Source organism: Poeciliopsis prolifica, unplaced genomic scaffold (genome assembly GCF_027474105.1).
Source record: "Poeciliopsis prolifica strain line A6 unplaced genomic scaffold, Auburn_PproV2 SCAFFOLD034, whole genome shotgun sequence".
In the NCBI taxonomy this organism is placed as follows: domain Eukaryota; kingdom Metazoa; phylum Chordata; class Actinopteri; order Cyprinodontiformes; family Poeciliidae; genus Poeciliopsis; species Poeciliopsis prolifica.
In genome coordinates this window covers 5523469-5666149 of record NW_026562409.1, presented here as the reverse complement: position 1 = coordinate 5666149, position 142681 = coordinate 5523469, and the positions used below count along the sequence as shown (strand labels likewise).

The 142681-nt window shown below is 37.9% G+C and overlaps 9 protein-coding genes across 13 annotated transcripts in view; 8 read left to right on the top strand and 1 right to left on the bottom strand.

Annotated features, from left to right (window-relative positions):
- Positions 1-15260, top strand: part of ppp1r1b (protein phosphatase 1, regulatory (inhibitor) subunit 1B) — a 23039-nt gene extending 7779 nt beyond the window's left edge. Inside the window, exons 2-5 of one of the 2 annotated variants that reach the window (XM_055051948.1) lie at positions 7700-7780; positions 8621-8696; positions 9779-9913; positions 13419-15260. In XM_055051948.1, the coding sequence (XP_054907923.1) occupies positions 7700-7780; positions 8621-8696; positions 9779-9913; positions 13419-13561 (435 nt within the window). In that variant the 3' untranslated portion in view covers positions 13562-15260. Of the gene's footprint in view, positions 1-7699; positions 7787-8620; positions 8697-9778; positions 9914-13418 lie in introns of both variants that reach the window. The other variant, XM_055051947.1, reaches the window with a different exon arrangement.
- A 1408-nt stretch (positions 15261-16668) lies between these two features.
- Positions 16669-26121, top strand: stard3 (StAR-related lipid transfer (START) domain containing 3). Of its 2 annotated transcripts, none has more exons than XM_055051938.1 (15): positions 16669-16838; positions 19634-19855; positions 19954-20031; positions 20189-20266; positions 20371-20424; positions 20719-20836; positions 20917-21012; positions 21113-21168; positions 21255-21347; positions 22225-22287; positions 23218-23313; positions 23385-23464; positions 23621-23725; positions 23939-24032; positions 24562-26121. In XM_055051938.1, exons 1-15 carry the CDS (start codon positions 16779-16781, stop codon positions 24742-24744), a joined length of 1476 nt encoding a protein of 491 aa, XP_054907913.1. In that variant the 5' UTR covers positions 16669-16778; the 3' UTR covers positions 24745-26121. The 2 variants fall into 2 exon arrangements, with proteins under 2 accessions (XP_054907913.1, XP_054907914.1); XM_055051939.1 differs by lacking the exon at positions 16669-16838 and adding an exon at positions 17309-17374.
- A 1742-nt stretch (positions 26122-27863) lies between these two features.
- Positions 27864-32196, top strand: mreg (melanoregulin). 2 transcript variants are annotated; one of them, XM_055051946.1, is made up of 7 exons: positions 27864-27978; positions 28201-28259; positions 28354-28448; positions 28585-28747; positions 30211-30301; positions 30386-30549; positions 31303-32196. In XM_055051946.1, exons 3-7 carry the CDS (start codon positions 28354-28356, stop codon positions 31495-31497), a joined length of 708 nt encoding a protein of 235 aa, XP_054907921.1. In that variant the 5' UTR covers positions 27864-27978; positions 28201-28259; the 3' UTR covers positions 31498-32196. The 2 variants fall into 2 exon arrangements, with proteins under 2 accessions (XP_054907921.1, XP_054907920.1); XM_055051945.1 differs by having other exon boundaries at positions 28201-28280.
- A 5938-nt stretch (positions 32197-38134) lies between these two features.
- Positions 38135-39775, top strand: tcap (titin-cap (telethonin)). Its single transcript, XM_055051949.1, has 2 exons — positions 38135-38398; positions 38480-39775. The coding sequence occupies exons 1-2, from the start codon at positions 38250-38252 to the stop codon at positions 38868-38870; spliced, it is 540 nt and encodes a 179-aa protein (XP_054907924.1). The 5' UTR covers positions 38135-38249; the 3' UTR covers positions 38871-39775.
- Positions 39776-58581: 18806 nt separating this feature from the next.
- On the bottom strand, positions 58582-60004 carry rprml (reprimo-like). The gene has a single exon (XM_055051950.1). The coding sequence runs from the start codon at positions 59615-59617 to the stop codon at positions 59282-59284; it is 336 nt and encodes a 111-aa protein (XP_054907925.1). The 5' UTR covers positions 59618-60004; the 3' UTR covers positions 58582-59281.
- Positions 60005-68763: 8759 nt separating this feature from the next.
- On the top strand, positions 68764-82240 carry itgb3a (integrin beta 3a). Its single transcript, XM_055051935.1, has 15 exons — positions 68764-68895; positions 70970-71055; positions 71963-72164; positions 72256-72508; positions 73385-73547; positions 73626-73787; positions 73870-73965; positions 74045-74134; positions 74555-74689; positions 74785-75214; positions 79144-79366; positions 79703-79827; positions 80035-80154; positions 80871-81037; positions 81199-82240. The coding sequence occupies exons 1-15, from the start codon at positions 68838-68840 to the stop codon at positions 81262-81264; spliced, it is 2376 nt and encodes a 791-aa protein (XP_054907910.1). The 5' UTR covers positions 68764-68837; the 3' UTR covers positions 81265-82240.
- A 1302-nt stretch (positions 82241-83542) lies between these two features.
- On the top strand, positions 83543-87817 carry mettl2a (methyltransferase 2A, methylcytidine). The gene is made up of 9 exons (XM_055051942.1): positions 83543-83695; positions 84483-84571; positions 84742-85010; positions 85930-85979; positions 86071-86131; positions 86210-86349; positions 86444-86550; positions 87316-87381; positions 87499-87817. Exons 1-9 carry the CDS (start codon positions 83544-83546, stop codon positions 87636-87638), a joined length of 1074 nt encoding a protein of 357 aa, XP_054907917.1. The 5' UTR covers position 83543; the 3' UTR covers positions 87639-87817.
- Positions 87818-88032: 215 nt separating this feature from the next.
- On the top strand, positions 88033-103427 carry tlk2 (tousled-like kinase 2). Of its 2 annotated transcripts, XM_055051936.1 has the most exons (21): positions 88033-88688; positions 89668-89750; positions 91098-91175; positions 91273-91339; positions 91416-91459; positions 91573-91671; positions 92031-92132; positions 94327-94419; positions 94573-94683; positions 94784-94920; positions 95055-95207; positions 95309-95375; positions 95952-96049; positions 96751-96832; positions 97256-97347; positions 99448-99537; positions 99626-99795; positions 100265-100403; positions 100838-100949; positions 101059-101166; positions 102217-103427. In XM_055051936.1, exons 2-21 carry the CDS (start codon positions 89670-89672, stop codon positions 102388-102390), a joined length of 2097 nt encoding a protein of 698 aa, XP_054907911.1. In that variant the 5' UTR covers positions 88033-88688; positions 89668-89669; the 3' UTR covers positions 102391-103427. The 2 variants fall into 2 exon arrangements, with proteins under 2 accessions (XP_054907911.1, XP_054907912.1); XM_055051937.1 differs by lacking the exon at positions 91573-91671.
- A 2301-nt stretch (positions 103428-105728) lies between these two features.
- On the top strand, positions 105729-131107 carry mrc2 (mannose receptor, C type 2). Its single transcript, XM_055051932.1, has 29 exons — positions 105729-106013; positions 110844-111242; positions 114202-114375; positions 114475-114639; positions 116005-116118; positions 116311-116454; positions 116542-116733; positions 117329-117483; positions 117563-117667; positions 119413-119528; positions 119611-119759; positions 121772-121989; positions 122103-122245; positions 122641-122737; positions 122833-122962; positions 123827-123859; positions 123959-124125; positions 125018-125180; positions 125273-125415; positions 125508-125613; positions 125699-125865; positions 125946-126063; positions 126147-126385; positions 126481-126643; positions 127154-127303; positions 127502-127615; positions 127972-128151; positions 128894-128917; positions 129003-131107. Exons 1-29 carry the CDS (start codon positions 105887-105889, stop codon positions 129221-129223), a joined length of 4416 nt encoding a protein of 1471 aa, XP_054907907.1. The 5' UTR covers positions 105729-105886; the 3' UTR covers positions 129224-131107.
- Positions 131108-142681: the final 11574 nt, after the last annotated feature.

Here is a 142681-nt window from a genome sequence, read left to right as displayed (position 1 = left end):
TAAATGCTCGAGGGGAATCTGGGGACAGGAAAGAGATTTTGAGTATGATTTCATTCTGCCCACGGTTGCAGCATAATTATGATACCTATTTGAGAGTCGTTGAAGAGCCCCTCTGGATACTATCTGCAGCCCATCTGGTTTTTTTCAGTTGGCCAGAAGTGGGGGCAAAAGGTCGCTGCAAGTGCTCAGTAAATGCTAGGAAGCGACATGCAGCAGCCTCTCTGACTTGGGGGAATTCAATAAAACATAGTGCCTGAATAGGAATGAGTATCTATTGTTTTGGCTGCAACTAGTGGAGAAATGTCCTTGAACTTTGTAAAAAGCAGCTGTAAACTCAATGAGCGCTTGTTACTCAGTGCAACCTTGTTAAAACCGCAGTCAGACACCGCATGATGTGTCTGATCGCTGCTCTTTGGGTGTCTACTTAATGGAAATGTTCAATGCCTGCTTCGTGTGGAGGGTGGCAGAAATTCAGTTTAGAGAGAAGCTCAAAGTCTTCCCAATAATCCAGACCACTCATATCTTCTGGTTCTGGTCTTTTCTGCATTCCCAGAACCAGAACCAAACATGGTGAAGCAGCATTCAGCTTTTATGCACCTCAAAACTGGATCAAACTTCCAGAAAACTGCAAAACAGCCAAAACACTGAGTTCCTTTAAATCTAGACTAAAAACCCACCTGTTTAAAGTTGCTTTTGAAACAATTTGATGTGTAACAATGGCACTTGACAGAATCTAGTGCTTCAATTGTTGACTGTGCCCTCTGACTTTTTAATTTTGTGTTTTAATGACATAAAGCACTTTGAACTGCTTTGTTGCTGAAAACATGTGAAAAACACAGAGTAAGCACCCTGTCTAAATATGATAAAAAATGTTTTTCTGATTTTTTAACCTCACAAGCAAAAAAAAAACACATTACATTTAAACATTTTAAATATAATTTTAAGCATTTCTAAACTAGTGTATAAACTAAGGCATGTGATATTATATCCACTGCAGATCCATGACTACAAAATACTTTCCCACTGTAGTGTTTTATTGAATTTGCCAGGCTTTACAGAGGGGATCACATGAGGCCTGTCCATTTCATTTTAAAAAGCTTGCTGGGGGCAGGGTGTGATTCAGAGAAAAAAGGTTGACTTGATGACCTTTTTTTTAATTGAGTTGCTCTTCAGAGTTCAGCCCAGCTAAAGATCACAGCAGTGGAAATGAAATAACACTGCAGGAGAGCACATTTAGCCGAGAAACCCAAAGAGCTGAAATGGATGACGAACTCAATACTCATTATCTGATTTCATAAAGTGGAAACATCCAAAGGCTTGATTGTTATATTGATGCAAAAATGTGGAGGAAGCATCAGCTTTTAGCATGGAGTGTAATTATAGCTCAGATCAGAAGTTTGCATACAGTCATCAGACTTCAAGTGTTACATTTGAAGCAATTTTCTTTCCATTTTAAGAAAACAAGCAACACTAATGACCGACAAAATAAATTATATTAGGTGTGCAAGTTATTTTGGACTTTTTCCTGTATCACATTAGATCAAAATTTTACATGCACATCTACATACATTTCTTCTGACTTTTGGTTAAATTTCCCTTAGAAAGTTGCACATGACTTGATTACTTTTTATTCTGCAGTAATCAAAAACCTTTTGGTATCACTTAGGCTGGATATTTGATAATTGTTTCCAGCAGAATCTCATAAATTGCCTGGTTTTTCAGCAGAGTCCACATGTTTTTCCACAGAATTGAGGTCAGAGTGTTGGTGTTGGCCTCTGTTTCTATTCCAAATCCAGCTTTGATGTGTTTTGTATCATCATACTATTGAAATTGAAATATCCAGTTGTTACTAAGTTTTTAATGTTGTACCAAAGCGGTCCAATTCTGAGAAAAATGGAAATTAGATACAGAGTTGAGGATCAACCTCATACCAGTATCACATTCCCATGGACTGTGAAAAAACAACACCCCTGCTCCAAAGCCAACACCTGTAAGCTTAAGTAAAATTCTCTTTTTCTCTTTGGCATGTAAACTAGCCAAAGAGAAATATTGTTATCAGATGGGCTAAAAGATTTAGTTTCATGAGAGAGCATTAGTCATTGATACTGTCTTAAATCTTTGGAGGCTACCTCCATGCTGGATCACAGTGAGCTTTCTAATGAATTTATTTAAAATATTTCAGACTGAACTAGAGATATTGAGGCTGGAATTCCTCACCCAGAGTTTGTAGTAAATAAATTACAGCAACTATAACGACACAAAATAACATGTGCTAAGGTAGCTGGTTGTTTCAGACTCATTATTCTGTAGTATGATTTCAAAACAACCATGAGACTTCAAGAGTGAATGATTATTAGAGCAAAGATGACTTTGCCTTTTTCTGTGGAGACAACATGATGCGTGTTAGGCTGAAGAAAAGAGAAAAGGACACACCCTATATGAAAACGTCAACATCATTCACCTGGTGGTGCAATTGTTTCATAATGCTTTCCTGTACAACTTTTTATTAAAACTGCGTCTGAAATTTGCTGATCCCAAGAGAGGACAGATATTAGACAGTGGAGTAACAGTTGACATAACCACTTTGGGAGATTATCAAATTTCAACAGATTCTGAATTGTTTGTATCTCATCTGCTGGTTTTGTGCTGTAAGCAACACAACTCGATGGTCATCTTGTTATAGCCCAAGCTTGAATCAAAGGATTGATGGTGGTACATAGAGAAGCTGAAGAAAACAATAACAAAGTCAAAGGTCGTCTTCCGATTTTTATTTAGATTGGCTTTGAACTTGTCAATTTGATTGGTGTTTAAGATTGTTATCTGCTCATAAAAGTTGCTTATGTCATCTTATCAACACATGCAACATCCCAACACAATACCAAGACAAACAGATTTAGGATAAAGATGAAAGCAAAGTAGTACAGGAAATTAAAAAAGAAACTCAAATGACTCATTTTTTTGTTTCCTTGAACCTGCAGTGATTATATTTTGGCGAAAGTAAAGACTGTCATGCCACAGCAGGCAAGGTGAGGATAACTAAAGATGTTCTAAATTTGTCTGGCTGGCAAGCACAATGTTGCTGCTGCAGGATATATTCAGACAGCATTTAAAATGACCTGGGTGAAAGTGACCATTATAATCTTCAAAACTTTAATTTCATCCTTCCATATTTTTGTCAGCCTATTGTGAAATCCAAAAATGGGGCAGTATTCCCATTTAAACCACACGTTTTGTTGCATCAAGAAAACAAGTATAACATGTAATAAATGATTACAAGCACTTAATTGAAAAGGAAAAAACAGCAAAACATGCAAATGGATCAACTTAGTCGGACAATCGTCATCCAACACATGTGCTGCCTGCTGACTGAATTGATGCTTCTCTGTTTAATTTCTGCAATTATTTTTACTTAATGGTGGAATTCACTGGGTTTTGTCCCAATTAAAAAAAAAACATTAACATTGTTGCTCTGAGTAAAAAAACAAGAAAAAAATAATCTGCTCCCATTGAGACACTTTACATATCTTGATTTTATTTAACAGTGTTTAACACACACCACAAGCCCAAATCAATATTTCACAGATCTATATCTATCCATCAGAACTGATATGGATTCATTGCAGGAGAATGTTGCAAGTTCATACATCATCATATATACTTGACTGATGCCCTGAATGTATCACAGATTGCTTGATGAGATGACCTGATATCATTTAGTGTGATTGGACACAAGGGAGGGAAGCAAAGAGGGAACAGAAATCCGAGTTGTGTTTCCCTCCACACTCCCTCCGTCGAGGTCACTCTTCCCAGGAGACACTGGCTGTCGAGCGCCACTGCAGAGTTTTACAGGCTTTCTGTCTCATCCTGCCGAACCCCCAGAGGCACCTCTGATCTAGTTTATGTCGTCCTACTGCAGCGTGCTTTTTTTAGGACTGGCTTGAACGTACCAGCTTAGAGAGCCTGGCCTCTAGGGAGTAGACCCAAATCAGCCAATCTGCACCTAGCCTGTTAACCAAGACGATCCTCTGCCAACACACACAGAGTACTCAGAAACATGCACAGTCAACAGTGACTCATGACCCCAAAACAGCACTGTCACAGAGCCCTGGCTGCTCAACCTTTTCCCCAATATTAAACTTGACATGTATTTAAATAATAAAATAATTTTATGAGTTTCTCATTTGAAGTGCTTTTTAAAGGTTGCACAATCCTTGTAAAAAGACTGGTTTTATGTTTTGAACATTACTGTATTTCTATAAATCCTTTAAAAGTTTGTTCCACATTTTAGTGAGACTATGTCCCAGACAGTTCAACTGAAAAATGCAAGCAAATCTGTTAAGGGGTTAATTAAACATTGAAAAAAGTGCAGTAACCTAGTTGCATAGATGTGGAGCCTTTTAAATTAATACTTTGTTGCAGAACATTTTAGCTAAAATACATCCCTTTTAGCTAAAATGTTCTGCCACAACATTTTAATGTTAACTCCTGGCATCAACTGCTGTGAATCTGTTTTACCTAAAATAAAGTTCAGATGCATCCTGCAGCTAAAACAACAGACTGCAGACAGGTTACACAGGACCAAAATGTTCTTATTGTACAAAGCTATAAGTCGTCAAAAGGGTGCAAAGCCTCCACAGTACAACTGATAGACGACGGTGCAGTCAAGATTCATTACTACTAAAATAAAAATATGGGACAGCTCAAAAGCTTGGCATTTCTCCAATACTGATAAAAATAAAACACTTGTGTCTTAAAGAGCTGCATTCATTTCCAACAAGTGCCACATGAAATCCTCATTAGCTTTAAGTAAACCAAAGCAAGCCATTTGGACGATATCATCCCCGTGCCAACGCTTTTATGCAGACCAAAGCTCCTCAGGAATCCCAGCGAGATGCTGCTGCCTGGAGGCTTTCACCTGCTGCGCTGCTAAAAGGCCACAGCTGCAGCTCGCTTTGTGAGAGTCTGCTGTAACTGGTACGGAGTCAAAAACATTTCTGCCGGTGGTGCCGGGAAGGGTCGAGAGATTGGGAACAAGGGATTAAGAGATGCAGTGGAGGGAGGGTACAGAGGGATAAAGCATAGCTGGAGTAATCCCACACGCTGTGTCCCAGTGTTGCCGTAGCTGAGGAAGTCACATATGTTACATAACTCAGGCAGAGTGGGGTGGTTTTAAGGCTGGAAAATTACTAGAGTCACTGAATGTTTATGTCAGCCGGCATTGGAGACGTCATCACCAGCACGCACTGGTGTGTGTGCGTGTGTGTATGCTTGGTGTAAAACACAAGTGCATCTGTCAATTTTATTATTTCACGTAAATGTGCATGAATGGCTGCTCTCATTTTGCATCATTTACGTCTGTTTTCTCCTTAACTCAAGCTCATAAATCATATGAGGGGAAAACAACCGTGAATGGTGTCAACTGCAATTAAATCAGGTTTTATCATCAGTCCTACTGTGTGACATTTCATAAGAAAGACTGCATTGACATTCAGGTTAAAAACATAATAATTACAGACATAGGCTTAAAAAATACTATCTCTTATTTTTTCCCTGTTGTTCAACTCTATCTGCTTTATGGCTGCCAGTCTTTCAACTGTTACTACTCCTGGATTATTCCGAGGTAAATAGCTCTAATTCTAATTCTTGGTTGTGTCAACACTTGGTGTCTACGATCACTTCTTGGGCACCACAGGGGCAGGAAGCAGGTGCTATGCAAGTGTTTTAGCTCCAAGATGCCCCAGGCCTGGACAGCTCTCCAGGACAGAGGCGGAAGTGTTGGATAAGACCTTGTACGGATCTGCACTGACACTGGAGAGGGAAAATGAAGAAAGATAAGAACAAATGTGTCAGGGTGTAGGGGAAAATAACATGATTGCAGTTACAGTGTGACACAAAGAAGATGAGGGTAATGTCACTGTCAAGGAATGTAGGATGGAAGTGGATGTAAACAGGATAGAGGAAGCAGAGGATCAAGTGTGATGGAAATGAGGAGAATACGAGGGAGACGGATAGTGTGTGACGACCAGGGGAGACGGGAAAGCTGGAGGTTGCATGATGAGATTAAAGCGCATGTCTGGTGTCACAAACGCAGCTGAAATCCATTGCTGATTACTTTGTTTGGCTGAGTGGACCAGGGGCGAGTGTCCAGCGCGCTGCTCAAAAAGCCGCTGCTTTGGCAACACACCGCCGAACTGTGATGACGCACCGAATGGGACAGAAGAAAACAAACACAAGTCTCCGTGTGGAGCCATTTTACACAAAATAGAGCCAGGATAACTCCCTTCCTACAATGCAGTGTGGTGCCATAAACAGCAGAGCATGTCAGTAGCTCATGTCATTGCCAAGGTTGACTTCTTCCACAGAGGACACTTCCAATAACGTTCTTGTTTCACTTGCCAGCTCCACTCACTTAACTGCTTTACTTTCTGAAGTTAGACACTATTAATTCACGTCAAGTAATTCCCGCTGTAAACAGCCTTTCTTCTATAGCACAAAACATATATCTAATGTTAAAACACCACTCTTCTGGGAAAGACTGTAATTTGTAACGCTGAAATTCTAGCAAAAATATGTAGTAATTTCTGCTTTCCATCTTTTACACTGATTGCACATGTGATAGCATTGCTAGTCCACCAAACATATCTTATCAACCTGTGTTTTAGTCTTGAGCGTAAAAACTGCAGGACAGTAAAACTATTCTGACATAGTTAATCAAAAAAAAGTGTCTATCTGCAGTTAGTTTCTTGAGAAAAAAACGTCAGCAGTCTCATACTACACATGTGGTCACTGAAAATCAAAATAAAATACTGCTATTCAATCAGTTTGCAATTACTGTCAAATATTTGCCTTCATTTAGCTCAGGCATAGACAAAGAACAGCTCATCTCGCTCGTTCACTATTACTTATGTTTGAAACTGTAGTTATTTTTGTACTTTTTCAGTATATTTGCATATTTCATACCAAATTATTTTATAACTACATTGGCAACATTTTGGAGCCATTTAACTCATCTCAATAATTAAACAGATTTACTGAACTAACAATGGAAACATTTATGAAATAGGGATGCTTATTTATAAAAAGGTAAATTGACTTAGAGCCATGAAAAATATTGGTATAAGTCAAAGTCAAAAAAGAGCAACAGATGCAGCTGCAGTTCAAAAGCTGTAGTTTAAGTTAGCTTGTCCCAGTGATATAAGGAAAACCTCTAGTTCCTCATGCTTTCAAATTGCTCTTTAGTTAATAATATAGTTGACTTTAGCTTCCTAGAAGAACCGTAAGTCTTCTGGAAGATTATAACGATCACTCTGGCTTTAAGCTTGAGAGCCACATGCAAAAATGTTTAATATAAACACTAAATAAAGAGCAGCAGTGCTATTAACGTGAATCATGAGTTTAATTCTCATCACCAAGTGTATTTGTTGGACCAGAAAAATTTAAATGACTGTTCTGCTCTGCTGACTGCGGTGTGTTATCGGGTGGTAAAAGTTGCCGGTTCATCATTCATCAGTGAACTCTGCTAATGAAGTCACAGAGGGCCCAGTGTGTCCTCAGCCGGCATGACGTGTCAACGCAGTCAATGTATTTTTCCTCATTAGATTAATATGCAGGTGTGCTGAATGTTATTAATAATACAGCATCAGCCACTTTGACTATTCATTTATTCATGGCTGCCCTTTTTGTTTCTGTTTGTTTACAGATCAGACGCAGGAGGCCCACACCTGCCACACTCTTCAGAGTAGCCGACCAATCTCCTGAGGACGACCAGTCCACTCATCAGGTAAAGGTGAAGTCTCAACCTCTTTTTACTCTTTAAGTGTTTGTGCATTATCCTCTATCCTCCACGTTTTTTCCCCTCTGTGTCAGTGAGGTGATGTAAGCCTTTTGTAATCTAACCCTACTTAATTATAATGTTTGTTCATCATCAAAACCCCAAGTTCAGTTGTTATTATCTGTTCAAGGAGGTGATGAACGTGGTTAAATATTATTTACAAACAATTTATTTTATAAAAAAGAGAAACAAACTGAATCATACTTTTGGAGAAGCATTTAGAATAGGACTGAAAAACGGTGAATTTGAAAAACTCTGTAGTAAATTTTGAATTATGCAGCATGGCAGTCACAAGCCTGCATCAGATGTAGTGATGATGTTTGATTTGTGTACAGCCGTGCAATTTAAATGCATAACAAAGACTGAGAAATAATTTCCAATAAAAATAGTAAGAAGGTAAAATATTTACTTGGCCAAGAACAGGATCAATGAACTAAGTTTGTCTTCCATTAAAAAGCATGATATAGGAATTGTAACAGATATTTTGCGTTGACAATACAGTGATCAGTAGTATAGCTACAGTGATGTGATGTGTTTATTTACAGAAAAATTTTTCCTTATTGGTGTAGATTTTAGTCCCTCCCCAGGTAAAAAAAAAAAAGGCATTTGATTATTGCAGTTGAACAACCAAATTTAAGCTGGTTTCACAAATTAAGCATATTATGTCAACAAAAATAACTTCTTTTTAGCTATGCATAAAGTTAGTACACCCTCTGTTGGCTAAAAGGATCTTTCAGGAGAAAGTGAAAGAGAAAATCTGTGTTAATCTTCTTATCCTTTTCTTTACAGTGGGTCGTGGGGGAAAACGGCGTGCTTAAACCAAAACGTGTGAATCAAAATGTGTATCAGCCTCCGACGCTCAAAGGTTTGTACAAAACAGCACTAATTCTGCAGGTGGTGTTTGAGTGAACCGTGATTTATCCTTATGTTTATATCCTGTTCTGTCTTACCTTGCTTCGCTGCAGGTTTTGTCCTCCTTGCATTTATGTTACCTTCTATAAAAATAATATTATGCATGAGCAGATGTTGGGAATGCACTGAAATAATGCCTTCCTGGTTTATTTCTATACACACACCTTTGTGATTTGCATGATTCTGAAAGACTATGTGTTAGAAATACACTGGAAGACAGAGTTTGGGTGTTTATGAGAGACAGAGAGATACTAGAGAAACAGATTAGTGTGCGACAGCTGCGATACACTGAGTGTAAGTCTAGGAAAGTCAGGATCATCCAGGATTATAGCCAGTTTTTTATACAGCTGTGGCACAAACACACTAGCACTAAATTGTGCATGATTTCATTTGACATGAAGGAAAATAAGCATTTATTTTCCTTAAAGAAAAATAAGCATTTTATCGTGTTGTTTTCTCCACATGAGACTTTAGTACATGTGTTTCAGTGTGTGCCAAGTGGTGATATAGAGTCAGGAAGCCTCAATTCTGCACCAGATACCTGCCCTTTGTCAGCACAGTGAGGGACACACAGAGCAAACTCAGGAAGATTTTTTGTTGCGTAACCTTTCTTAGTAAAAAGTTAAAAAAAAAAAGCGACCTTCCTCAATGCTGTGCTCTGCATTTGAGGGTGTGAAAGAATGGTAGGAAGAGAAACTAAGGTGACCTAAAGGAAGAGTGAGAAGTAGGTGAGATAATATCATAGGAAATAAGAGACCACAAAAATGGAGAGCATTCTGCCAGAGCAAGGGAAGATTTGCAAAAGAGCTAAAAGAAGTGGCAGAAAACAGGGGAAAAAAAATCAGTGTGGAGTCTTGTTTCTTGGCTATTTGTCTGCCTCTCTGTGCATGTGCTTCCCGCCTGCCTGGCCTGTACTCAGAATCCACTGTGAGGCTGAAAACTGTTGAAGCGTGGTAAACCCAAAACAACATATCCCTTTGTCCCCTTGTCCGTGTCCATGTGTCCGTCTCCCTGTGTGTCTGTGTCTGTGTGTAGCTGTGCAGAAGATGGCTGAAGCCCAAATGCAGAAACTAGGTGTCTATCCTTTGGAAGACCCTTGTGAAGGGGACGAGGATGAGGACCACTGGGAGGGAGAGGAGGGAGACGAGGCATCTCCCGCCAAAGCTGCTGGTGAGAGGGAGGTTATTTGTCAACCGCCTGCAGAACACAACCACACTGTGGCAATGTCAAGTCCTGAAGAAGAAACTATACCTTGAGATACTTTATGCTGCTGGCATTGGAATATATATCATTTTGTGAAAGATTAAACAGATTTTCTGTTATGTTTTGAGAAGTGTGAACTAAATAAATATTAGAATGGAATCAAAAGACACTTAATGTGATCCTTTTAAGGCTGTGTCCACTTCTACAGCCAAGCTTTTGCAGTTTTTTATTTATTTGTTTTACATTTGTCCTCCACCAAAGTAAAATGGTTTGTGCAGACCGTTTTATCTCTAATGCTTCTATATAAATCAGTTTATCAGGTTTGAAGTTATATTTTAACTCCTTTAGAACTAGACCACATTAAAACCCTTGAATCTATTTGTGTTGTAAAATTTAAAATGACATAGATAGCTACTGGAAAATTCCCTTTTGCCATTTTCAGTAATAGTTTATCAAACACTGACTCACTTTATGTCTTTATTTTTTGTTAGGTAGCTTCTAGAATTTTTATTTATTTTTTGCTACTTAACAATCCTGCAGCTCTATTCTTTCAACACAAATACCAACATATTTTGATAAGGTTGTCATAGCACTGAATGTGACTCATATTGTAAATTGCAGGAGATGGAAAACAAATGACAAATATTTATTTAGAGCTAATAATAAGATATTATCTAGCAATGAACAAAATTAACATGGTTTCATACCAACTATTGTAGGACTTAACCTCAAATTATAAGCTCATGCAGTTATGGCCAAATGAAAGTATGAACCGGTTTGTGGAACCAGAAATAATTCATCTTCAGAAGAAGTTATGATCAGTCATTATATTCAAAAATAAAATTTCTAAACTGACACTGTAATAAGCACTTGATCTCCAAGTACAGAAACCATGAGTTGACTCAGGCCTTTTGAGTTTATTTGTAGCTTTTTATAGATTTGGTTTGTTTTAAAATGTAATATTCTATCTTTGTAATCTCTATTACGTCACAGGAGAACAGTGGCATTTTGTTCTGAATTATTGCTCTGACCAGATGACAGTCTGTCTCTGTAAATCCCTTTGTGTTGTAAAAGCCTGTTCAGATAAAAAAAAAATAAATAAATAAATAGAACATTTACTGATTGGGTTCTTTTTAACACTACATATCACTTTAGATTTTCCTAAAGAAATAAAAAAAATTATCTTAGTTAATTTTAAAACTAAGACATCACCTTTAAACACAGATTCAAGGAACAGTTTCGGTTGATATCTTAAGAGTAAATTTATCCTGGAAAGTTAGAAAGGGTATTATTTTGAAGTTTAAAAATCCCAGGATTCACAATGTTTGATTGTGAGTTTATCACAAATCTCTCAATAAGGTTAACTTTTCTCTCTTGCTATAAAGTAAACCTTACTGTTAACTGTGTTTCCAAGGTTATCCTTCCTTGAATGTTAACCAGTTGTACTGAGTATGTATAAGAAACAGATCTTTACCCTGACACACACAAACAAGTCCTATCCTTTTTCAAGGAAACATTCCCATATCACCTTGTTCCAAAACACTTTGTGAGTACAGAGCATTTAAGCTTGAGTACACAAAGAAACCAAAACATGCAGATTAATCTCAAAATCTGCACAGCTGGCACAAGCAGAGAGGCAGAAAGTTTGTTAAGGTTGGGAATAGGAACTTCTAAGGGTCACAGGACATAAGGTGTTCCATGAAATATACAGAGAAGTTTCCAGGAAGGAGATTTTCTGGTCATGAAAGAGTGACATTAGTCCAGTGACCAGTGGGAGTCACTCAGATACTGTGCTGCATTAGATCAACCTAAAACAGCTGAGATGGCTGGCCTGTATTGAGGGTTTAATGGTATGCTGAGTCAGATGCGGCCTGATATGTTTTATACTCCAAAGTATAAAGAGCAGCAACCAAGAGGCAGCTTTAAATGGGGTCAGACGACAGTTTGTCATAAATCAGGACATTCAGGCTTCTTGCTAACTCCAGAGATTTAGAAGCCATCTTTTATGTTGGGTATTGATTGGTATCTAGACTCAATGCCAATTTTATTAGCTACACATTTCTAGTACTGAATATAATGGATGTTAGCTCCTGGTGGCATAGATTCAACAAGATGTCCATATTGACATGACTGCATCATGCAGTCACTGCTTTTGATCCACTACTTTCCAAAGGTTCTCTACTGGATTGAGATCTGGTGGCTGCAGAGGCCACAGGAGTACAGTAAACTAATTCTCTATTGTCTAGAAACCCATTTGTGCTGCTTTGAGTTTTGTACTTTGGTGCAATGGCCTGCTAGAAGTGCCCATATGTCACCAACAATACATAGAAAGTTTCAGGGGCCAAAGTGTGCCAAGAAAATATCCCCCATATCATTACAAAGCAGCAGCCTGAACCCTTCATACAAGGGATGATGCATCAGTGCTTCAATGTTCTTTTTATGTCAGATTCTGACACAACCCTCTAAAAGCCACGTCTGAACTCAAAATCCATTGGAACAGGCAAAATATTTCCAATCGGTTAATAGCCAGTTTTTGTTGAACTTTTTTCCATAGTAGCCTCTGTTCTTATCAGAAGCGGCACTGTCTACTTCGAAGTTTGACATGTTGCGCATTCATCAATAATTTTCCACAGTGAGTCAGTACTTGAGCTACTTGTGCCTGTCTATTATCTTGAATCAGTCTACCAACTCTCCTCTAACCTCCCCCATCAATGAGGCATTTTCATCTGAGAACTGCTGCTCACTGGATATGTTCTCTTTTTGGGCTGAAGTGTAACCAAGAAAAAGGATGGTGCCTGAATATCCCTGTAAATCAACAGTTTCTTAAATACCCACACTAGTCCATCTGGTAGCAAGAACTATTTGCAGTCATTTAAATCCCTTTCCTTCATCATTCTGATTCAGAGTTTGAAGTTATCTTCACTATGTTGCCATGATTATCTAATGAAGGTGCTAGTGACTGTGTCAGTGACACAATCTGAGATTTGTGAGGGAAGTCAGTTAGTTATGTGGGTAATCTGTAGGGACTAGCTATGGATATAAATTTCTTCAGTTGCTATGTACTGTTGATATAGGTCATATAGGTTGTTAGGCAGAGCACAACATGAAACAGAGGTAGAGGAGAGAGTAAAGGAGCATTCATGTGCAAGGACTTGCCCATAGAGCCATTTCTGTATGAACCACAGTTGGTTACCTTGAAACTGGGTCAAAACAAGATGTGGAAAATTGGACTGTTTATTAAACCTTTACAGATATTGTGTGCAGTAAAGAAACAAAACTTACAAAACAGCTGATTACAAGCAGTTCTGCCAAGTCACAGACATAAAACACCAACAAACACTTGATAGTTTGTAATTAATTGCCTTACCTGAAATAACCCCTGATACACATAGCTGCTGGTGCACAATGGATACAAATAAAAGGAAAACAAAAGGTTTTATTGCTCTTTTTGATTTTTGTTTTGTTTCTTCAGATCATCAAGACACAGCAACTACTGAACGGTTTTCCAGTGTGAAAGAGATGACCAAGGAGAAAGAAACACCACAGGAGGAAGATGAAGTGGAGGAGGATGTAGAAAAGGATGACAAGATTGAGAACAGTCGGGGGTGTAACTGAGGGGAGAGTGGAGGACATATTTTAGAGAGACGATTTGGGGAAAGAATTGGTGTTGTCAAATGGTTTATAATCTGATGAACTTGTAGAAATGAAGAAGTGGTTAAATTTGTGGAGGCTCACTTGTTGGTGAGATGTGAGAATGATAGAAAATTCCATGTGCGTGTGAGTAAGTAAAGTTTTTATACTATTCACCCTCTATAGGGTCTGCTGGATTCAAAGTGAAAAATCTTATGAGGAGGTGAGGAATGATCTACTGAGAGAGCATTGCGCTGGCGCCACTTTGGCCCTACTGATCCGTTTTTATAGTGAGCGTGAATGGGCCAAGGTCAGTGTGACCAAAAGCTCTGCAAGTGGAAGTCCTCCCTTCACTGTCAATGCTTCAGCTCAGAGCTAAACATTATTTTAAAGAGGCTAAAAGGTTGAAAAGATAATACAACATCTTGGGTATAATTTAAGACTCAAAACAGCTCTTTTATGACCATCTGTGAAAGCACTTGGAGGTCTTTAAACATGACGTGTTCTGCTTCATTTTGAAATCAAGGCTTGCATTATTTGAATCAGCCCTCAACGTGTGCTGCCATCTTGTGGTGAACAAAAGCTTGACAGGGTTATGAAGTCCAACCTGCAGCTCGCTTTTTTCTAATTTACTTATAATCAATGATGTAATAATCAATTATGTATTGATTTTGTCTCTTACATTTAACTTTAGACCTTTCATTGCTTTGCCTATAATAATATCTATATGAAATATTTCAAGATAATACCAAGTCCTCATGAAGGGAAAGCAGATTACTTTTATTATTTCTGAGATAAATTCTTTATTTTTAATTCAACCAAATCATTCTCAAAAATCTAAAGCATGCTTTTCTCTTAAAGGTATCCATTCAGTGAGTGTATGTGTTTTGTTTTCTTCATTTCTTTCACTTTGTAGTATTTGGCATTTAAACTTAAAGGGCAATTCTACCTCTAATTTTAAAAAAAATGAAAAAAAGAAACATTTACTGTCTCCCTATTTTAGTTCAAGTAAAATTTCTTATTGTTTATTGAAATAAAATTAAGATCTCATACAGGTTTTTGTATATTAACTCTTTTATAATGTTATATTTTGAACTGCTCCCACATAATTTTATGCTGTAAGAGCTATTTTTCTAGTCTGAAGTGGAGTTTATGAGCTCAGCTGCCTGTTTTTAAGCATGTGACATGCAGCACTTTTTTGTAAATCCGTCAAATGTGCTCTGTAGACAAATGTTACGTTAGTATTTTACAGTAGATAAAACCATATTTTTATTGAACTAAATGTGAAATAAATAAAGTCACATTCAGTCTAATTCAAATTCTTTTTAACCGGTGGTAGTAATGCATGGGAAGGTTTCCAAATGTACCATGGAATGATTGCATTGTGCTGTTTGTTCCCTCTGGGCTGCTGTTTGTACAAAAAACTGAATCGTTTTTTTAACCTTTAACCAAACTGACTGGATGACCAGTAGGTTGTGTGTGCAGTCATCTCTTCGCTTTCTGTGACCCCCCTACTTTTCTTGGCCCACTTTAAAGAAAAGACAGATATTGTATGAATATGTTTTTACTTATTTTCTCCTCATTTCTCTTTTGTTTTCCACTCTTGTTTCATAATGTGATGTGGTTGTCTTAAAGTGAGCAACTCTATGGTATCAAAAATAAAGACGTTTTTTCTCATACTTCAGTCTGTGTTTGGTGTGAGTTTGTGTGTTTCTTTTGTATCACTCATCTATCCCCTTCTTATCTAAGAATGAGAACAAATATTGTATTTTTTTTATTCCAAGAGATATAACATTTCAAATTTGAAAGACGTCTAAGTGTAATACAGTATTAAGAGGAACGATCGCATGAAGTTAAGTTATTTTCACTACCTCTTGGAAAATAAGTGAAAGTTTTATTTTTCTCTTGCAAAATCTTGGACAAATAATGTTTTCTACTGGAACCACAAGTAACTGTTGAATTTCAAGTCCAAACATTAGAGGGATTGAAAAAATAAATTCAATTAAAATCTGTAAACAGTCTGGACACCCATGATTATATTACGAGAAAATACAGAAATATCTATACTGGATCTTTCACAGCACTTACAAGAACCCACTTGCATGTCCCAAGAGAACTTTAAGAATATTTAGCTTCATATTAGTATGAGTAAGATTAATTTATTTGTTATTGGTAAAACATTCAACAAATTAGTGATTCTTGAGAAGTGGGACAAAATGGATGTAAATTTTCCTGAAAAATGTTTTAAATTATTCCTCAAACTTATATAAATATGACAAATAATGTTTTGGAAATGTGAAGATGTGATGGTGCAGGCTCCCATTTGCATCACTTTTTTTGAAAATTAAATTTTTTATGAACCTGATCTAGAAATTTGTCATCATCATCTGACAAAAATAAATCTAAAATTGTTTTTCAATGACCCTATTAGTGATATTTTTTACTTAGTTTTACAGACAAATGCATCTCAAGAAACAAAAGAAATATTATATAAAACAAAAAACAACATAAAGTCCATCTGACGATGTTGACAATGCATGACGGAGTTGACGCAGAACTGAAGGTGATGACAAATCGGTGAGTAAAAAGAAAAACTTGATACGTGTGAAGTAATGTAATTTACGTAAAATACACTTGCGTGAGATTTGTCAACATTATCACTGAAAGAGTCACTTTCACTTAAAAACTGACGGAGTAGATTGTTGTGTTCACATGACACATATTTGAAAAAAATTATATGTTGTGTAGGCCTATATTTTATTCCGATTTTGTGATTTATCCATAGGACCCGTTTTGTCCTTCTTCTCAAACATCACTAATCAGGGGTGAAATAAGCTGGTAAATGTCGGTACCATCAAAAGATTCTGCGCTGTAAAGGCGTCATTCAGAACCAGTCATGGCTGCACTATGGGTCAGAATCTCCTAGCAATATGCACGTCAACTTCCAAAACACGATGGTTACTAAGGGGATTTGTGCATTTGATTTAATGAACTGGGACGTTTTACACGAGTGGTGTGCAGACATTAAAATGCGCCGCTCGCCTTAAGATAAGAAGAACGATAAATCTATGATCATCTACAGAGTTTTATATAAAAACCGTGAAAACACAATGGAACAGTTTTTAATTCAAATGAAATCAAAAGTTGACAATGCAGAGGGAAATTGATTTCTTGTTCAAAAGAAAAGTACTGGAAAACGAAGATGAGAAGTTCAAAATCAGACAACAACCTGCAGAGGATTTTGAGCAAGCTGAGGCTGAGGGTGAGTAGGGCGACCAGTCAGGACACCGCGTCCTAACTACCACATAAACTACCACATAATGTGCATTCATATGTGGTAGGCTGACTAGAAAAACCCATAGTGACTTTGAGAGTTTGAGTGAACTGCAGCAAGCTAATATCAATGATTCATACAGTCTGCCTTACCAATTAAAATACAGATGTTTTTCATATTGTCAAGTGCTTCTAATTTCTACCTTATCCCTACAGGTGGCCACAGTACAGTCAAAATAAGTTTTATTTGCTTGGGTTGAATTTGTACTTCTTTGTAATTGCATGAAGCGAGAGATAATGAGTCATTGTCGCTTTTCGTCATAATGCCGGTAAAAAATTCACAACTTCTTTACACTTCTTGTCAAAACAACTAAAACCGCCAGTGCAGTCAGCTTGTTGAAATGAGTCTTTGATATTTGTCACGTGACTCACCATTTGGCGGAGAGGTGTAGTGATACATCTTGGTGCAACAGTTCATCTTTGGCAACTCCGGAAGCCTCGCTATCCGATGATGTGCTAAATCAAGTGAGTTTACTGCTTTAAATATCCCATATGAGTCTTTTCTAACAGACCCTCTTATATTTGTGATAGTATTTGCTATAGTTGTCTCGTGGAAATATAATATGATTATTTTACATTTGAAGTTGTTACTTGTTCGGAAGAAGGTTTGTGAAGCTAACAGGGGAAAAGCTAGCCGCAGAATTAGTTTGATAAATTATAACTTGATTTGTGCACGTTTAATTAATTCACTCTGGGTTTAGCTAGATAACCTGGCATTTTTTCTTATTTGTTTCCCACTAGTAGCCAGTTTGCTAACACACAGAGTTGGATATTTGTTTTTAGCTTCGAGTAACGACTCGTCAGTCATGGGATTTCACACCAAATATAACCCGAACTTCTTGTGTTGTAAACAGTTTTCGCTGCAGTTGGAGAGTCCTGCACTTATTTATCAATCCTAGGGCAAAGGGTCTTTAGACTGGGCTGCAGAGATAATTAGAAAGCACTCGGGTCTGGATGTTTGTCGGTTCATTGGCCTAACAAACAAGCTGTTATAGTGCTACACCTCTGCTGAAACCTGATGTCATAGAGCTACCATTCTTATTTAAAAAATGATTCAGCACAATAACATCCTTCCCGTGAGTGATTTTAAATCACAAGCTGACTGTCATGAATATGGGAGCGCATAAATAAATTGGTTTAAAAGCAATGCAAGTTCAGCTAAAACAATTTATGAGGCCAGTTGGAGACCAAAGCAATGTTTAATGGTTCAGTGAATATTTTATGTTAAGTAGATCATATTTAACTCAACCAAAAAAAATTTATCAAAAGGAGACTATTTCCTTGCAAATTAAATAATGGTGCAGATGTTTTTAATAGCAGTTGTGTGTATGTTTCAGGTTAAATTTACCATAAGCAACAGGTAAGCCAAAGAAGAAGAAGTGTGGTAATGTGTAAACAGAGGACGCATTTTGGGGAAGCATGGTCAGGTGGATGGCAAAAGAACAATGAAGGCAATTGTTAACTTCATAAGCCAAAGAAATTGGTCCCATCTTTTAATATCAGGTCTGGTTCTCTGAAAAAAGCATAATATCTCAAAGGCTTCTTCACTTGGTAACTTATTTACCACTTATACTTAGAAGTCGTCAATTAGGCTCAAAATGATTGAACATTTTGAAGTCTTGTCAGATTAAGATTAAAAATTATCTTTCAGTTTTACCAAACACTTGCAGAGACTCATGCAGTGTAAATCTAGGGTGATTGAGAGTCGGCTGCATTCATTGAAACAATTTGTTTCATTTATATTCACCTTCTTTACAACAACCAGGGCGTGGACACATGTATAACTACATTGTTTTCAAGCCTCACAACATGTTTCTTAAAGCATCCAGCTGTGGACTTGTTCCTCCAGCTCTGGATACCTTCTTTTCTGCCTTTGTTTAGCTTCCCTTGCGGCTACAGACAGTAATGTTTAATCCCTCGCTCATATTTGCCAGTATGAATCACATTTAATACATCAGTAAAAAAAAACAAAGCATTAGGAAGGGAAAAAAAAACATATACAAGTTGCTCTGTACTTTTATACCACACAAGCCTTTTTTTGTCTGTTTTAATGGAATTCTAGTTTGTTTGAGAAAGATAATTTGTTTGGGGAGGTGTGAATCCACAATCAAACTCTGATACGTATAAAAAGGTGAGCTCTGGTCCGACTAAAAAACTAGATCTTTGATTGAAATTAACTCCGATGCCATTCGAATACATATGAAAATGCCAGAGACAGTTCCAAAAGCAGGAAGTGGACTATAGCGCAGGGCCTTCTGGGTAAATGCAACCAAAATGAATGCGTGGATCTAGCGCTGGTGGAGGAAATATCTCATGGTCTTTACCTAAAGGCACAAACAAAATCCTACAACATCTAAAGTCAGACGACGTTCCATTTGTTTACATTTTGTGAATAATGAAATTGTGCTCAGTGTCTTCTTCAGAGGTTTTTGTGTCATTTCCTTCAGTGATTCGTGGTGCAGCACTACCACAGCCAAGCGAGTGAACAGTTTGCTCAAAGGGTTCGGTTCGTTTCATATTGTGAAAGCAAACCGCAGCAGATAAAAATGTAACAATTGTACTTTTGGTTCCCAAATCGAGTCTACCGGACTATCAGTTGTGGAAACACCTGAAGTCACAGGACGACCCAAACTGAGAAAAATCTTTGACTTGTAGTCTAGAAAATACAGCTCTTTGATGTGAGATTGAATAAACCCTATTTTTATTTTTTCATTATATTTGCAGAGGAGATCTACCTCTGCATCAAAAGTGATGCAGGCCGAGGGCAGCCTCCCTGCCATTGCCTCCCTGAACGCCTCCTACTCCACGTCGCTGACCCTTCCTTCCTCATACCTCCTGCTTCCACCTGCGTCACGCAAAGCTGTCTCTGATGTCCGGCGCACCTTCTGTCTCTTTGTGACCTTTGACCTCCTCTTCATCACACTTCTGTGGATTATAGAGCTAAATGTAAATGCGTGTTTATTCATAGACATGTTTAAGATACAAAAACTCTCTTAATTCAATTGTTCAGTAACCGTTTGGACTCCTCCCTTGCTGTCCATCAGGTGACCGGTCCAATTTTGGATAATCTAGCAGATCAGGTCATTCGATATAACTTCAAGTCTTCCTTCTTTGACATAGTCGTAAGTGCCCTATCCTTATTGCTTTGGTGTGAATCTAAATTTTATGATCTTGACTATTTTTGGGGAGCTTGGATGTACATTTCCTTCCGTCGACAGCATTTGCAAAGTTTAGCATTTGGTGACATCATTTGCTTCCCCTTCTCTTCTTCTTCTTCAGCTCCTTGCCTTGTTTCGTTTCCTCTGTCTACAAATTGGCTACGCAGCATTTCTGTTGAAACACTGGTGGGTTGTCGCGGTAAGTCAGCTCAGACACAGCAAAACACTAAGTTATTCAAATTCAAGTGAAAATCTTCTAACTTTTCTGCTGGACATGAATAAGAGCTCAGTTATTTCCTGCAGATTTCCACTCTGGTGACCAGCGTCTTCCTCGTGGTGAAGGTCATTGTATCTGAAGTGAGTGCCTTCCTGTTGCTGCACATTCACAGTTCGGTTTGAGCAGAACAAGCTCATCAGCTGAAACCTCTTCAGCTGAAACCTATTCAGCTTTTACACTTCTGCTTTTTAAGATTCCCAGCTTATGTTTGCATAGGCTTTGTCAAGTAAACATTCTTATCTACTCCATCTATCTAAAGCACGTAGACATTTTCCCAGACCTCTTATCTTGAGCTGTAAGGACTTGCCTACATATGCGAAATAAAAGTGAAAGTATCCCCTTCTTTCTTTCTTCTTTCTCATTTTGCTCAACAGCTCTTGTCCAAAAACGCCTTTGGTTATGTTTTACCCATCACCTCATTTGTGGTGGCGTGGCTGGAAACCTGGTTCCTTGACTTCAAGGTTCTTACTCAGGAAGCCGAAAATGATCGAGGTGAGAGAAAAGTGACGAGTGCAAACACACTTCAACAGAAATTTACATCGTCTTTAACTTATTTCCTCCTCTGACCTTAGCTTACCTAGCAGCAGCCAACTCTGACAGAGCTCCTCTGCTCTACCCCCGCGCTATTTCTGACGGACAGTTCTACTCTCCACCTGAATCCGTTGCAGGTGATGGTCTTATAATATTTGCCATTCATCTTCTGTGTATTCTTGTTTATTTCCTGATTTCTGCAAGCAGTAATTTTTTCACTAATATTTTTGTCTGAAGACTCAGACGAGTATTTGGATGAGGAGGCTCTCAAGGCCAAAGCTGCCGCCTTGCAGGTACCTGGATCAGCGCCTGCTGACTGTTTTTAATTTAATGATCCTCCTCCTCTCGTTAATTTCTCCATGTGTGGATCTCACTGCAGGAGGAGGAGTACATCAAGCAGGGTCAAGAGGCCATGTCTGTGTTGGAAGAGTTCCTCAACCAGGAGGAGAACTGGAAGCTAGAGAAAATCAGCGTAAGGAAATCTTTCCGGTTCTTCCCAAGTTGTTATGTCTGGGAATAAATTCAACCTTTTATGAACCTATTGGTCAATTAATTCACATAAAACATAGCTTTTAAAAAAATGATTTTCAATTTATGATTAAAAAAAAAAGTCAATATCAAAATCATTTATGAGCAATTTTCCTTCACCTCATTGTTAATGGTTTCGGGTAAAGTAGTAAAACTTGATGGAACCAGTTCAGTTGCTTTTCAACCCGAAAGAGAAACCCGCTTGACATTCTTTAAAGCTCAGATTTATTTTCCCAATTCTGAATTTCAATTGTTCTTCACTAACTCTTAAATATGGAAAAGGTGTAAATTTTCACTTCACGTTCATGTATTGAAAAGGGACTTTTTTTAACAAATGCTTTTTTAACTATAATTTTTAGCTCGATTACTTTCCTTTACTTTGTCACAACAAAACTTCACTTCATGTTAATTGTTTCACACATTTCTTAAACTTTTTGTCTGTTTTCCATTTTCTCATTTAGCAAAGAAGCTAAATGAGAAATTATATTTGTTATATTTTGACTTGAATCTTAAAAGTTTTTATTTAAAATCTATATATTAATGTATATTTGTCTCATAGGTTTTGAAGTAGAACTAGTCTAACTTTTTCCAGATACTCCAAAAGTAGTGAAATGACTTTTTGCCACACTGCCGAATCATAAACCAATCTATTTTCAAATTTGCGTAAAAAAAAAAAAAAACGATTGAGCTAAGTTGATGTTTTTGTACTTGGATGAGAAGAATGTCACCAAAAAAAAAAAAAAGAAAAAAATGCTAAAATATGGAATTGTTTGGATTCAAGTAAAACCTTCTGATGCTGACAGGATTGTGTGTTTTGACAGGACACGGGAGATAGCGTCTACACTATGGAGACTCCCAACTACGGAAAGATTTTTATTTTGAAGGTACTGCAAACGTGAAACTTTGTGCTTCATTGTTATACAAAAAACAAAACACCAATCAGATCTAACCTTGTTTTGTGTTTTTCTGTTTCAAAAAGCTAATTTCAGATTAAAGGAACGACTGTTCATCTTACTAATACTGTCTTTTGTGAATCAACCAAATATTGTGAATCCAATTTTGTGAATTCACCAAAAAAATCAGATAATATGGAATTAAAGAAATTTCTCATAGTATAATTGGAAGGGATTCCTTAGTTAATGCATCTACATCAGATATGACATGAAATAAAATGGCTATACATTTGCAGTAGTAGTTGGAATTAATTTTGAAGCTGATGTATATTTAGTATCACAAGCTGTTTTACTTCTGCTTCTACATCAAAATATAAACAATTGATTGTCTTTGTTTCTCATGTTTTAAAATATTTCTTTCTAATTTACACATCCTTCATAAATGGAACAGACCAGTTTTGATTTTGTCTTTTATTTCATATTGGAAAAGTTGTTGGGATCTAAAATATAGTAATATCTTAAATTCAAAGATGAGAGTCGGTGGAGATTCCCCTCGGTTATTGGGAAGATTATAAATAGGGCTGTAACAGTTAATCGAATTATTGGAGTTTCTTGATTACTAAAATTCCTCGACACTTTGTTAAACTATATTTTAATACTTAATCTACTGTTTTCCAACCGGATAAGCACTCTCACTTCCCTCAATGAGCTGCTGGTGAATGCTAAGTGCTATTAGCATGACATTAGTTTACCAAATGTTCCCCTTAGTTTTTTTTTTTTTATGACCCAGCATAAAGTCCGCTTTGACCATAAAATTATCTCCTGAAGCATGATGTAGTTTGGTCTTCTTTTTGTTTTTTCTCTGCATTTTTTCATTTTTACTTTTTTCCTCAGATTTTGTGCTTTATTTCATTTGCTCAGGCCTTGATGCAGTGTCCCGCGGAGTTCATCTATCAGGAGGCGATACTGCAACCAGAGAAAGTATCTGAGTGGACCAAAACAGTTGTTTCCTGCCAGGTGATGAACCTCTTTGTTAGATCAAACGTTTTCCATTGAGACGTTTTGCAGAACTGTACTTTTGGCCTCAGGTCCTCCAGAGAATTGACGACAACACTCTGGTGACACATGACATCGCCGCTAGCGTAGGAGGAGGCATCGTGTCTTCCAGGTACATCAGCACAGCAAAGATTGGGATTCCTTAGGTCTCTTACTTTTTTCCTACTGAAAGGATATATTTGTTACTTTGTTTCATATTTCTTGTCTGAAGTAAAGTAAGGTGATTTTATTTATGCGCTTTCTGTTATTTTTTTCTCATCCCATTAAGGGACTATGTTAATGTTAGACGAATCGAACGCAGAGAAGACCGTTATATTAGTGTTGGCGTATCAACCACCCATGATGCCAAGCCGCCGACTGATCGCTGTGTCAGGTCAGTTTATGCCTTCACCTGGTTTTCTGTCATCACTTAAGTAAAGCAGGAGTAGTTTTCAACAGAAAGGCAGTGGTAAACAAATAATCTTGTTCTTGGTTATGTATGGACATGTTTTCTCTGTCCTACTAATAAAAACTTGTTTGAAATAAATGAATTAAAATCAATTGACATTTTTTTTACTTCCTGGTTGCTTTTTACTGGTTGTTCTAGGGGAGAAAACTACCCAGGAGGATTTGTGGTTCTGAAATCCAGCAGTGACCCGTCTGTCTCCACATTCATCTGGGTCCTCAACACAAACTTTAAGGTGGGGAATATGAACACAGAAATCTTTGTCTTTTTGTTGTTTTTTTTTTTTGCATGTATAAAATAGGGTTGGGGTCCTTCTCTCTTCTTCACTTGATCTTGCTTCTTCCTCCAAAACTGCAGACATATCACTCAAGTCTTTGCTGAAACTGCTCACAACTTCCATCGTTTTATACTTAATTGTATACGCTTTGAATTATCCTCATTACTACCAGTTACTACAAATGAAAAATGCGACACTAACAATGCCAGGGAATTTATAGTAATCTTTGGAAAATACTGTTAAAGTCTTTTGTGTACACAGAATGAAAGCGCAGCTGTTTTTTTTTTTTTTTTTTTTTTTTAAATCAGTTGGTTGTAAGTGGTTTTATTACGTCAGTGACACCTTTAGGACTTCCTCATGAAGCCTGAAGGATTATTGCTCATTTTAAGGTTGGTAATGTAGGTAAATTTCAAAGCAGATTCAAATCTCTTTAACAGAACAGTCTATGTAAATATGTTCAGTCAACCTTCAGTTGTTCCTTTTTTAGGGCCATCTGCCTCGCTATCTCATCCATCAGGCCCTACCTGCCGGCATGTTTGAGTTTGTGGGCCAGTTACGGCAACGCATCGCTGACGTTTATCCCCCCCCTGTCCAATCGTCCTCATCAACCACAAAGCCTAAAGAAAAGGAGCCTAGGAGGCAGAGCTCTGGACCCCCGTCATCAACCTAAGGAGTGGAGGCGTCATCCTGTGGAGCTCCTGAGCTGAAGGGATGCGCGGCCAGCTGCCATAACTGACCTGACTTTACCTCTAAGCATAGGAGGCCATATTTCAGATCAAGCAGAGTGATTTGGACAGAACAAATGACTCTCCTCAAACATTTTTTTTTTACATTTGACTGTTACTCTGACTCCCACTAGGACATGGGATCTGTTCTGAGTTGAGGTGCAGCGCACTCTCGCTTTCATGAAGAGAGGATCTATGAGAACTGTTGTCACAGAACAGAAGCAGCTCAAAACCTATTGTTGTTTATTAATTTGCTGCTTTTATTTTTTTTCTTTACATCTTCCTGCCTATATATAACAGCCATATTCTTATTATTTTAAAAAAATTCTGTGATGAAGAGGATGCGCTATTGCTCACCACTAGAGGGCGACATGACCAATGTAGATTGTGAAAAGGCTCTGTTTTTTTTTCTGCAGTACAACAGTAAAATTTGTTGTTCCAGGGTTTTTAACCAGTTTTTTGTGATTTTCACAGTGATATCTTAAAGCTAATTTCAGATCAAAGGGACGATTGTTCAGGCGAGCTAAAAGTAGATTAGACATCTTACTACTGCTGTCTTTTGTGCCAATCACCTCTTGTGGCCTTGTTGGGGGCAGAATAATGAGCTGGAGTAATTGCATGGTTTACAAATAAATTGAAGTTACAATTTATTTTGTCGTGTGTGAGATATGAAGTTTTGCTTCATTACATAATGAAGCAAAACTCAGCTTGCAATGATGAAAAAAACTTCCCCTTCAGCTTAGTGTTATTAGTCTGCATACTAATGGTACCACGCTCCTCAAAAATCATCATGGTTCAAAGGTAATTGTCCTGAAATGTGGGTAAAAAGCTGTTTTTTTTTTCTTTCTTCCTTTTTTTACAGAAACTTCTTTTATTTTTCCTAAAAGAACAAATTTGTGGATTTGACTTTGAGGAATTCTGTTTTTGAAAGCTGCCATTAATATAGGTGGAAAAAGAGCTGTGCAAGACGTCTGAAATATTTGGGTAATGAATTTACTCAGATGTATTTGTTCTGACATTTTAAGGTTCCCACAAAAGGAATTTCAAGTGAAGAAAATGTAAACAATTGTGCCTTCATTGCAGTAATTTAATATACTGGGCTTATTGCTTTTTGTTCATTCAAATCTGTATATTTTCTGCCCCAATGATGGTCTATTGTTGCACGAGAAGCCTGCTTGGAGCGCTTATGTTTACTTATTTCAATATTAGTTGTAATTCATTTTAACATCAAACATGTTAATTCAAAGCCATCACTACTGACCAACTGTTTTTACTTGATCTTAAGTCTCTTATGTGTAATAAAACATCAACACCTATCTTGAGATTTCTTTTTTTTTTCACAAATATAGGTATAATTCAATTTGAGACCAATGTTTTGTTTTTGTTTCTTTTTTTCTACTTTTAGTAACAAAACAGCGCAAATGTTTGACAAATTTGAGGTCATAAACAACTTTCATAAAACTTATTTTTCCAGTTAAGGATGATTTTTCATACATTTTTTCACCAACAAAGATCTTAGTTGTGAGATTTTCCACACTTAACTATTACTTTGCAGAGGTTTGATGGTGACATAAAATGTAATGACAGAAAACATTTAAAGGGCTTCGAGTTTTTCCACTTCTGGTTTCACCGCAACATTTTTTTTTATTGTTATTCCACCACTTTTCTTTTCTCTTGGTGTCTTTCAGAATATTTTTTTTCAGTGTTTAGTTTGAATCATTAGCATGTGGGAAATACCAGTGATTCAATTTTCTAGTAATGTCCAGTTCTATCAAACATATCCCTCCACTCACAATATAGGGGCATTTGGAAGAGAAACTTGCCTGCAGCACCACATATTAGGTTCAGAGTGCGAATCGTGCTCTTCCAGTTTGTTTCACATCAGGCGTACCATGTTACCAAAATATGTTAGCATTATCTGAGCTTCCTGATAACTTTCTGCTTTGCTCTCACAAATCCCTGCTTATTTCCACAAAGCTCCTCCTTAAAGCTCCTTCAGAATAGCGGGAGCAGCAATTAGCAAACAGCTGGTGGAACCACACATCTGCAGAGCTTATCATGCGAAATACATCTCTTTCTCTCACATAAAAGAACCATTTTGTGATGACGTGCTGAAGGTGAAGTGTTGGAAAGAATAGGAGTTTCTTAACCTTCCCACGGTCTTAGTGCGATGCTCAGGAAGAGAACAGCAGATGTCACGGTCGGACATCATAGAAGTGATGATATGTCCATTAGCCTGTCAGTTTCCAAAACCACAAAACAATAAAAAGAGTTGTAAAAAATCATGCAAGGTTCACTGGGTGTCATTGTAAGGCTGCAGGAGGATAAAATTGACGACAACCCAATTTCAAAGTGTCAAATTGAGAAGTGTTTATTAGGTTGTGTTTAATATGTACAGCACTTTTAAACAATTGAAGATAATATATCTGCTTGATTGTCATAAATGACGCTATGTGCCTGGAAAAGAACTAATAAGTAAAATATCTCAAGCTCGGAGATAATACTGGCTCTTTAGTTGTAAAATGAATTTGTGATCTGATTGACCAACTTAAAATTTATTCTCATACAAGTGGTGATTTTGTTTTTATTTCCATTTTATTGCTCTATTATTGGTCTTTGAAATATAGAATTTGATCTAAATATATAATCACTTCATATCAATAAAGTCGGTTTTTTGGGTTAGGTATGATTAAAAGTTGGATCTTAATATTCACGGTGCCTTTGTAGAAATTGGATTACTTTGTTTTGTTTTTTTGAAATAAAAGAAGAAATGAAAAAAGTTATCAAGTTTCGCTGCCCTTCTGAACTAATTATTTACATCCTATGGAACTGCAAGTAATAAGATTAAACCTTGATGTATAGCACTGGTAGATTTTAGACTGTATGTACAATTAGTCTTACAGATGTAGAAAAGAGATGTGTTGTTCTCAGGGGCAAAAGCAGAATTCATAGGACAGGACATGAAGCAGCTCACATGATAGTGCTGTGACTGTCTTCTGAGGTTATGGGTGTGTGAATGTTTTTTGTTTTTTCTTTATCGAAAAAACCCCTTTGGTGCTCTTATTCTCCTCTATGTGAGTCTGATAAGAAACACCAGTTGTCGGGATGCCATCTCCCTGAGCATCTGAGTCACTGTGGAGTCGAGGCGAGATCGTGGAAAATGGGAGGCTGAAAATCAGGTAGAGATAGAATTTAAGTTATTATTTTCAATGTCTTTGAATTTACTATCTGTTTTACATCTGAAAAATCAGTCAGATTTGCAAGATTCACTAAGATGGAGAATATAAATGTTGTTGCAGCTGCCTGTTTTTCTGTTACCCAATGTTTTTGTTTTGTTTTCTGAAATATTACCCATTGACTGAGTCATTTTTGAAAAAATAAAAACAAAAACATTTCTTCAGAGCATCGACCGGGGATTCGGAGCTGCAGAAGTGCCACTTGTTTTGAAGGAGCGAAGAAGGTTCAACATCTTTTAACCAAGGTCAAACAAAACCTCCATCTGGACTTTGTGGCATTGTGCAACCCTGAAACCGGCTCATCTTTGTTCCTTTTAGATGGGTTCGGCTTTCAAGAGGTTCTTCATGAAGTTTTGCTGCTGCTGCTGTGCTGAAGACGAGGACGAAGAGGAGGAAAAGCAACCTCTTGTAACGTAAGACCGCAATTTAAAAAAAGAGAAATCATTTTCCGCTCCTGCAGATCCTAAAACCATTTGATTGATGCTGAAAGAAACTATGGAAGCTTTTTTAATGCCAGTGAATGAGTTTTGCTGTGTCTCAACAACACAGGCCAGATCCACTGGATTATTTTACTCGTGAAGTCCAGAAGAGACGAGACGAGGAGACCAACCTGTGGAGTGAACCCGGAGACCCCAGCCACTCGGAGAGAGACGATGACCGAACGCTTTACACCCTGCTTCAGGCCAGGAATAAAACCCGCATTGGATCCACGGTATGTAGAGGAATAGAAAAAGGAACAAAAAAACACTAACAAATAAAAACTACTGATGCTTTTTTGCGTTTTAACACATGTTTTTATATGTTTCATAAATGCAATGCCATAAAAGCTTTTGGCAGCTTACAGGTATCTTCTGTTTCTGTCACACTTAAATGCTTCAAACACATTTTAATCTTTGAGAAAGCCTGATTAAATAAAAATAGTTTTCAAATTATGTATTTTTTTTTAGTTAAGGCTGGGAAACAATTAATACAAACTACCTAAGTCTATTTGAAAAGATTACTTACCATTTTTAAACCATAGTAAGTCACCATCCACACCCAGAATTAAGAAATTTCTTAAACAGAACCTGTCAAACAACATGAAGTAGGCTTAATTAGATAGCTTTCATAAAAAAATACATACATTTTTTAACATATTAAAACAATCAGTATGTCCTGACAATTTAATATCAGAAAAATAAGCAGTGAAAAAAATTAAACTCCGCAGACTCTTCCCAGTGGTCCTACTGCCATCTGCAGAAATATACCACTCCTATTCAGGAACAACCAATAAGAGGTAGGAGGAGAGCTTAACAGTGTCAATCAGGCTTGTGTTGTTCAAGCTCAAGATTTAATGCACTAATGATGGAGAAACAACCTACTGTCACAAGAAAACTGCCAATTGTGTTGTGTTCAGGACTGGGAGGGCCGCAACACATCAGCACGAGAGCAAAGGGGAGACATCTGTAAAGTGTGATTGTTCACATTTTGAGGCCACGTCTCAGAACTCCATGCAATAGCTTTAAAGATCTCAAAGAGCAAAACTTTATGCCCTCATCTGCCATGAGGAAATTCAAAAACATGTCACAAACAAAATCACTGACATCTATCCCGGAATACCTATCTATCAACATAAAATTCTTTAAAATTCCTTTTAAAAAAAAACGTACACAGAGCTGAACAAAACAATATCTAATGCCCTAAAGACCTCACCTGGCCTTCAGAACATCACCCTTACAGACAAGCATGGTGGTGGTAGTGTGATGCCCTGGAGCTGGACGAAAACATGGATTCTGCTTTGTAGTAGAACCTTCTGAAGATGAAAGTCTGGCTCATCTCTGTTTGTGCAACAGGACAAAGAATCAAAATAGACCAACAAATTCAGGGCTAACCAAAGGAAAGTGAAAGTTACAGGGCAGCCTAGTTCCTTAACCAAGGGTAGAACTCATCACTAGTTATTGCAAATGTTTTATGTCACAAATTGAAAATTGCTATTTGTAACTATTCGGGTTGTCTTTGATATTAAAATTTGTTGAGAAACTTAAATGTGTAAGTGTGACAGGAGAGCAAAAAGAACACATCTTTAAAGAGGTAGAAACATTTTTATAGCCCTTTCTACATTTTATTGGTCTATACTGATCAAAGCAAACCTAAACAGGACAGGAAAAAAAAGTCCTTTTTCACCCTATCTCGCAGGGCTATCGTCGCCTGAGTGTGGATATCGAAGCCATGAGAGATACACGCAGAGAAGTCAGAGACAAATGGAAAACTATCCTGGAGAACCTGGGTAAAACTAATTGATACACAAATGAGGAACACCAGTAGCAGAACACAGCTGCCTTTGTTGAGGCTGTTTATCTTTTTGTTCCAGGTTTTATGGCTGAGGCAGACTCACTGCTGACAGTATCTGCTGGTGCCTCAGCTGACCGCATGCGTAATGCCCCAGCAGCACGTGCCATGCTGCACACATTGCACACCGAGACCTCCATCTTCAGCTCCAAGGAGGCCCCACCAGAAAGATATCTGTTCATCATTGTGAGAAAATGCCCAAAAATAACTTTGCACTTCTGTATCAAAACAGGGCGTCTATAGCATCTCATTTTAGTTGGTTAGCTTAAGCATCTCAAAGTATTGTTCTACCTTCGTAATAGAGCTTGAATCTGAAAATCACCTTATTATTTTATGTGGGCACTACTTTATACATTTCAACATTTTGGCACTTTTAACTTATTAAACAGAAGCTGATAATATACATCTTTTCAAGCAGGTAATGGATATAGGATATGATGCACCACTAGTGATTTTCCTGTGTGAAATGGATTCTGAGAATGGAAAATATAAAGCATCTCTGGTCGTCGTAACTATGTAAAATGCAAAAAAAAAAAAAAAAAAAAAACATTGAAGTGGTTGGCGTGAATGTTATTTTATTAATTTCTACATTTTTCTATTGGGAGTTGGAATTATAAGATACTTTCTCACTTTGTTTCAATCAGGAAGATCGTTGGTGTCAATAATCAACAGCTTCTTTTTGCAAACAAAGGCTCATAAAATCCTTTTGCATAAACTGCTACAAAGTTTTTAAGACTGAAAATATTTTAAGATGGTAGTGGTTCACTTTGGTCTTCCTGTCAGATGTTACCTTCTTTTAAAGATTTAACAGAAATTTTCTTCCGGATTTTTGAGCTATTCCGTTAAAATTAAAAACATAATATATTACATTATCTACTTGTTCTAAGTGTTAGCTTATAGCAGTAAATAGTTCACCTATCTCTGGCTTCACCTCTGCAGGATCGCCTCCTTTACCTCGACATCGGTGAAGATTTCTTGGCCAAGGCGAAGCGGTTTTATCCTCCAAAGGACGACTCTGACGAGGAGATGCCGGGCCTGGCCATAAACCTGCCGCTGCTGCTGGCCAGGGTCGAGGCCATGAACGGACGAGGCAATGACGACGATGAAGAGGACGACAGTGAAAAAGATGATTAAAAAATGATCCAATGAGGTCTGATGGCTTGCAGTGATGACAGACAACAGCCAGGGGGCAGTAGCCATCAATCTTGATTACCTTCAGGTGGCAGAAGCTGCTGCAGGCTGAATATCTTCTTCTTCTGCCCTAACTTCAAGGGTTAAATCATTTCTGTTTTCTTTCTTCCAAATGAAGCGGGGACTATTACAGAATTCCAGAAACGTTAATTTGCTGTGAGAGTGTTTTTCTCCCTTCCACAGAGTTTAAAGCGTGTTCATTGTTCACTTGCTGAGAACCTTCAGGGTAGCAATGATTTTTTTCAGCAGAGCCCCTTTATCTTTTGTCCTGTGATTATCAGCACTTCCAGTCAATCACATGATTTGTGCGAAACACCATAAACAGTCTAGCTATCTAATGTCACAATTAGTTTTTTAAAGAATAATTAACATTGATTATTTCTGTTTATTTAATCTGCACTTGTTTGAAGTCTGCATTTGGTTTCAGATTAAATTGGAAAAGAAAATGAAAATTGCAAAATCATTAGTGTATGTTGAACAGTATGGAGTGATTATGTATGCGACTGAGACGGCCTTCAGGTGATGTGTGTGGGAGGGTTTGTTTCCTTCCAACAAGCTATGGAAAATGTGAAAAACATCTAAGTGGATGTGTAAGTCTTTGTGTTTGTTCATGATTGAATAAAAGTTTCTGCCTAAAGCCTATTGTTTGTGCAGAATCACATGTTAGTGTGTTGGCCTAACTTTAGACTTCAGTCTAAAATGATGAACATTTTTGCCTTGAGCGGTATTACAATACCACCATTCACACGCCTTGAACATTTTCACATTTTATCACTTTAGAACCACAAGCATCACCATGTTTTATTAAGATTTTACACAAAATAGTACAGGCTCTAAAACCCTTCTTCCATCCACTTTAATCAGATACCTTTAAATAAAATCAGTCTTTCTGTGTTTAATCTGAGCCTCAGAGATTTTGAGAGACAATTTGCAAAACTCACTAAAACTCCCAATAATGTGGGAAATTGTCAAAAGGTGCAAGAGGTATGAACACTTTTGAAAGGCTCTTCTTTGAACTTGAAACTTTGGGTTTTTTGCAGCCGCACGTGGCCCTTGCTGTTGTCTTCTCCTGGCCGGTTCTGTTCTGCCCTGATTCGATGTTGTCTGTCTGACGTGTGACCATCCCTCTGGGGTCCGGTTGAGTTGCAATCTGCATGGCGACGATAGTGTTTTTGTTAATCAGCTGCTTGATGTTATGTAAGAGGGACACTCCAGAGGAGGCACCTGTTTGATCACAGCAGCAGCCTGATGGCCACTGATAGAAAGCTGGAGCGATTGGGTGGAGGAATCAGTGTGAAGTTAACTTTCCACAGAGTTATCTCTCCATTAAACCAGCGCTTTGCGTCAGCGTATGGAGGCTGGTGGCTGTCCTCCCAAACTCATTCCTCGGTCACAACAACATCTAACGTGCTCTCACAATATTTTGCCCGGGCCTGAGCTTGTTCCTCACTCCCACTCTCTGTCTCCGTCGGTGACGGCTCATTTGAATGTCACTTCGCAGAAGCGGTGGCAGCGATGTTACACAACACAAAGTTCTCCCTCGCTGAGCCCAGACTTGCAGGGGCGAGGATCTTTGGGACAGGGAGGGCCGGAGGGGGGTTGACGGCTCTGACGGGTTTTACTTTGTTTTCGCTCACCTTTACAGAGACTCCACACCACTTGTTTCATTAGCGTAGGATGACTCATACAAGAGAGACAAAGGCCATCCGATGTCCTGCAGATTTAGCCTGAGGCCATTCACCAAAAATAAGAACCACAAATTAGCAGACTGTCTTTGCTGGCATGCTTGAATATGTCTGCTCTTAGATGACTTACATTATCAGTCTCAAAAGTTTGTAGGTAATCTACTTAAATAAATAGTTGGCTAGTTTTGTCAAATTTTAAATGAAGGTGCACTTAGCTGAGTTTTTAAAGCTTAACATTTGCATTTAAATCTACTGTGGACTTCAGATTTGACAAATATTTGCAAATTACAAGGAAAGAAAACTAAAGTATTTTATGACAAAAGTAAAGTACAGCCAGAGGAACCTCAGATAAAATATTGTTTATGCGCATTTGGATTTCTAAATATTAACTGTAACTTCTGGTTGTGTGCAGATTTATATCTTGGATGCTACTTATCTATGACAAGAGTAATCTGCAATCAGTAGTTTAGAAAAAAACCCTATAGGTTTATAAGAACTAACATAGTAGATTTTCCTAAATCTGCAATGAAATCTTTTCACTTAAATCTCATTGTTTGTACTAACATGTTTTTAAAACCAGACTGAACTGTAGATACAGTTAGGGCCAGAAATATTTGGACAGTAACACAATATTTGTGAGTTGGGCTCTGCATGCCACCGCATTGGATTTGAAATGAAACCTCTACAACAGAATTCAAGTGCAGATTGTAACGTTTAATTTAAAGGGTTGAACAAAAATATGTGATAGAAAATGTAGGAATTGTACACATTTGTTTACAAACACTCCACATTTTAGGAGCTCAAAAGTAATTGGACATATAAACATAACCCAAACAAAAAAGTTTTTTCTCAATATTTTGTTGCGAATCCTTTGGAGGCAATCACTGCCTTAAGTCTGGAACCCATGGACATCACCAAACGCTGGGTTTCCTCCTTCTTAATGCTTTGCCAGGTCTTTACAGCCGCAGCCTTCAGGTCTTGCTTGTTAGTGGGTCTTTCCGTCTGAAGTCTGGATTTGAGCAAGTGAAATGCATGCTCAATTGGGTTAAGATCTGGTGATTGACTTGGCCATTGCAGAATATTCCACCTTTTTGCTCTCATGAACTCCTGGGTAGCTTTGGCTGTATGCTTGGGGTCATTATCCATTTGTACTGTGAAGCGCCGTCTGATCAACTTTGCAGCATTTGGCTGAATCTGGGCTGACAGTATATCCCGGTACACTTCAGAATTCATCCGGCTACTCTTGTCTGCTGTTATGTCATCAATAAACACAAGTGACCTAGTGCCATTGAAAGCCATGCATGCCCATGCCATCACGTTGCCTCCACCATGTTTTACAGAGGATGTGGTGTGCCTTGGATCATGTGCCGTTCCCTTTCTTCTCCAAACTTTTTTCTTCCCATCATTCTGGTACAGGTTGATCTTTGTCTCATCTGTCCATAGAATACTTTTCCAGAACTGGGCTGGCTTCTTGAGGTGTTTTTGGGCAAATTTAACTCTGGCCTGTCTATTTTTGGAATTGATGAATGGTTTGCATCTACATGTGAACCCTTTGTATTTGCTTTCATGGAGTCTTCTCTTTACTGTTGACTTAGAGACAGATACACCTACTTCCCTGAGAGTGTTCTGGACCTCAGTTGATGTTGTGAACTGGTTCTTCTTCACCAAAGAAAGTATGCGGCGATCATCCACCACAGTTGTCTTCCGTGGACGCCCAGGTCTTTTTGAGTTCCCAAGCTCACCAGTCAATTCCTTTTTCCTCAGAATGTACCCGACTGTTGATTTTGCTACTCCAAGCATGTCTGCTATCTCTCTGATGGATTTTTTCCTTTTTTTCAGCCTCAGGATGTTCTGCTTCACGTCAATTGATAGTTCCTTTGACCGCATGTTGTCTGGTCACAGCAACAGCTTCCAAATGCAAAACCACACCTGGAAACAACCCCAGACCTTTTAACTACTTACTTGATTACAGGTTAACGAGGGAAAGGCCTTTTGAGTTACTTGCAGCCTTTGGAGTCCATTGTCCAATTACTTTTGGTCCCTTGAAAAAGAGGAGGCTCTGCATTACAGAGCTATGATTCCTAAACCCTTTCTCCGATTTGGATGTGGAAACTCTCATATTGCAGCTGGGAGTGTGCACTTTCAGCCCATATTATATATAAATTGTATTTCTGAACATATTTTTATCAACAGCTAAAACAACAAAACCTGTGTCACTGTCCAAATATTTCTGGCCCTAACTGTATTTGTCCAAACAAATTTGCAGGTGGAACAAAAATGTTTTCTACCAAACCTTAGGGGAAAAAGTTCAGTTTGAAAATCAGCGTGAATCTTGGACAATTGCATCTGATTATTTCGGATGATTTCGGAAACCTTTGTTACACATCCCGCAGTGAAGAGACAAGCAAGGACTTGCAGGAATTATCATAGTTTTCTTCTGGTGTGAGTCTCATTCAGTTATATCAGTCACCAGAAGAGTCTTGCAGATGAGAAGGGCTGTGGGATTTTCCCTCCTGGTTCTGTTACCTCCATGACCCGACCTCAGATAAGTGGATGAAAATAAATCTACACATGAGAAGATGAATCAATTGAACTACACCAACAAATTTTGAACTGAATTCTAACAAAACATTTTGAGACAGCTAAACTAAACACAGAACGACTTAGTCTATGGAAGATGAAAAAAAAATTGTAATTGTGTTTCTTTTCAGAACTTTTTATTCTCATACTTTTTTTTTTTTTTTTACAAAAGAGCAGAAGACAGAAAGAAAGACAGGTTAGTAAAATTTGTTTAAGCCACTGTCATTTCATCTGATTTTCTAAGAATCATCAGATGAGCGTTTAGCATGTTCTCACTTTCTCACATTACAGAATTTCATGCTAAAATGCTGTTTTACATGCTGAATAAAGTCAACAGTAGAGCTAACGTTGTTTATCTGTATTAGTCACTTGTTGTTGCCCTTTACTCTGGATATTTTTAAACGGTGGTGACAAAGGGTCACGAGGGTTTGGGGCAATAGATCAGGGCTTGTAGTTGAAGCAGCAGAGGAGAAGGGTAGGCCAAAGGGGCTTAGGGGGTCAGAGGTCATGAGGGATTGGGTAACAGTTGTCGTCTCTAAATCTTTAAAATTCATATGGGACCTATAGATGAACTATAGATGAATGCAGTCCTGGTAGCTTTCCACTCCTCTTTGCTGTGCAAGCATGAGTTGCATTTAGGTACAAACATACCGTTGGAAATCTCAGATTGTTGTGACATGACTGTGTCACAAAAACAGTATTAATACACTTCCAAGGGCAATTGTATTTGTATACATGAAAGTTTTCAATTACCAATTCATTCACAAATCAGTTAATTTTCACAAACCTATTGATCACTGCAAATTGATCACTGATCACTATGATCATAAACTAGGCACATTGACTGTTCCCTTTTTGAGAATGTAGAAACTGCATTGTGCAGACTTTAGTAAAAGAGAGACTAAGCATACCAACCTTTTTACACTACCACTGTGTTTTGTTTTATTTTTTAAACAAATAAGTCATTGTTAAATTTTTATAGTCAAATACCTATTTGAGGAAACCCACCAACATCCAGGAGTTCGTTATATTTCCTGTGAGTTAAAGTACAACACACACAAATAACCAGTTACTGGAAATAGTTTGCCACAAATATTGCTTGATGATTAATAAGATTAGACACCTGGTTTGAGTCCTGTTCATGCTTAGATATTTTAATGCTAATTCACTATCTGCACATAAGTAGTAGAGGTTCATTTTTGGTTATAAGGTTTACACCAAAGCAACCAAAGATTTCTGTCACTGCAGTAAAATATATGATGTCCACATGGAATAACCTTGTTTGGCGGCTTACCAGGTTTCCAAAATGTCAAGCATGTTGGAGTGCTATTACGACTGCAGCTGTGACCCCAGGGGGATTCCCCAGTGTTCTGCACACATGGTGTCAATTCACGAAGAAGTTGCAAAGAGACAGGTGAAATATTAAAAACTAAAAAGGAGCTTGGCTTCAACTGCAACACTAATTCTTCAAAGTACTGAAAACAAATAAGATGAATTTACACAAACTACAACAAAACGTTTGCTATTTTAAGGTCCTAAAAGTCTGAAACTTGAAAAAATAATCCATATTAAATCTATTGCTAATTGACTGACAACAACATGTATTATTATGATGGGCATGCTTGATGCTGTGTGTGTAATAAGTGATATCTGCAGTGGGATGAGCTCAGAGCCACATGTGAGTGAATGAGTCAGAGTCTGGTAGTAACCTCACACCGGCAAATGACTGTCAGAGGTGAGTCGCGGTAGATATGTGTGTATATTTCACAGCCTGTAACCTGAGTTCATTACAGCTTATGTGGTTCTCTGTCACTATGGTAATGAATCACAGGCGGGGGAGCTTTCGCTGACATCTAACGAGATGGCGAGGGGGTTCTGTTGATATGAAGCCCAGTTGTTGCATAAGATCATTATGAACTCTATTATGATGAGGATAGACCAGAAGAATATAAACCTGAAACCTTTCTTTTCTAAATCAACCAATTTTCAACTCACACAACCAAAATATGCTTCAAAAGCATTACACCAAGGACAGAAATTTGTTTAACCTCTGTCTATATTTTCCTTTCTACGATCACAGCTGATGTGCAAAGAGTTGGGCCAAGAGATTAAACAAGTGATTGAAAGTACAATCTGAAAATCAGGGGGATTTTCAATACAATGACTGTAAACACTGTTTCGGCTTGGCCTCTGGGTCTCCGGGAATGAGCCACGGAAGACTGGTGTCAGGTCTCAGTACGCGCTGCAAAGCAGACTGACAACATGGATCAGAAATAGCAACAGAGTGGGTATAAAAGCAGCGGCCAGACCTGAGCCCAGACAGACACATTCGAAAGGGCGAATAAGCTTGGAGAGACATCCAGCTGAAGCATCCAAGATTCAATCCTCAACCCAGTGGAGGCAATAAATCATCTAAAATCTCCAGAGAAGATGCCTTTTTGTAGCGTGCTGGAAAAAAGAAACGGAATGGTGGTGGGAGGTGAGCTGGTCTGCAGCGTTCGGGAGGAGAACAAGGCAAGAAGGGAGAGCTACAGCGCCGATTGGCACAGTGTCCATCTCAAGACTCAACCTGAGGAAAGGTAAAACATACCAAGCAGCCCAATGACACATTTATCTTAAGAGTGCTTCTGTAGTTCCTAACCCAAACTTTTGTCCTACAGTCAGACCATGAACATGATCGATGACTCCCGCAGAGAGACCATGTCCCGGCAGTGGCAGAGTCGCTCTCTGATTCAGACCTGCCCGTCTGGAGTTTTCAGGGTGGGCACCGTGGAAGGAGGGGTGAGGGAGCACCAGCTGCTGCCCAAGAGAAACACCCTCCCCTTGCCCATCTTTATCCCCGCAGATCTGGGCATCAGGCTGGGGCGTGGGGCCCCACACACAGAGCAGGACCTGCTGCCCTTCCCAACACCAGATGGAGTCTGTCCCAGCAAGAGGAGCGTGGACGAGATCACCAGAGACCTCCCACCCGTCAAGCCGACTCTCATGGAGTTTGCCAAAGCACCCAAAGCGCTCGGTCGCTCCATGTCCCAGGAAGCCCAAAGAGGCTGAAACAAAACAGACAAAACAAGAAGATGGGATGTGTGACAGAGACAGATGGGTTAACCAGTGGGTTAGAGATTTCACACAGCAAAACATGTTAGAAAGGATTAGACCAAGATGTACATAGATAGACCCAAGGCTAGTGACATCAAGAAAGTAACCCTAAACCTTTAGTACTACTAATGTCACATTTGATCAAAGCTGGAGTCAGTTGTTCTCTGGAGTTGCATGTTTATGTGAAGGTATTTGCATTGTGATGAAGAAGGAGGTGTTATCAGCTGCACCATGAGTTTATCATTACCTCTACTGGCCAGCTGCGTACACCCACAACACTGATATTCAGTGTGATGTTTGCACTATGCACTTTTGTTTTGAAAAGTGCAAATTTAATAGAAAAAGAATAATTTGGATTAGTTGTTTCATCTGATAAAAAAGACAAACTCATGTGTGGAAAACATATTTATGTGAGAAGGAGGAAGTGTGATGGAAAGAGAAAGGGTAAGAGGTGTGAGGAGGGAGAAAACATGTCATCAAGAGTTGGTTGCCCTCCAGGAATCCAGAAGCTTCTGCCAACCTTTGATCCAAGCGGGGAGAAGAGAATGTACTGGCATGGTCACACACTTTTGGTGTACAAATGTTTATGTTCGCGTGTGTGTGTGTGGATACACTCAATCAAAATAAGCTAGAAAAATCATAATCCTTTTATTGTCTGAGACGCATTCTTTGTTGACTTACAGCTCATTCTAATTTTTAATGTATGATCAGCCGCAGTTTGCCGTGAGCATATTTGGACATGGGAATGATATTGAATTTGTGTAATGTGTTTTTTCCTTAGAGATGTATTATTTTTAATATAAAAAAATGAAGTTTATTATTGTTCTATATGCACAGAAACAAATAAAACTTTAAAATACTTTGCTACCTCATGTAGTTTTTTTCCTCTAACAATTTCAAACAGGACCTACACCTGTGATATAATAATAAAGGAGGGAAAAAAAAGAAAAACATTGACCTTAGTTCCCTTTACATATAAAATAAACAATAATACAACTTCTTCACCTTTAAGAAACACAAATGTGGATGTTTCAGGAAAAATATGGCTGTTAAACATATGGACAGTCAGGAAAACTGACTATTGTTGTTATTTAGGTAAAGCTGTCTAAAACTGCAGGTGGCGTGTGTCCACAGCTGTTGGCTCTTGCAACCACAGACTCTGCAAGAGCCAACAGCAAACAGCCAACTGAGCTGCCAATTTGAACTTGTTAGAGTTGTGTTTCTCTTTAAGAGGCAGAATGGGGAAAACAAATAATATTTTCCACAGTGAGCACTTAATAACTACTTATGAGTATAAAGTATTATTATTTCAAATGTACATTTACTGTTTTAAATCATTGTGTCAAAAGCATGATACCATGAAACAGTGGTATTTTTGCTAAAGGTTGTATCTCAGCCTGTCTTATAAACCACAGTAAACAAAGGTATGTTTTAAATAAATAAGTGACAAATAAGTAGAATCTTGATGTGAAATATGAGAATCAAACAAACATCAATCAATATGAACTTGATACTTTTCTCTGCCTGATTATATCAGCACTTTTATCATCGGCTGCACCTTTTGGCTGACATAAAGTCCCTCCTCTGAACATACTTATTTGTCTATTCTATCTATTTTCACTCAAGGGCCTCATCACTCCTTTGTCACTCAGTTGTTTCTCTGCAAGGAACAATGTGTGGTGTTTCGATTTGATATTAATAGCTGCCCTGGAGACAGCCATGTTGACTGTCTCCACCCACTAGAGCTCTTAATCCTAGTGTTTTATCAGAGAATCAGACACGCTGCCTTCACTCCCTATCTTTAAAATTTACCTTCCCACTCCACTGCCTGCTAAAATACTGCTCTTCCCACTCTGCATTGTCACTGTACCATCCAGTCTTCAAACTGCAAATGAACCCTGAAACTATTTCCAGTGTATGCTTGGGAATGCTGGAATTGAGATCAGCTGTTCTGACACAGACAAGTTGACATGCTGCTGCTATGCCTTTAGCACGGCGCTCTTTGCGCCGGCAAGCTCATCATGTCTGTCGCTACAAGTCAATTGAGACCCAACAGACATAGATCATCTTTAATAGTGCTGATGTGGAATGTTATATGAGCTTACTTTGGCATTATTTGAAGACATATTTGCAGTTTACACCCGTCATTTTGATGCATATTTATTCCCGGGTTTGGTTAATGTGTCAACTAGGTACATGACTGTGGCTCTAAAAGTTGTTTTTGGGAACATGTCCCTGTTGGAATCCATCTTGTGTCAGATCAGTTTTTAAAATATGTTGCTGCCCCCTACTGGATAGTTTGGGTATTAGATATGGGTGTATAAAATTAAATATGGAAATAATTGGTTATTTGCCTGTTTTATCCATTTAAAAAGATCAACATTAAGGAGTAAACTGAACCAGCTTACAATGTTAATGCAAAGATTTTAATAAAACATTTTATGGTGGTGATACTTGGCTGAAGGTTGATGTATGGTGAGAGTCACTGCAGCCATAGAGTAGAAACAACGTTAGACTCACAAAGAATAAAAGATGCCTTCCTCAAAATACATTAATTTGGATGAGTACCATATTTTGTATTTTATCTCTGTTTATGTAAGACAAAACTTCATGCTACAATGTTTGTTACATTGATTAGCCTATTAATAGCTGCCTGGATGCATTTCCCATTAATGCTCAATTACCTTTTCTACTGAAAAACATTTGAAGAGAAAATCTGAAGCAAAAATAATAAGGCACATCTTTTATGTTTAGACAAATACAATATATTCAGGAAACATTGTTTCAATGTAATATTTTTCTCATCTGATAGCATAAGATGCCACCAGATGTAGCAAATATTACTTCAACAAAAGTTAAAAGCCCCAAGAAAACCCAGGCTTAGATTATTGTGCAAGTAAATATGTTAGATTTGAGTCAGCATTACTAAAATCTTACTTACTTAAAAACTAAAATATTTTAATTTTACAATTTATGCAAAAAAAAAAACATGCTTACAAAAAAGATCTTTTGAAAGCTTTTTTCCATTTAGCAGATGTCACCTCTGATAAAATATGATGCTTCAAGAATGTTCACTTCAATAACATCCTGTTGAAACTCCAGCAATTATTGGTAAATGATAATTGGCCTGCATTGGTAAAGCACTTCCTCAGCACAAAGCACTGATTCATGCATTCATCAATACACACTTTAACACACAGAAACGTACATAAAAAAATAACAACAAAAATATCAATTGTTGCAAACATTTTCCACCAATATTTTAAAGTAGCTTTTAATTTCCTGTTTTTAAATTAAATCTTACATATACTTTTTTAAAATCTTCCACAAAATAAATGCACCCCCCTGTTTCCATTTCAGAACAACAGATTTGACCTTTTACTCATTTGACAGCCAATACACTGTATCAACCATACAAAAGCTCAAGATCAGATTATTTGTGTCTTCATTGCAGCAAAGTTACCGTTACCATTGTTACTGTTTTAATGATGGATGTGGCTTAATGCAGGAAATCTGGTGAAGTAGACACATACAGGACAGGCTTCAAATATCGATGTACTAGTGGGTCACCATCATTGTTTTCAATGACATGTGGGTCTGTGAGGTCTTGACTTAATGAAGAAAAATCCTATAAAATTTCCTGTTTCTTGGGTAGCTCAATTTTTAGAGCGTACACACCATGTGCAGAGGCTGCTGTCCTTGATGCAGCTGTCCTGGTTTCGATTCTTAGTCTTTCCAGATTCTACTCAATAAAGGCAACTAGAGCCTAAAAATAAAATAAAAAATCTAAAATTTTACATGTTTTCTTTTTTTCTCTTTAGGTCTTAAAATTGAATTTTAGAGTCAGCCTACCTTACCTTATCCCAAATGTGTACAACTAAATGTAGTCACACTCTAAACTGACTAAATTAATATATTAATCAGGGAGACTTTGAACATTAATCTTTTGCGTAGAATATAAAAATCAAAACAAAAAGCATTGCAAAAACCTGAGCTAACACAGTGATGTAGGAACAACTTCAACAATTTGTTTTCTGTTTGACATTGTTCATCTCATGTTGTTGAGTTCATTGAAGTTTGCAGACATTTTGCTTCTGTGAGTCTCTTCTAAGGCCCCCAAAAAGCAGCGCAGTCAGGTTGGGGTCTTTGATTGGATGAGTGCAATTTCCTTGATTTATTTTCTCTCCCCCGACAGCAAATCTGTTGTATATTTGCTGCTGTGTTTTGTTATGATCTGTGTTTCAGCATTGATCATTCTTTGTTGTTTATTTACTTTGATCTTCCTGTTTTAATTTATTCCCCCGTGTTAGTTTATTTGTTCATTTGTTTTGCCTCTTGTGCCTTGGATTGAGTTCTCTGAGATTGGTGTTATTATTAAAAAAAGAAAAACACTTCATACCATTCAAAAATCTCTTTTCGGTAATTTTTCTCAATTTGTTTTGCAGATAAATATTTGAGTATTTGCAGTTCAAAGTATGCAATCAACTTTAAATGAAAAATGTATCTGATACTGGGTGAGATCAGTTGCAGGGCACGAGCAAGATTCCCATCAAAAGAGATCAAATGAATACCTGTTAAACAGTAGAATGAAGTCATAATTACACAAATAAAAATGTTTCAAATTGTGCAGCTGGTCTGATTATCTTATCCATGTCATCAGCTTGCTATTTTGACCTCGTCCCTTAGGGCAGCTCCAGGTGATTAACACACATTGTGTCTGTTGGAGGTAGACATTGTGAGGTGACAAGATCGATTTTCTCACTGCCCTGTCACTCAATGTTTGTTCGGCAGTGACTCACATCGCTAAATAATTTAACTCCTTCCCAGCAATATAAATAGGCTTTTGTGCCTCAGATATAGGTCGGTCTGATCCGCTCCCTGCATACCTAGTGACATTTAAAAATTCATTTTAAACATGTAGCTAACCATTGTTTTTTAATTCCATCTGTCTTTGTTTATTTTATGCTTGTTTGGGAAAAGCTAAGTACATTTCAACTTCTTTTTTCTTCTTTCATACATAAAATAAAACTGTCCTTGACATTAAGCTTATATCAGAGCTGAATTTAGAACTGCTAATTTTGTACATGAGGGGGAAAAAAAACTGAATTGTTGCAGGAGTTGCCATGGTAGCTAGTGTGGTGATAATACTGATGTTAAAAGTAGACAAAAAAAAATATATGAAAAAGAAGAATCTTTTCATTTCGATAATAACAATGCTTTACTTTTGCCTTAATAAATCTGTCCAGATGAAATGGGAAGAATGGAAAAAAATTTTCCATATCCATCCAATTTCACATCTCAGGGATGAGAGGTGGTGTGATGTGTATGTGGCATGCTGACAAATTCTACAGGATACAGAAATCCTTTGCTGCGACATCCTTAAAACTTTTAAAAGATTCTGCGCCCATTAGTAGTCGGTGAATCTCCCTTCCCCTCCCAAAATGTGCAGATTTTCCAAGACATTTTGTTGAACACTGCCTTTAAAATATGAAGACACAACTTAAACAAGAATTTATTAAACACTCACCCCAACAAAACTCATGCACATATGTTTTATATAGTTCTCCGTGCTCCTAAGTTTACCATTAATAAAATATCTGAGCCTTTGCAAACATGCTGGCAGTGTGACAGGCAGGCAGGAAATGCTGTTAGTGTGAAATCCTGAGGTTTAGTTTGTGTGCGGTGACAGTTTGCCATTCTCCTCTTGACGGGACCACTGGGCCCTAATTGAAGTAGCAGAGTTGGGAATCATGACGGTCGCTGGGAGATGTTTCAGGACAGTGATGGGCTACCCAGAAAGGAGCCATCGGACGGTAATGAGGCTCTTTGCCTGCAGGCGCACAGAGAGTAAAGGTAAAATGTAAAAATCATTTCATATAAGAAGTAAATTTTCACTCCAGGAAAGAAGGAATGAATGAAGAATCATCTACCTAAAGATACAAAGTATTAAAAACATAACTCATCTTAATGGGAAGCCGGATTTACAGCTATTACAAGGATTGAGAGTTTTAATTCTGTTCCAGACAAGTCTAAATTTGAATAAAGCACCTAAGGATTTTTACAGCCTGAAATGTGGATAAATATCTGCCATGCTCACCATATGTGCCAGCTTTAGCTAAAATTATTTACGAGACACTCAGGGTGTGATTCTAACCTGTTTTCTGAAGTACTGAAACACGCACAGTTGCTGCTAATCGAGGTGCCAAAAAATAAGAAACAGTCTGCAGGCACATACGAGCAAGCATTCACCCACACAACAATAAACACACTCTACCTCCATCTGTGATCACTACGCTGACCCTGTGTACCGATTGTTTGTTAATTAAACTCAATTTGGGAGCCAAAAAATGGATAAGATGCTTAAGGGAAATAAAAATGCAGTAACAACTATAAAAAACATCAACCCACTACAACGTTCTCTAATGCTTTGTGAATTGCAGTGGGTATAATTTGCTTTTCAAGATACAGAAAATGATGAAAATTGCATGAATGTCAAGAGGGATGCATTAAAGTTAAAAAAGGAATGCATTAAACTTTAAAACATGTGATCTGGTGTTTTCAAGTTCAAATTAGCTGCCACATGAGTTTAGAAATTAAATTAAAAGAGATTATTCTTCCGTGATGTTATTGCTTTGTCATTGCTGTGGAGACATGTAGGGAAACAGAGCGATGTGTGGAATTGTCTGCAGGTGTTTTAATGATGCTTTCAGATTTGTTTTCACCTCCTTTAGGGTGGCTTGTTGCGCTCTTGATGTGATCTCTGCAGGATGCCAACTCCTGCTGAGTGAAACTAGAGGAAATTTCCTTGGCCGGTTGAAAGTTTGTCTTGCAGCCGTTTAATGGGTTTGCTTCCAAAAACAGCCTGTGATAGTTGCCTCAAGTCATAATGTGCCACTAACAACCTGGTTGGGATGAGCAAACAGTTCTAGTTGCCAAATTTTATAGACTCAGAGGCAGTCTCAAACCAAAACTTTTAATAATATTTTAGTAGCTTCTTTGTAGGCAAGTTAATGGAATCAATACTTTTTATTGTGCTAAACGGAAATGAAGTGTGCTTGATTACAGTGAGTTACTCAAAAGATTTGGTGTAAGTTATGGCGGAAGACATAAGGGTCCACTGTGAATAAAATTCAGTAACAACATTTTTGCATGTCTTCACCTTTCACAGGCATCAGCACCGTGCAACAGCAGCAGCTCCAATGGAGGTTTGTTGAGTTGTTTTAGTTTGATTTGCTCCAAGTTTCATTATTGTTTTTGTTCTTACTTTGGTTCTTACTTTGGTCAAACCTGTCTTGTTCCTGTTCTCTTTTAGGGCAGTTCTTCTAAGTGTTCTAGATAAGTTTATTTCTTGTTTACAGTCAGTCTTTGTTTCTCTGGTTTCATTATGCTTTTTTAGTCCAGTTGTTCTTTAGAGTGAGATTTATTTCCTGTTTCCCTATATGTACTCTCTCTCTCTCTTTCTCTCTTCAGTCTGCCATCTGCTTTCCTCACACCTGTAATCATTTAACTAATCAGCCCAGATCTTTTGTTCAACGTTTCACCCTCCCCAGTATTTAAGCTGCCTCAAACGTCCCTGCATTTTATTTTTACAGATTTGGTAGAAATCTTAAATTATGAATGTAATTTTACTGATGTTTCTGAGTAATGTGCAACATTGTTCATTCTGAGTTTGAGAACAAACAGAAACCATCAGGCAAAAGTGAACATGATTCATTTATTTTGGTTTAAAGTGATTTTTCTTAAATGGCTAATTGACCATGTTTGCTTCTGCTGACCTCACGTGTTCCTGGTGATCTTTAAAAATAACTCCAGTGTACCCAAGATGTGTATTTCCACTGCAAAGCACACCAAACGCCACATGTCTAATCAACGTTTACAGCCTGAAAACCTCACTATGTAAAACAGCACTAATTAGCACACAGTTTAAATTCACTATACCTCTGTGCCTGAGCTTTCCTCACCCATCTCAGTTCTCCCAACACCCTGTCAGTGGAAGAGGCCTGAGACACCCCCATCGCATCTCCAGCTCTGTAATTAAAACTCTGTAATCTGGGTGGATCATCTCTATTTTTAAAAGCCCCCCTGTCAACGTGTGGGCAAAGTGACACAAAAGCAGGCATCGAGTAGTGAAGAGGAGGAAAGGGAGGAAGATAGTAGCATCACAGCGGCAGGTGATCACCGGCTCGGTGAGATGAGAAAACTGATAAACTGCGGTAATTGGCAGATTGTCCTAAAAATAATTTTTCTCCTATTATATATTGCTGTCCTTACAGCTCATGAAGATTTCAGATAATTATATAATTTCAGTCAGAGGATTTTTAGGCTGGCAAGGAAGCCATCTTGTAATCCTGTACCTAAACCTTTGTCTGTGAGTTTATTTCTCTTTGGTCTACTTGTTTTAATATAACTTATAAAATGTCAGAAAATTTCTTAAATGAAGGATATTGAAGAAGAATATTGTCTGTCTTTTGCTTCATAGATTAAAAAAGTTCAGAGAAGCAATCAAATCAAACTCAAAATCTCCTTCACACCCCAGACATCTGCACTTCATTATGATGTAATGGCACCATTGCCCTTTAAACTGTTGTGTGACTATGTGGCTTTGTGATATACATGCCAGGTATGTGCTAAGAGTTACTTTATTATAACATTTTCTGAACACTTTCTGTTCCTTGCTTCTACTTGTTGTCATTTTGATCCCAATATGGGCCATTTAATTCTTATGACATATGATTAGGATCCACAATCAAACCAAAATGACTCCAAGTGCCACCCTGCTGGTTTACTGGAGTCACACAACACACCTCCGGGGAAAATGTAAATTGGAAAATCACTGGTTGTCAAAGTGGGTATGAAATGTCCCCAAGTTGGGAAGGAAATGATGCTGCAGACAGAGCGTTTGTGGATAATATCTTAACAGCACACATAAGTGAGCTTGGATTTTTATCTGTGGGTTCAAATGTTGTCTTGCAGCTACATTCTTCTGAGGGCAAAAGCATACTGTAATTCAATTTGAATATAATGATGCTCTCTAGCAGTATTGTATTAATTATGTCAGTAAGCTGATAATGGGATCAAAGAAAGCAGAAATCTGGGTGAGATTCAACCTATTTCAAAGTGATACAACTATTATTTCTAAAACTTAAAATAATGCCTGATCTGTTCTTACAACAGATTATTTTCTGGTGGCCATCATAACAGAGTCATAATATGAGATATAAATTCTCCTTTGTGGTTTTGGTTTTCAATTCAAGCAACATTAATGTTGATTTCTCATCTGTTGCTAACCAATTAAATCACAGCCACCAATCTGAGAAACAAACCAATTTCCCTTTGGGTGTGTGTTCAAGACGCACTCGCTCATGTCACAAGTTAAGCTTCTTCTGATTATGGGTATAGCTGCAAATAATGCAAAAAGAACCAAAGTGTCCTCAGAGTTACTGGGGAAACTCTTTATGCATGAACAAAAAATAAGGAATTTAAAAACTGAAAACCATCTACTTTAAGAATACAGCTTGCTCTATATACTGCAATAAGGCATCAAAACAAACTTCTTTAGTGAAACTTTGGATGTCTTACAGGAAGCATGTGCAGTCAGTTCTGCAGCATCTTTGAAAACTTTGCATATCCCAAAAGATATCTCCAGCAGATCCTTTTCCTTTGTTCTCAAGACAAGACTTTCAGATACCGGTCATTTGTTCAGAAAGAGTTTTTTTTTTTTTTTTTTTTTTTTTTACATGCAACTTTGTTTTTCTTCCTTTTCTTCCTGTTTAGGTTGGATAAAAACTTAATGTTAAAGACATTTAGAACAATGGGTCAATGCCATTTCTTTAAGCTTTCTTTCTAGAAAGAAAGCTTAAAGAAATTGGCTTTCTAGTAGTTTCAAGGAGGAAACAAAACAATTCTTTTCTCTTTAAATCTAAACAGAGGAGATCTGTCATAGATTCTTCTATTTTACTAAATCAAATTTGAACCCTGGGACCTAAACTGTCTACCATCAGGCTGATGATGTTGTTGTTTTGCTTTTCTCAGCAGTGTGTTGAGAAGTCGCACCAACAGGCACAAAGTGTTGGTCACAGGATGAATTTGTTCCACATAGGTTAATTTATTCACTCACACCAGGGGTGGTGAAATTAAATCTGCACTCTGCAGCTCATTCTCTTTCTAACCGCACTTGTTATACCTTTTTTTCCAGAAAACCAAGCAGCCTGACATCACTGTTTTTCTCAACTTCTTGCACTTCTTTTGTTTTTCCCTTGTCACCGGATTTGTTTTTGTCAGACAGTTGACAGAAGGACAGCAAATTATAAGTTAAATCCCTTCACATTTGTATGTAACTCTGAGTCAGTTCTAGCCCTCCCCACAGCCCCTGCCTTTGCCCCTCACCCCCTGCGGCATCCGCTCAAGAACATGGCCATTACCTTTTCTCGTTCCTATGGCAACACAGCCCCGTAGCCCTTATATGGGGTACCAGTGTGTGTATGTGTGTGTTCTGGATCACATGCGTGTGCATGTGCATGCAGAGTTAGGGTTTGTTTAGATAATGTCACCGAAGAGTAGCACCGTTTTTTTATTTCTTTTTTTAAGGTTTACTGTCCTCACCTTCCATTCGCCACCTGTCACTGATGAATGTCTGCAGGCTAATGAGCTAATGAGACACATGGTTACACACAGGATGTTTGAAGTTTTTGGTGAGGATCACACACATGTTGCAGTCCGATTTCTGATTGATCTCTGCAGCAAACACTCTGATCAGGACGAGCAGACAGTTGGAAAGTCTTTGTGCTTTCTCACCGGGAGCCATCTAATGTCACTGCAACCCCCCTTCGGGAGGCAGAAGGCTGAAGCCCGCTCCCAAGCAACGTTCTGCGATGCTGAATGTTAAAAAGATAAAAAGAGATGAGCTGACAAGAGTGACACTACAAAAGCAAAATGGACTGAAGGACGGGGCAGAGAGGGTGAATGTTACTCTGTCTTCAGTGGTCCACTGTCTGCCATGTAAAAAGGGAGTCAGAGAGGTGATAAGAGTTTAAGAATGTCTCCTCTGACTCCTTTTTTTTTTCTCCCTCATCTCCAGCAGGAGCAGCACAGACTGACAGACACCCTCCACCACTTCCTTCCATCGCTGTGGGCTAACTTCCTTCTGTCTATTGCCTACCACCAAGTCAACTAATTAACACATCTCTGTGCACAACCAGAATTTATTCGTTTGCAATAAACTTGCCAGCCATGCACATGTAACGTCTATTTTTCCATTTAAGTGTAAGTGATTGGCGAGGAGCATTAGGGCCGAGTAAAAGGCTTTGTAATGATGCTGTAAAACGCCGCACCATCTGATTTTCAGTGGAAATCAATGAGATGAGACATACACTGTCCCTGTGGGATGACTTAACCATTACAGAAAAGCATTTTAATCCAATTTGCCTCAAACGGAATGAGCTCCAGTTCTTCTGGGTGTTTACTTTGTGTTTATTGTGGGTTTGATTAGTCCCAAGATGATCTTCTCCACCTAACGCAGCCAAGCTGGTGTCTTTCCCATCAATCTTATCGGCTCTTCCTCTCTCAAGGGTGCAGACTTAATCAGACACAACCTGTTCTTGAGTCCACGTTCTCTATTTTGATCCGTTCCCCACCCTCACAGGCGGACATGTGAGTTCCCTTTAACTGGATCTGACTTGGTAACAGGATGCAGGATCTGTTATGTTCAACTTCCTTTTGAGAATTAGATTTAACCTGACTGCTGAAGGTCTGCATAAACAGAGAGCCATAACTTTATTAAGCTCTATTTCAGAGTTTCCTCCAGGTTGGAGGCTCAGTTGATGATTTAATTCAGAAGAGTTTATGACTTCCTCAGTGAGGAATGAGGCACGGAAGAAAGACTTTCTTGTTTGTCTTTCTCGGCAGGGATCGGTCCAACGTGCCTCTTCTGTTGTGCCTCTTCTTTTTGTCAATGCACAAACACAACAGAATGTGATTGTTTGGCCACCTGTCCAGCTAAAGATCACAGTAGCAATTCCTTTCTCTCCTGTTTGTTTCAATGCGGGCATCTGTTTACCCAGAATATGATTAGAGTCTTTTCAAAAAGATACACATTGTCAAGCAAAACCTGCAGACACCAAAAGTTTCATTTGCATATTGTTTGTAATGACTCATACAAAATGATCTATGGTTGGGATTTAAAGTAAATAGCCACAGGTGCATTCATTTTTCTCAACAATTGTGCAATAATAATAGACATAATGAAAGAAAAAAAAAACAATAAATTTCCAAAGCAGGATTTTTACAGAAATACTTTATACAAAAAAAAGTTATTTCCACAAAATGTACAACTTTCCTGTGTTGTCAAAAGGTGTCATAATAATTGAAACTTCATTATGAGAATTACAATAAATAAATACGAATTGGCACAAAGAAGCAAGTTTCAAGGTTTCTTATCTCCAAAAATAATTTTCAATGAAATGTTCAACTTGAGATAATTACGACAAAGATCAAACAGCAGAAGGATTCGCTTTGTTTGAGTCAGAATATGTCTGATGACATACAGGCCATGACAGATAGACTCTAACTCAGCTGCCCAACCTCAAGCAAACAGTCACAGGTACAATGAACCTCTTGAAAATTTTAATTTCTGTGAATCTTTTTATATTTCTTTCTGACATTTTAAATCTGAGTAATTTTCATATTTTGTAATAAAACATATTCTGCTTGTCTTATGTTATCTAGTTATATGACATGCCAGTGCAACACCTTTATAAATCCAGAGCAATATACAGTTACATCTCAGAAAAACTGAAAATATATATTTTTTTGTCCCTAATTTTAGAAAATGAAACTCATTTGACATTCAGAATCATTATAAATAACATGGAATGTTTCAAACTGTTATTTCTTGTGATTCTGCTGTTTATGAATATGATTATTCAGCCCAATTATTAATATTGTGAACTGGTTAAATACTGGAAATCAATCAAATTTTATTTGTATAGCACATTTCAGCAGAAAGACATTACAAAATGCTTCACATCATAACAAACGCAAAGACACAAAGAATAAACAATCAAAACATGACATTAAGTTAAGTTCCATCATTAAATTTGTAATTGATTACATTTCGAATACAATTCTTAACAGGTGAGTTTTTAGTCAAGATTTAAAGGAAGTCAATGTTTCAGCTGTTTTACAGTTTTCTTGAAGTTTGTTCCAAATTTATGGTGCATAGATGCTGATGCTGCTTCCCCTCGTTTGGTTCTGGTTCCGGGGATGCAGAACAGACCAGAACCAGAAGACCTGAGCGGTCTGGAAGATTGATACAACAACAGCAGATCTTTAATGTGTTGTGGTGCTAAACCGTTCAGTGATTTGTAAACTAACAACAGTATTTTAAAGTCTATTCTTTGAGCTACAGGGAGCCAGTGGAGGAACTTTGAAACTGGTGTTATGTGCTCTATCTTCCTGGTTTTAGTGAGAACGCAAGAAGGTGAAAGCGCTGCCAATAGATCCAGAGGTTATCAATGAAGCTGGCAGAGCAAGTTTTAATCAGCCATTTGTTTATCATGTCCAGCCTGGAGTGTTTTTTGTCTCCCCATTGAGGTGATGGAATTGGACCACTAAGCCTCTTAATTTTCCCATAGTGTTCAGAAGAATATTAAAGTTCTTATTCAGACTCTCAGGTTTTTGTTTTGCCAGTTCATTGGCTCCAACATGCACAACTAAAGTCTCAATATTTGGCTGATCAGTGGTTAGAGAAAGTACTTTGTGAGTGAAATCAGATACAGCGTCACCAGGAAAAGAAATCACTGATTCCGACATGCTGATTCGTTCAGGTGAGGGGTTCTCCCTGTTAGTTGTCTCATGGGATCTGCAGTGTGAGATTTTGTTTCAGCTTTGCACACTGAGCGTTCCAGAGTGAGCTGCTTGGACATCTCTGTTGATTTGAGGAAAAGTTGTGTCATTTAAACAGGTAGTGTTGATCTCAAAGTTCACCTCCAGCCGTCAAAACTCCTGCAAAGGCTCCCTGAGCCTCTAAATGGTCTCTCAGTTAGGGTCAGTAGGCGACTCAATCATCGAGAAGACTGCTGACTTGAGAGATGTCCAGGGGACACTTACAGACACCTTTCACAAGGGGGTCAAGCCACACAATTGTGTTGCTTAAGAAGCTGGTTCTTTGCAGAGTGCAGTGCAGTATGAAAGAGTATTCATAAAAGCAAAAGATGGAGAAGCAACGGGGAGAACCGCAGCCTTGAGAGGAATGTCAAGCAAAATCCATTCAAGAATATGGGAAGCAACAGGAGGACTGACGCTGCAGTCAATGCGTCCAGAGCCACTGCACACAGACAAATTCTACACATCAGCTGCAAATGTTGCATTCCTAATGTCACACTCCTGAAGCAAACATAATCTAATGTCTGGTTTCAGTAATGAGTTCAGAGACTCTGTGAGGTTTTGTCAGGAAGAAGAGAGAGATCAGAACAGAAGCAACAAAGCTGAGAACCAGAAAAGGCTGCAACCTGATTTCCTAGAAAGACTCTGGTGCAGAAATTTATGAAAAGAAGAGCACATAGAAATAGACATATGTTTCATGAGCCTGTTATATCTGCTCAAAATAACAGCTTTTTATTCATCTTATGAATGATACAATTTTCCGAGACTATAATTTCTGGGTTTTCATTATCTTTAAATCATTTTCATATTCATCAAAATGACAAGTCTGAAATTTTTTTATTCAGTGTGCAATAATTTCTGAAATTATTGACAAAAAAAAAATAACATTTTTGAAATTATATCTCATTTTTATTGTACCTGTAGATTAAAACTCCTCAGAGTGAAGGACTTCAGGTTGTTAGTTGTTCATAACTAAATCATGTGATTTGTTGTAAATGCTCCCTGCTTCGTTTTCTGCTCTGCACCTCTTTTCCTAGTTGTAGTTTAAATCCAATTTAAACGTTGAGACATGATGGACTGGATCCATTGATTTCAGTTTACTTTTTTTTTTCAAAATTGCCTTTTGGGGTATGTTCTCTAGACTGGTGAGACAAAATGGAAACTTTCTGAAAGGTGTGACATCTGAAGTAAACCATTTCAGAAAGAGGAAGTCATCCTGGAGATGATGGCTGCTATCAATGTCACTTTCAAAGTGAGCTCGCAACAGGAATTAAAAAGAAAGAAAATAATTAATTCCTTTGAACATTTGGTTTTTCTTTCATGTTCTAAAGTCCAATTTGATTAATTCATTGCGTTCTCTATTATAATTTAACTTAATCCCCTATTACATAGCAGCTGGTGGTAAAATGGATTTATTGGCTTTTGCAAGCCCATGCTGTCAAAGAAAAATATGAAAAAAGCCAACAGATAAAAGCCACCAAGGAAGGAAGAGACAGAACCGCCGGAGTGAGACCGCACTGAGACACTGACAGCTGCAGTGTGAAACTGGGCAGGTAGAGAAAAAAAAGCACAAAAGTCTTAACCACATTATGCCAAAATTGGAAAAAAATCCTCACTATAATCCCTATGGATAGCACAGCTCTGTATTACAATGAACAATTGCACGCCAAAGCAAAAAGACACGATTTGTGGGAGTGAAATTATGTAGATTTGACATTTTTGGGGGTTTAAATACGTTAATTAGAGAAAGAATTTTGTGTGTGCCTGAGTGCCAACTTTTCAACGCCACCATACTGTGGGATGAATGAGAGAAAATTTCCATTATGTTCTCCTCTGCCAGAACATAATGGATTTGTTTAAAATTGTATGAGCTTGCTGCTGATTTGGACGAAGATTGAAAAATAAAAAACCCTGACTGCATCTGTGCAGTCAGGGTTCCAGAAATCCTCCACTGTGGTAAAAGTTAGAATTTGATCCATCTGACACCTGTTACCGGGTCATGCTTCTCTTTAACGTGTCTTTGTGAGCATACTGGAGGAATAAAGGAGTGTTTAAATCCACCTGTGGGAGATATGAGATACCGTTTCCGCTCCCCAACTTTGCTGTGTGCATGGTTATCACTCCCTCCTTTGAATACAGCGCAGCCCATTAGAAATAGATTGAATAGGGCTGAGAAAGGCCATTTCATCCTTTTGAGAGCTGCCTGAGCATAGACAGGAGATCCTTTGTGTGTCTGATCAAAAATACTGAGGGAATTAAAAATGGTTGTGTCCGAAGTGTTTCCTGATTTGATAGCAGGGATGATTAAGATGCATAAAACACAGCATTGAAAAAACATATTCCTAAGGGATTGTTGTCCCTTTGAAACAGAAAAATAAGGTTTCAAGAGATCACTGTCTTCGTTGTTTTTCCAAATGCCACTCCTGCTTTAATCACCCTCATTTCGTTCATGATTTAATGGTTGTTCATTATTTTCCGCCAGAGCTCAGCTGTGAAAAGGTCACCGGTGTCACTGCTTGTTGAAAAACCTGCACAGTTACAGTAAAGCGTCAGATCATTAAACCCTTCAGACCTGCAAACAATGCATGGATGATGTAAACAACATGGTAATGCGCTGTTCCAGTGGTGGAACGTCAACGTCTTTGCAAATTGCGATTTGTTTCCTGTCATGAGGTCATGTCCTCTTCCATAAACTACAATCATTTGTAATTGCTTTATTCGTGATTACCAAAAGATCTATCCAGATGAATATGAGTGACAGCTTGTGGATAAGCGCTCCATACTGTCTATTTAACATGTGTCTGAATCATCCTGGGTGAAGGCAAGTCTCAAATGTAGACAAAAGTATGAATATTTTAACTGACATCCAGCTACGCAGGGAAGATACATTTATGTGAAAATACTTGCACAGAGCGTTCATAAATAGTTCGCTTTTTTTTCAAAAATTCCCATCTAAATGCAGGTAATTAGTGACTTCAATAATATAGAAAACCAATGGATTAATTAATATGCAGGTCTACATCTATTCATGTAGATTTGAACATTTATGTGAAATGTTGGGGGTTTATTTTAGAACTCATACTATTTAACAGTGTTTTTAACTATTCTAATTACAGAATGTGTCAACTTGTTGCTCAATAAAAGTGGACTGGTGGGCTAACATTTTGTGTGATAAATGCAGAGATAAATCTTCTAAAACTATTTATTGATGTAATATTAAATTGTATTTCTGTATTTTTTATTTATTTATTTATTCTTACCTCTTTCTTGTTTAGTGAAATATCTTCTCTCTTTCTTTGCTTGTTTTTATTCTGGAACGAAAGACTGAAGATCCTGTAAATACTCAGGTCAGTCAACATGCTGAAGGACAATCTCATAAAAATTAACATGTGCAGATCAGGTTAAGTCAAGGAAATGTAATTTGGATGGAAGTGCAACAGGATAAGTCCAATAGCTGTATTTGCCTAAATTATTGTATCTTTGATTTTGGTTTTCTCTGATCTTTCTGTTCCTTACATCATAATATTATATTTTGTAATAGAGGCATCTTTTATTCAAATTTAGTATAAATCTTCTTGTTTCTTGAACTTTTTCTCCTGAGTTTTATCCCTTGTTTTACATCAGGAGCTGAAGCTTTTTGTTCCAACATCGCCCTGATTCTTGTTTATTAGTCAGTGCATTTTCTCTGTGTGTGAGTCTTTTCTTCTTCGAAAAAATTAAAGTTTTCAGGTGTCATATATGTTAGTTTCTTTTCAATTTTAAGATATTATCTCTGGATAATACTAACAGAGCACCATTTTTTTTTTGTTTTAAATATATTTTCTTACCATAGATGACTCCTGAGCTCTGTTCCCAAGGAAATTTCTTGCACATAGAAATGTTATTTCTTTGTACAATGAACCATGGTATGTCATTTTATAATTCAAGCACACAGTGCAGGTTCATATTAATTTAGAACATTTTTTTTAAATAGTGTTTTGATGCTCCATCCTCACAAAGCAGGCTCTCTGGACTAAACCTGAATTTAATTTATCGGCTTTCTCAATATTTTTTATTTTTAGAAAAGTAAAAAGAAAATGTGAAATGTGGTCGACTTCATCTGTTTTTTACACTAGAGACCTCAGGCCTAGTGGTTACACTAAAACAATGTGCATCGCACCATAAGTCTCTGTAAGTCAGTCCTCCAAATCCTTCACCCATTCATGACTAAGAGTATCTAAACTCACACAGGGGACTGCATTGTCTCAGTGCCTGGTTTAGTGTTTAGAGCTGTGATAAAATATATTCTCTTTCAAACAGCATCCAAGCTTCACTGTTTCCAACAGGCATTTCTCTTCAAGCCTGCCAGCTTCATTGCTTCCAAGAAGTATTTATTAGTGCACGGGCACAGGACCAGAAACTAGAAACTTTAGTTTAATCTTCCCCAAAGGGAGCACAAACCTGACGCATATGAACTGCTTTCAATGAAGATCTTTACACTAAAGCAATTGCTTGTAACTTCCACACTTTTAAAGCGATCAAAAAAGACACAACTTTGAATATCATTATCATAATTTTGTTCTTTTGTCGTGCATAATGAGTGATGCAGAAGTTTACTTTTCTTAGAATTTGCCAGGCCGTTGAACACCAGCGTCCTGAACAAGCATGAATGAGCAGGTGTGTGAATGCATGGGTGTGTTTGTAAGGAATTATGCACCCCAGCTCTCCTAACAAGTGCTGAAATAATAATGAGAACTTTGGTTGCGTCAGTGTGGTGTGTACGATGGAGAAGGAGAAAGGGGGAGATCACAAAGGAAAAACAGCAGAAATGAAGCCAGAAAGTTGGATCTGAGAGTAATTGTACCCTAACAACCAATATTCACTCACTGACATTTTTAAAGGCCCTTAACCAAACAAAAGCCAAAGTAATAAAAACATAAAATTGACAGAATCCTCACACTTTTTGAGGAGTTATATTCAAGTGCTGAAGACTGGCCTCTCTTTTGTTCCAGCTTGCTGTGGAATATTTATCTCTACGGTGGGTTTGGAGACTGTGCGAGTTTATGCCGTCAAGGAAAACAAATCAGCTTAACTCTTAAATAAAAAAAAAACATAATTACACAACTGGTAAGAGCACTCACTCTCTGAGCTTTGAGAGAAGCTGTAAAACAAAATGCACTTTATTACTGCTCTCAGGTACATTTTAGTAGAACTGGGTTGGTCCCCCGTTTTCCTTCAGAACTAATTCATTGAGCAGTAGATTCCATCAAGTGTTGGAAAAATCTGAACCATATTGACATAACAGCGTCTTAGAGTCACTGCAGATTTGTCTGCAGCACATTCATGATTTTACTCTACCATTCTACCACATTATATGGCTTTTTAGCTATTAATACAGGATATAATTTTTTTGTGGCTTCATTTTGTTTATGCCAAATTATGACCCCTCCATCTGAGTGTTGCAGCTGACAGAAAGACTGCCAGTCAAAACCAAACAACTTTTTACAAATTCTTGTAATTGTCCAGTTGCAGAGATCCTTGTTGATCCACACAGCTCCTTGTTTGTCCACACAGCTGGTCACTCAATATTTTCTGCTTTTTGGACATTTCTACCGGAGTGATGTTTGTGGTATCAAAAGTTTTCAAAAAGATTTAATTCTAAGTAATTTATGAAAGAGGCTGAAAATGAAAAACAACTGCATATCCAAGCAACATGAAAGGAAAACTTGTAACAATTTGAAGTTATTAAAAAAACAACATTCTGCTTAAAAATAAGAATCAGTAACAAAAGACGAGGCAGGACAAGTGAATTTTCATATTTAATTTCATGCTGCAGTTTCAACGATTTGGTACAAAATATATCATGCAGCATCGGTCATTTTTAAAAGTGCAAAACGTGTCAAAAATCACTTTACAGATCAGTCCGCGAGCATGCCAAACAGATACAATCACTTCCATCAAGCTGTCACGGAGATCATTTTTATTAAATTTTTTTTTCAAAAATAATCTACAAAATATTGGTAGCTTAATATGTCTTCACCCAAATGAGGCAGGAAAAAAATACTGTCTTCAAAAAATACCTACATCACGTCCACGAATTATACTTCAGGCGTGGAAGGAATAGAAATAACAATCATGCTTGCAGACAGACTCATATAGAAATCCTTTTAGGAGAAGAGGGAACCAAAACGAAACATGAGGTAACAGCTTGTAAACATTGTTGTTACTTTGTTCAAGTTGGCAATATTTAAACCACTCTATATATGTAAGAATCGTTGTAAACGTGTAAACAACTGCCCGGAGTTTACGCACGAACTTTACGCACAAACATTGGTCGTTTAGGAATACTCTCCTGTTATCATTTGTCAGAAGGAAAAGTAAAGTTCTTTGCATATCGTTAATCTTGACACGCATCAAGAATCCACGACGAGTGCGTCCAGATGCAGATCCTAAAATCCGCACCTGATCCCCATTCTGGGTCTCCCACAGCGCCTGAGCTCAGTCCTCTAGCCGAGCCCAATCATGACAGTTTCCACGTCTTTGGAAGGTCTCCGGTCTTTTACCAGGAAGTTAATCATGCTCTCTGACTTGATCATCAGGTTGCACCCGAGGAAAAAGATGCCAAACATCACGGTGAGCGAGAGGACGCACAGCACCGCGATCTGGACCACACGCATGACAAAGAGTTTGCGCTCATCCTGCAGCAGCACCAACGACCCTCCGCCGTCATCTGTCATCACGGTCTCTGAGCTGTTACTTGAATATGTATCCAGAACCCCGGCAAGGGTCTGGCTCCCATTAAACAGCACGCCCTGGGTCAAGTTGAAAAGAGAAACATTCATGCTTCCTTGCGGGTAATCAGCAGCGAAAATACGGGACTCCACTTCAGTGGCGCACGGTCTCAGAACAGAACATAGAGTCCAGTGAAGATGTTGGTTTATGTGAATCTTCAAACAAAAAACAAGAGGAAGACACAACTACACGCTTTTGAGCTCCAACTCTCCTGCCAGACATTGAGATCAGCTACTGCTTTCGTGCGTAATGACCGCAACCACCTCGCCAACTTGCCACAGTCGGATCACCTTCGAACAAAGTAAGTTTTTTTTTTCAACTCAGAGGGTATGTTTTTTTTTTCAGAAGTTACATGAGTTTTCAAGACGGTGAACAAAGATCGACACAATGTTTCCCTCCGGTGTAACAAGGTAGTCCCTGTGCGCCTGTGCTCACTGAGAGCGCTCCCTCCGTGGTGCGTTTTAAAGAGATGATGAGTTCCCCACGGAGCGCTCCGCCACCCCTCACCGCGGGAGAAGACAGGTGGGCTCCAACTATCAGGTCTGTGTGCGTGCGTGCGTGCGTGCATGCGTGTGTGTGTGTGTGTGTGTGTGTGTGCGCACGTTTGAAAGTGAAAGAAAGCAAAAGGAAGAAAAAAGCAAAAAAAAGGAAAGATTCAAAGAAACCAACAAAGAAAGAAAGGAAAGGAAAAAATGGATATTTGTCACTAATTTTGAAAAAGTATTTATGACAGTTGAACTTTCTTATTATTTTGTATTTCATCAAGTTGCAACCACAGTATTTTATTACAACTGCATGAGTTAAACCAACAAGCCATAGTAACAAATTGTAGAGGGAGATTGGAAATCTAACATGATTCAAACTTTATTTAGACAGGAATATTTTATATTCAATCTCTTTTACACTAAAACTCCTAAATAAAACTTAATGCAACCCAGAGCAAACCACATGTGTGGGAGTTAATCTCATCATAAATTTATATTTATCAAAAAGTATTAGGAAGACCAAGGAAGTCAGGAAACAGGTTGTGGGGGAAATGATTTTATAACCAACACATGTTGGCATCTCAAGCTTTGAACATCTTACAGAGCTCTGTTAAGTCCATCATCTGATACTGGAAAGAATATGGCATGTCTGCAAACCAAACCATTGTAACCTGACAGCAGGTCAATAAGATTGAGGCAGCCAAGAGGCGCATTGCAGAAGCCTAAATTCAGTCTTAGTTCATTCAGGATAAATTATGTTTGTATTTCTTATGATAATTTATTTATGAGGATAAAAATTATTTCTAGTTAAATCTTTGTTGAATACTAATTTGTTATGCTGGACTAAAGCCTTCTTGTAAATTTGCATAAGACTTTAGGGTGTGACTAGACAGAGTTAGTTGGGCAGTTGGAGTGGATCCACACAGTTGTTGTTTTTTTACCTCTCTTTTGTTTACTCTATTATTTTTTGTGTGGAAAAGCAACATTTGTACCACTTTTATTTTTGAATCTAAATTGTTAAACTTTATCAAGACGTTCCAGGCTGGTCTTATGTCATGTCATCATCAAGTGGACTGAAAGGGAAGGATGGAGAGCATCAAGCTTATAGCTTCATTATTTAGGAATCTCCGCACATTATAATCCTGGAGGAGCTGCAGAGGGTCACATATCAGATGGAAAAACTTAACAAGAGAAATACTATCAGTCATGCACTCCACAAGTCTGGCCGTTGTGGAGGATTTATGAGAAGAAAGTTGTTGAATCAAAACCACAAAATTTTCTGGTTTACAGTTTGTCACATATGAATAAAAATGTAGAATGGGGCACTGGTCAGATGAGATCAAAATGAAAAGTTTTGGCCGACATTCAAAACAAGTGGCAGAAAGCTATTTGTGCCTCACCTTGAATATACCATGCTCACTATATAACATGGTGCTGGCAGCATCATTGTGAGGCGACACTCAACTGAGAGTCCTGAAAAATAACATTCACAAATGGAATGATGACTGAACTTAACTCATTTTTAAAAGAACAATTGGTCTTTTTTTGGTTTTTATTCAAGAGAATGTGATGTAAATGCAAACTTCATTTTCAGATATTTGTCTACCCCCAAAAATAAAGTGATGTATTTTTTCCTTTCAATTTGACATCTGTGCTATACTTTGTTGCTCTGCTTTGTAAAATTCTGGTGAAAATATTTTGGAGTTGATGTCTTTGACAGAAAAAAAGATCCGAAATAGATCAAAGACTTGAAAATTAATTTTGAACATGTTTGGCTAAAAGTTTTGAAACAATAAAGACATGAAGAGAATGGGCTAACTAACAGAATTTATTCCACATTTTAGTTATTATACGTCTCATTTTGTTGAAAAGAATCTCATAGATGTCTTGGAATACAAAACAAATTATTACTGCGCGCTTTAATTTAGCAGTTAAGACTTGAATGATAAGATATTGCTGAACAGCAAATATGTATAACGGCTCCCCTGCCTTTTCAATGCCAACTGTTTTCCTTTCCAAGCTGCTGCCTGAAATTAAACTGTTGAACAGCAGTCATTTCCATAATTACTTTTTGGAAAGTATCATTCAGAGATATCTTTGTCTGTAAAGTGCTGCAGGTTTCTGCAAGCGGTCATGACACCCACACAGTTTCAGAAATAAAAATGAACAACACGTATTGTAAGTAATGCAATTGTCATCATCAATAATGAACTTTTACTCTTGATGCTGAGACATTTTCTTCATCAGTGATGGAGAAAAGTTTGGGCAGTGATGCTCTGTTATATGATGGCCTCATATCATGACATGAATTAGCAAGCTTTAAAGCATTTCGTTTTGCTTATTATATTTGAAAAAACAGTTGTTTTAAAAAAGAACTGTCCCAAATAGCTACACTGACCTTGCTAAAATCAAATGGATTCAAATCACAATGAACTTTTGTGTAATTTCTGAAGAAATTTGCTGCAACAAAAAAAAAATAAATAAAAAACAGGCTTGTTCTATTTGCCAAATTGTAGGTGGTGTAAAAAAAAAATTATTTTCTTTGTTGCCAGAGTTACACTTACAAAAGGTTGTCAGATTCTCACAGATTTGGCTTCACACAAACTTTGTGATATTGCATTGTTTTGGTAAGTTTACCTATTGCAATCTGATCTATAAACTATGGATCCACAGTTTAAAAAACAGGATCCCTAACTCATAAAACAGTTTGAAAGTAGCTCCATAAGAAAAGGAAACTTAAACTGTTTTTTCTGAAACCAGCTCAGCATCCAACAATGCTTCACTCAGACCCAGTCACTTTGTTGAATCCTTGCTAAGAGATGCTTTTGATCCTCACCGGACTTTTCTGGGAAACAATAAAACCTTGGGAAGAGCAGCTTAACTTTGTCTTCTTGAAGTTTTTGGGAGCAGAGAAGACTCAGCTACATCATCATCGCATGTACACTCTGATTGATGACTAAGCATTTCAACCATGTCAACCATGTTTAAGAAGTTCAAGTATCAAACTTTTTAAAACCACTGTTCTGCTTTTCTCTTCAGTCTTGAGATGAAGATAAGATGATGGAAATGGAGGAAGAGAAGTTTTTCTGATTAAATAATTGCTCTTCCTCTTGCTTGTGTTCATTATAACCATAAAACTACAGCAGTAAAAATAAATGTCTTTACCCATAAAAACTTCAAATCCAAGTACAAATTAAAACTAATTAATCTCACTTTGTCTGCTTTTGAATCTCCACCCAAAACTTAAATTATAATTTATTTAAACAAACATGAGAGCACAGGAACAGTTGGGAAACATAATCAGATGTCACTTCATTTTAATATAAATTGATCTGAAGTTCATGTTTACAATATTTAAAGAAACAGCTCCGTCAATCATTCTGAAATAGCCCTGTACGACCTACAAGCTGGCTCTGTCAGATTAATCTTCTGTTTGTTCAAAAACCAAAGGCCACGAAATTTAATTTGGGTTGCTCTTGACGTCTGCGTAAGCAGCTTTCAGCCAAGCATGTGTACAAACAATGATTAGCTTCTTCCACACATGCCTTACTTGAGCCTGGGGCAGATTGTTGTTAGATAAATTTATTGATGGCTGGAAATGGGAAAAAAGAAAAAAAAGAAAAAATATGGCTTTCATCTGTAGTGAAATTAAATTATTCAATCAATCTTTTGAATTAATTCTGGCAAATTTATTTGAAGGACATAAATCAAGTTAATAATGGGTGAACAATTATTCACTGTGGCAGAAGACTGTTGCTTGTACTTACAACCAAAACCCCTAAGAAAATGTAAATTACTTGTAACTGAACCTTACTATGACTCATTTCACACACACGTGGTGATTATTTTGCCATCAGGCTCTGCAGAGCATAAAGTTGTGGATTTTCACATAACTATTGATGATTTGTTGGGGCAAATTACATGTAGATACTGTAAAAATCATATGAGGCTGCATACATGAACGAGTGTCTGACTTGTTCCTTAGCAACAGAAGACCTATGAGCTCAGTGACAGATGGTTGGGGAAGTTATTTTAGTTTAATGGAGAAAGACAGGGAGGGAGCAATGACATGCTTTTACTTTGGAGAGATGACGTATCCAAGGCACATTGACTGAAAGGGAGTGGCTCATGAAATTCCAAAAGAAAGAGAAGAGTTTGCAGCGGGATTACAAGCATGAGGTGTGATTGTTTGCAGTAGTCTGCAGGTAAAAGAGAAGCCAAAGGATGTCCAAACTGTTTACATTTATTTTTTTTACGTTTTTGTAAACAAACACAGGATGGGACTTGAGACCATAAGCAGTTTTTAATATGGTACACATGAACAGCTCCAACAGAAGGGGAAATGAGAATGAAAAAAACATATAACTTATGTGTCAATTTTTAAAGTTTTCTATTGCTTTTTTTCTTGACATTTTGTTTAGAAACACTCAACAACAGTGAAACACTAAACATAACTTCTCCAGAAGTGGCACTTCACCACTTCAAAGTATTGAAAAGAATACTGACAAAACAAGATATTGTCAAAAAAAACTTATCCAAGTAATAAAAGTTATTTTCATATGAGCTGTTTTTTTAACTTTTAACGGCTTATGTGCCTAACTATTGTAGCAACTATATTCAGTATCAGTGCTGTTATCACCAAAAATACTGACAATTAGTAAATTAGTAGTCACTACAATAAAACTTCCTCCAGCTATGAGTCATCCTGCTAGTTTTCAGTGTTGTGGCTGTAAAAAGCTTAAGCAATATAATCCTATTAGTACATTATCACCAAAGATGAGTCATGGCACTAAATGAGTTGTGCATGTGAAGTCCCTTCTCCATTTGAGACCCATGCAAGCACATAGCTCTTGTATCAGGTTGCTATTATTTGCTTTATTAGACAGTATTTATGAAGGCTTTCAAACCACAACACCTGTAAATTCACCTTCCCCACTATTATGAACGCATCTTATGTAGCACCTGATATGTATCTATGTTGATGATATTTATACAGATTTCCCACTATAGACATCAACGACAGAAACAATGAGCCAACAAAACAATTTACCAGTCAAAGATACATCCGAACTAGCTTTCCTCAAAGCTAAAAGCCCACTGTTCACATTTTGAGTCACATATTTCACTTGTTCTAGAGGTACTCCTATTGAGGATTTAAATTATTTTAAATAAAAACATAAACAACTAGTGAAGATATATGTCAGAAAGGTAGATTTTGAAATGAAGAGAAAAACAAAGCGAAGACAATTGTTTGGAGAAATGATTTGTTTCCCTCTGTTGTCCTCCCTCAAGGTGTCATCGTTACAGCCAGACCACAGCTCTTCCTGTCAGATCCGGGGTAGACACGGGGGTGGCCGATGAGCAGTTCTTCTATCCTCTGAAGTTGATGCGAGGGGGAAAATTTTCCACTCAACATGAGGCAAGTGGCAGCCTAGCAACACAAACCAAGCAGAGACATTTGCAGCAACAGAGAAATGCAGTTTGACCCCGCCCCCTGCTCCTCGTCTCGGCTTCTCACCCACAAATACATTTCTTGAAGGCACGCCCTGTGTGACGCTCACCTGACATTCTTCGAAGCATCTCCTTTGCGTTGAGGGATTCTTCCCACGATGGTCCTTCATTAGCTGATCACAGCAAACTTCGAACTGTAAAGGTTCCTTTGTGACCCATTTTTCTGCTAAAGGAGACATATGGGGGCAATTAAATGCCAGAGCAAATTAGGGAAAGTCAACTGTGATGGGGCTTTTTTAGAAATCACAGAAAATGTCAAAGTCCAAGTTTTGATCTTAAGGATTTTGCCACGTCTGGGAGTCCTAATGAGATAGAGTTAATGCAGCCATTAATTAGTCTGATATAAACTGCTCTGGTGCCACAGCAGATTGGTGCCTTGCATTGACACTGCACTAAACAGATATCAGTCATAAAGTTTCTTTAGGCAGATAATGACTTGCTGCAGAGAGATTTGCACTTCTATTTCAGCCGGCCCGCTTCAAAAGGCTCAAATGAAAATCTGTTTGAGAAACAAATTACAGAATTCACAAATCTAATTGAGGATTTTTTTTCTTTCTTTCTTTGTTGCTCAGGCAGACACACCGCACACAGAGCCAGCACCCATTAAAGCTCATTTACATTTAGACATGTCTTCAAATCACAGATTTTCCTCCCCTGGCTCTTTGTTCGCCCTCTTTCATTCAGTTTTTCTCTTTAAGTCCTTTCTCTGAATCTGCACAGTGCTGTTGCATGTGAGGACAATCTTGAGGTTTTATCAGAAACAGAAGAACCCTCCTTTTTAATTTCCTTCCCAGCGAAATGTTAAGTTATTAATGTTTATTTTCTCCTCATATAAACTTTCATCCCCTGGGATTAGGAAATGTAAGTCTCGCATCCAGAGAGGGGCTGCAGAAGGAGGCAGATCAGATTGCGGTGCATCACAACACAAATACACAATGTCTGAGATCAGCAATGGTTGAGCGCTTCTTATAAGCCCCACAGACAAATCACCTTAAAAAAACCTCATATCACCCTGCACTTGACCCTTGAACCTGCCAAAGCGGAAAAGCATAAGCTGGCTGTCGTTAATCAAACGCTGATTTTTGTGTGAGAGTGATCCTGTTGCGATATTGGCTTTTCAGACTCTGTGAAAAGCTTAAAGGGCTCCAGATAGATCTGTAATGCAGGTCAGGACCCCGTCCATTCTCCCCACATGCCTCCTCCTACTTCCTTCTTGTTCAGTCTTAATTGGCTGCCATCTGACCCAGTCTGTAGCTTTTTTATTCAGGACAACCAGAGCATACAGTACCTCGTCCCAAAATGCCATTGATGTGAGTGGGTGTTCGCTTCAGGTGGCTTGTGGAGCCAATAGATCCAAATCAGTCATTACTGAAGAGGGATTTTCATTGCTCACAGTGTATTATCTACCTGTGTATTATCCCCGTCCACCTACACTGAAAGCTTGATGCCAGCAGAACAGTTAACCGTTATAGCTTTCCTACTTATTTCTCTATTCCTGTCATTTCTTCTTTGCAGCAGTTCTTGGACAAGGGTGGCAGTAACTTAGCAACAGACTGGAGAATGGGAGCGGGCTCATGGATAAAGATTCAATAAATGGACAAGTGCAGAGATAAGAAGCATTGTCTGCCTCAGTGAGCAGGGCTACATGCACGCAAACTCCTTCCAAATTAATTTATGTGCAACAATTTAAAGTTTAAAGTTTTTAAACATTACAACCATGAACATATGTCTATTTTATTGAAATTCTAAGTGACAGACCAGCACAAAGAAGTTGTATGTTGTTTTGCTTCTTTTTCTTCTCAAATAAAAATCTAAAACATATGCCGTACAGATGAACTTTATTTTCTCTTTTAGATTACCGGGCGTCTTCACATTATTATGGAAGTATCAGAGAAAAGGGAAACTAACCACATAACTTATTATCAAGGCTGCAATAGCTGATAACACATATCTAACGTTGTCATAATCTATTTAATTTTAAGTTCAGTTTGCTTATATTGATATTTTAGTTCCACCTTGTGTTTCATTAATTTCTCTGTTCTTGATCATTTGTGTTACTTTTCACAGTACCTCTCTTCCCTGCCCTTTTACACTCGATCTCTATTTGCATATTTACTCTACTGTGGTGCATCCAGTAATCAACTTCCTTCTGTAGATACTCTTCATTTTCAGTCAAACAATGTTAGATTCACCTGTTGTCAATTTCATAGTCCATTCACTTCCTTAAAGTATCATTTTCACTCACCTCCTCTGGTCTTTGTCTCTGCAAATATCTATAAGTGTAAAAAAGGAACATTTTAAAAGTTTTACTCTAGTTTTTCCTCTAGTGTCTCTTGTTTTCTTTCAGAGAAACTTCCAGGAAATTTTCCAGGAAAAGTGAGTTCTTTAGGGTTTCTGGGAGTCTTTTAGTGATTTTCCTTTAAATTTGGGTGCTTAATAGTTTCAGATTATCAAAATAAATTTTCTTCAAACAAAGATAACCAGAGCAAATACAAAATGTAGTTTTTCAACTTTTTAACTCGTTTTTCCTAAACAATTGTCACATGCTGTAGGCGTTTCTGTCCAGTAGAGGGCAGAGCAGACACACAGCAGACACACGGAAGCTCCTGTAAAATGAATGAAAGTCAGTTTTTAACCAACAGCATCAAGTTGTGTTAAGACCATTTTATGAGTTTTGGTCAATTCTCAATTGAATTTCTAAGTATAATAGAGGCAATAATCAGGCTGTGATCATTTTCTAATAATATCCTGGAATGGCATTAAAGAATAAATTTTGCAATAAGGGAGGAGGCTCTTTTACATGGAAATAGCTTCTTCATGTTTTCTGAGAAGAGTGATTCACGTTTATCTCCTAGTCTCAGACATGTTGCATCGTTTCTGTTGCTGTTGGCTACATTATCATGAAAATACTGATGTCTATCAAAATACTGATGTTTATCGCGTATATTATTGTCAAAATAATAATAATACATATTTAAAATTCTTCAACCTCTTTTGAACTACTTTCGGTCCGGACCTCGGCAGCCTTTGGGTTTATATTACAAGGAAAGAGAAAAGAGATGATCGAAGTTTTTATAGAAATGCCTAGAAATAAAGCCATATACGTCTGAATTATTATTTCATAACAAGTTGCCAAATAAGTGTGCTGATTTGTGTCTGAGCATGTCATAAAGGCTGCGGTTCCTCTCCATTCTGATGGGGGGAAGTTCTTCAGACGCAACTCTTTCAAAAGTTGAGAGAGAAGCAGGAACAGCTGATCTGAACGCTCTCTGCCATGGGTTCCTTATTGCCCTATTTAGTCCATCTGTTTCTCTTTGCGTCAAACGTTTGCGGTAAGATATGTCCCTTTTTACTGCATATTATTTCTTTTGACAACTTTTCAAGCTCTCACCTGCTGAGACGACTTGGCGCTTTTCCGAATTTCAAATGATTACAATTTATAAGTGTTTCAATTAAAGGAACCCGGTTGCTGTCGGGTGCAGTTATAAGACTCTGTTATCTTAATGAATATTAAAGGGGGAGGCTTTTGGATGACTTAAACAGGACGACAATGTTCGATGCTCCTAAACTCTTCACTTTTCCTTATAAGGGAGTAAAAACAGCCGGGATGCTCTTCCCAGGGCGAGGTGATCTGCGATTATTAGTGCCACTACAAAAAAAAATAAATAAAAAAAACATCTACTTAGCGGATATCATAAAGAGCTTTTTTGGTTATATTGCGAGTCGGTGATATTAAAACAGGAAAACAAAGTTACATCAAACTTTGTGGGTCGACAGCGTCGATTTTAAATTATTAGCCTCTGTAACGCTCCATGACTTTGTGAACAGCTGTATTTATTCATTTAGTTATTGCGACTCCACTCAACATGGAAGCTGATTTAATGCCACATATTGGCAAAATATCTGGTCACTCCTCCAAATAATTAATTTATATGTTTCAGAAGATCTTTATTATGACAGTTTAAAAAAAAAACTCATGATTTATGCTGTTACATTTTCAGCCTCGGATGCCACATGTGTCATGTCACAACTCTAGTTACTAAATATTAAACTGCTAACTTGTGGTATTATAATTGCTTTTTGCCTGTCCAACTGTGTGTGTTTGTGTGTGTGGTGCATGGGTGGGTGTGTGTCTGTGTGTGTGTGTGTGTGTGTGTGTGTGTGTGTGTGTGTGTGTGTGTGTGTGTGTGTGTGTGTGTGTGTGTGTGTGTGTGTGTGTGTGTGTGTGTGTGTGTACAGTATCAAGGAAGTGAGAGCAGCTGAGAGAAAAATGCTAGAAATCTGCTTCAACATTTGCAGAAAGAGAGAAGTGTGATGATAAATAACTGCGAGCTGGATCAGAGGAGACTGAGGTGCATAATGAGCAGATATCATCAGTGTTCTACAGACTTTATACTTAACAGTCACCCAAGCTTCATGTGGCATTTAGACTACTTAAGGAATAGAGAGGTTTGTGGAATGCGCTTTTATGTAATTCAAAGCATGCAATAGATTGAGGTTAAGCATGCCACCATTAGACATTAGAGCAATAGAGACTTGTCTACTGGAGTACAAATCATGCCTGACTGTCTAACCATCTTATGATAAATTAGTGTTTAGCAATTGCCAGCTTTTAGACACATTTTGGACAAGTATATTTCTTCAACTTTGTGTGAAAAAATGTGGGGATGGTATGACTGGCCTGCACAGAGCCAGTCTTTGTTTTCCAAACTCAGTGACTGACCTCATAAATGCACATCTGAAGAAATAGTGAAGATTTCTCACAGATGTACATCTAATCATTGTAAGAAATTCCCAGATGGTTTGAAATGGTTATGGTTCTAAATGTTGGCCAAACTCAAACTATACCACTTTAGTCAGGATTAAAAATTAGATCTTCATATTTGTGAAGATAGAACAGCAAATACTTTTGGCTATATGCTTACTGAGATGCTAGACTGAAATATTATCATCATAAACAAAAATAGACCGAATGATAAGGATCATGAGCCTGATCTATTAAAAAAGCTGATTGAAAACCTTTGCTTCCTTATTCATTTTTATCAGAAGGTTTCTAAATATTCTTGAAGTGCAGTCGCTTTTATCACTTGGTATGAATTCACCTCTTCTGTCATAGTCCCCCTGACCCCTCTATAGAGTAGCTGTAACCAAGTATTTGAAAGAGTTTCAGGTATGACTTCCATAACAAACCAACCCAGTAGGTGCCCTAAATAAATTTAAAAAAAAGGCTGATGTTCAATATTCAAAGTTTGTGTTTTTTTCCCCCATATACTCACACATTTAATAAATTGAGTAGATAAGAGGAGAAAACAAACCTTTTCAGATTTTTATGAGTTTATTGATGTTTGTGCTTTAAATGTAAAATCGTTTTATTACTTAAATGTTTCTTTGGTTTTACTTTCACAGGTTCCAACATATGCACATCTCGTGGAGTCACCACTTGTCGAGAATGTCTTGTTGTTCATCCTAGCTGTGCATGGTGCTCTGATGAGGTGAACATGTACACATTACCTTGCAACAATGTTAATAGTCTGCTGTTTTGTATGATGAATAAAAACTTAGTAGTGCATAGCCGTAGAGCAGATGGAAAAGCACATGTAATTTTTTTTCTGAATTTCTTTTTCATCAAAAAATCTGAAATGTGTGGAGAACTTTTGTGTTTAGTCCCCTTGTCAAAATAGATGTAGAGGAAAGAGTTGAGGGGGTACTCTTAACAAATAATATAAAGCAAAAGGTTTCTTGTAAATATGCAAAATGCTACATTGGTAGAAAACATGTGACATCCACCAAGTACAGAGTGAAACATGGTAGTTTTAGCATAATGATGTGGAAATGCATTACTTGAGAGTTGATAGGATTATGGACAGAGGCTGTAACAGGTGTAGCCAAATTATAGTTTAATTACTTATTGCCTGATTGATTAGCTGAACATGGAAAAAAAACTATAAATGAAATTATTAAATAGGTGGAATTAAATGTTAATTCCGTGATATGCAAACCTTCCCATCTGCTCCAGCTCCTCATGTGAGTCTCAGTATAACTTCCCATCTGTCTCAGTCACTGCTCACATAAAGGTTCAGCTCTTAGTCCATGATATCAGCACTCAGGTGTCTGTAGAAATGCACACACACATTGTTAATGTGAATCCTGCATGCCTTATAAGCTTTGAGTTAAAGTAAGAAATACAAGAAAAAGCAAATGTTCAGGATCACTGATTAATTCCTAGTTACAAGGATTTTGGAAACATCTTTCAGGTTACAATAACCAAAAAGAATATTAAACAATCATAAATAGAGACCCCTTCAGTTGAATTAGAATAAAAGTCATATTTCACAGCTTCATTTCATCTTGTTTTTTTTTTATTCTCACTACCATGTATTGGGTGCATCTGCTTTTCAGGTGTTTGGGAAGGGAAGATCCAGTTTATCTCGCTGTGACTTCAAAGAAAACCTAGTTAAAGAAGGATGCAGCAGTGCAGCTATAGAGTTTCCCACCAGCAAGTTGGAAATTCAGCAGAACAATCCTCTCAGTGACAAGGCTTCGTCTGCAGCTGATGTAACTCAAATCAGGCCTCAGAAACTCAACCTGGCATTAAGGATAGGTATGTTGGTCTTACAAGCCACATAGAAATGATTAAATATGCTCAGAAATGCACTGGAGCTAAACTTACCCTACTTTCTGTTTTCACCCAGGTGACACCAAGCGTTTCACAGTGAGTGTGAAACAGGTGGAGGATTACCCCGTGGACCTCTACTACTTGATGGATCTCTCATATTCAATGAAAGATGATCTTTTAAAGTTGCAAACCCTGGGCAACAAGCTTGCTGAAACAATGGGCAAAACGACTAGTAAACTGCGCATGGGATTTGGAGCATTTGTGGACAAGACCACTTACCCTTACCTAATTACCTACCCTAACGGGTCAATTCAAAATCCTTGTATTGGGTATGTGGTATCATTGAGTGTTTGTGGGTTGCATAGGAGATGAGTTACAATCATTAACTTTTCTCTCTATAAATGTGGGCAATGGAAGAGGATTAGGGCCACCAAAACTAAATAAATAAAGTTAAGTAAAACTGACTTGAATCTCTGAATCCTAACTTTAAACTTAAAATCAGAGTTGATTTTTAATTGCTTATGCACCAACAGGAAAAAATGGTCTCAAAATTCAAACTTACCAAGCAAATTTGGAACAGGTTCTCAGTGTGTATAAAGTCCAGGTTTACAAGACAAACAAGAAAAGGTTTAGTGATTACATGATAAAACAATGTTTGTTTAGTTTGGATTTACACAAACTTAAATTCTGAGATTAGTCAGAATCTTTTTTTTTTCTCTTCTCCATTGGTCCTAATCTTCTTCCACACTTTGTTTTGTCCACACTGCAAAACAAAGTCTTACCAAGTATTTTTGGCTTAGTTTGTTGTATATCTTAATACTCTTAAGACAAATCTAGTTAAAAGGTAACTTTTCAACAAGACTTGTTTTAAGTAAATAATTTCTTGATACTGATGAAAACGTACTTGTTCCATTGGCAGATAAATTAACTTATTTCATGGGGAAAACAGTCTTGTTATAAATGAAATAATCTGCCAATGAAACTAGTACTTTTTCATCAATATTAAGGAATTATTTACTTAAGATAAGTCTCTAGGACTTGATAAAAAAAAGTTACTTGTGAGTTAGTTTTGTCTTATTTCAAGTGTACTAAGATATTAGAACTAGAAACTAGACCAAAAATACTTGGTAAGAGTTGGATTTTTATAGTGGTTTGAAAACTTGAATTTGAACTTTCTAACTTCTATTCTGTGTCTCTATGAACAGAATTAACGACCAATGCCAGGCTCAGTTTGGTTTCAAGAACGTGTTGTCGCTGACAGAGAAGGTGTCTCGCTTCACTGAGGAGGTGCAGAAACAGAATGTGTCTAGAAATAGGGACGGTCCGGAGGGGGGATTTGAGGCTATTATGCAAGCAATGGTGTGCAAGGTAAGACAAAAATACTCTTCAGAGACTGTTGTTCAGACTTCAAAATTCAGCTTTATGTCCCATATTTTTCTGCGTAAGGACAAGATCGGATGGCGTCCAGATGCCTCACATCTTCTGGTGTTGACCACTGACGCCAAAACTCACCTGGCCCTGGACGGACGCATAGCTGGCATCGTTCAGCCCAATGACGGAGAGTGTCACCTCGACGATAACAATAATTTCAACAAATCCACTGTGCTGGTATTTAACAATAATTAAAATGATAGACAAAAGTTGAACATTAAATTATATTATGAACTGTTGTAACACCTGTGTTTTTCAGGACTATCCCTCCTTGGGCCTAATAACAGACAAGATGTCTGAAAACAACATCAATTTAATTTTTGCTGTGACCAGTTATGTTGTACCCCTTTACCAGGTGAAAAATTCAAGTACAAATATTTTATATACAAGAAATAAAAAAAAAACTATTTGTAATCAATATGTTATTATTTTAGGAATACAGTCAGCTGATTCCAGGCACGACTGTGGGAACACTATCGTATGACTCTGGGAATGTCATTCAGCTGATTAAAGAGGCCTATGAGGTACAAATATATTTTCATGACAGAGGTTGTGCTACAACTGTAATTAACACATTGCTGTAAAAACAAGAAATTCCCACCTTTAAAGCTCTGACGTTTTTGTCACACTTCAGCATTTCAGATCTCTACACAAACACAAAATGCTAATGTGGCCCTACATGACAAGCAAATTGCAACCATTAATAACCCACTCATTAACTGTATAAAATACCATTTTCTGAGTTTCATTAGCAACACCAAGGCCTAATTACTGCCTGTTCTGTGAAATCAAGGAATCTGTTAAATAATCTGACAACATGAAGCTCTTTGAAAGATTCCTAAAAGCAGTAATTCATGCCTATATCTAATTAAATTTATTTGATAAACAAATAAACTTTACATACACAATAATGATGAACTAACAGAAAATCTTTATATATGCAGAAAATTCGCTCTAAAGTGGAGCTGGAGCTTTTGGGAGTCCCAGAGGAGTTGAATCTCTCATTTAATGCTTCTTGTGTCAATGGAGAGGTGATTCGTGGTCTTAAGTCCTGCTCTGGTTTGAAGATCGGGGACACAGTATGTATCATTTATAATTTTTAGACTATATACAATACGTTGCATGAGTTTACCTGCATTTGTTTTTCTTTTATTAAATACATTTTTCTCCCAAGGTGTCTTTCACTGTGGATGCTCTGCTCCGTAGCTGCCCCAAAGAGAAAAGCCGCACTTTTACCATCAAACCTCTGGGCTTCAAGGATTCGCTGGAGGTGACAGTAGACTTTGCTTGTGGCTGTGACTGTGAGGCCAAGGTAGTACCCAACAGTCCAGTGTGCAGCAATGGCAACGGGACCTATGAGTGTGGAGTTTGCAAGTGTCACCGGGGCCGACTGGGTTCGCTCTGCGAGTGCTCGCAGGAGGAATATCGTCCGTCCGATGATGCCAACTGCCTCCCAAATTCTAACAGCTCGGTATGCAATGGAAGAGGAGACTGCTTATGTGGACAGTGCTCCTGTCATTCAACTGGGTTTGGTCAGGTCTGGGGAAAGTACTGTGAATGTGACGATTTCAACTGCTTGCACTTCAAAGGAGCTCTTTGCTCTGGTGAGTATGTGCAAGTTTTCTTTTAAGCGTTTTAGTAAAATGGAGGAGTCGTCCTTGAAGTTTTTAACAATTTACGAGGTTGTCTTTTATACAGCTGACAGTGTTTTAACAGATGATAGTGAGTCTAATTTGCTTTTAGCTGATTAGTGTTGACTCAGGGCTCACCCTTACGCTGGAATAAGTTGAAGAAATCAGCCATTCATGAATAGTCTTTTCAGGGTCCCAGAAAGGTCCTGATAGAGTTCAAAGGTTTCCTGGGCTATTGCCACATCAAAGTAAAATTGTGTAAAAATTATGTGTAATTTATTTACTCATATCTGAGCTGAGATTCTTTCTGTTCTGTAATCTGTAACCCTGTTGCAAAAGCTTTTCAACACACAACCCCTAACCACACTTATATTCGAACATGGCAGAAATTGGCATGGTGACATGTTGTATCTTCACCAATAATTTAGATGATGTTTAACACAGTATTATTACTCTGTTAAGGGTTATTTGTGTGTGTCATTTTGGAGTTGTGTGAATCAGGAAAGATCTGGCTGCCCTTCCCTTCCTTTTCCCCCTCCTTAGATTTTAACTTCTCTCTGCTCTGTAAACATATCTGGATGAGTTTACATCATTTTTCTCCTTAACTAGCAGGAAAAATCAAAGGGTCCACATTTAAAATGTATATGAAGTCTTTCTGTGTTTACAAATACCTGTAAATAATTACATGCCTGCAGTAATTGAGCATATGTCCATAAACAGCACAACTTTCTGTCAGAAATCTGAAGTGTTTATGTAAGACTTCAAGTGTTTTGTTTTGGATAGTCAGTTGATGGTGCAAAGATACGACTGTGCTCTTGCTAAAGAGCTTCATGTTGTGCTTTAATGTCCAATGACAAGTCTGCACAGCTCAGTGCTCTGCAACTCAGCTGAAGACATGAAAGTTGCATTTTTCTTCAGGTGATCTACTGTAATAATATTCTGGGTGTGTATGAGTTGAGTATTGGGTTTGGTCAGAAATTCCTCTTTGACTTCTTATAACAGCAGCTACATTGTTTTGCTGTTTTTTAAAAGTGTTTTAATGTTCTTAACAATTTATGTTCAGAACATAAATTGTTAAGCATAGAGTAGCTATTTGATTTACAAAAGGAGTTTAAAATAAATAAATAAATATCATTTAGTTGAGCCTGTAACCAAACAATCCCCAAACTAATTTCACACATACATAACATCAACTAATTTTAATTAGAAATGAGCTAATGATGCTATGTTAGCCTGTGGTTTATATTTTTTTACTGAATTTTACTGAATCTCTAAATTGCTTGTTGTTATTCCTATTACTCATGAAATACAAACTAAATTAATCTGATTGTGGCTTTAAAGGATATTTTTAGTCATGGGAGCCACCCCAATAATTTACCCAAAATAAATTTAATAATAATAATTTTTAGTGGTCACCATTTAGACAACCCATAAAAAAAGTTTGGATTTTATGTCAAAATCACTACACATTTAAATGAATCCCTGCACGTTTGACTGTATTATCATCAATTCCCTTCAGTTATTTCTAAATTAAACATATGTTTGTTTGATAGGTAATATTGTAACAAGAGCTCTTTAAAGTAACATTTCTTGGCTCTGGTGAGTTGAGACACTTCCTCAACCATGATGTCATGGTTGAGGAAGTGGTTAAAGAGCCTCCACTAGTGAGTGGTTTTTGCTGACTTTTAGTGCAGCTCATTTACACTCACAAAGCTGTAGCCAGAGGAAAACTATCCACTATGCTTTGGAACAATGCATTTATTTATTTAGTGTTATTATAATGTTTTTTTTATGGAACTGGTGACCCTCGATTCCACTTCAATTCTTCGCTAAAGGCAAAAAGAAAACATTGTTGATATTTTTTTGTGGCAGTGTATTTTTTCCAGTGCTAAGGGCAGTGGGACAGAACAGGAGAAAGCACGCATTGCTCCAGGGCCCATAAATTTGAGGAAAGAGAGCAGGAAAGTTTGCATTCCTCCGCTGGCAGCTCCTCTCCTCCCTTTCTGCAGAGTGAAGCTCTGTTTTAGTAACCTGACTTTTTTCCTGTTCTTGTCTTTTATCTTTTGCTGTGCCAACCCTCTTCCTTAAATTTCTTCAAAATCCTAGCATGATGTAACACCTTTAAACTTCCGATTAAGTGTAGCACTGTTTTGTGCACAACATGCATTAACTTTTTCAGGTGATAGTTTTGGTACTATCTTTGCTGCATTTTAATCTCTTAATCGTTATGTGGACACATCATGCCAGATTAGTTGGTGGCTTTATGTGAAACTTTTAACCACAGTAACCATGAGCATAAAAAAAACACTGAAGAAGTTGCAGTAAATAGGGTGTAGGCACTGTTGCTCTGTTCAGTTTACAGCAGAGAATGGTTTCTCTTTAAGCTGTTGAATCAGCGACCCTTGGACTATTTGTAACATTCCAGGATCGAAGACTTCCCGCATTGTGATCCAGCTGGACTTGTGACTCACACATTATCCAGAAAGACATCCTGTTTGGCTATCTTACAGTCTACAGACCTCTGCCATTGACTTTGAGGTTGCCTAACGTCCTGATGCCATGTCTGCCATTGTCCATCAAGAAAAGCTGACTATGACATTCTGTCATCAAATTGTGGCCGCGCTGTAACTACACTTTAAGCTTCCTGTGCTTCTGCGCTCTGAGGATGCATTTCATATGACTACCTGCCCAACAATGAGCTTAGAATAAGTAACAACAACAAAAAAGCCCATGCAATAAATTTTATGAACATGTCTTTTTCCAAGTGGAAACAATTAGCCAGCAACTTTTTAAACACATAAAAGGAAACTCATTAACATTCTGATTTTTCTTTGCTTTTGGAAGAACTAATTAATTACAACCAGTATCTTTGTTGTCTTTCATGGTTGAAATAACAGTTAGGTTCTCTTTGTTATTAATTGGTGAGTAAGGTACTACAGATTCAACTAAAACATTGTTCGTTGGTCTTCCTATATGCTCATGCAACATGTTTTCAAAGACACACAGGAAAGAAGCTCATTAACACAAAAACAATAAAACTACTCTCTCAGACATCTGAGAACACTGCAGTGACTAAATCCTAATTTCTTCATGGCTCAGCTCTCTTTAGAGCCACAAATGTGTATTAAGAAATATAACAATACATGATCCAGCACGCTTAAATACAGGATACTTAAGAGAATCAGTGATTAACTGATTAATAATAACCTATGAAATACAATTAAGCAATTTGTATTTCGTAGGTTTGTTTGTCTAGCCTCACCCATGAGATTAAAACTTAAAATTGGCTAATTATAGTGTAGGAGAGCTTATGGAACTTACTGCTACTAAGAAGCAAAAATGCAAACAGATTAGAGTCAGGAAGTCGATAACCATATTGTCCTATTTTTACCGTTCCACTTGACAGCTCCGGCGGTGTTACACATAAGAGTCAGCACAACTTGTGAAGATAAATGAAAAGCTTTATTATAAAGAATTGTTTGTTTGTAGTACAACTACACATGCTAAAATGCTTCCATTTTCCAAAATTGAGTTTTGAAGAATTTTCCCCCGTTCTGACTCACTGAGTGCAGAGACAAGATATGGATCTCCTCCACCCTTTTCTGTGCAGAAGCCATTTCCTGACGATGAACACACATTTACTGTAATTTAATGTCATGTTCTATTCTTTCTCCCAATTTTAAGTGGATGCTGATATTTGTGTCAAATTGTATTTATGGATCAGAGAAAAGAAATAGAGTTTAAGCAAGATGTCTTCTCTGTTCATACAAAACCAGAATAAACTCGCAGATGAACCAGAAATAAAATGAGGTCAAACATTAATTATTTTTGATAAAATAGCTTAAATAATTTCAGGTCATCAAGCTGAATTGAGCTGATGCATCTGTTTCTGTTTCCCTCAGATCACGGGAAGTGTAACTGTGGGTTCTGCCAGTGCGACGCTGGCTGGAAAGGAGACAACTGTAACTGCACCACCCGCACGGACACCTGCGTGTCCAGCTCAGGGCTGCTATGCAGCGGCCGTGGTAACTGTGAGTGTGGGGTTTGTCAGTGCACTCAACCCGGTGCCTTTGGAGATACGTGTGACAGGTGCCCCACCTGCCCTGATGCCTGCACGATAAAGACGTAAGTACACTCTACACTGTTTTTGCTATAACATCTCTAAATCTATGAGTTATATACATGGCCGTTGTGTTCTCTTGTTTCTTGTTGGGTTTTCATTCGCCACATCATTGCTCTTTGGATTTCGACTTGATTTCATTTTTAACTTTTATTTATTTCTCGACACCCAACATGAAACTGTTAGGTGTGGAGAACATATTGCACAACATAGGTTTGCCATTTTAATATCTCTGTGATAGTTTGAATTTCCTTGGTAAAACTACCACATGCTGCAGGTGAAGCATTGAAGTTTAAACTGGCTGTATTGTATGAAGTTGAATGTCCTGTTGTTGCTTGCAGGAAGTGTGTTGAGTGTCAGCACTTCAAAAGAGGACAGTACATCAATGACAACAGCTGCAACAGAATCTGCAAAAATGAAATTCAAATTGTGGACCAGTTGAGTAAGAAAATGGATGGGAATGTGGGTGAGTGCTGAAAACTCTCTCTGGTTCCATTTTTTACGTGACCCTTGGTTGTTGTGGTCATGTTGTGTTGTTGCATTCCTTCACATGCAAATTTCACCCAACTATGGTTGAACTATCTTGCTGACCTACAGAAATGACAGTTTTTAATAAAAAACTTTGTCTCAAGTTGTTATTCTTAAATGGTCCTGTTTTTTTTTCTCCTGGTAGAATTCCAACAACACACTGCGGTGAACTGCTCTTACAAAGACGAGAACGACTGCGTTGTGCACTTCCAGTATTATGAAGACAAAACTGGCAAATCTATCTTGTATGTGGTGAAAGAGCCAGGTACTGTGAAATATTTTAGTGTTTATTAGGAATTTAAACTGTCAGTGAAACAAAAATATTACCGTATTTTTCAGACTATAAGCCGCTACTTTTTTCCCATGCTTTGAACCATACGGCTTATAGCCCGGTGCGGCTTTTCTGTGGATTTTTCTTCAACCGCCAGTGGGCTCTTTAGCAGGAATCATTGGAAGTCAAAATTGGAAATTAAAAAAGAAAGGGCTAATTTTCATTTAGAACAAGCACATGCTAGAAGCAGGTACAAAGGAGAAATGTTGTCAATCACATATGATGCAGCTTTTAAGTTGAGAGGAATCAATCTGGCAGTACAGGAGGGACTGAATGTAAGCTCGGTGTGAACGAAACCATGTTTTAGCGTTGGAGACAGAGGGCTGTGTTCTTAATCAACCCAGCAGACATATTAGGAAAAGAGCTTACTGTACGTTTCCAGTTGTTTTTTTGTTGTTGTTTTTTTTTCAAAAAAATTTGTATGTTCAACTCATAGTATGGAAATAGTCTGGAAAATACGGTAGTTAGATACATTAGGACAGAAGATGTTCCTGTTTATCTCTGGCTTTTCACGGTGTGTGCATTTAGGAATGTGTTATTATATAAAGAACACCTCCCAGAGTTGGTTACACAGCTAGATGGTGCAGCGCCACAATAATGAGAGAATACAAATGGGAATCTGAAAGTTTCTGAAAGTATCTGTTTCTCAGTGTGTCCTGAGGGTCCTGACATTCTGGTGGTGCTCTTGGCGGTGGCTGGAGCCATTCTGCTCTTGGGTCTTGTTGGTTTGCTCATCTGGAAGCTGCTGGTTACCATCCATGATCGCAAAGAGTATGCCAAGTTTGAGGAGGAGAGATCCAAAGCCAAATGGGATACGGTAAGCATCAAAGATACCAAACCATGTACAACCTCCCAACCAGGGATGGAGCTACAGGTTGACTGTTGCCACCCCATAGATATTTTTTTCTAGATCAGCCCCTGCTTCCAACTGACAAACACAATTTTGAATCAAGTCAATTTATGTTTTTCATGTTCCAGGGTAACAATCCTTTGTACAAAGGAGCCACCTCCACTTTCACCAATGTAGCGTACAGAGGAAACTAGCATCTGGATCCACCAAGGAAATAATTCAGGGGTTGACGACACTGATGGAATGGGAGAAAGATCTTTTACACTGTCATTAGACCGGCTATGTATTGTCAACAGTTCAGTATGATAATTTTACACAATGTAAAACATTACAAACTATTAATATGAGTCACAAGCTGTTTGCTCTAAGGCTTTTTGGTTTTTAAGAGGGTGAGTTTTAAGCATATTTTACATAAATTATGTTAAACTCAAGTTTTCAGGTTACACTTAAGTGAACTGCTGTTTTAATTTTCCAATATGTGTGTTTATTTTTAGGAAGGTGTTTTCATCTCTGCTGTAGTTGTTGGGAGTTTTTTTATACTTCTATTGTGAAAATTGTTGTTGGCAAATTTAATGTAAAATTGCTATATTTAAATGTTAAACCTTGTTTCTGTTGCACTTACGTATTAGGATTGTAATGATGCCCGGGCTATGGATTGTATTATAAATATAAACCAGTAGTGGTGTATCATGCATGCATGAATAGTTTTTTACTTTTTATGTTTTGCGTTTGCACAAATGCGTTGCTCAACGCATTATAAATTTATACTGTATTTAGTATTTGGGCGTTTTTCATTTTTTAAAGTTTATATTTAAAGAGCCTTTGGGTAATTTAAATGGGACATAGTGCTACAAACTCTGATGCATTTTGGTTTTATGTCTGTCTTTTGCACAACTGAAACTGCTTTCTCACTGATGCTTCTTCACTGTTGTTTGACAAGTTTTTATGTTACATTTGGGAAACTCATAGCATTTTGTGACTCGTAAGATGTTCTTTCTAAAATTTAAGAGAGATTTTTTTAAAGATCAAACATTAGATAATCTTTAAGACTCATACTTGTCCTCCACAATGTCTTAGAATAGAAATAGTCAGATTATCTTTGTTTACTTAGTATCAATAAATGTTTTTGGGGAATTCTGAAAATGGATTCTTCTTTATTCATTCACTTTATTCTTGTTGTCCAACATGTGCCTATTTTCAACAAAATTCTCTCAACCCACTGCATCACTTTTATCATTTTGTAATGTTTCCTGTTTTCTTGAACACAGATCTGTAGTCAGCCTCTGCTTAGACGACAGCGTTCACACGCATGGACTGTCTTGATAAATCAGATAGAGACTGATTAAACTTCCCCTTCATTAAAAACTCACATTACGGTCAACATCATGTTTGACAGTAAGGAAGTGCAGCCACAACAAAAATGGGCAGTCTTTTTTATAATCAAGCTGACTAGAACAGTTCTAATAGTTGTTTTATGAATACCTATTGTGTGTTTTAATCTGTTGTGTAAACAAACCTAAATCTGTAAAACTCAACACAATGTTGAAAGTTATTTATTTGAACTAGACCGTAAAAGTATTGAATTTTAAGAATATCTACATTTTTAGTCATTGCAAAAAAAAAAAAATATGCTACTAACAACTAATGTTTAGTATAATGTCACAGAAATTACTCCAAAGTTGTACACCTGGTTTTATAGCAAAAATATCTCCTGAGGAAAACAAGGTAGTTTTTCTTGGAATTGCGTCAGACTAGACTTGCCAACACAAACCGATACTTTGGAGACGTTTCCCTCTACACGGAAGAGAGAAAATTATCTTCTTTAATATTAGTAAAGAACTGACGTTGGAAATTTTCTCAAGATGTGTCTCCCCCTAGTGTATAAAAACTGCTAATGCACACATTGTAGATTTTCTTAGCGTGTTAGAAAGTAATTATGCAATCAAAGATGTTTATTTTTATTGGACCTCAAAGTAATAAGTCTTTTACGTTGCAGGAAAGTAAAATAACATATATTAATAGAAATACATTAAAATCACAAACTATACTAACAATAAAAAATTCACATGAGAAAGAAGCAAAGTTTTTGCAAGAAGCAATTAACTCAGACAATATTTTTAAAGTGATAACTGACAAATTTATAGGAAGACTAATTAATGAAATTCCTATCTGAGTTGATCAAACTCTGTGTCTTTGGTTGCTTTGTGGACCTTGGTCCAAGTTTCTCTTCAGAATATTTTTCAGTTAATCTAAAAATCAAATTAGAAGAGTGAAGGTTCACAGAATCCATTTTATTTGTCTCCCTGTTTATTTATTTACTTAATTTTGACTGAAATGGCTCTGAATACCTGTGCAATGTAAAAAACAATGTGTTTTTTTAAGTGATTAATATTAACTATCAGCATGTTTCAACCCGTGAGTATCTTTTCCGCTTGTCCCTGAATGCGTCACTGCCTTCTGCGTCAGATCCATCATGGCGGCGCCCCGCACCGTGGACGGAGTGGAGGCTGAAAACACTGAAATCAGCTTGACACTTTCAAATCCTTCCTCTGAAGACACCAAAAGGCCTCAGTTCGGGACACGCTTCCTTACAGACCCGCGGCAGGTCTTCCAGCACAACGCATGGTCGGTACCACAGACCCAAATAGGATGGAATGGGTTCATGTGTATCTTTTGAGTGGAGGAGACTTTTTCAGCATGATCTTTAGCTTTGGATTGTTGAGTTCAGTTTTTGTAACGTTGCAATTTTTGTTTATTTATTTTTGTATTTTTTTTACTGCGTCCAAGCAAGCCGGCACTTAGAAAATACGACTGTTTTCGCATAAAATTACTTTACTCCTCTACTGTGTGCATTACGGTAAAAGGGGCAGTACGGTTGCCCGCCGTTCGAGTAAAAAAGTTCTCTCGATTAGAGTGAGCAGAGATTATTTTTGCTTTGAAATTATTTTAAGAAATTTAAATATAATAAAAATAAGGCATTTTTAAATGTCAGAAAATTATTATCGGCAACTTTGGTCATAGCTCCAAAAATCAAGGTGACGGTAATAAAGTTGCCATATTTGACGGTTAGCCAATACAGTTTCAAAATTATACCTTGATCAACTAAATAAATTTAAACTTTTTTAAAATATATTTTTTAATATATACAATATATACACTGGGGATCAGTGTGAGAATTAATTGTGTACTCTACCTTAATGCACTGTGTATGGGCGAAACTACTCTTTTTAACAGAGTTGTTGATGCCACTGGCATAATTGTTAAATTCTCTGTCAAATCTGTATTCAGACATAAAAAAAACCATATAAATTAAGCCTAATAAAACATCAAAATATCAAACACAATTTCTTCACGGTCAATCACTTTGTTATTCATTCACAAAGTTGGAATAATAATGTTTTGTGGTCTCCAGGGACAATGTTGAGTGGACTGATGAACAGGAAGAAGCTGCAAAGAAGAAAGTTTCCGAAAACAATCAGCCCTTGCCTCTAGAAAAACAAGGTTAGGCTATACTTTTGAAAATTAATATATTTTTATATTTATATAATACTATTAAATCATGATTTTTTTTTTTTATTATAGTAGCCTTTGAGAAGCAGATGTGTGTTGTGTTTTAGGAAGTGTGCTTTATTTATTATTTTAATACTAGCTTTTCTGCCTTTTACTTCCAGAGGAGTACAACAGTCGGGCCAGTGAATACTGGAATGAGTTTTACACGATACATGAGAATCGCTTCTTTAAAGACCGTCACTGGCTCTTCACAGAGTTTCCAGAGCTTGCCCCACAGCGTAACCTGAACCTCGAATCTCAACCAAACAACTCGGGCGTGGACAGCAGCCATCGGGATGGATTTGAACAAAAACAATGCAGGGATTTTGCAGCTTTGTCTGGTGACAACTGTGACTTTCCAGGCTCCTCTGCCACATATCGCATCCTGGAGGTTAGAGATCATTCTAGCAGAAAGTTGGTCACATTTTCACCATATAAATGTTTTAAATAGTTTTATTTAGTTCAGGAAATTGCCAGATTTTTTTGTGATGTTTTGTAGATTTAAACACATTCTTAAAATGATGGGCTTGAATAATAAACCCATGTCTCTTTAAACAGAGTTTAGGTGTGTTTTAGTAAAGCTATTCTGTGATGCATGGGGCACAGAAACTTTTTGGAAGGTGTTATAACCTGTATATGACTGCTGCAGTTGCGTTCAGCTTTTATTGCATGAATTACAAAAATGTAGAAAAGCTTACCTTTCATTACAGTCCATGTTTTTCAGTGGGAGACAGCATTATTTGAAGGGAGCTCCAGAAAACTGGAGAGGGCATCCCATCATTTGCAACTGCTACAAAATTGACTTTTTTTGTTAGTGTGTGTTTTGGCAGAATAATGATCCAAAACATATGGCCATGGGTACAAGATATGACTTCTACCATGGCCATCTCAGTCCCCTAAACCCAGATCCTGTTGGATGAGCGGAAAGAAAGAGTGCACAGGACTCAGGACCTGGAAGGAACCAGACAGATTGTGCAACGAACCTTTCCATTCTATGTTCCAGTCTTGTAAAATGTTTCCCAGAAGTGTCAAAATTGTGTTGTTGTTTTGTTGTTGTTCTAAGATTAAGTCTGAAAAGCCGAGATAACAAGTATATGATTGAAATATGTGAAAATCTTATAAACATTAGACTTCTCTCACTAAATGAATGTAATCCAATTGAAATTATAATTTTCTTTCTTGTTCTTTGAATATAAGATTCTCTATCAAATAGCACTCACATTCAAACAGAGCCCATTTTGTTGCCATCATTACATTTGTTCCATTTGAAATGGTTAATTCTCCTGAAACATAACATCATTCCTGTACAGGTTGGTTGTGGTGTGGGCAACACAGTTTTCCCAATACTCAAGACCAACAAGTAAGAACACACAAGAAAAGTTGCATCATGTCTTAAAAAGACGACTTCTCACCTTTTGCAGTCTATGTAACTGCAGCTTTGCCTTCTGCAGTGACCCTGGACTTTTTGTTTATTGCTGTGATTTCTCCAGCACTGCTGTGGATTTAGTGAAGGTGAGATGTTTTGACTCAAAAGAACAGTTTCTTCTGATCTCTGATGTGTGACTAACTCAAATTTTCTCTCGTCGTCAGACTAATCCAGAGTATGATTTGAACCGCTGCTTTGTCTTTGTTCACGACTTGAGCGATGTCGAGGCCAGCTTCCCCATCCCTGATGGATCCCTTGATATTATTGTGCTGATCTTTGTGCTGTCGGCACTGCATCCCGACCAGTACGAACAGATATCGCCAATTTTTGTGCTTTCATTTTTGTGTACATCTTTAGGATATTGCAGACACTGTGTAAGTGTTTCCCCTCCATTTCAGGATGCAGGCCTCCATCAGTAGATTAGCAAGTCTGTTGAAACCAGGTGGTGTGATTCTGCTGAGGGATTATGGACGCTATGATATGGCACAACTGCGCTTCAAAAAAGGTCAGTCAAGTCGTGTCAAGGTTCAAAAGATCTAGAATTTTTAAAGATTTCTCTTCTACTGGGAAGAATTTGTTTAAAATCACTCCCACTCTTATCGTAAACTGTTAGCAATCAATAATACAAAATGCCTATGTTAATTCATCCATGGTTTCCACTTATTTGGGATGGGGTCATGTGATTAGCAGGTATATAAAACCTGGACATCACTTTTCTAAAGGAAACAAAAGGGTCATATCAAAAGGTACACAATTCCTCCAATATAGATAAACATTCAAATGGAATAGACGTACCATTAAATCTGGCTGTCCTCAGAGATGTCAGAAGTCTTTAGTTTATAAAAGTGAGTATTTTTTAGCATGTCATTGTCTTTCTGTTTTTTGACTTCAGTATGGTTTAGCTGCTTTCTCTATGTTGGGAACCATGCAAAGATTTCTTGATTATTTAGTCAATTAGTTTATTTTACTGTATAACATCAGTCTTCCTTGATCAGTGGCACAGATGTTATTTTTTCTTTTTTCATTTACATTGAATCTATTTTCTTTTTTATCAGTAGAACAGTTTCAAAAATGTTAGTGGTCTCTAATATTTTTGAGGAAATATTTCAGATTATTCTCCATTTAAAACACTTCATTCCTTAACATTTTAGGTCTCTTTACGACTTTTCTGAGCAATGCCTATACCTGCTTATCCTTGCAACCAAACCTTGAAATGTTTACTGTTTAACTGTTTCATCTTTATAACTGTGTATTTTTTTTTTTATCTTAGGGAGATGTCTGTCAGAAAACTTTTACGTCAGAGGGGACGGAACACGAGTTTATTTCTTTACTCAGGGTATAAAATGACTGGCTTTATAACGTTTTTGTTTGTTTCTTTTTTATTAATATTATCCCTTACTGATTCATTCTTTCAACATGAATATGTCACATTTTTATGCGTTTTGTGTTTTAGATGAGCTTCATGAGTTGTTTGCAGAGGCTGGGCTTGAAAAAGTGCAGAACCTTGTGGACAGGCGGCTGCAGGTGAACAGAGGGAAACAGCTCACCATGTACAGGGTTTGGATCCAGTGCAAGTACCGCAAGCCTTGTTGAGAAATAAGGGGAGATGAGAGGAAGAATCCTCCAAAGATTACAGCTTTTTCCAGAAGACATTTTGAACAATGGGATATTGATGACTTTCCTCCTGATGAGTTGTGTAATCTGAAAAAGAACTGGTAACCAAGATACTGGTTTTAATCTGCAAATTTTTCAAAATACATTGCATGACTTTTTTTGTATTTGACATTTTTGTACATGGTAAATTAAAACTGTTTTACCCAGTAATGAAAAAATCTTGCACATTTAAATAATATTTTTTATATTATGTCTGCAGCATTGTTAGGATGGGAACTTTCTGATTAATTTATCACTAGAGTGGGGATGGGCACTGCTAAATTTCATTGTGTGGAGGGGGTTTTGTTATTGGTCCGGACAACAGATTTTGGGGCAGGCGTGGACTGAAGGAAGGTGAAACTACTTAAACGATCTCACGAGAAAATATGAGATTTTCCTGATTATTGTTTACATTGCAAAAACGTGAGATCCGAACCGAAATGATCCGGATTCAGCTGAAACGCTTCCAAAAGCACAACTTCCGAAAACAGATTTCGTTTTGATCCTTTTTACAGCTCGGAAGGAAACTGGTTTCGAACTTTGTTTTGATCGAGCTGAAAAGCTAGGACCCTAAATTCACCGCACCACTGGGGGAGATAAATATTAGGGTAACTACACTAGCTCAAAGACATTATTTATACCTGCCGAAAAGCGCAAATTCTCCAGGGTCGCCATTGTGTGGAGCGAGATACACCAGACCACAGTGCGGTATGACCCTCGGAGCGAGGGACATGATGGGGATTCCTGCTTAAGGAGCGCAGAAAGGCGGGTTTGGGAGACCCGGAGTTTTGTCGAGGCCTCCACCGGGATCCTCCGTGGTCTACCTGAAGCTGCTCAGCGGGCATCCGCGTCTCAATCGTCAACAACCAGCACGCGAGGGACGTGGCTTTGGATGCGGCCTAGTCTGGGAGGGTCTGCCGAGCACCGGTGAGACAACGCAGACGGTTTCAACGACAACAACCCCAGAAAACTGAGAAAATCTTAACTACAGTGAGTATCTGTACGGGCTTTCAGACAAAAGAATTTCGTTTGAGGGATGTTTTTGCTCCAGTGAACCCAGATGTCGTGGCAGATGATGCTTATTTTAGGGATAACCCTAGCCCATTGGAAACCTAACGACTAACGGTCAGTATTTAGAGAAAAAAATAGCCTTGTGTTTTAAATATACTTGGATGAGAATTTGTCGAAACATTCTTCTCTTGCTTTGGTTTACCCTTTTAAAGAAATTCAGTCTAAACATCATTAGCTAACTGTTAGCCGCTTAGATTGCTAACTGATGGTCAGCATCGGTAGCTTCTTGACTCGTTTACCTAAAGTTAGCTTACCGATATTTCACTAATTGTGCTCAAAATTAATACTTAACTTATTTTGTTTCACGTAAAGAAAGATTTTACTATTTACTTATATAATCCATACATTAAATATATTTACTTGTAGATGTAAACTGTAGGTAACAGACATACATAGTAACCAGTTCTGGGCGTGTAATTTTAAACCTCCGCACCGGTCAGCAAACTGGCCACTTATTGTCCTTTGTGGCCTTTTCTCCATTGCTGTGAGTGTTCCTTGGCAGTCCCTCCATTGCTGACCTTTTATAACAGCGCCATGAAACTTAGGCCTGTCATGTCAAGGCGTTATCAAGTGATTCCATAAATTTCCAGGCAGTGACTTTACACATCTGGGCTTAGTCTGTGATGCATGTGAAATATCAGTATTTGTTTATTGTTGTGCTCTGCGTACTCTGTGTGTTTTGCTGAACAGCAGTTGTTAAGTGGCTTTTCCTTCATGGATATACATATCAACATTGTCAAACTTATTGATGACTCAGAACAGGAATTTTCCACATCCATATTGCTAAACATTGGCATGACTCATCACAACCAGTGTCTTTTGAAACTGTCATCCTTCTTCCATCTGAATATTCCAGGCTCTTGAATGCCTTCCTTAATTTGCCCTCTTGTCTCCACAGCCATGATGGAAGAACTGCACAGCCTGGACCCCCGGCGACAGGAGCTGTTGGAGGCTCGCTTTACGGGGGTTGGAGTGAGTAAGGTTCGTAGGCACCAGATGTCACAAAGGTTGAGCTGGGGAAATGCTTCTCTAGTAACAGATTTATATGATTATGTTTTATTGTTTTACATTACTGCCATCATTAGTCTGATTTTTTTATTTAGTTTTTTTAGCCTGAACAAGCTTGGGCTCTTGCCTTTCCTTTGTCTCAGAAGAAGCTTGAGCCGTGTCTGTGTTTTTTGGCGGCTTTGACATGGCATCGCTCCCTGGCTTGTGATGTAGCAGTTGTATATGCGAGCGACTGCCTCTGCCAACAAGGCCACAGACAAGACAGGGTTGGTAGGGGGCAGAGGAAGAATGCAGAAATAGTTTTTGACCAGGTAGAATGAGAAGTGTTTTTTTTTTTTTCTTTGCTTTTCCTCCCCGCACCCTCGCTACGTAGATGGAGCTGTCAGTCTTAGAAGAAGGTGATCTTGGAACAGTTAGGGAGCCGGAGTTGGTGCCAAGAGCAGGCCCTGTGCCAACCATAGGCAGAGCTGAGCTCAGAGCATGGCATGGCTGCTGCCGCAGAGAAAATGGCGACGCCTGCTAAGGCGTCATACCACAGTCGCCCTCTACTAGATGGGTGAGAGTGAAGACGTATGGTTTGGTGGTCCGATAGCGTCTTCAGTGTCACGGAGTGGCTTATCTTTTCCTTCTTGACCTTGAATAGCTCGATTGCGCTGCTGTTCTTTGTGTAAAACACTGAGTCAGCAGAAAAGTTAAGGACAAAGGGATCAAACATCTTTTGATAAACAGATGTGGCGATTAGTATCTGTGAATTGCATGAACAAACAACCAATCTTCTTATTTGTTTTTTTAGATTTAAAAAAGTATCTTCTTGGTGGTTGCCTTTATAGTAAAAAAAGAGGGTGATTTAAAAATGCGGTGAGGAGGAGAAGGAGGAAAAATGGATGACATTTTGTAAAGGTGGCAGATGGAGCGAGGAATGGATCCCCAGCAGCTTGCCTAATGTTCAGCCATTTTAGGAGGGTTCAGCGAGGGAGCTCTAGTGTGCTCAGAATGACTAAGTGTCTTGCTCTGATTGGACAGCGCCTGCTGAATTCTGATGTGAATCATTTGATTGACAGGCATCACCTAGGGAACCGGCGTTGGTACTGATGCAGGTCTCCACACATTTGGGATTTTATGGTGATTGCGTGTAGCCAAACCTCTCCATCACTGTTTTTGTCTCTCAGCATTTTTATTGTATGTTTTTGTCCATGTTTTCCCACAAGTTTCCACATGTTGAGATTAGTAACAAATGGACATGCGTCTAACACCTTTTGTGTGTATTTAAGTCCTTTCTTTTCTCTTTTTTTTTTTTTTTTTTCTTGTTTTTGAAAACAGGGCTCAGGTCAGAGTCAGAATGAGTCATCCAATCAGAGTCTGTGCAGCTTGGGTTCACTTAGTGACAAAGAGCTGGAGGTTAGTGTCTCTTGCATATTGACTGGATTTATTTGTGGGGACTCTTCCTTTTACCCCACCTCTCACACACTGTGTGTTTATGCTGCTTTCTTTACAGACTCCAGAGAAAAAGGCGAATGAACAGAGAGTCAGAAAACGCAAAGCGGACCACTTTGACAGCCAAGGTACTATAATCCCCACTTACAACCCTTTCATAATTTCTTACTCGTTCCCTTTTATTGAACCCTTCTCTTTTTGTAGGCAAAGCAGGAGCGAGGGGGCTTAAAATTAGCGATTATTTTGAGGTGAGTGCTCCTGTCACGTTGGATTCACCTGTATAACTTTTCGTTCCTTCTTTCTGACCCCTTCTTTACTCGGCTTTCCATTTATCTTCTTTCTTGTTTTCCTCGTGTGTCAGTTTGCGGGAGGTAGCGGTCCTGGTACCAGCCCTGCTAGGGGAATTCCGCCAGTGGTCCGCTCTTCCCCACAACACTCTCTGTCCAACCCTCCCATCACGGTGAGCGTTGTTTGGCTCTATAGTGTTCTTTATGACTTTTTTTATTTCACAACGCTCTTTCTTTTCATTATTCCATGCTTGTTACTAACACCTGCTGGTGAGGTCTGTTCATGAGTGAGAAGAATCAGATGTGTGTTCACATGTTCTTGTAGTCATTAAATAGATGTCTGATTTAAAATGTCCTATTAAAAAAAAACATGGTCAGGGGATATAAATGCTTATGATAAGCTTTGTGGTGGCATATTCCACCAAATCCTGATAAATTGTTCAAGTGAAGGTGTTTTTTGTGGGGTTTTTTATGTACATTCCTTTCACAGCAAAATGAAGTGTCTTCATTGAACAATGTGTCTTCCTCCCAGGTGCAGCAAGGAAGCCCTTCGTCCATCAGTTCTGTCAACACGGAACTCTCCACATGTGCAATGAAGCCTGTCATTCTTCACATGCTCCACAAAACTACACAGGTACATCACACATTAACTGGATGCTAACTACCTGTTTACCTAATTAACTTGATTATAGTTTACCAGAAGTCGGATGGATATTCTCACCTCTAAATTATTTTTCACATTTTGTCACCCAACAGCAAAACCTCAATGTATTTATTGAAAAACTTGTGCGACAGGAGCTCATAAAATAATGCATAATTGTGCAGTCTGGGAAGTTATACGTGGTATTCATCTCATGTTTCCCAAATGATAATCTGATAAGTGCGGCTCGCATCTGTATACTTCTTACTGTCTCAGTACTTTCTAGAAGCATCTCTTGCTGTAGCTGCAGGTTCAAGTTTGTTGAAGAATATCTCTCTCAGCTTTCCACGTCTGGAGACTGGAACTTTTTTTTTTTTTGACTTGTATCAGATTTAATGTTTTTTTTTTAGCGAAACCATTCCATTTTGAGTATTTTATTTGATTGAAACTTTGTCCCAGGGTGGGGTCAAATGGGTTCAGCTTGGTTTCCTCAACAAATTATTCATATTTTCGAAGATTTTTTTTTTTAAATGATGGTATAACTGATTACAAAGTTATTTACATTTTGGTAAGTGGTTTAAAGAATCTTTGGCTCAGGATTTGTGGCAATAAAGATTATAAATCCCAACTCGGGGAACATTTTGTTCCCAAATGTCTGGAGGGTAAAATTGAAACATTTGAATCTAGGAAAATATATGTGTAAATGGGAGATTTGTTTGAGCTTTCACATTTTTTTTCTCTTGTTTAAAGATGAACCATCAGCCCAAATTATTTATTTGTTTTTCCTGTGGAATCAATCAAGTATTTTTGAATTCAGTTCAATTGTAACCCTAAAGGGGTTTCCCCCCAGGATTGCCCTGTGTTTCACTCCAACTGTATAACCCCTCAACTCCTGTTCATGCTGAAAAAAACCTCCCTCAAAGCATAATTCTGCCACCACCAGGTTTTCAAATATACAAAACATGTTTTACATTCAGTTTTGATGTTTTGATATTCTGCTAAACATAGTGATTTGCTCATAGGCTAAAAATGGCTACATTCTGGTCACTTCTGGCTAGAGCCCCTACCTTTCACATGTTTGCCTTGTCTCTGCATGGCTTGTGGTAGACCATGAATGCCAAAGGCTCACATCTTCTCATTCTAGTAGTAGAATGAGAAGATTCTAATGCTATAATCTTAATATAGTTGTTGATATAACTATATATCATAGTTGTTGATTCTCCCAGCTGAGCTGTAGAAGTCTGCAGCTCCTTCATAGTGTCTGTGGGCTTCTTGGTGGTTTTTCTGCTTACTGCTGTCCTGGCTGTTCAGTTAGTTGATCGGCCTTGTATTAAAAAAAAAAAGTAAGTTGACCTTAAAAACGCTAGTTGACCGTCTTAAATTTTGTCATGGCAGGAGTGTTTCATCTTCTTTGTAGTTATTATTATTATTGCTTTTGGGATGTGTGTAAACATCTTCATTCTGTCATGTGACTCAAGGTGATTGAGGTTAACTAGCTGCTAATATGCCTTTACAAGCTATCGATCTAGCTAGCTTTTTTGCGTCTAATATGGGTAATTCCAAATATATCGCCAGTTGGCTGGACAATGATTAATTTGGAAAGGCTCAACCCATAGAAGCCAGCCCTATATTTATACTTTTTTTGTTTTGTTTTGTTTTTGTTTTTTCGGTCTTTAATTTAATTCTAGGTGGCATTAAAATGGTCTTAGATAGCTTAGATTTGACTCTGACTATGCAATGTCCAAAAAACCTTTGATATAATTTTATGACCTAACCTTGCTTTAAACATTTCCGCAACTGACATGTCTTCTGTGTTACTTGGACTTTATGATTCTATTTGTTCATTAATGTTCTGCAGCAGACCTTTGAGACCTTAACCGAACTGCTAAGGCCTCAAATCAGGTGAATTCTGCAGACAAATTATATTTAAGCACATTTGATTCAAGGGGGATGGATATGCAGGCTTTTTAGTTACGGGCCAAACACTTTGAAAACCATGTATCATTTCCTACATTTTCTTAATTTTTGCTACTTTATGTTGATCCATTCAATGTAATCTAATGGAATGTACTTGAAGTCATTAACAAAATGTGGGAGAGCTGTACATTAATGATTAAAACTCTAAACTGTAACATATGCACTTACTCGGAATGAACCCACCATTAATGACGCCTTTTGTGCTCCTTAGTCTGACCTTACTTTAGATAAACTAACAGCCCTGGAGAACAGCAAGAACTCTGACCTGGAGAAGAAGGAGGGCCGAATAGACGATTTGCTGCGGGTACTAATCTCATTACACTTCATCCGTGCCTCTTTGCTCGCTCTCTGTGAAGGTTTTCCACTCACGCACGTGTTGATTCTCTGCATATGTGATGAACTGTAATAACCCTTTTCACTTTGCTTATTTCCCGCCTCTCTGTGCGTTCTGTTCCAGGCGAACTGTGAACTTAGAAGGCAAATCGATGAGCAGCAGAGGATGCTGGAACGATACAAGGAACGCTTAAACAAATGTGTGACCATGTCCAAGAAGCTGCTGATTGAAAAAGTATGAAATTGACGAGAGCTGGGGGTGTTTGTTTGAAAACATTGCTCCTTGGTAGAAGTTGATCGGTGATGTTTGGTTCGTGTTCTTCTCTGCCGCTCAGTCCAAGCAGGAGAAAATGGCTTGCCGGGATAAAAGTATGCAGGATAGACTTCGATTGGGCCATTTCACTACAGTAAGACACGGCGCATCCTTCACGGAGCAGTGGACAGATGGATATGCTTTCCAAAACCTTATCAAGTGAGTAAAAAACTTTGTTTTTGTTGTTGTTGTTGCTTTAACTTGAAGAGAGAATCAAAACTAACTCTTGAATTTTCTATTGCGTGTTTAGTAATGAGAATTAAGGTGCAGTTGTTTAATTATGTGCATTCCAGACAACAAGAGAGGATCAACTCTCAGCGGGAGGACATCGAGAGGCAGAGAAAGCTCCTAGCCAAACGCAAGCCGCCTTCCATGGCCCAGACTCCGCCGCCGAGCCTGGAACAAAACAAACGCAAAAGCAAGACCAATGGGACAGAAAGCGAAACGTATAGCACTTTTTCTTGTTCTTCTCCTCAACGTCAGCATTGTCTTGTTCAAAATGCGTCGACATGTTTGATGTGCTGAGGTTTGTTCTGTCTTTTTCCAGGTTATCACAGGCAGAGTACCATGAGCAAGAAGAAATCTTTAAACTAAGATTAGGGTACCTTAAGAAGGTAATGCATAATGTATTGTTTTAAATTCCTTGTAAGCCTGCTATGTTGAGCAATAAATCAATTAATCGCATGATGAATTAAAATGAGCACCATCATTTCCATTTGGACAAGTTGTTGAAGAGATGCTCCCTTTTAAAATTGTTGAATAACTGATATTTTAAGAAATATTTTGTTTGCACTACCTGCTACTTTTGCTTGTTTTCTCTAAGCTGAATGATTATTACTTTTTGAAATGCAGTGTTGGTTAGATATTCATAAACCATTTTAATTATTGCTGTTTTGGTTGATTTGTTTTGTTTAGAGTATTTAAAACATTTCTCCAGTTCCAGTTAACTGTTTTTTAAAGGTTAAAGGTTTTTTGATCTTGTAGTGGGTGTACTTGCATGACTGTGCAATTATCAGTTAAAAATTGTTTCAAAATGACAATATTATAATTTATTGCAATAATTTCTCGGACAATTTATCGTTCAGCAAAATGTTATCCTGGCAGGCTTATCACTATCAAGTTTTACAATGATATCAATCATTTTCTCACGCAATAATTTTTTTGGGGGGATTTCTTGTTTGTATTTGCAGGAGGAAGCTGAGATCCAGGCAGAGCTGGAGAGGTTGGAGCGAGTGAGAAACCTTCACATACGGGAGCTCAAAAGGATCCACAATGAAGATAATTCCCAGTAAGATTTTTTTTTTTTTTTCCAATCCAAGATACAATTAAAGTATTATTCGCCTTTGACAAGATTAGTCAAAGCTTAGATATTGACCCAAGTAATCTATATATATGCTCATAATTTTAATCAAATTTACTTACAATTTTTTGTCAAAGGTCAGAAAGTTTTCTCCAAACATTCTGTTGATGCTTGGTGTTTTGTTCATGAAGTTCACTCACATGATCCCACGGTATCACACATAAATAACTACTGGTAATGATGTTGATCATGTTATTATGTAAAGGAATGACATTTAAACAAGCTCATAAAAAATGTACAGATATTAAATGCATATAATTGTTTTCCTTTAAAGTGTCACTTTTGGTTGAACTTCAATCTTCTTTTGTTTAAATCCAGTCGAGCTTTTGTATTTGGCATTTTTAATCAGACTTTTTAGTATGAAATTACATAAAGAAAAAGAGCTTTTTTGTGATTTCTTTTATTTCTTTTATTTAAATAAATACATTTTATATCAAGATAAATTAAAATACAAACTTCAGTTTGCAAATAATGATTTCATTTATTAAGGGAAAAATGATCCAAACCAACTTGACCCTGAGGAAATAATTGTTCCCTTGTTGCAATATGGATTAAGTATGTTAAAATTGAGATTACTTTAATTCCTTCATTTTGTTTACGCTATATCTGTCATTTCCTCCTCTTGCTAGATTCAAAGATCATCCTACGCTAAATGACAGATATCTGCTACTCCATTTGCTTGGGCGAGGAGGTTTCAGTGAAGTTTACAAGGTGAGACAAAACATTTCTATTCCTAAGTTACAAGAGGAACGATCAGCCAGCCAGTCTGTTGTTTAACTGCATTGTGTTACTGTTTTGCCTTTATTTAGTATTTTTACAGGCTGTAAAACTAACAGAATGATCCTATTTGTCCTTTTCTGCTTTATAAAATCAGAGCAGTTCACATTGTGATGTTAAACTGTGTCTGTGCTGTGCAAGCTTTAGTTGGTATTGCGTTAGGTTGAAGTTACTGTTTTGCGGTTAATCACTGTGCCAAAATGTCAAGGTTCACGGAATCTGCTGTCAGGACAGTTAAAATGATTAATGAACGCAGCCATTTTAACGTGCGGCAAGAGTCTTAGTGCAGCTAAAGCAAAACAAAGCCATATGTACTTTCTATCTAACTGGAGATTTTTTATTTTTATTTTTATTCAGGCCTTTGATTTAACAGAGCAAAGGTACGTTGCTGTTAAAATCCACCAGTTAAACAAGAACTGGAGGGACGAGAAGAAGGAAAATTATCACAAGTGAGTGTTTGAGCATTCTTGTAACATTTTTTATGGTAATAAACCATGCATTCAGAGGACCAATGCAGACTAGGAAAAATATGGAAAAGTAGTGAAGTGAATTTGAGTGTTTCTCACATCTGGATAAGTACGGAAAAGAAAATTAAGAGCAAGAAAGAAATTTATAGTTCTTAACTTTATTTTGTCTAAATCAGGGGTGTCAAACTCAAATACACAGTGGGCCAAAACTTTAAATTGAACAAAGTCGCGGGCCAAGGTTGAACAAATGAATCTTTTGAAATGGACCCAAACAAGTTCTAATATAACAATAAATATTGAACAAGCAAAGCTTATCTAACTTAAAAGTGCAGGTGTGCAAAATTGAGTTGCTAATAATAATAAAACATATTATTATATTAAATAAAATATATTTAATATATGAAATAAAATATTAAACATATTAAATAAAATTTAAATAAAAATTGAATGCCTCCTTTCTGACCTAAATGTCAAAATTAGGTTTGTACACAGGCTAATAAATTTGAAAATAAATCATTAAATAAACTATGAATAAACCATTCAGGCCTTGGCGTAACAAGAAAAGGTGCATAGAAAACTTATTTATTGCTCATTTTGCGCCACACTGATCTACTCTGATGCGGCCAAGCCAAATACCTGTCATTAATGACAGGTATGACGAAACGATTCATTATCGAAAAAAAGGTGTTCGTCAGTCAGACGTCTCCTGTGAGATGTTTTAGTCATTTTTATTGAGGAGAAAAGTTGCTCACATAGGTAAGTGCTGGTGCGCAAGAAGACGAATCACCACCTTCCTAATACACCCATGTCCGCTACCATAAGTGCTACTGACACAGAGGAGAAGGCGTGTCTGCCTCTCAGTGGCGGAGCTAGACTTTTTTTCAAGGGGTGGCCAAAGGGTGAGCAAGGCTTTATCAGAGGGGTCCATATACAAATGGACCGTTCCATGGAACAAAAGGAAAACATATTTGTTTCCTTTTGTTTAAAATTAATTGATACAACTAGTGAGGTTATAATTCAAAGCTTTCATATGACATAGCCTACTTACATTTCAGTCATTATAAAACTTAAAGGTTTTTCACATATTCTTTTTCAAGCAAGAGCTGGGAGATATAAAACATTAGAGGGCAGCATGTCACTAAAACATATGTTAAAAGAATCTGTCTAAAACACGATCTATCAGCACTAGCATGGCTAATATAATAAACGAGGCACTATGCAGCGGTGCACAACCATTTTTAATTTTTTTTAATTTTTTTAGAAATGTGGGACAAGTGCTGCCTCTCATTAGGAAGGTAACAGCGGTTACTGCTGAGCGGTAAAATGTAAATACCTGCAGAACTCCTCGACGGTGTAACTCTAAAGCCACGGGTGTGTTTTGGATCAAGCAGGACCCACATGTCAGTTTAACCAATGAGCAGCGTCGGGTTTCGGGCTGCTTTCAGGGACAGTCGGAAATTACAGTTTTCCTGGCAAATCTTTGCCGATCTCATAAGTATTATATTTTAAAATTACCATTTCCAGTGGGGTGGCAGTAGGGGTGGCAAGGGCTCTGTTGGGGTGGCAAGTGCCACCCCTCTGGCTCTGCCACTGCTGCCTCTGTCCTGATTGACACCAAATAACAGCAGAGCATTATGGATTCGTAGTATAACCGGTGAATGTGGCGTCACCGCATTGCCACCGTATAATACCGGTGGGCCGGCTCTAATATTGATTTGAAATTGCCTCGCGGGCCAAATATAATTACACTGCGGGCCAAATTTGGCCCGCGGGCCAGAGTTTGACACCTATGGTCTAAATCTTTACTTGCTTTCTTGTTTTCTTTATTTTTTTTATTGCACTTTCTGTCTGCTTGCTTTCCTCTTTTTTTTCAACCTTATGTATTCTGCCTCATGTAGTTGTGTACAGTTACAAATTTGTTGTATTTTTTTTAAATTGGTAACAATGAATGTAAAAAAAAAAAACATTGGAAAGTTCAGCCTGAAAATGTATGGAATCTCTTTTGCATGACAATGTATAACAACCCTTTTTATTAGTTAATAATGAAAGTTTTTTATTTTTTTGTTGTTGTTTTTTTTCCAGACATGCATGCAGAGAATATAGAATCCATAAAGAGCTGGATCACCCACGGATAGTTAAACTCTACGACTACTTTTCACTTGACACTGACTCGTAAGTCATTGGAACAAACGAGCTAGTGTTGAATTTTTTTTGTCCATTTCTGAAAGTTTCTGAAGTCCCGCTGACTCTGTCTGAGCAGGTTTTGCACGGTGCTGGAGTACTGCGAGGGCAACGACCTGGACTTCTACCTGAAGCAGCACAAGCTTATGTCAGAGAAGGAAGGACGCTCCATCATCATGCAGATTGTCAACGCCCTAAAGTACCTCAACGAAATTAGACCTCCCATTATCCACTACGACCTTAAACCCGGTCAGTCTTCACATTTGAGGCACATGTTTGGAATAGAAGCACATGTATAAAACTAAATTACTAGGAGTCACACGAAGATGAGAAGTCTGTTTATGTCAAGGCAATTTTTGACCTTATTTGTTTTTAAGATTCAACATAACCTAACTGTCCAGATTGTAAAAAAAAAATTCTGATTAGTTGATTAATAAAATTTTTTATTGCAAACGTACAACAAATGTCACTTCAAAGCTCTTTAGAAGAAAAAAAAGATGATTTTTTTTATGTATTGCAAAATCAAATCTATCCAAACAAATCAAACTATGTAGATTAATTAAAGTTTAATTACAGCACAGCTCCTTCACTGGCTTTTTCTAAAAGAGACGAGGCTAAATAGCGTGGTCCGCCTTATTACATTGTCTGTAGAAGATGACAAAGTTAAAAAAAAGAAAATATCAACTTATGTCAGGGTTTTTTTTAAACCCCTTCTTAGGTAATATCCTGCTTGTGAATGGCACTGCCTGTGGTGAGATTAAGATAACAGATTTCGGCCTGTCGAAGATAATGGATGACGACAGCTACAACTCGGTAGATGGGATGGAACTGACCTCGCAGGGAGCGGGAACATACTGGTAAGACTGGTTCCCAGTCCGGCACTCTGAGGGTCACCGACTCTTCAGTGACTGTTTGCCTTTTCTACCACACTTTTTCCTTCCACTCAACTCTTGGATTACAGTATTAATCTTGGGTTACACTGTGGTGATGACAATTTGTGATTTACCCTGCTGGTTGGGAGTGTTATTAAAATTTGCTGAATTTTCTAAAAAAAATTAAAGAAAAAGATGAAACACTATTTTGCGTTAGCTTTGAACCAGAAACATCAAAATTAACAGTTACTGAAGTAGATAAATTTTTCTATTGTATTTTAGTTGTCAAGAATCACGTGTAGACTTTTACTCTTACTTTTAATGTGACCAAGACAAGTATTTGAAACTAGAAAAATGGTTGCACATGTTTGTTTTATGAAATTTATGCACATAGAAATGAATTCCTCTTTTATCTCCAGGTATCTGCCCCCAGAGTGTTTTGTGGTCGGCAAGGAGCCACCAAAAATCTCCAATAAAGTTGATGTGTGGTCCGTGGGTGTCATTTTTTACCAGTGTTTATACGGCCGTAAGGTAGGAGTCGCAGTAAGATGAGAAGTCTGTTGGTGTTGAGTTCAGTTTTTGAGTTCGGTTATGATTTTGATTTTATACCAACACCTTTTTTCTACCTTTTCCGCCGTAGCCTTTTGGTCACAACCAGTCACAGCAGGACATCCTGCAGGAGAACACAATCCTGAAAGCCACAGAAGTTCAGTTCCCCCCAAAACCTGTAGTCTCACCTGAAGCCAAGGTATTTATTTTCATAGTCGCCAAAGCCACAACCAAGTTTCTTTTTTATAGTTTAATAAGTGTACTTATTCTGTACAGCATAGCTAAGGTTTCTAATCAGTCAATATCAATAATTATTTATTAAATATTATGTTTTAAATATCTGAAATACTACCATTGTTGTTTATTTTTAAGCAGTTCTGAGGCACAGTGACAAAACCTATAGCTGCTGCTCTGAAGATTGTCACTATGTAACCAAAGAATGAGTGAGTTAGTTGATTCCACCAACTTTGCTTAACGAGCTGTGAGAGGTTTATCAGCTAAAGCCTTTCCTCTGCCTATATCCCCCAGAATGCTTTGTGGTTCTGGCTTGGAGTCCAGTGAAATTATTTGAGTCAGAGTTGAGCAGTAACTGGTTACATTTACTCAATACTTGAGTAACTTTTTTGAGAAAAAGTACTTTTAAAAGTAGTTTTTACTACTCTGTACTTGTTACTTTTACTCGAGCAAATGTATTATGGAGTAGCGCTACTTTTATTTGAGTAAATTTTCTGTGTTCTCTACCCACTCAATGAAAAACAAACTCGTTTTAATCGAGAATTCACACTCCGGCAGTTTTTGTTAACGTTTTATATAGAAAGAAAGTGATTTGGAAAAATATTGTTTTGCCTGATTTTGTTTTTTTGTCATTTAAACAAATTATTTTCATATTGGTTCCTAAAGTACCAACATTTCCATTTAATTTTATATTTTGGTCTCTGGTGATGTAATTTTTAAATATTAAATGATTGATAATTTGATCGGTGACTCTACTTGAGTAGCCTTCTTACCAAATACTTTTTTTCACTCTTACGTAAGTCATTTCTTGGATGGCTACTTTTTACTTTTACCTGGGTAAAAATATGTTGAAGTAGTGCTACTCTTACTGAAATACAATTTTTGGGTACTCTACTAACCTCTAATCAGACATACTATTTATTTATATTGATCATGTGTTTCTTGCAACTATACATATTAATTGTCCACCCATCCCTGATCATTATTCCCACCATCTTGTGGTCTTTTTCTTCAGGCCTTTATAAGGCGCTGTCTGGTCTACCGTAAGGAGGACCGTATCGATGTTCACCAGCTGGCCAGTGACCCCTTCCTAATGCCCCACATCCGCAAATCAGTGGCTTCCTCGGGCAGCTCCGGCACGGCCGTGGCCTCCACATCCAGCTCATCCAACAGCAGCGCCTCAAATTGAGCTCATGTCCCTCAAACGACTGACCGGATCATTCGATTGAATGGGGGAAGGCTTCCCCATTCTAACAGCATCTCACCTTGCCATGGAGAGTTGGAGGGAAACGGGTCGGATGGCAGCATGGGGTGGGTGAAAAGTTAAGGAGGGGTTGGGAATGGAAACTGTCGCCCCCCCACAGCCCTCCGATGTCCATCCACCCCAGCCCACCCGTCCTGGCATTGTTCCGGGGGTCAAAGCCCTGGATGACTCACACTGCGAAGGGTCGAGTTTTCGGCACTGTGTTGACGAAAAGTGAGTTTAGTGTTTCTGATGTTCCTTTTTCTGCTTAAAATGAGAAAATAAAACCACGTATTGAACTGCTTCAGCTCGGCCAGATGGAACGGACTGCAGAAGGCCTCATAGTCATATGCTCTCACACACACACACGCATCCGTGCATGAGCCTCTCTGGTCCGAGGTTGTCAGAACCTCACACACATGAACATTTTGTTTGCTCTTATCTCCCTGAAGCTAAATGAGCGAGCGAGCTGGTCTGGGCCGTTAAAGTTTGGAACCCTTAACAGCGCCACGGCGCCTGATTCTGTTTAAATTCAGACCCACGTAGTTTCTCCACGAGGGATGACGAAGCTGTCGCTTACATCTAGTCAAACTCCTGTGACCAAAGCTTTTAACTTCCAGCTGGTGGCAGTGTTCCACCTGTTTTTATAATGAATGGTTTTAGAGCTGTGCTACTTGACATGGAGCAGAAGCTGCTTGAGGATTGACCCAATTTTTACAGAAAAGATCTGTTCATGTAATTTAGTTCATGAAGAAAACAGTTGTTTTCATGTTGCCTTTAATTAGAATTGTTACTGTTTTGGGCAACCCACAACCCCCTGCCTCTGTGCTCCCTTTTTTTTCATAAACACATATTTATTTAGGTATGTTTGAATTTATTTTTGGCCAATAAAATTCAAGGGACTGGTTTATCTAATAGTACTGTTGGGGGGAGATTGGGCCTTAGCAAACAGTTGCATAAACCATTAAATACTATTGGTTAAACTGTGCTTGTTCTCTTCTTTGTGGTTTTGTTTCCCTCTCTGTTCTTTGTAAGAGTTTCTATTTATTCATATTTATTTATTTATTCCTCTTCGGTTCTCATGATTTTAATATCGTCAGCAGGACCAAAACAGGCTTAAATAAAAAAAGATTGGAGCATTTCAGATAAATGAATCATGTTGGACTAAAGCTTTCGTCAGTGAATTTCTATAATCTCTATAATCTTCTAAAATATTTGTGATACAACCCAACTTCCATTATATTGTTGCTCTGATTCTAAAAATGAAGCTACAGTTTCAGTCAAATTAATTGACTTGCTTTGTGTTAACAATAGCTAGCTATGGAAAAATAGTGTTTTTTTTGCAACCAAAAGTGTAAAGAAGTGAACCTGAAGGATCAGCTTTCCCTCAATAACTTTAGGGATGTATGTTCAGCTGCTGTGAAGAAGGCCTAATGAAATCCAAGAATGTAAGCACCATAACAATCTATTTCTGAAGTCTGGAGGATTCATGTCGCCACCGTCGTAGAACTTGTTCAACACTGGAAACAAGTGGGTGTGAGTGCATCTGTTTCTGCTGTGGTAAAGGATTTTAAACAAGCTTAAGACAAAGAAGCACCAAAAATAATGGAGTACATTAGATGAGATCACATTTTTCCGATTGTTTGGAACATCCTGGAAATCATTTATCCAAAGGAGAAAAATGTAGGGCTATTTTGTGCCAGCACTGAAAGCTTCCTGCTCCAACCCATGTGCTTGGCTGCTTCTCCTGCAAAGGAAGAGGATTTCATGTATTCTGAACAGAAAAAGAGCAACTTCTTCCAATGAAATACAAAATTTGGACCTACGAAGCTTATCAGGTTCAGATCTGGACAATTTCAACTCCACTGAGTTTTCTGTTGCTTATTATGTTCATGTCCAACACGTGGGAGTTTGGTACTCCCAAACACAGTGGAGACACCGAGAAAATATAACCAAGAACTATCAATGGTAAATGGAGTTAATACAGAGTTTTTCTGCTCAATTAAAGGGCCATTGCTCCGTTTTTAAAGGACTTTTGAATGTATGGATTTTTCTTAAACACCCGAGATGAGTCAAATATAAACTGGATTAATCTATAACAAGCGGGAAATGTTTCTAAAATCTTGTAAAACCTTTAATTTATTTTTTTAACACTAAATGTCCAAATAATAGTACTGAACAATCACAAGTAACTATTATCACAGAATGCCCATCAATTGCCTGCAATGCCAAACATAACATGTTTTCCCTCTTGCAGGCTTGTTTTTTATTTTTTTGTCTGACTTGAATATTTCAGATCAACACAGATTTTCACCTGAATAAGTAAAACAAAACAACAGTTATACAGATTTGGTTTATCAAAAGGTAAAAAAAAAAAAAATCCAAACCAACATATGTATGTAAAAATTACATATTTTGGTTGCTTAGCCTTAATAACTACCATCAAGCACTTGGGCTAACTGCCAATCAGACATTTATGTTACTATCAAGGATATTTGATCTCTTCTTCTGTGCTGAATTGTTTTAAATCGGCCACATTTTATGGTTTTCAGGCTCAAACATCCAGTTTGAGTGCATACCACATCACCTCAATCAGCTTTAACTCTAGACTTTGACAAGTCTAGACTTAAACCTTCATTTTGTACTTTTGTGGGTCATTGAGAAGTGGAAATGTGCTTTGGGTCATTATCTCGCTGCATATTACACGTGCATTTAAGCTTACAAATTGAAGAGTGGATGTTCTCCTTTGAGATTTTTAACCAACAAGTCCTCTGTGAATGTTCTTTTGCCTGATTTATTTATTTTCTTGTTACTTATATGAATGATAATTTTTTTTATCTTTAAAATGCCAAAGTTACCACTTAACTTTGCATTTTGGTGTGTTTGACTATGTAATTTTTAAACATTAAATGACAATTTGATCAGTTACTCTGTACTTGAGTAAACTTTTTTTTTCCTTTATTTTTTCACTCATACTTGAGTCATTTCTTGGACGGCCACTTTTACATGAGTATATATATATTGAAGTACCACTCATTTTACCTGAGTATCATTTTTACACACTCTGAGTATGTATTTGTATGTTCCGCCACTTTATTAATTAAAAACAATATGGAAATCAAGAACAAACATTTCCTATCGAAAAATCCGAACACCAGACAGTAGGTGGCCGTATAAACTATATTTAAAAAAAGAAGTTCTTTCACTGAACCTGAAGGCCCCCGGACCTCATGTTGGGAACCAGTGTTGACTGCTCCATTCATTCCAGCCTCATCTGACTGAGAGGCAGGGACAGGCTGAGCTCTAGCGGCCAAAACTCTCCTCTCCATCAGCCTTCCCCCTCGGCCAGTTGCTGCTCCCCGGCTTCGCTTCCCCCTCCTCTCCTCTCTTCTCTCCTGGTTAGAGTTGTTTTTGTTGGGTCTGTCTTCCTGTGGCTGTGAGCATGCAAAGCACCGAGCGACACCGAAACGGGATTGCTGCGCCGACATGGACGAAAGGGACACTTATATTTTACAAATGCACTTTATATTTATTCATCTTTAGTCTGGGACTGAAGAGGAGCGACACGGGTGAGGAGAAACAAAACAAAAAAGAAAAAAAAAACGCTTTTTGACAACACAAGTTACGGGTTGGCGAAGATATTCAGCCTAAATGACTCTTCTTGTTTTCATTTGCTCGACTGTCTTTAAAAAAATAATAATATTTAAGATTTTTGCATGTATGTGCGTGTATGTGTTGTGGAATGCTACGATCTGAAAGTCCGAGCATTGAGTGGAACCAGATGTGGAGGCAAATGAGGGGAGCAGGGAACTGGGGGCTCGGTTTCTGTATTTTACAGTTTCCTTTGCATCTAAACTCCCGATTGCTTTTGCTTTGCTTCGTGTTCCTGGTGGGAATTCAAGTTGAATTCGCAAAGCCACAGACTGTGGAGTGACGCGTCGTTTGGCTCCCTGCGGGTAGATGTGACCTTTATCTCCTGACTGTTGCAGGCTGCAATTAACACACATAGAGAGAGTGAGAGAGAGAGAGAGAAAGAGAGAGAGAGAGAGAGAGAGAGAGTCCGATCAGACACCAGGACACTCCGGAACCAAAAGAACCTCATTGACAGGGTTTGACCATTTCATCTGATCAGTTTGAAATGTTTCCAAAAGGTTAATAATGATGTGGAACTGAACAAAAAGACAACGTTTTGTTTTGATTTTTTTTATGTTACACGTTCTAAATATATTTTTCTTTCCATCCTCATGCATTGACTTTACAAACTGACAGAAGAATTTTTGAAGGCTTAGTTTTTCATATTCCTCTTGAAGGAAATGCAGAGCAGCTAGTTGATTGAATGAAATATTTATCACAATTGGCATTTTATGGGCTCTTTTGCAACTTCTTTTTGGCTTTATTGTGTCTCCTCTCTGATTTTATTGTGGAGAAAAGGTTTGTCACATTGGCAGCATGCACTTTATTTGGCAGATCTTTAGTATTTGCCCAGTGTGAAGTAAAATTTCTGTAATTTATCAATCCAGGAAGAATTTGTTGGAAAATGTCTGGAAATGTCCTCATTTTAGTCCAAAACGTAAATAAACACTTTGATGAATGTCTGTGAATCAGTGATGGAAAGTTTCTGCTGTCCTCTGGTTTGTAAATTTGACACCCTTCTCCTGAGGTGCCACTTTCCCATGGTTCCTACAAAACCTGAACACTCCTCGTCCCTCTCTTCCTCTCATGCTTCTGGAAAACAGCACTGACAAAACAGATTTTGAGAATACCAGTTCCTATTTTATCACAATGACTAGAAATGATATTTTGTTTTCCTTGTATTCCAGGTACGTTTAGGATAAGACTAAAGAACAGAAAATGTTTGAGAAAAACAAGTGAAAAAAAGGTCTGTCATACAATTTGTGATCTGGCATCAGCATAAGGTTATATTCAATATCCAGCTATAATAAAGAGTTCATTGTAATGCTTTTTTTTTTTAAACTTAATATTCAAAGCTTAAACTTGCAGTTGCTTAGTCAGCCAGCTAAGTTGCGTAATGTCCTCAATGACGGAGATTCTGGGAATATCTGACGCCTTTGGAAAACGATGCTAGCTGCTCATGAATGCACGTTTCATCTCCTTCTCTTCTTTTGGTAACTGATGTCAGCTTTGCGAAAGAAGATCTTGGTGCCAGCGGGATAGAAGAGGAGGATGAGATAACAGCAGGAGAGCTGTTGTTGCCTCACTTTCACGGCCCTCGACGGCTTAAGGTTAATCTGCAAAGAGCTTCCTCTCATCAAACATCCAGCCGTGTCCTCTCCAGTGTGGATTAAAGCTCCTGTGGGAATTTTCTTCTTGACTTCTTGAACTTCGACTTCAGGTCATCGTGCTGATCGGTGTGCGCATGTATGCTCTAAAGAGTTGTGTAGGTTGTGGATTAGGAGAAGGGGCGTGAATTTAGACGAAATTATTTATGGTTGTCAGGGCAATCATCACAAAGCAGTGATGAACCGAAGAAGATCAATCTTGAATTAAAGGTTTTTACGGTAATGTTCAAGCAGAAAGTGAAAAATAGTGGAAGTTAGCAGATCACTTAAGTCTTTCTGGGTCTTGAGAATGTAGAGCATAGATTTTCACCATAGTTTGATATTTTATAGTCTTAACTAAGTCATATAAAATGATAATGAGCAGAGCTTACAGGCTTTGATTATTCATTTCTCTCTTCCTCACGTTTGTAATTGATAGTAACTTGAAACCTTGTTTGGTTTAATAGCATTCTTACTGGTTTTACTGTCCAAATAACCCTACATAGTGACTAAAAAGTATCGTATTATTGCAATTTTTTGCTTATTTCTTCAGTGAAATAATTCACTTGTTTTTATCTTCCTAAAACGTTTTTACACTCCCTAGATGTTTCATTTATGAATGACCAGGTCAAAGACAAAACAATTGTCAGCCTCTTTTGCTCAGGCTCAATGCAAACAAACATGGGTTTTAATTTTTTTGCGGCCAATCACATCCGAGGACAGCCTGGAGTCATACGGTTTCAGTATCATGTCCCTGTCTTCCACCGGGAGCAAGGCATTATGGGTCACCAAGCAGTGCACCTTATTGGCTCTTTATGTGATTAAAAGCTGCAAATGCAACTCTTTCGTGGTAGAATATCAGACAAGACAAACAATTCATAAAATATCTGACAAATATGCATTGATAAAGTTTTACAGAAAAATGAATGGGACCAAAGCAAGAAAACCCAGGTTTTACATCAGGATATGTGTAACAACTTCATTAAATTTCCAGATGACATAATATCACAATAATCTAGTATAATTCAAAACATATTTCAGCATATTTTGAAGTATTCTGTTCAAAATATACTTTTAACAATATATGTTTTACATAATACAGTATAATGAGCTATATTAATAATTACAACACACAGCTATATTTTTCCAAATTGAAAAGAAAGGTTGTAAATAAAAATAACACCCTATCCATAAGTAATAATAATAATAATAATAATAATAATAATAATAATAATAATAATAATAATAAACAATGACACTTTAAAACATTAATAGGAAACCACATGGGTGTTTTGTTATTGTTTGCCATATTTATGGCCACATATTGTGATCTTGCTGGGTTGTTTATCCACTGGAGTAGAAGCAAACTGAAACAACAGACTTTTTCTAATATTATTTTAGCATTTTTCATTATGATGTTAAAAGAAATCAGCAGACAGAAGTGACGTTTTGCTGTTATTTAACTTTTTTCCATTATACTAAAGCACAGCAAACCCATGAATCACACTGTCTTGTTTATACTGTGCTTTTATTGTCTCAACCACCCCAAGGAGTTAAATTGCCTCCCATTCAAACATTGTCCCATTTTTAAAAATTTTTGTGGCAACAAAAAATAATACATAGATAAGAACATTTCAGAAAAATGCTGATTTAAAAAATGGCAGCTACTGAGAAGACTTTTAATATCATTGGTGGTCTTTGCTTCCATTTTTTTTCCAGTTTGATCCAGTTCTGGTTTACATTTCTTGATTTAAAGGGTCAAATTCCTTTTTAATTAATGAAACCACCTTCTTATTTGAACTTTTTTATTTCTCCAACTCCTTAATGAAGCTGGAATGCTATTTTGTCTCTTAAAGGCAACACATTTGGTTTGATTTTAGTCTTGTGGAAGGAATGTGGTAAACTGGATGTAAACAAGCCTGACGTCTCTCTGTCTCTACAACCAAAGCTCTGTTATGAAGCCACAAGGATTTGGGGGAAGTATTTGTAAACAAAATAAACAACGCAGCAAAAATAATATTTTTGGTGTTGTTAGAAAAGTATTTGCGGTGATTTGTATTTTTCTGCACCTTACCCAACAACGTGCATGCACTGGCTGAAAGGAGCTAAAAAAAGGAGTCACATCAGTCCCATCTGTCAAATTACAGGGATTCTTATGCAAGCCTTGATGATCCATTGTCTCTGTGTGCATAAAAACAGAAGAAGTTGTTATTTGTTCTTGACCGGGTGGTAGGAAGCCAAGGATTTGAGCTGACCGCGGTACCAATCAGTCATGTTTTTTTTTACCTAAAAACCAAGGGGTCTTTCACAAACTCACTTCCGGACCCTGCAGAGAAGGAATGCTGAGGGTTCTTTTCTATTTTGTCTCAACATCAGCTACAAGAGTGGAGAGTTCTGTTTATTTTTAATTTAGATTCTTGGGTGTGTTTCTCTCTGTTCCAGATAAGTCTCAGACTTATTTGCTTAGTTGTTGATTACCAGTCCCTATAAATAAAACTAAAGTAGTAGGAGGAAAATCGTTTGCTTTATTCTCAAGAGTCTTTATGTCTCTTGAGAATAACGTTCACGTTCTCAAGAGTCTTTATGTCTCTTGAGAATAAAGAGCCCCATAGTGGCTCTTTTTCCAATGTCTCTTTCTACGTGGAAAACTCTCTTTGATACTCGAAGAGATTTCTTTCAAAAAAGTTTTTAAGCTCTGTGTCGAAACATATCCTCCATGAGAACCAAGGGTAAGATTACCAGTGTCTCATGTAAAAGGTCCTCAAAAACCACTGGCAGTTTCTTTCCCAACAGTCAAACAAGTCAGAATTGCACAATATGAACTGGGTGAGCAACTGGTTCTTCAACTTTTAACATGCTTATGCGTATCGGATTGTGTTACATAATGTTTACACTGAATATTAGAAGGTACTTTAGGATTACCAGAGGATGAATTGTTACTTCTTTAAAATGTACAGATTGACATCCAGGACTGAAACTAGTTCAAAGCCAGCTGGGCATCCATTGTTGGTGATAACGATCCGGTCCCTGACCTCTTAGCTGTTAACACAAAATTCTGTTTTCATCCCTGTTATTGACTGCTGCTGTCGTTTTCGACTCTCTCGCTCTCTCTTTGCACAGCGCCAGTGGAGTCTGATGATTTTGCTTTCTTCCTTGAGGGCACCAACATGTGCCTCGGGGTGATGCGTGACGCTCTGAGCCTGACGCCGTCCTGTGAGGAGCCCCTCCAAAGATGGAAGTGGGTGTCTCATGGGCGCCTGTTCAACCTGGGCTCCTCGTTGTGCCTGGGTTTGAACCACAGGAACTTCACGTTCGACTCGCGGTATCCTCCGATAGCCATATACAAGTGTGATCAAGAGCCCCCCAGATTAGACTGGACCTGGAACTGTAACGAGGTGCTGGAAAAACTCAACAACTTCTTTCAGTCCTCCACATTCTTGAATGAGTCGACTATGTTTGCCTCAACCAAATGGAGACTGTATGGTGACGACCAGGATCTCTGCTCCAAGACATATCAAGGTAGGCATCACATGTTTAATTTCACTTATCTGGAGTTTTACTGATGCATAAATGATAAGTTTGAGTTTGGTTGGCCATTGTTTTTGGCAGAATTCTTCATTGGTTTCCTGGATTTAGTCTTTGCAAATTCAGTTTTGATGTGTTTGGTAACAAAGTCTTATTTAAACACCCACCTGAGTCCAAATTTCAGCAGGATCGGGTCAGAGGTCAACAACCTTTACAATCTTAGCTCTTTGAAAAAACAATGAAAAGCAATGAAAAAAATGAAAGTTAACATCAAACTATAAAATCCCAAACCCAAAAGGACATTCATACAGATCAGGATTCGTCTCTGAAATAATTTTTCACCACAACTCTTGTTTAGAATTATGAGATTCTTCTCATAGTGTATAATGATGAGGCATGTCTCTCTATTTCTTCTCTTGTTTGTCTATATCCTTGTTAGCTAAAGTTACTAATGAAGCTAAGAGATAACTTGGTGATTTTGATAGTGGTTGTATATCATGGTGCGTATCTATGTTCGATCCGTTCTGCCATAATATCCCTATACCAATTGCCTTTAAGCTGACCTAATTAGCAAATGTAGTGTAAACCAATCTCAGTACATGTGTTGTTTGAAGACTAAAGCATACACCAGACAGGTCAGGGATAAAGTTTTGGAAAAACTTAAAACAGAATTTGAGTGTAAAACAACTTCCACTTCCTCTCCCACTTTAGACATGTCATTTAGTCATAATACAGCTGCAAACCTCCCCAAAAATGATGGTTCACTTTTATCAGACAGCCAAGATTCTCACTGTAACTCTGAGGGAGCTGCTCAAGTTTCAGAGTGTGTATAATGAAAGTTAGTTTATTTTAATAAATCAGCAAATGACTGAAGAGGAAATGACAAGCAAACTGGCAAACTGAATGAGAAGACTAAGAGAAACATTAAATCTGACAAACACATTCAATGCTCAACAGTCAGTAACAACGGAACTAACAGAACGGGAAGATAAAATAAATACTAAAAGCAAAAGAATCCAAAACTCCCATAAGAAATAATGGAAAATAATGAAAATGCAATACCAGGAAATAACAGGAGAAAAAGTCCATAATGATGAGGGGGTCATGATAGCATTATTACATTTCAAAAAGTTGTTCAATTCTTCTTATCCAAAGTTATGGAGCTACAGTGGAGGCTCTAAAGAGCCACTTGTGGCTCCAGAGTTGCAGGTTGCAGACCCCTGCTCTAAATCCGCCTGATTATAAATAATGGTGGCAGCAGCATCATGCTGTGGGGATGCTTTTCTTGAGGGAGAGTGAAGCAGGTTGATGAATGGAACTAAATACAGGACGGTCCTGGAAGGTAACCTAATAGACCAGACACTGGGTTAGAAGTTCATCTTCTCATAACAACTGCAAACATACAATCATAGCAACAATTAAACTGTTTGGATCAAATCAGATTCATGTGCTTGAGATATTTTGCAACGATATATATATATATACTTACAAAGGATTGGCTTAAAACATACACAATATGTTACACTTTTCAGATTTTTACTTACAAAAAAACTGGAGAAGTTTCAGATTTTAATGTTACAAAATGTAAAACAGTTCAAGCACCATTAGGCCTGTAATTATAGCCTTTATTTTAAAGGTCAAAGTAAATTACCTTAAACAGCTTATTGAACCTCTTCTGAACTTAAAAACGAAAGGCAAACAATTCAAGAAGCTAAACTAAACTAGCGCAACAACCCAGAGGAATTCCTGGTTGCCTGGCTTTGACTCTTTGCTTCCTGACTGAGCCATTCGACAAGGCAGAATTTAATTGTTCCCCCTCTTTTTTTTACTCTGGAAATTGTTTCTGTTACCATAAATTAAGGATAACACATGCAAGCGCATCTTGAACATTTCCCCAAACACATGCTCAGCCACTCAGTGACCCGTAGAGCTGCTCCCTCCTGCGTGTTTCCGCCTCTGTGCGGCAGATGGGCTTACTGTTTGTGGATGCCACAGCTGTATCCGATCAAACGGATAAAGGAAAACACCGCTTTAAGGGGATGTTTGAGGAGACGGAGTGGCCCACCAGTGAATGCCCCACCAGTGTTTGTAAACTGCCATCAAACACAGAACGTTTTCCTTGGCCTCAAGCATATTTGCTTGTATGTAAAGTTTTCATTTCAGATTAAAACTAACCACCGTGGGTCTTAGCTAAGCCTCTTTTCCTGCTGCCTGCACCGTTCCTGCAAATATTAAATGTTTTTCAGAAATGACTGCAAGCCTCAGCGAAGTCTAGTCTGTAGTTAACAGGTTCTGCTTGACTGCAGAACATCTCCTTCCACTTTTTTCATCATCTCTCCTCTCTTTTTGCTTTCATGTGGCAGGGTAACTGCATGCTTTGAGCTTTTCACTTTCAGCCAGCGATCTTCACAAGTTTCTGTGTGAAAGACTCCTACTGGTGCAGAAGAAATGCCTCTAGGTTTAGTCATGTCCAATACAGCCAGTCAGCCTGAAGCGGGAGGGAGGACAGGGAGAGGGAAAGCTTTTTCTCTCTGGTTTTATGGCTGCTCTCCCTCCACTGGCCTGATTTGTTTTGGAAAGAAAACGTCTTTCTCCTTTTCTCCTCTTCTTTTACTGTTTTACCTTATTGGTGTGCTATTCCACACCAATACACTGGTGTGGAATAGCACCAGTCTATTGTGGGATAGACTAGTGCTATTCCACAAAGCCTCCAATCGATGTCTAAAATGTTTCTCTTCTTTCATAACTAGTGACTCTTACATGATAAAAAATGTTTAGTTTTGCAAGGAAAAAATAAATAAACCTGTGGCCATTCGCTGCTGTTTGACTTCCTGTTTTTGTTGTAAGATCATCCTCTGTTTTTGCCTCCTGAGAAAACAAAGGCCTCATTCAGGGTCCTCACTTTTAAAGGCCCACACAAGCATTTACAGCATCTCATACAATTTCTATCCAGAGATCTACACCATCCAGGGGAATTCTTACGGCCGACCCTGTCACCTGCCCTTCATGTACAAGGGCCAGTGGTTTCACAGCTGCACAAGCATCGGCCGTGAAGACGGCCACCTTTGGTGCGGAACCACCTTTAACTACGACCGGGACCAACGCTGGGGGTTCTGTCCTGTGAAAAGTAAGTTCTCACCCGATGTGTTCAGAACCAGACCCGTGGGGAAACTTTGCCGGATTCGAACCGTCTGCCTGGCATTTCAGACCTTTGTTCCCCTCTCAGGCAGCAGCTGTGAGACATTCTGGGATACGGACCCTCTGACAGACAGCTGTTATCAGTTTAACTTCCAGGCCACTCTGTCTTGGGAAGAGGCTCACCGCAGTTGCAAACAGCAGGGGGCAGACCTGCTGAGCATCGGCAAGCTACATGAACAGACCTACATCAATGGTAAATAGATTAACTTTATATGTTCTCCTTTTCAAACTTAAACTCTATAATACTTTTATTGTGACAATTTAATGAGAACATGTCTACAAAAATCAAGTCTAGTTGCATTAGTTATTGATATTAATGATGCTGTCTTTAATTGAAATGTTCCTTTAATTTAGCTCAATTAAGTTAATTTAAGAAGCACCAAATTTAATTTGGGGTGCTATACTGAAAAAAAGAAGCAGGTCCATATAAACATAGCAAAGTTCATTGCCTTTAATACCGACATTGATAAATAAACAAAGCTATATACTGTATGTATCCTAAGCAGTTTGATTCTGAACTGGAAACAATAGAGCTTGGATTTCTCATGCTCAAGATCAGATTCCTTGTTGAAATCCTTAGTCCCCTAAGATAGAAATGTTTTCAATATCTTTAAAGAATTAACTGAGTTTTCTGTGACGTTTGATAACCAAGATCAATTGGAAAGTATGTGTGATTGAACTGAGATGTTATTTTTGTATTTGTGTGTGTGTGTGTAAAGTGCCTCTTATATCAATAATCTCATCTACAAATATTATAAATCATTTTGCACATTGTTTCAAATTGTAATTTTTTTTTATTCTGCTTTTATTGGATTATTTGGTGATTTTTTTTTTTTTTGCATCTCATCTGATTGATGAAGGGGTGACCTCTTCCATGTATATGTAGAATCTAACATAATGTTTTCTTTATTTGTTGTACAGAGCCGTTCTTTTGTTATGTAGAACTGTTAGGGTTAACACCTGTTAAACATACATTAACAAAGACAGAAAAGACAAAAGAGTTAGATTCTTTTTCACTCGCGAGGAGAACGGACAGAGATGTGCTTCAGTTACAATCTCCTACCGCTCTGAAGCACATTTTGTCTGCTCCTCTATTTTATTGTTTCTAGGATCCCTAATCACAAGGACACTGTAGCTCTAAAGGGAGGGGGCAAACAGCTACAGCGTCAAATGTTATTCACTAACTAACACACAATCATTCTGTACTAGATAATGTCCTTCCAGGCACAAAGATTAATAAAATATGTAGTTATCTTAGCAATGATGGTTTTATTGGAGGCCAGCAACTCAACCGAAGCAGAGCTCTTCACCAAGAGGAAAACCTGCAGGAAGATTTTGTTTCTGCTCTCTGTCAGTGAGGCCTTCTGAGAAAAGAATCAAAGTAAATCAACAATACAAGAAACATTCTTAATTCTATAATGAGATTAACTTTAAGGAAAGCATCAATTAAAGATACATTATAAAGATCAATGAGAATAACAAATAATTGATTAATAATATCACAATTTCTCCAACAAGAACCTTATGTCATTTCAGAAACACATTTCTTTGCTTGTAGGTATTCTGAACGCTTACAGCTCTTCTTTATGGATCGGCCTCAATGACTTGGACGTCAGTGGCGGCTGGCAGTGGTCCGACTCCTCACCACTCAAATATCTTAACTGGGATAAAGGTCAGACTAGGAAAGCAACCCCAACCTGTTTGTTTTTATAAATTTCCCACAAAGGGCTGCATGCAGTCTCGTTTTAGAAACAGCTGAGCTCCGTACTCACAGATCCATTTATGAGTTTTACAGAGCGTCCACAGTGAGTTGGTGATTTTTTTTGTTTTTCTAAAGTTTTTTTTGTATTTTACTGAGCTACAGACAATCCGACTCACGCCGACGAGGACACCTGTGCTGTGGTGCAATCTGAGTCATCGGGACGCTGGCAGAACCGGGACTGTTCTGACGCTTTGCCGTATGCCTGCAAGAAGAGGCCCAATGCCACTCTGGACCCCTTCACTACAGGTCCATAAATTTAGCTTTCATCGGTTAAATAAATCAGAATCCATTTGGCTAAAGCCTTTACAGTAAGTTGCTGGTTTTATTTTACAGATTCATGGACAGATGATCATAAATATGAGTGTGATGTGGGCTGGCAGTCCTTCCAGGCCGGATGCTACAAGCTCTCATCAGAGAAGAGTGACTGGAATGTGGCTCAGAAAACATGCCAGAAGATGGACGCCAACTTGGTCAGCATCCACACTTTGCCAGAGATGGAGTTCATCATTCGCAACATAAAAAAAGGTGATTTGCTGCAATAGCATGGCGATCTTTCTCTTCCTGCACTATCCCAAACCTGTGTGTTTTAGCAGCTTCTGAAGTTAAGGAATTTAATGGATACTCTGACTGGTACATTTTAGAAAACTATGCCATAATGATGGAAAAAGTTTGATTTAAAGAAAAAAAATACTGGGCATTCTTCACATCAGAGAGATTTATTACCTCCAAAGTCATCTTTTTTTTATCTTGTTGGCATTTTTTAGGACTGGATTTAAAAAAAAATCATCAACTTGAATTGATTTTCCTTTGAACAACCCAATATAAATAAATAAAAACCTTAAATGATTCTTTTCCCCCAAATTCTACATGACTTCTTGAATAATGCAAGATTTTTTCAAACATCGCAAAAGCATTGAGAGCACTGCATTCAAATCACTGCATTTTTGTTTTATCATGTAATTGCATTGGGTTCAATTCTTAATGTAAATACTCATATTTTTACTAATGCACCAAGCTGACAGGATAAAAAAAAAATCAGTCAAATTGAATCTTGATTCAAATCCAATTGATTTCATAAATCTTAATCGATACTGAATATTCTTTTTTTGTCTGTCTTCAGACCTTGACCAGGTGTGGATCGGGCTCCATGACAGAGAAATGCAAATGGACTTCCAGTGGACCGACCACACCCCCGTCATCTTCACCTTCTGGCACCCATATGAACCCAATAACTTCCGCAACACCCCGGAAGACTGCGTCTCCATGTGGGGCCCTGTGAGTAACCTCAGACAATCGCCCCCTGCTGGGTGTGAATGCCATCCGTTCTGATACATGAAACGGCCATTGTGTGCAGGATGCCCGTTGGGATGACGTCCCCTGTAATACAACTCTGCCTTTCATCTGCAAGAAGCTGGGAACAAAGAGCGACGGGAAGCCCCAAAACCAAGAGTGCAAGCAGGTGTTAAACATTTCCTTTCATCGCATTTGCTAAATTATCACTTTTAAATCACATTAAAACACATTATATTTTTACACTTTTGTTTATGTTCATTTTGTTGCCTATTTTGAGGTAAAATTAATATTCTATGTCAGATAGAATAAAACCCACATAAAGAACATAATCTGTTTGTTTAATATTCAGTTTAAAATCCACAAAAAACTAATTTCAATTCAAACTGGACCAGTTTTGCTAAACTCATTTCACTTTATAGCCAGTAATTATCGCCTCCTTTGAGCCTGTCGAAGTTTATAGTGTGTAGAAATGTAAACGCATGGTCATTGTGGTAAAAGGAAATCCATGTGTGTCCTCGGTGTGTTTTTAGTAGCCTTCTTTTACCCCAGATAGCTTTAAAGTATTAATGCTTTAAACAAAAGTATGTCTAGAGATCAATGATGGTGTTTTAACTCTCTCCCTGAGGAGCAGTCTGGCAGATCAATTTCTCCTGCTTCTGGAGATAGTGTGTTGTTTTTCTTTCTCAGCATAACTTATGTGCTTTATATGTAAATAAAGCACATAAGGGGAAAAGTTTAGAATTGCCAGATTCTAAAACAATATAAAAATCAGAATTTTGTGTTTGCCCTGCTTTCATTTTTTGTCTAAATTATTTTATTAGTCATGGTTTAGGTCCTGATTTTGCTAAGAGATCAGTGAACTTTTCCACTTTCTCTCATTTCACAATCATAAACTTTACTTCTTATTATTGGAATTTTATTCAATGGGCCAAAAACCAAAAGAACTATCATACAAAAATGTATGATAGTAAAGTACATAGTTATCTAAATAACTTTCAAACAAAACTTTGTGGAGTTGATTTTTATTACTTTCAAAGAAGAGTTAGCCTATAAAACAATGCATGTACAGTAAGAGGATAGACTTGACTTAAAGCTGAGTTGGAGGTTCACCTTTCAGTAGGAAAATTCAAAAAATATAGTCAGAGTTATTCGAGAGATGTTTAGATTAAAAAAATTAATGTGCTAGAAAAGCTGAAAGTCCAAACCTTAGTTCAAGTGAGACTTGAAAACTTATGTTCACAGCACTCTTCATCCAATCGAATGAGCCAAAATCAAAGTTGCCAGAGAAATGCACCCAAGTGGCTTGCAGCTTTCCTTGGAACAAAATGTGATTTTTTATAAAGCTTTCACTAAATCCAAACCCATGTTTCTCTTTCCAGACTTTTTATTTGCGAAACGTATTCTTTCATTGCACTACATTGTGTTGGTGAAGAACATAAAATCCCAATAAAATGCATTCAATAAAGTGTAAAAATGTTCAAGGGGCTTTTCACTTTTGATCAAAACAACTTGTTGTAGTAAAACAGGTTTTAGTTTCAGCAGATCTATCCTCCGATGGAGCTGCCAGCTCAGACTTCGATAGAGCTTGAGTGTTTTCCTAACTTGTTTGTGCAAAAAAAAAAAAAAGAGTTTATTCTCACAACGTTGAAAGTTATAATTTTCATGCAGAATCTCCCCTCACTTTGCCTGTTGGCAGAACTCTCAGTCTGGACAGGTCTTTGGCTTTAATGCATGACCTGGCAGGAAATTTTTAGGGCAGAAAATGCTATCTGTGTCTATCTTCTTTAACATTTTATTCTGTAGTTTTTCACTTCTCTACAACTGATTAGATTCTCTGTTTTTTTATCAATATCTGTCAGATGTTGCTTATGAAAGAAACACATTGTTTTCTCTCTTTGGCTGTCTTCTCAGGGATGGAAGTGGCACAGTCCAGCTTGTTTCTGGGTCGGAGAAGATTTGTCCACCTTCGATGAGGCCAGAAAATTCTGTGAGCTGCAGGAAGCTGCTCTTGTCACTATTACAAACAGGTAGATCTGGAGCACACACAGAGTTAGATGCACAGGAAATCTTCTTTGCACTGACTGAAATGCTTTGTGCTTTATCATAAAGATTCGAGCAGGCATTCGCCAGCAGCCTGGTGTTTGGTCGTTCTGGAGATTCATTTTGGATCGGGCTCAATGACCAGGTTTCTCACGGGTCATTCCGCTGGCTGAGTGGAGACGAAGTGACCTACACCCACTGGAATCGAGACCAGCCGAGTAAGTCACACATGTCAGCTTTAATAACATCTCTATATGAGTTTTGTGCGGTTATGTAGCCTGATGTTTGAGAAAGTTCTGAAGGGTTGCAAAATTACATGTTTCACTTCTGAAATAGTTATTCTCACACAAATTGCATAGCTGACACTGCTCTTCCTAAAAAAAATCTCAAATTTAATGACAGATGTTGCTTCCTTCACTTAATATGACACATGTTTACAACCTGCAGAAACACTTAGAGCTAACGCTGAGAACCAACCCTCATCAGTAAGTCCTATCTGGCTCTGCAGACAGATGTGACTTTCTTTGGATGGACACACTATGTGGGTCAATCAGATGCAAAAATAGGCAACAATCACACCATTATGAGAAAAAAGGACAAGGATCAGATGCTTCAAGGACTGAGAGTGTAGTTGTACAAGCCAGTTATATGTAAATTCAAGCTTGTCTGAATGACATGAAAAAATTATTTTAAATGTTTCTGTGTTTAGTTGTTAACATAAAGGTTTAATCAAAACTGTAAGAGTACTGTTTGTATGCTGGTAGCAAAACCCTCCAACACACAAACTATTCAATAATGCTGAAAAAGAAAACTGAGTGAAACTGAATGAAAAGCTGTAAGATTAGTCTTTTCAGGGACATGAGCCAAAAGAAACTTTAAAAAACAGATCACAAAAGTCGCTTTTTCATCAATAAACCAATCAGGACTGGAGGACTGGAGCATTATGGGGGTCTAGGTAATGGTGACATGGGTCAAAAATAAAAATGTAAGCTTCATGGATAATCCAAACATGTGTCCTTGGATTCACAGAAAACACCAACCTCATGTGAGCTTTTGGCTTAAAAAATTTGACATGACACAAATAATGTATTTTGTAAAGGTGTAAAAAGCCTGCACAGAAGAATCTGATGCACAACCTACTGCAAATGAAATGTCATCACAATTTCACTGTGCACAATATTACAATTGCTTCATACAATAATTGTCTTATGAAAAATAACTAATTTGATCAATACTTTATAATTTACTCATATTTGTGGCTGCAACAATACCCAAAGCAGAACAACATTCAATCTGTGTGCTTAAGCATTTGTTTCATCATTTTATTACAAAATTCTGCAGAATTGTTGTTTTCTTGTTACATCCTTTTATATTTATACACTTAGAATTTGTATGAAAAAGGTTTTTAATCTAGTAATTAAATACATTTTTCATTATTTAACAGGAAATAATGTCCAAGAGTGAATTGACTACTTCCTGGTCTTTTATACTTGTATTTTTGTTTATGCTTTTCACTTTTGTCTCAGTTGTTTCCATATTTTCTTTTTTCACTTTTCTAACTTCCCTGATCTTTCTTGGGGGCAAAATGAAAGTTCAGTCTAATCGACTTTCTGAGATTTTTAATTAATCAAAACTCAAGGTTCCACTTTGACTCTTAGCCAATTTTGGATTTATTTAGCAAAATAAGAATTGTAACTCCACAAATGGAGCTATGGTACATCTTAATAAACAATCAACAGAGGAAACTAACTGTGCTCACAAAGAAAAGCCTTGAGATGTGTTCATAAAACAAGCATTGTTGAACCGATCGATTCAAAAATATATGGAAACATCCAAGGGTTGACTCAGTGACTTTCTCTTAGATTAAAGCACTGGTACTTTTGTTGATAAAAGAGGAGTTTTTGAAAGCCTCTATAAAACAAATCCTAAATCTTTCCATGAAGTTTTTACAGCTTTCTTGGTAACATACGTTTATATTGACAGCCAAGTCCTTGCATTAATTTACGTCAGGACATATCTTTACACGTGAGAAAGAGCAGGTGGATTGTATTAAGAGCCTGCCAACCAGGAATGAACAAGTTTTTTTTCTTTTCTTATGAAAAATGAGTGCAAGCAGAGCACATGCAGTCTGTGCTGATGTGCTTTGTGCATTTTGAGAAAAGATCAAACACTTCTCCACTCTTAAGAAGTCAGATTTTTCACTTATATCCCTTCCACCCACCTGATTTAGCGAACATCCGCGGTGGCTGCGTTGTGATGGCAACCGGCTCCGCGACGGGTCTATGGGAGGTGAAGGAGTGCGCCTCGGCAAAGGCGAAGTTTATCTGCCGCCAGAACCAGGACGCGTCTCTGAGCCCCGAGCCCCCCGCTCCGCAGCCCACCCCCAGCCTCAGCGGCGCTTGTCCCAAGGACTGGAAGAGCAACAGCAACCTGCGCTACTGCTACAAGGTTCATGCGTCACACTTTCACAGCCACAGCAGGAACAATTAACACCTCACTGTAAGTTGTGGAAACAGGCTTTGTGGCAGATATGAGTGGACTGACATCGGGTTTGTGTGCAGGTCTTTCACTCCTCCCAGTTGGAGCAGAAGCTGAAGTGGCTGGATGCTCACCTGTTCTGCCGGAAACACAGAGCCAACCTGCTGAGCATCAGCAGCCCTGAGGAAGAGCAATTTGTGCTTCAGGTCCTCCATGAGAATTTTGGGTGGGTATCGACTGTGACATACAAATAAATGTTGAAACTGGCAAAAAACAAAACAGCTTCAGCATTATATGCCACATTAAAAGAGAAAAAAGGTTTGAAATTTTCAGCATTTTCATCCTGGAAATCCCGGAAATGTTACATTGTATAATTTGATCTAATATAATCTATAGTCAGAATACTTAAAAAGTTAAAAACATATATCACTATAGGGCTTGATGAGAACCACAGTTGGGTTTTCCCCTCATAGTGATGTAAAATATATGAATAAAATATTAATTTATTTAATGTGTTTTTTTTTACTATTTTATCTTGGACTCCGGTATTCGAGGACCACTGTATCTAATATGATGTACACACTATTTTTAGTATAATTTTGATCATGGTAACATCCACAGAGAGTCAGAAGAGCATGAGCAGCACTGGTTTTGGATCGGTCTGAACCGCAGGAATCCCATGGATAATGGCAGCTGGAAGTGGAGCGATGGACTTCCTGTGGGTGAAAACGTTCTCCAAAAATCTATCATTTCCAAAAGAAGTGGACACAAATGATTAAAGGACATGTTGTTTATTCTTGACTTGTATCTCAGTTAACATACCGGAACTTTGGGCGCTACTACTACAACATCCGGCAGTGTGCTGCAGCAGACTTGGGCACTATGACCTGGCTGGCCATGCATTGTGACTCTGAGTTGGACTGGATCTGCAAGATTCCCAGAGGTATGAAACAGCAACGCCTATTTCAATGAAAGCCTTCCACTTTTTGCTTGTTTATAAGTTCATTATTTTAGATGCAAGTTTCCAAAATGGGTATTGTAGTACACAGGTACACGCTCTCGTGGAGTTAAGGTAAAAATTTGGACCTGTTCAGTTTGGTTTCATCTGAGGGAAAACTCTCGTCACATTTCACCGTAGGCCTGATGTTCTTTTCTCTAATCTATTCTTTGTTGACCAAATTTGGCGTCTTCAAACTGTAAGAGATCTGCTCTCAAGGATCCAGGAGATTTAAGCCAAACCCTTGGATGTTTTCTTTGAAAAAGAAAAAAAAAGCTTCTGTCATTTGGTGAAGAGCTTTAGACCAGAGCCATAGAGAACAGAAATATAGAACAGACTCACTAAAAATATAAATACTTTTAGAGTTTCTATCAGTCTTTTAAGTTACAAGTACAAAGCTGAAGCGGTGGGGGTTTTTTTTGCCACTCTTTTCCTGATGGAAAACTTTTGTACAATTAGAAGATCTTGATCATAGACAGCTGGACTTCTGATCGAATATCATTAGCAGCAGGTATGAACGTGAATGCTGAATGCTGGTGCTGGACTGAAAGGTTTTAAAGTGTTAGTTTGATGTTGTATGCATGTATTTTACCATGTTATTGCAGTTTTTTGTTGTTGTTTTTATGCAAGTTGTACAGAATATATATATCTTACATTAAATGTAGAAAATATTCTTGAATTTTCTTCTGAGCTTGTGTTTCTGCCACATGTACTTCTCTCTGTGTTGCAGCTTTTTATTTCTATTGTACAACACAAATCTGCTCTTTATTTTAGGTCTAATTTATTTTCATTGTCCTTTCTCTTTTTCAGGAAGTGTTGAGCTGGAACCTGAAGTGACAGAAGGTCTGTTCAACTTATACTTTTGGTTTAAATTTTATTTTCACACAGTGAAATGAGATTCTTAAATGTCACATCTGCCTGCTCCTTTCCATTATCTGTTAGGAAATACCTCTCCAGAGTGGATCACCTTCCAGGAGGCTAAGTACAGGTTTTTCGACCATCGGACAACTTGGGATCAGGCCCAGAGGATCTGCTCCTGGTTCGACTCCTCGCTCGCATCTGTTCACTCAGATGAGGAGCAGGCTTTCCTGACCAACACTTTAAGCAAGGTTCTGCAGGTTTTTTAATATTTCTAATTATTTCAAAGAGCCTATTAATTAGGTGTAACAATAAGAAATTGATCAATTATTTGCATGATTAATTAAAATGAGCACAATAATTTCCATTCTTAAGGAGTTTGGCTATAGGTATAAATTCCATTCTCATATATCCATCCTTCCATCCATCCATCCATTTTTTTTCACCCTTAATGGGCTTGGGAGGTGCTGGTGCCTATCTCCAGCTACGTTCTGGGCGAGAGGCGGGATACACCCTGGACAGGTCGCCAGCATGTCGCAGGGCAACACAGAACCATAAACAAACAACCATGCACACACACACTCACACAATTTGGAGAGACCAATTAACATGACAGACATGTGTTTGGACTGCGGGAGGAAGCCGGAGTACCCAGAGAGAACCCACGCATGCACAGGGAGAACATGCAAACTCCGTGCAGAAAGAGCCCAGGCCGGGAATCGAACCCAGGACCTTCTTACTGCAAGGCAACCAACTGCACCACTGTGCAGCCTATTTTTCAAAATGCAAGTTTGTTTACAGAGACATCGTAATCCATTTTATTAATGGTTTCAATTGTTAGTGGTTTTTAGTTCCTTTTTTGTTTATTGCTATTCAGTGATGTTTTATTTTGGAAATGTAATATGTCTTCCGGTTCCAGTGTGGAGTGCTTTGTTAAAAATGAAAGTTTATTCATCTTTGAGGGGACAAACTTGCATTATTATGCCATTATCAGTGTATTACTTGAAAATAACAACAATATTATTGTTTATCGCAATAATTTCTGGGCCAATTTGTCCATACTGTGGAAAACATACATGCAAATACGTAATTGCATCCCAACCGTAGCTATTTCTGAGCATTTGTCTTCTACCTCACCCACAGAAAAAGTCCGAGCCGAGCTGGTGGCTTGGGCTTCACACCTACGAAAATGATGGACGTTTTCGCTGGTCCGACCACTCTGTGCTCAATTATGTTTCCTGGGCACTCGGCAAGCCGCAACCAGTCAGCCGTGACCGCAAGTGTATTTACATGTCAACCAGCAAAGGTAAAATCAGCCAGAAATAAATCTGATCAGACTAAACCATGTAAAAGCAGATGTACAACAGGTGAGCTTGTGTTTCTGCCACATGTAAACAGGAGACTGGGCGGATCAGAAGTGTCACTCCGACTTGCCTTACATCTGTAAGCAGGTGAAGGAGACCGGCACTATTCCTCCGACTCCATCGTCCCCTCATCCACCTTCTGGCTGTCCTATTGGGTGGTCGCCCTATCACCATAAGGTGCATCAATACTACTTTGATTTCAAGATCATTTATGTGTTGCATCAAATTAGATGAGCAATTTTATTGAAACAAAATCTATGGTGTCTTAGTGTTTCAAAGTTTTTGATTCAACTCGGGTCACATGGTCTGCAGCCAAGCTCAAATGTGAAAGCCAGCGAGGTACTCTGGCTCTGGTATCCAATTATTTAGATCAAGGTAACTACAAGTCGTGCGATTGTGGCGTAAAGGCACAATCAGCAATGTAAAGCGGGCATAATATAGCTGATTCTCTCCTCCCCAGCTTTCATCACCACTTTGTTAAAGAACGTCAGCACTGACCTCTGGGTGGGTTTGACCTCAGACTCCAAAGGTCACTTCCAGTGGACCAAAACTGGCCTGCTCAGCTACACCAACTGGGCACCAGGAGAACCAGTCGACAACAGTGGGCCCCATCATAACAAGACGCCGGTATTCCCATCGGTCTTTATTTAGGTTGTGGCTTTGTTTGCGTTTTTTGTTGCTGTTCTGACGTCTCACTGCTGTTTCAGGGAAACTGTGTGGTTATCATTCATGGCAACCCAGAGAGGAAAACTGGGATGTGGGCTTCCCGAGCCTGTGAGATGACGCCGTTGGAGAACAATGGATTCATCTGCCAAAAACAGCCAGGTGTGATAATCAGCCACAGCCAGAAAAGAAGTGCGCTGTGGATGAGTTAGCAAACATTTCCTAATCATCATGTCTGGCTTCAGATCGAAGCCTGCCTCCGGCTCCGACCCTCATTCCCTCCTCCCTGTCGGAGCCTGTGGAGCTGGGAGGAGTGACGTATCGGGTTGTGCAGAAGCGCCTTGACTGGACTGGCGCTCTCTACCTCTGTGAATCTTTGAATGGGACGCTAGCAGTCGTGAAGGATCCATACCAGCAGGCCCACCTGACGCTGCTCATGAACAGCCTGCACCACCCGGCCTGGATTTCTCTCTATAACTATGGCGTAAGCCCACAAACTCGCTGATCTCTCATTCTGCTTCTTTGACTTTGTTTTTCTTGCAGTCTAACAAACCTGCTTGCTTTATCATGTCTGCTCAGGGACGAAGCTTTACGTGGTTAGGCGATGAAGAAGTGAAATACTCCAACTGGAAAGATGGAGAGCCAAATCAGATGGCTGGATGTGGACACATGACCACCACGGGACAGTGGACCATGACTCCCTGTGATGCTAAATTGGATGCTGCTATATGTCAAATTACTGGTTTGTATCTCAGCCAGTACTAAACAAGCCAGTGGCTTTATTGTCACAATTTCAGCTGTGTAAATTGGTTATATATTGCTCTAATGGTAGACGACTGAGTTTTGATTATTAGTACACATGTGCTGTAGTTATTAAATAATTCTTTTTGTACTTTGGTCAATGTGAGACATTAGACAGTGCTTTCTAAATACATTTTGATGAACTTTGATTAATTTTATTTGGCATGTTCTTGTGTCTTTCCGTTTTGAAGGGAAATATGTGTCTCTCTAACATATTATAATGAAACCACAGTGAGTCTTAACTCATTGAAGAAATCTGGATAAACAAAAAAGCAAAATGATAAAACTATAAACTGTACTGCAAGAAAAATATTAAAATAAACTGTTGGTTATCACCACTTAAAAAGATTATGAGACGTTTAGCATCCTTTTAAGCAAAGTATGGGTTTAAAGCATTTAGACACTGCTGTTTGTTCACTTCAGGTTTTTTTTTTTTTTGTTATCCTTACAGATGAGCCTGTAAGCCATCAGTGGATTTACCCTGGACTTTGTCCCCACTCTGTGGGAGAGTGGGCCTGGGTTCCTTTTAGGAACCACTGCTACGCTTTCAACCTGCAGCTTCTTAAACTGCAGCAGGATGCGCTCGCATCCTGCAAAAAAAGTGAGAAAGCTTTACAGCCGCTCCAAACCACCCCCACTTCCCACACAGCCCATATGCATAACCTACCACCTCGGACTCTCTCCATAGTGAACCTAATTGACATGACATCAATATCCTCATAGATTTACTGAGCATGTGGCCCAGTTGTTTGATTTAGTTTTGATCCATCTGTGTTTGTGTTATTCTCTTTTCCATCAGTGGGAGCAGAGCTTCTGTCCATCCTGGATGAGGCAGAGAACAGCTTCATATGGGAGCACATCCAGAGTTATGCAGAACAGGCAAAGGGAGCTTGGCTGGGCATCAGCATGAGAGGTCCAGCAGCACTACCTTCACAGTTTAAAAATACAGGCTACTTCATTCCACTTTAATTATTTTTAAATCATTTTCTTTATTGAATATGATTCCATTTTAAGCTAATATTTTATTAAGGAATTCTGCTGAGCAGTTCTTATCATAAAGCAAGGTGACCCATCCTGTAAGGCGTCATTTATTTGAAACGTGTTGTTATCAATCAGCACAAATTAGGCAGAAGAACATGAAATATAGTTAACTTGGTTAATGAGGAGATTAAATCCCATAAAACTGCACAGCCAAGGCAGCACGCAGCATGACAGGTGTTCTCCACTCCTCCCAAGTTTCTCTTATCACCCTTCGTGCTCTTGTCACAGAGAGACGCCTTGTGTGGAACGAAGACACCGAGATGTCGTACACCAACTGGGAAGCGCATAAGGTGGCGTTCTCGATGCTTTCCATCAATTCCTGCTTCTTGATCCAGAGCAACAGCGGCCAGTGGACGCCCGACTCCTGCAGAAATCGTACACACGGGGTGATCTGCAAACGGCCTCGCAGTACGTACACACAATGAACACAAGACAGTCGCAGTTCATTCAATGAACTGCAAATGCACTCGTAACCTTTGAACTTTTTCACATTTCTTTCAATTTAGAACCACGAAAATTTTATTCCATTCCACTTTCACGACTGGGTGATCTATTGTATTGTACAAGTTATGCTTAATGTATACATGTCAGCATGAAAGAGACTTTCATTATTATTATTTTTATTTATACACATTTCCTGTTTTGTGTTAATGATGTGTCTATATGGAGGGTTGATAATTAGTTACTTGTGACATTTCAAAATGACTGGAGAGAATGAGTAGATTATATGTATATTAACTACTTTTGTGTAAAACTTTTGTTTATGTCAGCATATGACATGTTCATTTTAAACTCTAAATGAATGAAATAAACAGAAAATACTAAATAGCAAAAAAGTTTTGAAAGCTATGTATAATTTCCTTCCATTTCATAGTTATGTTCTACCTTAGAATAGATTAGAAACAGCCTTTGTTTGTACTTCTAAAAGGAAATTTATAAGTAGCAAGAGCAACAGATATATAGGTTCACACAAAAGGTTGTAAAATAGTTAAAAATTGTTAATAAAAACGAGTTTCACAATAATAATATCATACTCTACAAGGCTATAACAGAACTTTCCATTGGTAATTTAAAATCAAGATGAAATACATGGAGTGAAACTCCTTCAGAAACAGTTTTCTTATTAATTTTGTACTTTTTCCATTTGTAGGTGCAGACTCATCCTTCACAACATGTAAATAGTTTTTTCATTTATTCATTTATTTGATTCCTTTGATTGTATTCTGCACAGTACTAAAAATTGCTTCATTTTTTTTCAGTGGATGTCGACCACCTGCCCACTCTGATCGTCGTTATAGTGACAGCCTTGGTGCTGCTTTTGCTGATAGCCACTGTGATCTACCTGTACCGGCGGCGAACCGCAGGGTCTCGGGGTTCCTTCGAGGGGGCGCGCTACAGCCGCACCAACTCAGGCCTCGACGAGCAAGCCGAGAAGAACATCCTGGTGTCCGACATGGAGCTGAACGAGCAGCCGGAGTAACTCTGGACCAACCCTGGACTGGACCCCTTTAGCACCAGAGACTCAGATTCTTGTCTTGCCCTTTTTAAACCAAAACATTTTTTTAAATGCTGAAAAGCTGTGTGGAGCACAGCAGATGTTTCCGTTTTTAAACTAAATATCAAAATTTAAAGGAAAAATAAAATTAAAAAAACAGCTACAAATCAGATACATCCATCTGCTTTTTCTAAAATGCGTAGGCAGGTCACAATTGATCTACTGTGAACAGTTTTATTGCAGCTAAGCGCAAAACCAGTCTGATGAAATAACTTCTTGCCTCTTTCCAAAGTCAATTTTACCACACAGAGTTTTACAGTCTTGCTCCGACTCGGACTGAAAAGACTAAAATCCACTTTGTTTCCATTGTCGACCACATTCCTCTTTAAGATTTCTTTTGTGTTGTCATGTCAGTATTAACCCAGACTTGAATGCATTTTTTCTTTATTATTTGTTTCATTGGATTTGTCGTTATGTGTGCAGCTGCAGAGAAGTGTGAGCCGTGATGCGAGTGTGTGGTTTTCATGAGCCTGGCTCTCTCCCTCTTCTCCAACCTGACACGTCAGCAAAGGCTGTCAGGCACAGGAGGAAGAAAGAAGTCCAGATGTGAACACGCTAAAAGTGTAAAAAAAAAAAAAAGGGCTGCTGACCTCAAACTGTCTGAGTGCGAACACTATAATTGTGCACATAAGTAGGACTTTGCATTGAAAGCTGGTCTTTAAATGGACTACATTGTCTTTTTTTAGTGCAGCACACACCCCGGGGGGTTGTCTTGATGCATGATAAGAATTTGGAGCCACCAAGCCCTGAAATTCATTTTGTGGCGTGCAGTTTCTGCTCTGTGACTCTTGACTTTTGTTTGCCTTGGCTCTTTGTGCTTCCATCTGGAGCTGATTTGGCAGAGTTTTTTGAACGCAGTCATTGTGTTATAAAAAGAGGTTTGTCATTTCAAAGTGGTCTAATGCTTCATGTTTCATCACGTTTCTGTTTGTTGCATCAGCTCGGGTTTTGCTTTGAAGGTGCACATTTTTTGTTACCTGGAAGCAGCTTTGCTTGTCTGCAGCAATTGCCAACACTTGAACTCTTTGACCACCCGCAAAGAAAACATCTTGAATTTTGTATATATACGTATTTCAGTGCCAAAGAGTTTTTGAAAGCCAAATTCAGAAACCTACCATCTCTAGTGTGTTTTTGACATTTGTTAAGATTTCAAAAATGCAACCTCCTTCTCCTGCTCTTGTCTCTGAGTGCATTTCTCTCCCTCTCTGCTTGCAGGAATTTGTTGGAGCCATTTCAGTCTGAGTCTTTTGGTGTTTCACTAAGCTGCTGTGAAAAAAAAGGGTGAAAAAAAAAACAAGATTGAGGGGGAAGGGAGGAGGTGTGCGCGCGTGTGTGTGTATGTGTGTGAGATGTGCGTATGTGGTCTCCAGCTGTGGAATGTTGAGTCGGCAAGAAGAGCTCAGTGGCACGTCTGGACCCAATCAGAGAAGGAGAGCTTAGGGACACGAAGGGTCAGAATGGGGAGGGAATTTTAAAAAATGGGGGAAAGCAGGATGGGGGAGTAAAGGGAGTAAATGGAGGAGTGCAAGGAGGAGTCAGGGATGTAGGTAGAGGAAAGGAGGAGTTAAACTGCAGCAGCATGTCCTCTGCTGGTGGATTTGTGTACAGGTCGCAGCAGATGATCAAACCGGGAGGTCTGATCATCATTATTAAATCCTTCCGGATTTAATGATGATACAATAGTGCGCTCGCTTTGTTCCCCATTAGATAAATCTGATCTCCCAATGGATAAACCCAAAGGACTTGTTGGAATTTTCAAGAATTTTTGTGACATTTTTATAAGAAATTAATAAAGTTTACGTCCTCTGACTCGGAGTTCACGTAGCCTTTTATTTACTCATGAATAAAATGCATTCAGAAAATGATTTAACAGTTCAAAGTGTATTGGTAAGTCTACAATTAAGTGAATATTAAGAGAACAAAATATGTGTTGTACTGTCGATCTGTTTCCACTAGAGGGAACACCTCACCCAGTGAATGTAAACTCACTGGTTACTGTTTTCCATCACAGTCTGAAGTAGTCTTACATATCTTTGCCTTTCTTAAATGATGACTATGTCTTTTTTTTTTTGCCTAAATTATCTTTTGGCAAAAGAGAGGTGGTGATTTTTTTTTTTTTTAACAAAATTCTTTTGGGCAAAAAGAAAACAACAACAAAACAACATAGGTCATTATAGACTTAGACTTGACTTTATTGATCCCTTGGGAAGACTCCCTCAGGAAATTATAGTTACCAGCAGCTCACAGGCAAAAATGTGGCACACAGTAAGCATACACAAAAGAATACAAAAAAAATACAAATTAAATACAAGGTACAAAGTAAATATAATAAGAATATAAATACAAAACAAAGAATATAAATACAACACAAAAGGAAATTATAGCAATTTTATTTTAAGAGGCTGACAATATTTCCCTTGTCAAAATTTTATACATGTCCAGACTCAAGTTTTTATTGTTTTTAGTCAAACTATGAGTCACTATTGAAGTATAACCACTATGAGTTGCAAATCTTTTCACAGTGACTTATCCATAAGTGTGGAATATTCCCAAAAAGAAAAACACACTGGATATATGGATGGCTGTTTATTTTTGCTTGACATGGGACAGGTAATAAAAGCTTGAAATGCAAATAAGTTTCAACCTTACTGAGCCAACAAACTCCATAAATTCTGTACTTTTCCAAATTTTCCAAACAATTTTGGAACTTTGAGATACAAATCAAACTGTCTACAACCTGTTTGAATTTAAAAGGAATCTGGTATGAGGTATAGTTTACAACTGGATGACATTGCTGATGAGCCTTATGTTACTAAGTTGTTATTAAGAAATAAAATAGCAGCTGCCTTTAACAGCAGCATCACATTTTAAATTCCAGCTTTTTGCACATTTGAGGTTGCATCTTATTTATCTGAGGAGCTTGTTTCCAAGTCTTTGCAGAGCTTAATAACATAAAGTTCAATTATTGAAACCAGATGTGCTGGAAAAGAAAACACCTAAAACAAGCAGAAACAAATCTAATCCACAACAAAAGAAACAGAGTACTCACAAATTTAAAGACAATTAAAACATAGTGAAAAGACACATAAAGTAGTAATATAGGCTTCAAATTTTTGGGGTCATTCTGCAAAAAAACAATGTGGAGCCCTGTTTCTTAAGGACTGCAAAACAACAGTATTCCAGAAATATGAATGGTTCATGATTTAATAAGACAAAGATTTGTTCATTTAGCATGTATTAATTAAAGTATGAAAAAATGCATAAAAATATATTCAAAAATATATTTAATCTTAAATTCAATCTTGTTTCTATTTCCTTTTAATCACTACATGGGGAAACTCTAAAATATAAAAAAATAATAATAATTTTAAAAAATAGCCATGTCAAGTTTGTGGGTAAAAGGGAAAAAATACTTAATGCACCATAAAATTTTAATTATTTTAAAATTTGAATGATATATTAGTTTGGCCCTACTTTTATAAAAAGGTCAAAAAGTTGTGTCTAGTATGCTATACCAATACACCTGGAAAACTTGTGGCTAAAAAACAGAAAATGATAAGAAAATGGGTATGATTGAAAAAAAAATTAAATCTATTTTATTAGCTGTTTCTCATTGAAACTCACTGTTTTTTTGACAATGATCAGTCCACCCTATTTTCTTCACTTTATGTTTATTTATGCAGCATGGCTCCACTAAAACATGCATCTCCTCTTTCCATTTAAGCGACACACATATGGTTCTCCAAATGGATCATTTGATCTAATAAAACCTTGATGTTAGGCATAAAAACAACTGAATTTTGTGTTTCATGCGGAAGGTGGATTCTCTTATACATTTTAAAGCCCTAGAAGGATAGAATAACCCTAAATCATCCTCCTATCAAATGATGACCGCATCCATCTTTTCTATACAGTTTATCAAGTAACAAAGGCCGTTTTAGATTAAACCCTATATGTTGACTCAACGACAATTACTGGCTCTCCCGAGCGAGATTTGACCCTGAGAGGTCACAGTCTGGTGACCTCCGAGGTTAATGGATTCTCCAGAGACGCCATCTGCTGGTTGCTCTGATTGGTCACTGCATAGGTACAAAGAATCTATGGTCATAAAACAGTGATTACTGTTTTATGATTTCTGCTAAATTATTTAATTTTTAGCTAATTTGTCCCAATTAATTTCACCTAATTCCTACTTTCCTTGATTATTGACTTGCTTTAGAGTTTCTGGTTTTGTTTGCAGCATCAGACAAAGCAGAGCGTTACATGTCTGCAGCTTCATGTTGGAACAGGTCAGCTCACTGGGAGGCAGGGGAATGGTTTCAGTGAAGCACCTGGAGCTCAGGGATGGGAGCTCAGTGCCTCCTCTTGCAGGAGACTTGCACCTCTGCAGCATCACATCAGAGCCAGTAAATTGCTTGTTATTCAAATCCACTTGGCTCTGTGTAATCCATCTCACTTAGGATGGATGTCACAACTCACCCTCAACCCCCCGCCCGGCTGCACCGCAGCCTCTCGTTTTAAAGAACACAAGGGCTTCAGGGTTTTTTTTCTGAGATTTCTAAGTTTCACAAGAATGGCGCGCATCATTTTTAAACATGTCTGCTTATGTTTTCTTCCAGCTTAAGTATGTTTTTCTTCAGGCATGGGTTTGTTCCAGATAAAACTCGAGCAGCGTCCTCAACGGGAATTCAATCAAATCGACATCTTGTATTTTTCTTTGACCGCATTGCACAATAATGTGTGATCACTTTGTTGATCTTGGCCTGCCAGGTGCTTCATGCTGCAGATTACATGTGCAGATCATCAGAGAAACAGAATTAGATGATGTTTCCCTGGCAACTGCTGAAGTTATCGTCTCTCATTTCGAAATGACTTTATTGTTCTGCAATATATGTTTAAGGTAGCGCCTATCCAGTTTGTGAGCACTTTTTTCCTGTTTAAATCCTTAAACAGAGAACTGTTGCTTCTTTATTTATTTATTTTAGCTTAAAGACGGATCATGCTGTCGGAGGTCTGGGAGCAATTTCTCTGCTTCATTTCTCCTCACCCCCTCTGAGCCACTTCATAATTAATTAACCAACAACAGAGAAAAGAAATGAGAGTGAAACTCTTCACTCATGCTTAATCAATACCCTCTTAATTTACAAGCTTGATGTTCAGATTGTGCTCTTATGTCACTCACAAGCTGCTGTTTATCTCCCTCTCTCCCTCTGCCTCCCTCCTGAACTTTTCTGCTTGTATTGTTGGCACTGAAGGTTGTGGGAGGGGAAGAATGAGGAAAAGCGGCATTAACAAGTGAAATTAAAATCCCATTCACTCTCCTCAGTCGTCCTCCATTTGGAAACCAGCCAAAGGAGAAGCAGCTGTCGGTGTGGCAGTGGAAGGGAGACGCACACAGACTGAGAAAATGAGAAGTGAGAGGCAGGCATGAACATAGTCGCGCTCCAATCAATGTGAAAAACAACAGAAGAAATGGTTTTTATTCAAAAGAAGGTGCCAATATATGAGAAAAGATGATTTTTTTTGACTCCCCAAGGTGCTGTAAGCTTTTTAAAATCAATCAGCCTCAGTTTAAAATATGGTAGCCTATATAATATTTGAATTTACTCACCAACACAATGCCCAAACCAAACACTCGCTGTTCTGTGCTCATTGATTTATCTAACTTTTATTTCACACTACATTATTTGTCCTTTTTGGCCACTTTTGGGATCATCAGAAGCACTTGAGTTCCAGTGACTATTTTTGCAAAAATAATTGGAGAGAACTATGAAAGATGTTGAATAAGTTGAGTCTAAAACATCAACTTATTTTCACAACCAAAACAGGGAGGGGAAAACAAAGAGAGTTCAGACGATGACTCTTTTCGGAAGGTTAGTTTCACCAACAGAATTAATTTGCTGCCGTAGATGTATCCAGTCATGCATATAATTTGGGCTTATTATGGGTATTCAAAGGGTTTTGGAATAATTGCATATAAAAATCTGTGCTGCCACTCAAAATCTGGTAATCGCTGAGAAAACACTTTTGCATGTAATTATTTCTGATTAATTACATGTCCCGATGACACACAGTTCAGAGAAAATGCAGCAGAGGAACACCCTCAAGGTAAGTCCGATGGAATAGTTTGTTTTTGTCTAGATGTATTAAAAAACTCAATTGTTTCTGAGATTAAGCCAACACTGCTGCCTGAAGATATGTGTGCTTAATTTCGTTAACACCCCCATCAGACCTTAGCTTCTATCTTAACTTCAGTGATGTTAAACGACACAAGGCCACTGGAGAGAAACCTTTCATGATAGGCTTTTAACCCTAACATGCACAATTTAATTACCAAAAAAACACTGAAAAGTTTCTCTGTATGATCACCACAACTCTCACACATAGTGTATACTTCACATTTACTCTACATTATTAATATTACTTGACCACATGCTATTCTCTGGTGTCTGCACTGATAAAGTTTCACAATCCCCTGCAGGCCACATGCTTAAATCTGAAAGTGAGACTAAGCTACTTTGTAATTAATTCAGTTAATAATTATCTTTATCAGCACTCATTTAGCAGTGAAATTGAATTTCCAGACAGTTAGTTGATATGGACTCATAAAATATAGGACTAAAACAGCATAGGGATTATAGAGTCAATGCATCACTCCCATTCTGACACAGTGGGACACTGGGAATATCACACCCTTGATTCTAATATAAATGCACTATTCAAAATGGGAGAATATGAAGCACATACTTCATCCAGATGTGGCAGGATTTGTTGTTTTATGCAATTATTGCCTTTTCATCAACTTATATAGATTTGCTAGATAGGAAACAGTGTGACAGCAGCTGTAAATAGAAAGTACTCAGGAATCAATGCTTCTATGATTTTTGTGTTTGCTTGGTCTTCCAATCTCCAAAAAGTCACAAAAGATCAAAAATTTTGCCAAACCAGATTCTGGAGTTTCTGGAGTTGCTCAAGTTGATGCATTGCTGAATTGTTAATTGCAAAATGACTGGGTTTGTTTAGATTTTTACCAGTGGAAATCGTAAACTGAACTTGATTGCATATTTTGAATACGACCAAACTTGAACTCATACATAATCATTAATTTAGAATTTGTATTCGTAATTGAGTTGTTTGATATGACTTGGATCAACCAATTATTTTATTGGAAACAATCCAATTACCGTATTAAAATGGTGTTTTTGTTCTTTAGCATTTCTCTGTATTTATAGCAGCATTCAAACCCAATGTAAATTCATACACAAAAATGGAAAAGTAGAATAGATTTGCACTAAAATGCAATTGTGCAAATTGTAGTAAAAGGCACCCTTGCAGGCAAATGGAAGATTTTGTAGTTGTTTTCTGAATTAAGTCAAGAATTAAGTCCAGAACTGCAGAGTGTAGGAACAAAACATTATTTACTGTATTTCTGATGTTTAATTTAGCCTAGCTGATGAGTCATCACTGCAGAGTAATACTACATAATAGGCATACAGAGTGATTAGCTCAAACCAGAAGCAAGTCAGACCAGTTATAAATCAACATACTGAAACTGAATATCACTCTCTGTGAATCAATTCTACATTAATCTTAAATCTAAAGTGGGCAAGTTGAATAGGTTTTTCAAATGGGGCCAAACCTGTAAGCAACAAGAGCACACACCAACAAAAAACTCCCAAAACATATTTTGAAGCAAACCAAGGAGTTCCAAAAATGTTGAACATTCTGCAATATCAGAGTCACCAAAAAAACTGAAATCTAAACGAATGTTCCTTAAAATATTCACAGCAAAGTTGGTGCAGCTTCAGAGATGTGATCCAAACAGCTAAGAGGGAAGCAGTCAGATTGCACTTGAGCTGCACCTGCTTTATTTTCCAGATGTGAAGTGCTCTAGGCTGTAAATACGTCTGTTGTGGCCTCCTGCAGCATGGCATCTCTTCTTCCACTTGTTGTCCCTGCCAGTAAGTCAATATGATAATCTCTGCAGCCAGTGTGTTGTCTGAGAAACCCTTTATAGCCACACCACAAAGTCAGACATTGATTTTAAATTAAACTGATTTTATGGGCACAAATAAAAGCCCTGTGTGTCATTCTCCCTTAGAGAGGGGGTTAAGCTCTCCAATCTCTGTCCAAATCAAAGGCTGAAGCTCACAATAAGAGCCAACACAAGAGCAAAGAAAAAAAAAAGAATAAACCACAGAGCTTTGCTCTCACTCTGCAGCTCCTTTTCCTCCATCCTCTCATCTTCTCTAAGAGTTTTTGGCCTTATGTTGCAGTTCGCATGTGTGCTCTGCTCTGATGGACAGTTGTTTCTAAAAAGCTTGCAAGGCCTTGAGGAAAGATGGTGCTGCACAGACAGTTTGGTGGGAGAAGGGGAGGGAGGCTCAGGGCTGTGAGGTGCGGTTATCTCCTTCGTCCAGATGAGAACATGTTTTTGCCTGTGGGATGCTGCTCCTTCTCAGGCCAAGGACATCGGCCATGTGCTGGGAGGGGTTATGGGCACATTGTTTCCAGTCCATGGCCTTCGGGAAGGGAAAGGATGGTTGTTTTGTTTGTTGGCCATTTTTCAGGTATGTAATCAGCATCCTTAATTGCCCTAATTAGGTCTCACATTGTTTGCTCAGACTTCAGCAGCAACCTCCCTTTCATGTATTCATGATATAACAATATGCAAGCTGAGATTCAGCAGAGAAACAGATATGGTCATTGCGATCATCGCTAACTGTGGAGGAAGTTCCTCTTGCCATCATATTAGTAATGCATCAGCTGCTTACCATGTGATCAAAATTGGCCAAATTTGAGCTTACCTGGGCAAGCTCATTTGTTATCGGCCGATCAATCACTCAATTTCTTTCATTCAGGCAATACTGTGGAACAAATAGCCAATTTCTGCAAGTGCATTGTTTCAATTTAACTTATTTATAGCTTAGAGGGGCAGTACAAAGTGTTTTCCACCCACTTAGTGCCATTTAATAACACTATGTTACCTTAAGTTGACAAAAACATGCTGCATATATCAAATATGACTTGAACAAAATGTGATTTAGCTGTTAGCAATAGTTTAGTACTAATGGCAGGGGGCCATCATTATGGCTTCTGTAGTTTGATTTGTTTAAATAAGAGTGATGCAATACCTGTTTATGATTTCTGAGTATTGTGAAAACAAGTCATATATTTTCATCAGTTAGATTGAACATATTTGTATTTCATGCTTGGAAATTTGGTTTTGACTGTACTATGAAAATATTAAAATAATTCAGATGAAAATGCTTAAAACTTCTAAATGCATTAAAACACTTGTTTTGATTTTGTTTAAAAATATAGCTTAAATAATTTATTCTTAAAGGGCAATACAAAAATGGTGTGAAGAGATGCTTGTTCTTTGTATTTGTGACTATAAGCTGCTGTAGTTAGCACTTTGCCACGAGTTTAGTTAACACTGTACTATGAAGTCTGATATTTTTGTATTGTTTTCTGAAACAATACAAAAATAATTTCTCTCACTATTTTTTTTCTTTTAAGAAAAATCCTTCACTTATGATAATTTCTGCACCGCTAACAGCTGAGACCAACATTATCACCCTTGACTAGCTAAGGGATTAGCCACACAGTCTTTCCATTTATTTCCACCCAGAACTAATAATAAGGATGCACAAATAAGGAAGAAGTAGAGACTAAAGGTGAGTAATTTATGAAAAGCTACATCAGCTTTTCTACTCATGGCTTTGGTGCCTAATCTGTTATTAGCCCCTCAAAACACTGGCTGCACACACATGGATACATTCATGCACACCCACTATCAAAGGCTGAGTAAGGTGAACCAGGTACTGGAAGTAATAATACTCCAGTGGGAAATAAAGAAAGGGCCAAGGGTCCTGAAGAAGCGAAGTGAGGCTACCGTGAAGGCAGGCAGCGGAGCAACAATTCAATCCCAGTTGTGTTTACTTTCTCTAGTTTCCTGGGTGACGGAAGGATCTCGGCCCTCCTGTAGAGAGAAAACCACTTAGAAGAGAGATTTTTGGGCTTTGAGAATATGTTAGGAAGGATAATGGTCCACTGCTGGGAGTCTGGGAGTGTGCAGCAGATTTTCCGGTAAGGTGTTAGATATTGTTGTGGTTTTGGGTGTTATTTGTTTTTTTTTATTCATTTATTTGCAAAATATCAAGACATTTTGGGAGAGTGAATTCTCTGATGGTGCACCTTATATTAAGAAAGTGTGATGCTCCATTTAAAACAACATTTTAAGAGTGCATTACTGTATAAGGAAAATTTAAAATAATGAGAAGTGCACCCATGATTGTCTTTCTGTGCAGGAGCAAGTGTGTTTTCACGCACTGGTTTGCTTGGGAGTGATTTGCAGTCAGAATATGCAGAGATGAGCTCCATTGTTGGCATAAATTGCTTGGCCCATGCATGCTGCCTCTCCACTGGGCAACCCCCCTCCATACCGATCGATCTAATCCGTAGCTATAATGAGTTTCTCTGTCTGAGTGTGAGGACTGGGCTGGGCTATGAAGTGGAGAGGAGAATGAGCAGGAGAAGATGAGGAAATCAGTGATGCCAGTCATGTTGCTGGTAATGGAAGGTGGACTTTGCTCACCGAGAGGTAGCCAAGGTATTTACAGAGCCACAAAGCTTTGATCTGGCAACACACTCCCTTCATGAGGTGACATACTCTCATGAGCTGAGACATATAAAAATCAAAAACTGCCTCTCAATAACCAAAGACCAGTATATTGAAAACAAGGCCAGGGAAATAATGGCAGGTTTAAAAAGACCAGAGTCCACCAATCTAAGGCCCAAAAGAAAAAGAGTCCTGGTGTATTTGGGCCTATAAAGGCACGGTTCATAGTGAAAACCATGAGTAGACCCAGTTTTTGCTACAGGGATGTATGGATCCAGACATTGTTTGCAGTTGTGCACACAAATGATTAGTTTGAGATGGTTTCACCAAAGAATGGATTGAAATTTCACAGATTAAAAGACTTGCTGCTGTAATTTCTGCTCTATTTGAAGAATTAGCAACCTTTACTACCCGAAGAACAATTTTTTGGCCACTTGTATGTACTTAACAAAATAATGTTTTACATAAAAAGAAATTATTACATTTTCTTAAATGACACATCCATGCTTATAGAAAATGACTTAAAAAAACAGTTTTCAATCTGAAGACCAAAGCCCACCTTCACTAAAGTATTTCTTGCATTATTATTGTAAAAACAGAACAGTACTGTTATTTATTCATTTAATTGTTACATTGACAATGTAATACACTGGTTAATACATTATCATTTTTGTCCAGAGTTATTAAAAGCCAAGACGGAGCCAAGTTGTATAGATTCCTGCTGTGTCTTGCTTAATTCTTAAAATACCTTAAATGACCATTGGTAATATTTAGAATGAAATGTACACTTAACATTTTCTTACACTGTTGATGATACATTATTTATACACAAATATTTATTACCTGAGGCCTGAGCAACTGATGATTTAGTCATGCCTCAGGCTGGCATTATTTTCAATGGCACACTGAGCAGATTCCAAACCACAGCTTTAAACCATGCAGAAAAAAAATACATCAGAATTTTTTTTAACCAATTACCTAGTTTTGGTGTCTGAAAGGCTAAATAAAGACATGCTCACTGGGTCTGCAACATCTCAGTAGGAAAAATGAATGCTTAGCCCTTTACCATATCAAGAACAGCCTTAAAAGCATCTTCCTGCCCAGCTGGAAACGAGAGCGCAGAAACAATAAAAAGGGAAGCACTGCTTTGCTCTTACAGAGGAAATGAATAACAAAGCAAAGAAGATGAGACAGAACAGAGAGGACTGCCTGTAGTTCAGACAGACTGCCCATCATTTCCAAAAGACATAGCTCTCTGCACATCAAGGTGGAAAACATGGAGATTTCTCACAACATAACTTTCTACTGTGGATGTATTATTCATCTGAGTCCTTAGTGATTAACTCATACTGGCATTCATGCTCATTGTTGAAATCTATGACTGTCCAGGAACTCGCAGAAAATCAAAACAGCGGCGAGTTATTTGGACTTAAATTGGTGATTTTTTTACGATGTTAGATCCTTTCCACCAGCTAGTGAAACAATAATAGAGCTGTGAACAAGATAAAAATCAATGATACACATAGATTTTTTTTCCCAATTAAAAAAAAAAAACTATAGAATGACAGATGTTGTAGACCCAACTATGTTTGCATGTAAATATTTGCAAATATAAATAGTCTACTTTTAAAAACATACATTAGTTTTGTCCACAGTGAATGATCTTACCTTTGTTGATTGTCTCTTAATGATTTCAGAGGAGACGTGGGATTCATCTGACCATCATGTGCCTCCAAGGCAACGGCCTGGCACAGCAGAGGAGTGCATGTGAAAGGCCTCTTTGCTGAGGCTCTTTCATCATTTGTATTCAACAACGTCAGAGTCTGATTTAAAATTTGGGCTGTTGTAGCATTGAATGACAATGTCAAGAGATGGAGAAGAGCTGCAAATTTACATAGAAATGGCCCTTGATATGTGTAAAGAATCAAAGCATTTTGGGATCGCATGGACATGTTGGAGTGTGTTTTGCAGCATACCTTTGAGGTGGTGATTTAGGTGTAAATCTGAGGCTTGCTTATATTTACAAGTCACTACTAATGTCATTCCAGTTTACTTTTTTTTGTGACTTTCTGTTATCATTTGCCCTTTGACGTCATTCTTTGCTTTATTATATTTTTTCTTAAGGGGAAAATGATCAATATTCCTCCACAAAGCTGAGGAATGAGAGTCAAAACTAAAAAATGTGACATCTGAGTTATTTTTGTTAGCTAAATCATGCTGTGACATTGGACTTTACGTTCTGTGCAGCGCCTGCACAGAACGTAAAGGTGAACACCCACCTTCTTTAATAAACCATATTCACCTTTATTACTTTGTAAGCCTCTGCAAGCTTCAGAACTTCTGAAGCTCTTGATCTCTTTGCTGGGTATAAATTGAGTCAGTATTGTCATTTCATCTGCTATTTTGTGTTGTCTGAGGCTACTTTAAAGAAAATCCCTTCCACCTCTGTCTGTCAGAAGGAAACAGAGGAAAGAAGCTGAAGCTGGGATAGATTTAGATCCCTCAATAATTGTTTTTCTTTCAGTAAAAGATCATTTCTAAAGCAAAAAACAAAAGTTAAAGTTCATTGTGAACATTTGAAACATTTTCCAATACTGACTTGTTTCTAAAATGTATAGATTTTATATGCAGTCGTAGTGAAACTATATTCTGTGAGAGATAGAGAAGATTGATGAAAATGGAGCTGTATGACAAAAAGCTAAAAATATATTTCTATTTCATCATTATTTCATTGCTGAGCAGTTACTTTGTTTGCGTAA

Coding starts and splice junctions, on each gene's coding strand:
- mettl2a (XM_055051942.1), top strand. CDS start 83,544: ATGGCGGCGCCCCGCACCGTGGACGGAGTGGAGGCTGAAAACACTGAA. Junction 86,350..86,443: donor TCGGCACTGCATCCCGACCA/GTACGAACAGAT, acceptor CCTCCATTTCAG/GATGCAGGCCTCCATCAGTA. Junction 86,551..87,315: donor ACAACTGCGCTTCAAAAAAG/GTCAGTCAAGTC, acceptor TTTTTATCTTAG/GGAGATGTCTGTCAGAAAAC.
- mrc2 (XM_055051932.1), top strand. CDS start 105,887: ATGCAAAGCACCGAGCGACACCGAAACGGGATTGCTGCGCCGACATGG. Junction 126,064..126,146: donor CATCTGCCAAAAACAGCCAG/GTGTGATAATCA, acceptor GTCTGGCTTCAG/ATCGAAGCCTGCCTCCGGCT. Junction 126,644..127,153: donor TGCTATATGTCAAATTACTG/GTTTGTATCTCA, acceptor TTATCCTTACAG/ATGAGCCTGTAAGCCATCAG.
- stard3 (XM_055051938.1), top strand. CDS start 16,779: ATGAGAAGTTCAAAATCAGACAACAACCTGCAGAGGATTTTGAGCAAG. Junction 20,425..20,718: donor TGAAGGTCATTGTATCTGAA/GTGAGTGCCTTC, acceptor TTTGCTCAACAG/CTCTTGTCCAAAAACGCCTT. Junction 21,169..21,254: donor CCAAAGCTGCCGCCTTGCAG/GTACCTGGATCA, acceptor ATCTCACTGCAG/GAGGAGGAGTACATCAAGCA.
- itgb3a (XM_055051935.1), top strand. CDS start 68,838: ATGGGTTCCTTATTGCCCTATTTAGTCCATCTGTTTCTCTTTGCGTCA. Junction 79,367..79,702: donor GATGCCTGCACGATAAAGAC/GTAAGTACACTC, acceptor TGTTGCTTGCAG/GAAGTGTGTTGAGTGTCAGC. Junction 80,155..80,870: donor GTATGTGGTGAAAGAGCCAG/GTACTGTGAAAT, acceptor TCTGTTTCTCAG/TGTGTCCTGAGGGTCCTGAC.
- mreg (XM_055051946.1), top strand. CDS start 28,354: ATGGGTTCGGCTTTCAAGAGGTTCTTCATGAAGTTTTGCTGCTGCTGC. Junction 28,748..30,210: donor AAACCCGCATTGGATCCACG/GTATGTAGAGGA, acceptor CCTATCTCGCAG/GGCTATCGTCGCCTGAGTGT. Junction 30,550..31,302: donor AAAGATATCTGTTCATCATT/GTGAGAAAATGC, acceptor TCACCTCTGCAG/GATCGCCTCCTTTACCTCGA.
- tcap (XM_055051949.1), top strand. CDS start 38,250: ATGCCTTTTTGTAGCGTGCTGGAAAAAAGAAACGGAATGGTGGTGGGA. Junction 38,399..38,479: donor AAGACTCAACCTGAGGAAAG/GTAAAACATACC, acceptor TTTGTCCTACAG/TCAGACCATGAACATGATCG.
- rprml (XM_055051950.1), bottom strand. CDS start 59,617: ATGAATGTTTCTCTTTTCAACTTGACCCAGGGCGTGCTGTTTAATGGG.
- tlk2 (XM_055051936.1), top strand. CDS start 89,670: ATGATGGAAGAACTGCACAGCCTGGACCCCCGGCGACAGGAGCTGTTG. Junction 94,420..94,572: donor GAATAGACGATTTGCTGCGG/GTACTAATCTCA, acceptor GTTCTGTTCCAG/GCGAACTGTGAACTTAGAAG. Junction 101,167..102,216: donor TAGTCTCACCTGAAGCCAAG/GTATTTATTTTC, acceptor CTTTTTCTTCAG/GCCTTTATAAGGCGCTGTCT.